Below are 144,179 nucleotides of genomic sequence, written 5' to 3' on the forward strand. Positions count from 1 at the left end.
ATAGATAAATGGCCAACGGAAACATTATCCAAGCAGTTTCACATCAAAGGCTAAATGGCAAGCTGATCTTCCTTTTAATCTGGCCAATAACCAAGTGAGAATTAGAAGTGTACATGTTTAGGAAGAGGGCTTCACGCCGTTCCAGAGTGGAATTTCCCATGCTCTCATTCCCAGCCCGTCTCTACTGAGGAGTTGTTTTGTAAGCCATTCAGTGTGGCACGGACAGCCCAGCCAGAGCCTGCGGGTCTTGTACTCACCACAGAGCGTCTGAACAACGTGTTGAATATACAAGACCAAAACTTGGGGAAGAGTCGAAGCTGCATTCATCCCCCTTGTCCCTAGCTGGCTTGAGGAATTCCGATGAGGTCCAGCTCCCTGGAAACCCACAGGAAACCTATCCTGGAGTCAGGGTCTACATGATGGTCTCAACGCTGGGGGAGAATTCTCATGTGCTATGGACTGAACAGCAAAGCAACAAAGAACCATTTTGCTTTACTTTTTGTAGTTGTTTAGAGTTGAGTGTGTGCAACATGATGTCTTAGACCAACTGAAGAAATGTGTCATCCACGATGTGGTTTAATCCTCACACAACTTTGTGAGGGAGGCAGGGCAGCAAGGCTCACCTGGATCCTCCAGAGGAAGTGGAGGCCCGTGGAAGTTAAGAGACTTACCCAAAGACACACAGCTTGTAAATGGCTAATAAGGGACGCCAGGTGAGGACTTTCAATCACTTTTCTGGCTCGGATGCAATGTCCTTTTCACTCTGCCACGCTGCTAGTCAGCTATTTCTGTGGGCAAAGTGGTCACTCTGGATTACCAACCGAGAGGTTGTGGGAAAGATTCTACATGATCCTTCTATCAACTGGATGTCTGTGTGCCAGGCAAGGAGTTACAGTGAGACAGCAAAGAAAGCCACTGACTCTTGGCTATGAGTGACCATATTAGACTCCAAGCTTCACAAAGGTGGGAGCTATGTCTGGCTTGCTCTGTATCCTAGCACCTGTGCCAGAGCCTGGCAGAGTGAACATCTATGGAGGGAGGGAAAGAGAGAGAGGAAGGGAGGGAAGAAGAGAGATTAATTTCTTAGGATCACTGTTCTACAGTGTCAGTTCTTCTCTCATCAGAGAACAGGGACCCCTAAGAAGAGTGACAGAACTTTGTGGAATGTGTTTTCCAGCCTCATTCTGGCTGCATTAGTTTCCCACCTTTCTTTTCTTTCTTTTACTCCCACGTTTTCCCCCCTTCTTCCGCCTTCCCCCCCACACACTCCGGTTCAAGCTGTTGTTTCTCAGTCTAGTTGTGTAGGACACAGCTCCCTGGCCCATGCTGGTATTATGAGCCTTGGGCTCTCCCCCAGCTGAGGCAGTCAGTCGCTGTTTGTTGGCGGCTGCTCACAGCGGCTCACAGCAGCTCTCGCCGGCTGCCGGCCACTCACACTGGCTGCCGGCCACTTGGCAGCCCACACAGACCTCCAGCTGCTCACAGCAGCCCAGCTCCAGGGAGAGCCGTTGTTCACAATTTTAGCTGTAGAGGGCGCAGCTCACTGGTCCATGTGGGAATTGAAACGGCCACCTCGGTGTTAGGAGCACTGCGATCCAATGGCCTGAGCCATGAGGCTGGTCCTACTCGCACTTTTAATTCATGTGATTTTGTTTTTAGTGTTCCTGTTATAGTTTAAGCATTCTTGTGACTGACTTTAAATATTTCTGGGATATTAATCAACCAAAAAAACCTAGCAACCTAATAAATGACCATATAAATACATGTAACTGGCAATGAGCATTTCTGTTCTGGTTGCAGTTGCACCGCTACTCCCGCCAAGAATACAGCCAATATGGCGCGAACAAATTCTGCATGGAGATTTTTTTCCCCAGAAGTCTTGCTATCTCTCCTCTTTACATCTTTCCAAATTCTACTCACTCTTTAACACTTTATTTCAAGGCTAGTTTCCTCCTCCCTGACCTCAGTAAACTAACCCAGCTCTATTTTCTTCTAATTTAATGTGGCATGTGTTAATTGTGGGCTCATGTCCTCTCTTTCCATGGGGCTCTGAGGTGGGTACTGAGGTGGTAATGTGTCTGCACTACAGCTCAGGAGAGGCCTGGTGACTGCAGGGCTGTTACTAAACATGGGGTAGCTCTGGGAAAGCCCCCCTGGCTCCTGGCGTAAAGCTCATGTGAGGCAGTGGCTGTTTACACCTCCCTCAACTCAGATACCTCCAGTGTCTACTTCACAGATGAAGAGGGAAATCCACAGTCACCTAATGCAAGGGCTCCCCAAACCATCCTCATTCTCTCAGCCTCTGTGCTGCCTGCCCTCCTTGTGCTCTCCCCTGGGTTCTATGGTGTACACCTGATGCGATTTCCTCCTGTTTCTCTGACTACAGCCTCCATTTCTTTTGCCCAGCTCTTACTCCTGGCTCTGGTTGTGTTTTTATTGCAGTCTTTGGACATAAAGCCATCACTCTTATGTTGATGCCATAATTCAGTCACCTAAGCCAGGTTCCGAGCCCCTATCTCCAAACGCCTGCTGGAGAGTTCTGTCTGGATGTCACTCCCTCACTCCAAAAATTTACACGTCCAAAGCCTGAAGGTAAGATCTTTCCTCAAATCTTTGTTCCATGTTTCAACTTCTGTGGCAGTGGCACTGCTATTTCCTTACTCAACTAGGCTTGAAAACTTACTCATTTACCTTTCATCCTTTCATATTCATTCAAGATCTGGTGACTTTCCCATTGGTTTGTTTCCTTCTTCTCCATCCCCACGACCCAAACCAGTACCACACCACTCATCTCATAATTGCTCTGTTTCTCCTCCCATCCACTCTGCTCCACACCAGTGTGCTCTAACCACTGCTTCCTCCAGCTCAAAAGCCACTGGGGACACCCTAGTGTGTATTACATGACCATGGGACAGTGACTGACACCCAAGGCCTTCTGCAAACCGACCCACTGCCAGCGCGTAATGCTTGTTGTCGTCCATGTCCTTACTGTCACATAAGGATGTCGTGGCCTCACCTTTGTGCCTTTGCAAGTTACGCCTTTTCCCAGAAATGCCTTCTTCCTGCTCCCTTGCCTATTGAAATAACATTCCTTTCAGTGCAAAACCCACCTATTCTTACGTCTCTTTGATTATCCTCTTTTCTTGGCTGCCTTCCTGTTTTACTACAGTCTAGTACCTTCGCTCTTTCTTTCTGTTCTTTGGTCCCTATAATATTCTTGTCCTTTATTATCTAAAATGTCATGAAAAAGAATGAGATCTTAAATATGAATGCATTGGTGGTGTTTTGGAGGAAAAGGTACAATGGACAATAACATAGAGGTACTCATTGGTCATTTGTCATCACTACATATTTTGGAGGAAAAAAGACCATAACTATGTAGTTATGACAAATGACTGGTGAGTGTCTCTGTGTTGGTTTCATTAATGACATCTGTAATGCCATCTTTACTTGCCTTTATGTCAGGATCATGCAGGGATGAAGTCTGAAGAACTTAGTGCTTTGAAGAACCATCAAATTATGTCTTATCTTATTCTGATTCCTGCTATCTATAAGCTCTACAGAAACACTTTTAAATTATTACCCTATGCCCATTCTCCTTCTCATTTTATTTCTGAGCAGGAGTGTGATTCACAGGGAGCCTACCTCTTATATTTCAGAGTTCAACCCAGTGCCCAGGGACTGCACTCTCCCACGTTCCTTTTGTTCTGAGGGGCAAGGTACTGCAGTCAGAGCACTGCAAGACGTCTCTCCAAGTCTGATTTCCTCTCTGGCTAAGTCATCAGCTTTTGTGTTTGTCTCCCTGGACCAGGACTTGGGTGGAGATTCCAAGGGTTGGAAGGAGGGGGTGTGCAGGTCTAAAGGGTGGACGCCCACTCCTCAAAAGCTCAATTCTGAGAACACAGAGAGTGGGACAAGCCCTAGCTGGTCAGACAGTCACCATGTACAGCTTCCTTTTCACAGCTGCAAAAATATTGCCTCAGGTTGCCACTTTGATATCCTTTCCCCTTGCAAAATAAAAATGAAGCTACTGCTACATGCCATCAGCCATGTGAGCGCTCATCGCGCAGCCCATGTTTGTGACAACAAGGCCTTAGAAACAACTCCTCTACATTTTAGCTCTCATGGAGGTTATTTTGAATGAAAATTGTCATTTCATGCATTTCATATGTGGTTATATTTGTTTGCCACATAAAACGGAGTGCATACAGATTTCAAATAGTGTCAGAAAATAAGGGCCTTGCCTACCTTACGGCATTCTGTAAGAACACCCTCCCAGGCTGCTGTCAGTAACCAGAAAGGGGAGTGAAGCTGAGAGAAGCCCCGGCAGCTGAGAGAAGGGCTCAAATGTACTTAGCATGACACACAGACTTATAAACACAGCCAAATAATCCCAAGGAGTACACAATATAAATGCTTTATTGCTAGCACAGAGGTTTCTTTTTAAGTAAATTAAAAGAAATAAATCTTCATTTTCACATTCTATATTGCAGTTCAAAGGTAACTAGCTGGTTAATGGGTACGTTCACTTGGGCACACGCTATAAGGGGAGAGCATGACATTCACATGGAAACTCAGAAATGTGGCACTTCTCAAGGCATCGGGCCGCTGAATGCACTGTCGTTTGTAAATAACAGCATGGAGAAATTTCTTTAGAACATCATGAATAGACAAGGGTTAGAAACAGAAAATTGGTATGGTTAGAAAGCAGGAAACAGTTAAATACAGAAGGCTATATATGTGTTGCCCATATTCCATATACTCTAGGTTAAGTTTGGTACTTTTAAATAAATGATCTTCATCTAGGTGAGAGACTGTATTGAATTCGGCAGCTGGAAAGAGGGAAAAAGGAAAGGAAGCTGACTGATCACGTTATACTGGTGGGTTTGCTGGATAGCAGAAGAGGATTGCCTGGCTGGGAGGAAAAGGAACCAGCCTGCTTCTCACCTCCCCTGCAGGAGGCCAACAGGCAAGAATGGTATGTGAATGAGCTACTGGACATGGCAGGGGAGGTCTGCTGGAGGACAGCATTTGGGGTACACTGGACTGTGCAAACGGAAAACCTTGAGGCTTGGCCAGATTTTCCAAGGTTCCTGCCAGTGGATTGAGGGCATTTTAAGGCATGACAGTCCAAAGTAATACCCTTATCACTGGGAGTAGCAAATGTTGGTGCAGTGTGGGCTGAGGGGCAGCAGAAGCTAGAGATCCATCTGCAGAAAATTCACTTAGTAAGAACTGGAAACAAAATTATTTCTGCAAGGCACCCAGTGTTACCTTTTTCCAAAGTCTTGAGTCTACTCAGATCATTTTTTTTATGGTTGATTTTAAAGAGAAGCTTTGGCAAAGATCTTATCTATCTATGAAAAACAACCCCCTCCCCACCTTATTCTGGAATAACTAAAGAATTAAATGTATGCACGCACATGCACACCCCAAAACCATGCAGCAAGCTCAGAAGCTATGAACTCTGCATCTCCATCTTCATGATCTTTCACTTGTGAATTTATGGGTGTAAGGAAACCAGGTTGGGTCAGGAATATCCCAAGTTCTTACTTCCTAGTATATCTGCAGTGTACCAGCTCCTAGCATTTTCAGTCTGGTCTGGCTCTAACTGAAACCATGTCATGTTTTGCTTTGAAGAAATGGATAACATGAAACGGTAATTCAGCTGCAAAACGTTGGAAAATTGTTCCCGGCCCAAACATCTGCCCTAAATGAGCTCAGCTGAGATCTCCTTGGAGAAGCAGGAGGCGTGGGTGAGCAGGGAAGAGTCTGGAAGGGGGAAAATGAAGACAATGGAAAGGATACCTTTCCTTAAGAGGAAAGTCTTTGTGACAAAAGGCATCAAATAATACAGCTCCCTTATTCAGCCCCTCACTTCAGAAAGGGACACCTGATGTGCCGATAGCTATTCCTGTTACCTTCATCCCACCTTCCCCAATATTTGGTATCATTAAGGTAATCCCTTACAGAATGCCAAGAAACTGTGCCCAGCTGGTTTGCTCTAGTTATTATGCAGTGACCAGCCTGGCCTACATGTTATCATCTAAATCTTTAAATAAGGACTGAGTGTTAGCTTTGGGTTCCTGAGAGCTAGGCCCCACAGGGAGAGCAGAGAGGGAGGGTTGTGCAGGCAGGCCTTCACCTTCCTTCTTGGCCTTCTTAGGAATTCTTCTGGGGGATCTTTACTGTCACAGTCTTAACTTCCGAGTACTCTCGCAAACCGAATTCTCCCCTGAAAAGCAGAAATGGGCAGCGTCAGACACCAGGGGCCCGGGCAGCCCCACCTGAGCCATGGTAAGAGTCCTGGGAAGGTGTAGTTCATCACCCACTAACAGCAGGTCCTGGTGTTTCATGGAACAATCCCTAATGGAAGCCCAGCTTTCCTCTAAGGGGCTGGGAAAGCTGTCATCTGATGAGCAGTCACTGTTTCTAAAGGTAAAGGATGATTTGCCTTCACAGTAATGCACAGAAAGGCAACGGTTCCCAGATACTCAGAGAAAGAGGTCTGAGGGTTTGTCTTGGCCCGCTGTCACCCAGAGACCCTGGGTGGGCACCCCGGTCAGTGGCAGGAGCAGGTCTCTAACGCCGAGGCCATGTTTTACCACAGGCGCACTGGCTCCTCAGGACCATGGTGTGATTTCCTCTTTGAAAACCTGGTTCCAGCCGCTGGACCAGGACGCATCTGTGCTCTGAGCACTCTCCTATAGAGCTAGTCCGCTCACTGAGATTCCCAGGACAGGGCCCTCTCGGTCTGGTATTCTAAATTCTTCCTCATTGGTCCTTAGACTTAATAAATGGAAATGAACCCCCAAAGGTCTACCATGGAAGAGCACACATCACCTGCAATGCCTTAAAAACATAATCCTGAATAAACACTGTCCATAGCCCTCACAGCAATCAAAATAACTGACTGAAAAAGAATCGGGAAGTGGTAGTAAGTTGTCCCCAGAAGACTCCTTTGGATACTTCCGCTTCTGGCTTGCGGAGTCCTCGGGGATTGTGGTCATAGATCAAGGATTGTCATTCGTTTAATAAACAAACATTGTTGAGCTATTAGTATGGGGTAGTACTGTGTTGGGTTGGGCGAAGGAGAAAGTAAATAATTGTTCCCAGCCTCTGAGGAGCTTGCAGGTGGTTGGGCTGAGAGGGAGGGGGAGGGAGCTGGGTCACCTGTTTAAGGGGCGACAGGAGGCTGAGGCAGCCCTTCCCAGCCCTCTGCACTCGCTCAGAGGTGTTTTCAAACCGCTGCTTTAAGGATGCTGGGGTGTAGTAAAGCCTCGTTGCTACAGAGCTCCTTTTCTTCATTTTCCTTCCCTAGTCCCTTCTCATTTTTACCTTTTTAATTGCCTTTTTCTTTTCTCTAGTTCATTGTAAAATCAAGCCTGTTCTATTTTTTTCTTTAAAATACTTAAATGTTTTTCTTTCTATTCTTTTAAAAGTCACTCCTCTGTGATGCTCTTCCTGACACTCTCGGCAGAAGCAGCTCCCCCTCCTGTGTGTTCACAGAGCACCCATCTTTAAGGCAGCACTGTCACAGCGGGAAGGCGGCTTCAGCATCTATCTCCCCCACAGACTTGGACCTGACTGATCTTGCTTTCAGCCCTCCACCAAACTGAGTGTGTAGCATCAGGCTCAAAGAGGGCACGTGATAACTGGGGCAGGGAGGGAGGGAGACAGGCTTCTTCCCATCCCCACTTCCCTAGTTCTACCCTGTGGACACACCATCTCTGCTAGAAGAAAAGTGAAAGAACACTTAGAGATGTATTTCAAGAAACGATAAAGAAAGATTGTCTTTAAAAACAGTCCTTACTAAACTTATGGACCTTGGGTTCAAAGAGCATTTTATGAATTTGACTCCAAAGGCAAGGAAAGTAAAGCTAAAATAAATGAATGGGACTATATGAAACTTAAAAGCTTCTGCACAGCAAAAGAAACCATCGACAAAATAAAGAGGCAACCAACTGAATGGGAGTAGATTTTTGCAAACAGTGCCTCCGACAAGGGGCTACTATCCAAAATATACAAGGAACTCATGCAACTCAACAACAAAAAAACAAACAACCCAATTGAAAAATGGGCAGAGGACCTGGAGAGACATTTCTCCAAAGAGGACATACAAATGGCAAATAGACATATGAAAAAATGCTCAACATCACTAATCATCAGGGAAATGCAAATAAAAACCGCAATGAGATATCACGTCACCCCGGTTAGAATGTCTATCATCAACAAAACAAATAGTAACAAGTGTTGGAGAGGCTGTGGAGAAAAAGGAACCCTCATGCACTGTTGGTGGGAATGCAGACTGGTGCAGCCGCTATGGAAGGCAGTGTGGAGGTTCCTCAAAAAATTATGAATAGAATTACCGTATGACTCAGCAATCCCACTCCTAGGTATCTACCCAAAAAATCTGAAAACATTTATCCATAAAGACACGTGTGCTCCAATGCTCGTTGCAGCTTTGTTTACGGTGGCCAAGACATAGAAACAACCAAAATGACCTTCGATAGATGAATGGATAAAGAAGTTGTGGTATATATACACAATGGAATACTATTTGGCAGTAGGAAAAGATGAAATAGGACCATTTGTGACAACACGGATGGATCTTGAGATTATAATGCTAAGCAAAATAAGTCAGACAGAAAAAGCAGAGAACCATATGATTTCACTGATATGTGGTATATAAACCGAAAACAAACAAAAGAACAAGATAAACAAATGAGAAACAAAAACTCATAGATACAGACAATAGTTTAGTGGTTACCAGAGGGTAAGGGGGGAGGGGGGTGGGAAATGAGGGTAAAGGGGATCAAATATGTGGTGATGGAAAGAGAACTGACTCTGGGTGGTGAACACACAACGGGATTTATAGATGATGTATTACAAAATTGTACACCTGAAATTTATGTAACTTTACTATAACAACAGTCATCTCAATAAACTTTAAAAAAACAAAAACAACAGTCCTGTATCAAAGCTACAAAGTTACTGTAACGGGGCTTTCCAGTGGAGACCTGCTGTAAATGATTCATTCTGTTTCCTTCCTGGAATCCTCACATCCCTACGCAAGGTTCCAACCCTTTGCCAGCAGGTCCTCTGAGCACCAAGGGCACCAGAGTGGACATGCCCACTGTCCCCAGGAGAGACTGGGGTAAGCGTGCTGCTTGGTTGTCTGCGTTGGCCACTTTGTAGGAAAGAGAAGAACAAGCTTGGGACTGCCCCACTCAGGTGTGGTTTCCTCATCAGCCCCATCCAGGCTCTGGGTGTCTTTATTACCAGCTCAGCTCTCGCTCTCTGGACTTTTCCTGCCCTCAGGTAATTCTGAGTGTCTCTTCATCATGGACATCATCTGCCTCCTGTTTGAAGCGAGGTCGCTCCCTTCTTGTTTCCTGGCTCGTGCGTGTACTTAGGGCAGACCCTGAACTACTTTCCTCCTGCTCAGATCTCTGACTAGGTTGGGAGCAATGTAAGGAAGTCCACAGGGTCAGAAGTCTACAGAAAGTGATATGGTTGGAGCCCGTAATCTGGGTGCACAAAGCAATGGAAAATCCTGCTGGACTGGAGGTGCGCCCCGTCTGGGTCCCAGGTAGCCCTCTGCTGCCACGGTGCACACACAGCCTAGCTCCAAGACAAAGGAGTAAACGCAAATCTGCCATAAGAAGTACTGCCCATGGGCCTAGGGCATCAAAGAAAGCCAGTGAGAGTCCTAGGGCAATGCACAGAGCACAGAAAAAACACTGGAACGGAGGGTTAGCAGACAGGTGTGCCAACTCAGCTCTGCCTTCAATGGGTTGTATGACCTCATGCGAGTCACCTCCATCCTCCAGGTACCCGGGCATCTCGCAGGCAGTAATTCCTGAACCTCAACATACATAGTGTCACCCAAGAAGCTTGCTTAAATTGTAGATTGCTGCCCACCCCCCACCAAAGATTCTGTTTCAGCAGGTCTGGGAAGGAGCCCAACAGACTTTGATACAGGTGGTTATTTGGCACACCCTTTGAGAAATACTGCCGTAAGATCTCTGAAAGCCTTGAAGTCCAGATTCTTCAGCCATTTTGCCATCTCATTCCAGGGTCTTTCTCTCAATCTACTTAAATTCTACTTAATCCAGTTAAATTCTGTGGCACATACAGTTCCATAGTCAAGGAAGAACCCCACTACTACACAAAAGTCAGACATACTGTTATTGACAAGCCCCAATCTCTGTTTGTGGTCACCTTCATAGCTGGATAGTGTGTCAGGGAACAGGCACATTTAGAAGCTCAGATCCCTAGCCAGACTAGGTTATAGTCCCTAAGATGAACCAAATTTGATGCACCTACAGATAAGGTAGGATGCTAGATTTTGATATCTCTCAGCCAGCCATTTTGGGAAATAAGTCCGACTCACCCATGAAATAAACAGGGATTTCTGTTTAGGATGTATGTTTCCCTGCTTTTTTCTTTGACTTACAGCAGCATTTCTCAGAGTAGCGTCTCCAGACCACCTGCATTAGAATCATTCCAGGAGCTTGTTAAAAATGCAGATCCTGGGCCATAGCCCAGGTCTACTAAATCAGAATCTGAGTGGGTCCCCAGATAGGCATGCTTAGCAAGCCCCGCCTCCCACCCCGATCCCCCAGGCTGCAGGTGACTTTCTGTGTACAGGCCAGCTATGCAGGAACATACACGCACAACACACCTGTGCGTGCACACAAACCTGCCCTCATTTAGAGCATCTGAATTATACTTCTCATCTTCAAAGCTTGTGTCCTTCATTTTTAAAATGTGAAGGTTCACAGCTTTCTTTCCATTCCCTGGGTTTGTGACACATATTTTATAGCGTGGACTCTATGACCCCTTGTCTCAGAGGAGCTTACATGAGGAAGTAAGGAAAAGGATGGGGGATGTGAAACAGATGAAATTATCTGCACAGGCAGAACAGAGAGAATCTCAGCACAAAGCTCTGACCCTGGGCGTTAGGGCCCAGCCCTCAGGTAGCCTGTAGAGGGCAGCCCTCTCCACAGCTCTTTATGGGGGAGAACTCAGAGGATCCCCCACCCTCCTTGGAGCTTGTTTCCAAAAAGTGCTATTCCCTGTCTCTGTTCCTCTGAGAGATGGGCAAGGAGATGTCAGGGACCAAAGCTGCATGGAGTTTGCAGGCCATGAGACGAACAATTCTGTCCACATGCAGGGTTACGTGGAATTTCTAGGACTGTTAGACAAGAAGGAAGAATGCAGGGAAGGGGGTGTGCAGGAAAGGGCAGGTTCTTTTCTAGGAAGCGTTTCCTACCACTCTAGGTCATTTAAAGAAGAGAAAACATGTTTTGGAGCTAAGTGGGGACAAAGAAGCATATAGTTTAGACAAGATGAAGTGAGTCTCATCAAACAGCACTGTTTCTTAACTATTTTTTAACTGCACTGGGAAGGCCCAATCGTTGTAGGACCCACGAGATGAATGGGGCGAGCTGTTCTTCAGTATCTTGGACCACACTGTTCTGTGTGGTTCTGACATAGCCAAGGGGAATGTTTCTGATAGGAACAGACTGGACCCGGACAGTGTCACAGCCTGAATCCTGGCAGGAAGCTTGACCATGATGAGTGCCCAGGGCGAGCCTGGGATTAGGAGCCATCAACCAGAGATTCTTGATCACAATGCATTTGATACGCATGATTCACCCTGTTCATGGTCTGTAACAAAACAGTCCACATGAGCAGCATTCCCGGAACAGTGATCGCTCCCGCCTCTCAGAGACGGGGGCGCACACACACGGAAGAAGGAAATGAACTAAAAAGTTGAATGCAGCCTGACGAGTGAAGCAGAAAGTGAAGGCCACGTACAAGGTAGGAAGAGATACCTGGAGTTCAGGAAGACTGCACAAAAGCTCAGGAATACCACTACCTGAGCAAAGAGGACCCAGACTGGTTATGAGTTCTGGCTGTAAAGCGAGGGAGAGGTACTGAAGGCCAGACGCAAAGGGTCAAGCAAAAGGCAGAATGTAAATTGGTGATACGAGATGGAAGTTGGGAAAAATGCTGCCATAACTCTAAAGTAACGTGTTTATTAAGAAAAGGAGGATCCCCTGCATAACACTCATCTACAGTATTTGATCAGTAATGATGATGATAGCAGCTAACGTTTTCTGAGGGTTTGCTAGACACTCTGTTGGTATACTTAATCCTAACATTTAATCCTCACAGCAACCCTCTGGGGTAGGTACTGAAAATTATTCCCATTTTATAGATGAGGAAACTGAGGCTTAGTAAGATTAAGTGATTTGCCCAAGGCTGCACATATATTAATTGCTAAAGCCAGGATACATATTTGAATAGCGTGATTCTAGAGACTCTGCTCTTCACCTCAAAGCTATACCTACATTGTGGTTTAACAGCTAGGGGCTACAAATGTCCAGTTAAAGTATCTGAAGCATGTAAACCCTCTGTGCTAGTCTTATATTTCTACCACACACCATACCTCTCTCTCCCACAATGCTTTATTCTCCCTCTCCCACTGCCACCTTGCTTTGCCCACCAACCCTGAGAAAACATGCCCCTCTATTTAACCAAACGTTCCTTTCCTTTAAAGACCAATTCAAATCCCTGCATCAGATCACATCTAAAGGTTTCCTGGACTTCTCCAGCTCACAGTAATCTCTCCCATCCCTCAACTCCTCTATCATTTAACAATATTTTCTGGAATTCTTCTGATTCTTTCCAGTTGGATATTTCATTTCTCCAACAAAAATTTAAGTAGTGTAATGAACCACACCTTCCCCCACAGACCAAGCATCGCATTTTGCACACAGTATATGCTCAGCACTTGGTAGCAGACTGATTGTGAACTAAGCATTTTCTGGAAAAAAAAAAAAAAAAAAAAAAAAAAAAAAGATGCATTCAGTAATGGCAGAGGGAATGTGCATGGAAGGTATTTCCTCTAGTAAGTCACAGAATTTAGAAAACATGGATCCAGCTCCTTTCAAAACGAAGGAAAAATTTTTTTTATTTTTTTTTTTGGATCTGGGAGGCAGGCATCACCTTAGGAAGATCCTGGCTACCATTCATCCTCTGAACGCCACTCAAAAAATCTATTTACATATAAAGCCTACAAGTAAAATCCCTCGAGTTCAATTTTCCTCTGCTACAGTCCCATGTTTCAGTCCCTTCGCATGGCAGGACTCTGCCCTGATCCTGTCCCTGCAGAGCCCTTACACCTGGCCCCAGGCCTCCCTGACTGAATCTAACGAGAACTATTGGTAAGTGATCTGCAGCCACTGAAATGTAGGTTCAAATCTCAGATCTGCCATTTACTGGCTGTGTGACTTGGGCAAACAACTTAATCCCTTTGATCCTTAGTTCCTCATCTAAACCACCTGGAATATAAAAATAAGTGTATCTATCCCATAGAATCATTGTGACAATCAAATGAGACAACGTTAGGAGAGAAGTTAGCATAAAGCCATACACAGATTGGGCATTTCATTAATGGTATCTATTAGAGTTATTGCAAATCCCTCCCAGTGGTCTTCTTCCTGTAATCTCTGCCAAAACATCTTCTATGTGCCAGGATTCTTGGCCTAAACACTCTGGGATCTCCTTAGCTCCCACAGAATGCCCTAAGAAAGCCCTTTGAGACTGGGTTTAAACCCCTCATTTACCATATGCCCCAACCCTTCATTCCCAGACTCAAAGAACCTATCGATGATGAGCAGGTGACCTAAGTGCGTGAATCAGGTCTGTGTTAAATGAATGACAACCAGTATTCAGGTCCCAGAAGCAACAGGAGGGGTGGGGAAGATGGCGGGCTGCAGAGCTCACCATTGTAGCAATTTTGCTCTGAGGGGATGAAAATAAGCGAGGAATCTAGATTTTATATAAAGCCTCCTCGTTTTTGAATGGCAGTTAAAGATTTTTAAATACTGTGAGGCAACACAAAACATTCCTGTAGGCCAGATTTGTCCCTGGGCTGGCAGCTGGTGACTTGTTTTAAACACACCAAACTCTGTTTTGTCCCCTGATCTTTCTGTATTTGCTGTGCTTTCATGACTTTTTTCTCGTTATTCCCTCTGCCTGGGATGCCTGCTCCTAAAAAACTGAAATGTTATTTCCCCTGTGAAGTCTTCTCTGTCCCCATCAGGCAAAATGAATTGCTTGTTCCTTTACGTACAAGATGTTTGACATATTTCTAACAACGCTTATTGTATGGAATTACTGGTATGTTCATTTTTCTCCATTCCCACCTAAGGTAAAAGAATTGTGCTTATTCAGCTCTGTAACATGTAGTATGGTGCTTAGCATATAGTAGTATGTGCTCAACCAAATGTCTAATGAATGGATGGGAGGAATAGAATGAACTGATTTTGTGAGGATTCCTCTGTGCTGCTATTTGCAATCCCTGTTTCTCTGCAGGCAGCCGCAACTTTGGACACTTACATTTCTCTCCCATTTCCAGACATCTTGAATCCCCCAAAAGGGCTCTGGGCATTTAAGGCATTGTAACAATTGATCCTGAAAGAAGAAAACAATACTGTTAATGTGGATTCAGCTGGCACAGAAATAATCCCACTGGCATGATACTCCTTTTTTAAGTGTTATTTTTATTTCCAAGTTTTATTTTTACTTTCAAGATGAAAAATTTATCATTTAAGATTCACTTGGATTTCCTGACCTAACCAGTAAAGATGGTATCCCCTCTCAGGGTGAAGTTGGTTGCCTTCGGTCTTTCCCGTCCTTTCAAAGGGTATGTGTGCATTTCCCCAGGCTCTGGAAAGTTACAAGGCCCCTACACCACCAGCGGAATGTGTGGTGGCCACAAGGACGCCACAGACTCTGATCTTACCAAACAGTTCCAGCTTGCATGGCAGAAGACACTGTGAGGGCCTTGTTGATATCATTGGTAAAGACGGCAGCAACGAGTCCAAAGTCAGAATTATTGGCTCTTTCAATAACTTCATCCATCGTCTTAAACCTCAGAATTTCCTGAACAGGGCCAAAGATCTGCAACAAAATAGTTGAACCCAACATGGTTGCCATTCCGTCACTTGCTTGCCACATTTCAAAGCAAGTGTTCCCTGCCTTCCTTATTTAAATGATGTTTAAGTTTAGCAGCACAAAACTAAAATATCCCAAATTTTCCCAGAATAAGATTATGCAAGAGTCTGTCCTCCTTAGAATTGAACACCCCTCCCCGACCCTCCATGGCATCGCTATGTGTACTAAAGCTGCGTCTTCTTGAGCCCCGCACGGCTCCAGGCCTGAGGAAGTACTGCTCTGGATTACAGGCTGACCTGCAACTGTTTCCTGTCCTGCATCAATGTGAGGCGGCTCGGAGGCTTTCCCTTTCCTGGTCAACAGCCTGGTGACCTAATGATTGGCTATTACGATTGTTCTGTTGGCTCCACAACTGCAGTCATGCAGCCTGTCTCCTGGCCTCCAGCAAGCTTCCTCGCCTTTTTGTTTAACATTTCTCTTGAGACTGACACTTTCATAGTCATGTTTATTGCTATCGTACAATGTATATAACACAGAAAGACCCTAAGCTCTAATATCATCTACTAGAAATGCTCTGGAAACCATCCTGAGAAGGATGTGGCTTGTGTTAGAACCCTGTGTGTGATACCTCCTCCTTGGCAATCCGCATGTCATCCGTGACGTTGGAGAACACTGTGGGCTCAATGAAGAACCCCTTCCGGCCCAGCCCTTTGCCTCCACATTCCAGCTTGGCGCCCTCGGCCACACCACTCTGGATGAGTTCCAGGATCTTGTTGTACTGTTTCTTATCAATCTACAGAAAAAATTGCCTAATGACTCCAAGTAAAATCCTCTGTGAAAATGGAAATAAGCATGTTCTCAAGAATCTCTCATTTGTGATTTTTTTCAAAGCTTCGTCATACCAAGTCAAATCATATGGAACTGCTGTTATTTAAACATTTTGACCTATGAAAAACGGTAATTTTGTATGGTTCAAAAATAGAATTCCAATAAATGAACTGCTCTGATGATACTGCCAAATCAGAAATGCCAGTTGAAGACTTAGATAACGTTTCTAAATAATGGAAACACTAGTGAATTGATTACTCACTGTATGGGGGAAATTTGACTTCTATAGCCAAGTGAAGAGTTTAGCAAGTTGTACCAATACTAAAAAAATGAAAACAATAGATGAGCTAACACACAACCACCTTACATGGTACTACTATACATTAAATTCTTCTGGGTTAAATGTTTACTGGAACTATTTTTACACCATTAGAGGAAAGGATTAAATTTAACGAGTGAGGAGGACTAGCTTCTTAGTCCATAAAATAAGGTCAGTCTTGCTTCCCAAAAGTTATAGAGTTATCACTCAGTTATGATGATAAATAATATAAAAACCTACATTCACCTGAGTTTGAAATGCTCAGCTAGACCATCAATCTTCTCTCAAGTGGCCCCAAAATCTAGAAGCTGTTGTTTTCTTATAAGGAAATACCCATGCTCTAGAGAACCAGATGAGATCTGGACCACGTATTCCTTTAAAAATTCTCAGATTCTATCTATAGTTTAAAACCAGAATTCCATCTGCAAATACACCTTGATGATTGTGGAGAATCGGCAGCGGTAAAGAGTGCAGGCTGCGGGGACTCTGATTGCTCTCCCCATCCCATCACAGTGCGTGAAGCATTCAGAGGAAGAGATAACCGCATGGCAGAAGGAAAAGTAGACAGCCCTTCATTTCCTACACATTTACAATCTATAAATGATCTCCTCAGAGTAGGTCAGGATGATGGAGAAAATCCTTTGCAGCTGGAAAAAGGATAAATGGTTTCTGAGAAGGAGAGATGCCCGGCCTCCTTGGCTGTGGCATCTGTAGGGATGTTTGAAGTCGAGGGCTTAGGACTGGGGCTGAGTTCTAACATCAAGCTCCATCTTATCATGCTTAGGTCATTCTTGAGAGTTGAGAGACTCCAACTTACCCCCACCAAAGCTCAGGGTATCCTTAAGGAAACGCTAATCCTTTAGTTTTTCAGAGATAAAATTTAGAAATGGAAAGAGTATCATAAGACATAAGCAACGCCTCACTGGCTACCTTTCCAGCCATGAAGATGAGGTAGAAGAGTAAGGAGGCAGCAGAAAAAGGGAGATGGTAGTTCGCTGGGTCCCATGAGAGTGTCCAGTTTATTTGCATGAGTAAAGAAAGAAAGAGAACATTTGTGATTTCTCTACCTGCGGTCCCTGCTCAGTGGTGGGGTCAAAGGGACTCCCCACTATGCGCCTCTTGGCCCGCTCCACGCTTCTTCTCACGAACTCCTCGTAGATGGACTCCTCCACAAAGATGCGAGAGCCCGCAGTGCAGCACTGGCCTTGGTTGAAGAACACACCCTGGTGAGCCTGCTCCACAGCATAGTCCACTGTAAGAGGAAACAGCCACGTCCTCAGCACTGTTTCACCTGCGAGGGGCCTGTCTACGAAGCCAGCTCCCTCCCCTCTGCAAAGCTCTGGGATAATGTCATGCTCACTGCAGAGCACAGCAGTGAGTAGCACAGTGGAAAGCACTGGATTGAGAACGCAACTTCGTTCTAGTTCTAACTAGACCCCGACGTTACTTGCTTGGTTAACTTGGACAACTTCACTTCTTTGAGTCCCTTTCTTCTGTAAAAAGAGGGACTGGACCACATCCTCTATACCAGGAGTCTCACACCCCGGTACTCAAACGGGCTGCACAGGTGATGCCATGGTAGGAATCTGCTAGGCAGTAAAAACAATGTGATGGGGACTCGGAAGGGAAGCCGCTACATGTGGCTCTCGCTATGCATGAATATAGGCCCAAGGTGGCCAGATTTCCAATTTAAAAAGAGAGAGAGATATTTTAATGTAGTTTTTTGTTTTCTTAAGCACTGTGTAATATCTAGACAGGTAAACATAGTTATAGCCTTCATTTGGCCTGTGGACTGCCAGTTTGCAACCCCTAACCTATGGGGCCTTGTGGCTGTTATGTTTAATGAGTATTTTGGTAAATGAAGCTATAATAGCAATGGATCTTCTTAAAGACATTAAATTTCCTCTGTATTTACATGGAAATGTATAATATCATACAATAACGCTTTCGTTTTCATCTCTTCTACTTCAAGATAGTATTAATAAGTCAGGTTGTGCTAGTTGCTGAACGACTGATTGAATCCATCAACGTCATGTCACCGAAGTGCCTCCTCAAGAGGACTTGACGTGTAAGAATGCCGTTCCCTTTGACAACTAGTGTAAAGCTGAAGCCGAACTCTTTGCAAATTCCAAGCGGGGGCTGCAAGTCAGGCAATTTGCTTTCTGTTGTCTCTAGTGGTGAAATTGGGGAAGCAGGATGTGGAAAAGAAAAAGGAGGACTTAAAGAGATTTTGGAATTTAATTCCCTGGAAAGTTTTTCAAAACAGAGAGACCACACTTGTGCAGAGTGAACTAGACAGCGTCCTGCCTGGAGACATGGGGTTTCCTAGGTTACTGCGCCGAGCCTCCGTGAAATCCTACTGCCAAGGTGTAATCACCTCCAATTTAGGTCTATTCAGACAGAACTGACCATAGTGTGTTGTCACCCTGACTGAAAGTCGTGGGAGCCACAAAAAAGTGTTGGGATGACTAAACCGAGAAGGGCGTGTGGGTTTGGGAAAATGTTGGCAGGGCTAGTGAAGCAGAATTTTTTTAATGATCTACAAAGCCACTAGGCACACTTGAGAAGTTTCTAATTTCTTGAGTCTGGTGAGAGAGATTGTATTTCAGGTGTTCAGAGGCTTACAGCACTGGTCTTTCCACTATACAGCACTGCCCAAGCCTTTACCTCTTCTATCCTGTTCTATAACATCAAAGTTAAAATGGCTAATTAGCGTCTAGAAAACAAACTCTGTTCAGTTGCCAATTGATAAGTGCTCTTTCCCAATTTTAAACTATTTTCTCCTTAGAAGGGAGGTCCAGATTCTTCTTCTTGAGTGACCCTTTAGTTTCAAAGATCTTTTTCTTAGTGTCCTGTCAAAAGTGGAGGTAAGGGAGAGCACGGAAGAGCAGTATGCCAGGACATACACGAGACCTGTGGTTCACTTACAATCAGCATCTGCAAAAATAATATTGGGACTTTTCCCTCCAAGTTCCAGAGTTACTCGCTTCAAATTACTTCTTCCAGCTGCTTCTTGGATAAGCTTTCCAACCTGAAAGAAAGGAAATGGCGAGAGGTTTTAAGCACTGTGCAGTTGAGATGGTCAAGGGCCAAAGCCAACTCTGGGCAGCAATGGCATGCAGCAGTAATGGATCCTGCAAAGTAAACCAACCTACTGATGAAACAGGAATAACTCCTGTGGTCAACTTGTGTGGACAAGATATGTCATTGCCTCGGTGACTAGGAATGCTGTCAGCTCCTTCAGAGTCTGCCTCGGCTACAAAGAGCTCTCTTAGGCAGGGGGATACCCTGCCCCTGAGGTGTCCCACATCCACTGAGTGGTGGTGGCAGGGGTGTAGAAGTCCTGCCCTTTCAGCCCACCACAGGCCAATGCTGAGAGACCCTATGTGCTCACCAGGCCACATGTGGTTGGCGGAGGCCTGAGGCCTACATTGCAATTTGACCTCTCCTGTATCCATTCTCCTTCATCAGGGATCCCTAATAAATAACCTGCATGGCCAACTCCACGTCAGGGGCTTCTTCTGGAGAACCTGTCTAGGAACCGGGTGCTGTTCTACTAGAGGGCAGAGGTCACTTTATGGAAAATGCCAAGCCACCCTACAGCCCATATTGCCATTTGCGCTGGTTGAGATGAGAGATGCTGAATTTATGTTTGACTCCTCCATGCCCTTGTGGAGCGACTCAAGTAGGCCTACTAATTCCTCAAGCAGTGCAGACTCGTGGGGAAGAGAGAAGGCTCTGGAGCCTGGGTTTTTTACTGATTCTATCACTCACCAATGCTGTGACCTTGGGAAATTTATTTAGCTTCTCTGAGCCTCAGTTGCCTTCTTTGTAAATGAAGCTAAAAAATAGTATCTACCTCCGAATTTAGTTATCCTGAGGATTAAGTGATTTATCATATATGGCCCTTTGAACCCGGCCTGGCATACAGTAAGGGACCACACATTAACCACCTGTAGGTGTGAGAAGCTGCAGCCCTTCTCCCCTCACCTGCCCTGCAGAGAAAGGGAGGGGACTGTAAGGGGAGGCGCTGCTAGACCTCGCATAGCAGGCCTCCTCCCACATCTCCCACATTATCTATGCGTGTCAACTGTTGCTCTGACTTCCATCTGGTCTCCAGTATTACTCATTAGCCGGATTCAATGCTTTGTGGTTTTATTATTACTCTACCTCATGGCAAAAATTTTTATAAAATACACTCTCATTCTGAGGAAACCTAACCCTGGGGGGGGGGGGGGAATTGCAATATCTCTAAAAGGGGTAAAATGAGAGTCTCTTAGTTTGTAGAACAATGTTATTTACCAAGGAGTTAGGAAACACCAACATTGTCCCTAAATGCGCAGACGTCAGCCCAGCAGCCAGATTGCCCCTCTCTGCCTTGCTAGGTCGTGTCTCTTCTGCCACAGGTAAACTCCCTAGGAAGATGGGCTAACAGAGGCCCCATTCTCAGGCAAACATGCTCTCTCTCCTTGAAGAAGAAAATATGTGTACACAAGGTAAGGAGAACCTGACCCTCTGTTCTGCGAAGAGAACATCGGTTAGGTGAGAATTATGACTGAAGCCTGAGACCCCCTAGCAAGAGGGGAAACTTGCACATCAGGGCGGCTGCAGGGGAACAGCACCACAGGGCATCCCAAGAAGGTGCCGTCTATGGCTGCCTGTGCTGCTGAGGAAGGTCAGTGTGTGTGGCTCTCCCTGCCCGGAGGAAACCATATGAATTCATGGAGATGCCTTTTAAAGTCCAGAAGATAAACAGACAAGTGCTTTATCAAAGATAATCACTGGAAGTCATAATTATTATTCATTAAAAAACGAAAATGTATTGAGTTGGTCTGTGTCAGACATTTATATCCATTCACTCATTTAGCCTCTCAAAAACCGTAAAAAGTACGTATTATCTCATTTTAAAGGTGAGCAAACTCAAGAGTTCGAAGTCAATGGATGCAACCAGGTTATTCAGATGGTTCCTGGCAGGACCTGTTGGACTCTATGCAGGATGAATCTGAGGCCCAATTGTGGGCTCAGCCCCCACTTTTCCTTCCTCCCTCACAGCAGTCTGCCCTTCCTGCCTTCCTTTCTACATTTACTAAGCACCTGTGTGTCTCATATCACCAAAACGTCATCCTCGAACTCCAGACTGATTTGAAAGTGAATAGAAATATCACCTTTTGAAGACACACATGATCACAAAAAACTTATATTCTGCCTTCAGATTGGCATTTACAAAAACAAGCAGAAGCAAGAAAACATCATGGATTTTAAGACATTGAGTAAATATGTGGAGTAGGTAAAGAGACTGCTGGCCCAGGTGGCATTACATTTCTGTTAGTCCTACTCGCGGACCTTCATCAAATCTCTCTACGGGTTAATATTTTTTGCCACTAGGAATGTTGTCCAGTGATTATTTTCATGGCTACAGTAACTATACAAAAATCTTGCTCAGTCTATGGTCATCAAAGAAGAATACCAAAGGATAATTTTTCCTGTGTCAGTGCTTTGCCAGCCTTTCCTTAGAAACCAAATTTGTGCTAAACACTGCAAGGCAAATCGCAGATGAATAATACCTTTCTTCTTCGTCATTGGAAGAAGGTCAAGTTGTAGCCCAGCCTCAAGAGGGAACTGGATGTGTTCGGCCACGGGAGAACCACTTCCATCTGGAGTGGCCTCAGGACAGGATACTCTGAAAAGACCCAGTTCTCACCAATCTGCTTCATTCAACACATATTGTTGGTTCTGCTGCTACGTGCCAGGGGCAATGCTGGGCAGAGTCCCTTACCGGCAAGGAACTCACAGCTCAGAGGACTCCCACATAAACCTAGCAGGTGCTCAGTAAGTGCAGTTTTGCAGTCCACTTAGGGGGAAACCTGGGTCTGACTTAATATTAGGTCTGAACTGATGAGATTATATTTCTGCAGCACTTGATTATAACCCCTGAGTCAGACCACTCTGGGCCTTACCCACAGGATTGGGCTAGGATGCAACAACCTTCACTAGATACAGGATCAGGCATTGTATGCCTTCCCATGACACGCTCGGTTTCCAGGTCACTCTCTTTGGAGAATGTATTACTACTCATGAATTCTCCCTGTGAGTGGAGTGAGGTTAAGTGACCCCAACGGGAGGCACTACTCATTATCATTACCATGAGGGGAGAAGAGGGATGGGAAGGAGAACAGATGCAACTCCAAAGCAGGGGATTCTTAGTAGGAAAGAGGAATGTTTAAAAACAAAGAGTTCAAGTGAGTACTGAGCCCGTGTCTGCTTACAGAATATGACAGGTCATGTGCCAACAAACCTAAACTATTACTCGTACAAATCCCATGTAAAGGTTCTCAAACAAAAATCTATAGAGTGAGAAAGTCTAAAAACACACAAAATAGACACTAAACGAAGGCCTGTGTCAAATTCACCGGCCCATCTCAGAGAAAAGTAATAAGTAGGGTTCCTTGAGCATATGTGCTACACTGGTCATACTGAGCTCCTCAGTACGTGGTCAAAAGGTGGAAGTACGTGGTAAGATAAATGAGGCTGCAAGGAAGCTCAGATCTTCTGAGTGGTTAAAAGTCCAGTCAAGAGGGATGGACTTGATAAAACCAAGCCGTATTCTGATGAAATAGGCAATCAATAAGATAATATAGACAAACATACAGTTTGAGAAACTAAATCCTGTAAGTGAATACAGATTAATTAGGATAAAGGCACAGAGACCAAATTTTGAGTTCATTATCTTTTTTTCCTTCCAATCAGCCTTTTCACAATATACTCTTATACCTCCTGCCCTATCTCTGACAACCTGGCTAATCCTGGCTAATCTTAAGCACGCCCAGGTTTCTGGACTACAGTTTGGCCCACAGGAGTCAGAAGACCTTGGAGCTACAAACTCTGGCTTGGCTCCAGTTAGGGAAAGCCACGTCACCTCCGGGGCCTCAGTTTCTTCATTTGATGAATGAAGGCACAAGCCAAGCAGTTAATCTGTCCCTTAGTAGCCCAGTTTGTTGGAAAAGTTAAAAAAGACACAAAGGGCTCTTGGAGCTCCTGCTCAATCTGAGAGTCTGTCTGCAATTCTTCTGCATTCTTTTAGCCTTATGGAGCAGAAGTAGTTTTTCATAAAAGCACCACAGCTGCACTGAATAGTAGGGGGAAAAAATCTGATCTTTTTTTTTTTTTTTTCAGTTTCCCCGATTAGAGCTCGTTATGAAAGGGTAAGTGATAGGGTTCTATCGTGTGGTTGCTTAACTTTGCACACACTGCAGGGTAGCTCAGCTGTATCCGTGGACCCCAAACAGGCAAGGACAGGGAACTGGGGGCTCCCCCACACATAATGGAACAGGGCTAGTTCTCAGCAGGAATGTTGACACAGATCAACTCTGAGTCCCATCCTGGTTTTCAACAGTCTTCAAGATTGGTATCAGGAGTATCCCTGGACGAGCCACAGTGCCAGAATCATGTTCACGGCACTGCAGCAGGCTTGGCGCTGTGCAGGGAAAATCATCGTATACAAGACAAAAAGAACACGGACAGCTGTCTATGCCCTTTTTATTCAAGGGTGTTGCTCCCTGAACAGTTTTTCAAGTTCAGTAATTTTTTTTTCTATTCATTCATTAATTACTCATATTGGCATGGGTTTCTTCTCAGAGATATTTCTTATTCTTGATTAGTTAATTACACACGTCAGGGTGGATTCCTTCTCAGAACTATCCCACCTTTTTAAAAAATAGAAAAATCTCTAGTCAAGCTCTCAATAAACTGGTTGAAGATGCCTGCTTTCTGCAATATATTTTCACTTCTTAAACCCCAAACAGATGGACTCTCTGCTTCTTCCCTTCTCTATTTTCTTAATTTTCATTGTTGCACTCACTAGTTCTGACTATGATGGAAATAGAAATGCCAAAAATGTGTATAACTGAATATTTCTTGTCTTGCTGAAATATCCAGAAATAATAGGCCAAATCAATCTGTTCAGATCCCCACCAGAAAGTAATAGGACCAAGGCATCTAAGCAGTTCCTTTAATTTAGGTGGTAACAGCAATTTCAAAACATTACTTGTGAAATTCAGACTTTGAAAACCAATATAGCCACTAACTACATTTCCAGCCTCTTCCTTACTGTTCTCACCACTACACACCCATCACTCCAGCCACGTGAAACCACCTGCCCTTTCTAGAATATGGCTCTATGTCTTTGTATAAGCTGAAATGCCTTTCCTCCCCTTGTTTACTTGATAAACTCATTTTTCAGACCTATCTGTGCCACCTCCTCTGAGAAGCTAGCTTTCTAGACCTACCCTTCCCACAGGGCTTGGGGTTCCTGCTCAGCTGGCTGATCCTACATAACTCCCACAGTTTTTGTTTAATAGTTGTCGTCCCCACTAGACTAAATTTGTGAGGGACTCTGTTGTGTACACACACAACACACACACAGACACACATACACACACACACATGATTTTCAACATGGGCCAGGACATGACAGCTGCTCATGAAGTCCCTGGAAATCAGACAACGTGAAGTCTTTTGGAAAACAGAAGTGAGAGATTAGAACACAGGACACCTACGTCCAAGGCTCAGCTTTGCCACAACTAACAGAATGATCCTGAGCTTTCCTCTTCTTACTTACCTTTGGCTTAAACTTCTGCATCTTTAATGAAGGGCATGGCTTCGTGGCTCTAACACTGATGGCAAATGGGCATTCTCAAGCACTCAGACGCTTTTTCTATGTCTGGTCTCTACCTCCAGAGATTCTGATCTCTGTCTGGCATGGAGCAGCACCTAGGCATGAGTATTTTTAAAAAGTTCCCAAGAACATTTTAATGTGCTGCTAAGGTTAAGAATCACGGGATTAATGAAACTTTAAGGGCATTTCTCTCATACTGTCTAACCTTCCACTGTTAGTTCTATTTTCTAATTTAACATCATTTATTGAGCACCTATTCTGTGCTGCTTGTTCTCACAAACATTAATCTTCGTGACAATCCTGTGAGGCAAGAATGATTACCCCATTTTACAGTAAAAAAAAAAAAAAAGAAAGAAAGAAAGAACAAAAACCAAACCATGACTCAGAGAGGTTAAGAAATGACTTGCTTGGGTCGGCCCGGTGGCTCAGGCGGTTAGAGCTCCGTGCTCCTAACTCCGAAGGCTGCCGGTTCGATTCCCACATGGGCCTGTGGGCTCTCAACCACAAGGTTGCCAGTTCAATTCCTCGAGTCCCACAAGGGATGGTGGGCTCTGCCCCCTGCAACTAAGATTGAACACGGCACCTTGAGCTGAGCTGCCTCCCGGATGGCTCAGTTGTTGGTTGGAGCGCGGGCTCTCAACCACAAGGTTGCCAGTTCAATTCCTCGACTCCCGCAAGGGATGGTGGGCAGCGCCCCCTGCAACTAAAATTGAACATGGCACCTTGAGCTGAGCTGCCGCTGAGCTCCTGGATGGCTCAGTTGGTTGGAGCGCGTCCTCTCAACCACAAGGTTGCCGGTTCGACTCCCGCAAGGGATGGTGGGCTGTGCCCCCTGCAACTAGCAACGGCAACTGGACCTGGAGCTGAGCTGCGCCCTCCACAACTAAGACTGAAAAAAAACAACAACTTGAAGCTGAACAGAACCCTCCACAACTAAGATTGAAAGGACAACAACTTGACTTGGAGAAAAAGTCCTGAAAGTGCACACTATTCCCCAATAAAGTCCTGTTCCCCTTCCCCAATAAAAAAAAAAAGAACTAAATAAAAAAAACAGAAATGACTTGCTGACAGGCAGTGAGTGGCAGAGCCAAGAGTGGGCTCGGGCGCCCACACCAGGCTCTTTCTGCTTCTCTCTGTGGCTCCTACTTCTCTTCTCCAGATGTTCTCTGGGAGATTGGGTTCTGATCACTTAACACACTGTCCACAACTAACAGAGACATTCTTGATCGACGGCCCTGTACATTTGGCCATCCTTCTATTACATAAGACTCTCCCTTTCTATTTCAAATACATTTTTTAAATCGAGATTTTGATTTTTTTGGTCTGCTCTGATAGGAACAAGCCTGACATACTCCAGTCAACGGTACTACTTGTCAGTCCCACTGCCAAGGTGAACTACAGAGAGGGCATCTTAGGACCTGTCCGTACTCAGCCTGAGCTCTGAGGAGAGAAACCTACTGCAATCAAGGAGTCGCAGGTAGCAAGCAGAGACTACAGCGCACTTATTCTTCTTTGGTATTCAAGTTTAGACTTAAGTATTAAAGAAGAAAAGGAAGAAAGCTAGTAATTTAAAACCTGTAAATCCAAAGGTTTGGACACCTCAAACTGGTATATTTAAAGAGGCCCATTAGCTGTTGTGAAAAATAGCTAAAGCTGTAGCAGGCTGCTTCTTCCTCTGCTTACAGAGAGGAGGTTGCGCAGAGAGAGCTGACCTGATTCATTACTCAAGCAGCAGAAAGGGTGTCCATATCATGCAATGTGACATTCATCTCACTTAGGAAATGAAAGGAGAACCCCGGCTGCGTAAATTAGAATCAGTGATAATACAGCTGTTAGCTACAAACATTTGTTTGGCACGAATCAATCTGGACTCTCCTGTAGTTTGCTTTGATGGTCTCTCTACTATCTTGTTGACTAATGATGAAATCATGGTTTGTTAATCTAACTGAATAAAGAAAACACCATACAAAGCAAAATGCAAACTGTTTTCCTGTACTTTATTGAGGTTGTTTATTGACTCTGTGTTTATTAGAGCCCCTTCACATTCACTTATTAAATATTTACATGTATTTAGCTGCATAAGTAGAAATTAATCCCACCTTTAACATGAGTAACTCGGTTTGCTTTTAAAAGGCCTTTTGCTAAAGTAAATGGAAAGCAGCCACCTCAAATAAGCTTCTTGTTGCTGACTGTTCTAGACATTTTGTGATGTACCAACAGGTGCCCTCTCCCTAGGGTAAACATAACAGGAGCCATGTTCAAATCTATATTTAAATGACATGTTCCCTCTGAGAGAATCTATACAATTTTGCAAGTAGCCTACAAAATTTAAAAAGGGTAGATGGATAAAGAAGTCAAAAACTATAAGCTGAAAGGGGATTTGGGGATTATATGATTATTTCATTTGCCTATGAAAATTCTCCACTTGCCACTATTAATATGGGTAATTATAAGTTGGCTTTCATATTCTAGACAAATGCTCCTCCCTCAGGTCCTTTCTTGTCAATGACATCATTCCAGAGAAGAAACTAAGAGATACTCCAGAGGCCACAGGATTGGTTCCCCTCCGAGTGAACGTAAACCTCTCTAGACAGAGAAATATCAAATATAGGCCCTGTCACAAAAATTCAGCTGAAACTTGCTCTATGCACACTGCTGTAAGCTACTTCACTGTTGTGAATTTTCCTAATAGCAAAACATTTCACAGGGCCTCCTTCCACCTCATCCTCTTTGCCAAATTCTCCCTTCTCTCCCTCTGTTCCCCCATTGAATAGCTGTGTCTTTGAAGATGACATATTGAGTTTTTACTGTTCTTCTTGTGAAAGTGAAGAATTTCCCATGTTAAAGCTACAATGAGAAAACTCTATACACCTATTAGAATGGCTAAAATTAATGACCATACCAAATGTTGGCGAGGGTGTGAAGTTGTTAAAAGTCTTTCTTATACGTTTCCGGTAGGTGTGTAAGTTGGTACACCCACTTTGGAAATCAATTTAGTAGTTTCTAACCTAATATGATCCAGCCATTGCATTCCTAGGTATTTAACCAAGAGAAAAGGAAACACACACACACACACACAGACTTGCACATGAAATGTTCAAAGACGCTTTGATTTATAGTAGTCCCAAACTGGAAACAACCTAATGCCCCAAATGTCCATCAACAGGTAAATGGGTAAACAAACTGTGATATACTCGTAACCATAAAATGGAATTCTACTCAGCAATAAAAAGAAATGAAGAAATGAATTGATATATGCAATAACATGAATGGATCTTAAAATAATTGTATAAGTAAAATAACTGAATAAATTAATTAAATTTTAAAATAATTAGAGCCTAAAGAGGAAAGAGAACAAGTGAAGAGGAAAAAAAGAAAGAAAAGGTGGTGAAAATAAAAACAGAAGATCAGAGGCCAACAAAAGAAAAGATGTCAGAACTAAAATGAGGCAACATTTGAGATTATAAATCTACATAAGAATAAAGCATTATAATCGCTATAGACCGTTGACCAGTCCTCATTTACATGCACAGAAGGTAGAACAAAATCACTGAACTAAGGACTCACTGAGTGGGTAAGGGAAAGGAGGTCATTTCCACAGAAGAAATGGCATATGCAAAGTCACAGAACTGTGAAAAGTGCTTTATATTCGGGGGTTTTCAGACAGTCTGGTAAGGCTAGAGAGTAGGGGAAGGTGCAAGGGCCAAGTCATAAGTCAATGAGTCTGTTACCTTAAGGAGTCTAAACAGCTAAGTAGAGCTATCATCCATGCTGCAGTTAGACACAGAAGTCTGGAGCTCAAAAGAAGGGCTAATAATTATAAGGGAGCTATTTCAAGAAAATATTCCAAATGAAATGTTAGCATTGACTCACTCACTGGATTATTCGTATGTAAAAACATCAAATGGATCAATTAGGTTACTACGGTTGAAAAATCTTCTATACTGATGGTCTTATAGGGAATAGAGTCGAAGAGGAAAATGGTGGTTAACTTCCATGTTCAGAAACCAATATTTATGAGTAAAATGAACCTTAGAACTTCTTTTAGGAATAGTGCTTTTATGCAGACAAGGGCTAAATCAACAAAAAATTCCATAGAGAAAGAAAATCAGACCAGCTCAGCCAGGAGGGTAAAATCATCTACAAATTCATTAGCTGAGTCCCTGCGTTCCCTTGAACAACTTCTGCACATAATGGTCCTGGGCATAGTGAAGTTGGTGCAATGGCATTAGAACTGTGCTAAACCTATGAAATCCTCTGGGGAACAGACCTGGAGAACAGAGGAACTAGAGAAGAGAGGGAGGAATAAGCTCATAAAGAACTCAATTCTATCTCATATGCTCTGGACCATGTCTTTGCTTTGCTAAACTAATTTTGAGTTAGTCTTTCTTCCTTCAGGTGCTTGAGAGAGAGAGAGAGATTATTGCTGGAATGAACCTACAGACACAGCAGACAATGAGAGTGGTACCTGGTATTTTAAACAAACGTTTTATTTTAGCACAGATTAACAAACTCAGATTGTAGTTTTTTCCTAAACGGGCCTAAGAACATGCTCAACTACTGTATGACCCAACTACTCAGATTGTGTATAAACTAGCAATTTTTGAACATTAGTGAACATAAAAATCACTAGGAGAGATTATTAAAATGAGCATTCCTGGATCCCATTTCCAAATGTTCTGAGAAGATCTTGGGTGGTGCCCAGGAATCTGCATTTAAACAAGTCCCTCCCCCCTCTGCTGTTCTCTCCCACCCCCACTTCACTGTAGGTGAGGTAGTCCTGGAAAACAATAATAACTACATTACACTTTGCTGCGGAGAAATTTCTCCCTACACCAGAATTCAGTTCTTGCAAACAGGTAGAAGGAGTAGCCCCTACTCTAGGCCATAGCAAAATCATAAGCAAGTTCCTTAATGGGTACCAAGTGTCCTCTTTCAGCACTACTCTCTAAATCGAGTACACTATTCTCCTTAAAAAAAAAAAAAAAAAACAGGGTGGCCGGGTGGTTCAGTTGGTTAGAGCGCGGTGCTCTTAACAACAAGGTTGCCGGTTCAACCCCCACATGGGCCACTGTGAGCTGCACCCTCCACAACTAGATTGAAAACAACGACTTGACTTGGAGCTGATGGGTCCTGGAAAAACACATTTAAATAAATAAAAGTTAAAAAAAAAAAAAAGGATTCAAAATCAGTTTATCCAAGCAAGCACCTGGGCAACCTTCCAAAAAGTGAAATAGAACAGCGAAAACACAAACAAAAAACCAAATATTTATTAGAAGACAAAAATATTTGTAAAATATTTATAAAAGCCATAAAACAAACAAAAGGAAAGTAAAACTGCCAGAGGCGAACAGCAATCAATTTGACAGACATATTCTTTACAAATGGAATTTTCAGATTCAACTAATACTTACTGAGTTTTTACAGTGTGCCAAGCAATAGGACTTGAACTTTTAAATACATTGCCTCAATTAATCCACAAATAAAGCTATAAGGAGTTATTCATAGCCCCTCTTAATAGATGAAAAAATGAGAGATCAGAAAAACTGAATGATTTGCCAAAGTCACACACAGGAGAGGTAGGATTTCATCCAAGGTCAGCTGAATCCAGCCCCCTTCTATTTACACCACACTTTCTCAAGCAGAAATGATTCTATAAATTTCATTTTAAAATAAACAGAAAACAATGAAAGCTAATATTTACTGACACTTTACTAAGAACGACGCCCTGTGCTAAACACATTAGAGATACTAGTTTATTTCATCCTCACAATCCATGAATTAGATACAATCATCCCTTATCTATTGGCATGAACTCTGAGGGCTGAAAAAATTAAATAATAACATGTATTGTGAACAACTCTACACGATCATTATAGAGGTTTTAATTACGTCTAGTTTTCTGATATGGATCTGACATATTTAATCTTGATTGCTTTTAATATGATTTGAAGGCTGTTTGGAATTTCTTATTGAAAAAGTGATGATTTCCCCTAGTATTTTTTAGAGAGGCAAAGTACAGTGTTGTGATACAGCGTTCTTTCAAGTTTTCATTTTAGCACAGCAATGAGGGATACTATTTTTCCTTTAAGAGTCTCTAAACAAAGAACTGAAAGAAATTAACTCAAGCTGAACTCAAACTCTTAACTTCCTAAATTCATGTAAAATTCTGTGAAGAGGTCTTTGTTGATCATTAGACTGATTATATTGATTAACTGTTCAACTCAATTATTATCTTCGCTTATAATAAGCTACTGGATAGTTTTGTAGATGGAAACTGACTTGGCCTGAATGTAAGTGAAAGTATTATAAACTGAGGATTAGAAAGATGATTTATGGGAAATAGGTACAGGGAAAACCTAATATTTTACTTAATTTCTACACATTTTTGTGTCCCTTTAACTATTAAATATGTTCACCACAACACTGGAACTAAGTGTTTAGCAATCAGTGAACATCTGTTGTCCGGCGCTGGCTCACTCCACCAAGTGTCCAGGGCACTAGGAAGTCATACACGCTAACTCCTCAACATGTCCCATCTGTCATGACAGGTTCTCAGGGCTGGGTATTGGGGTTTTTTTCCATCTCTATAAAGGCTTTTCACTTCCAGAAGAGACTTTTAAGGATACGCACTAAATCAGTATCACATCTATAGCTCTCGAGGTTGAATGCCTGTAAAAGTAGACCTGCCTGAAATAACAAAAAAAAACACCAAAAAACGAAAACTGCATTTGCTATTAAGAGGCAACAGTGAAACTTAATCTCTCATTTTACATTCCAGCCAAATATGTATTGAGATTTTTGAAAGTGCTGGTCCTTAATATCAGGCATGGGAAATGATTCCTGAGAATTGAACGATACTAATATTTGTTGATTATCTGCCAATATCAAGCAACACACTACTCACAAGGGTCCCCCAGCTGGGGTTCCTCCAAGTCCTTTTTGCACTTTGGTTCCCACACCTCTACAATTTCATTTTCTCCAAAGAGAAAAGGACGATAGACCTACGTTTTCCCAGCTGTGAATGTTAACAATTGTGGATTAAGATGTAGAATTATCTTTTCCTTAAATATTGTTATCTTTGCATGAATTAGCTTTTCATTTAAATTTAAATATGTTGAACTAACAATATTGCTCCTTAATGCCAAATACATTTGAAAACCATGTTGCACAAGAGAATTTTAGTTCTAGCCTTAGAACTAAAGGCGAGAAAGCATGTTGAAAATTAGGACATTTTTAAGTAAAATGGTGCAGAATTAGTCTTCTCTTCCTCCACCCGCCCATACACACCACACTATATTAGCTGCATATTCACAGATTATCACCTGGGTTAGATTGAATCGCACAGGTTCTCTAAGGTCTAGCATAGTACTTGACATTTAATAAGTGCTCAATAAATGCTTGTGGACTTGATTTAAGGCAGCTTGGGTTTAAAACTTTAAGTCCTATACTAGAGAATGTCAGATGGATGCATAATGTATCAAATGAGATTTAAAGAGGCTAAAGATGCAAATTTAAAGTAAATTTTGGAAAAGGGGAAAAAGTTTGAGTTAGAACAGTGTCTGTCGTGCGGGAGACCCTGCTCGCTGCGCCATTTGTCGTGCGGGACGGCCTGCGGGGTCTCTGGTCCCGCTCCCCATACAAGAACGCAGGATATGGTGAGGCCAAAAAGGAACACCCACGGAGCCATAGGTAGGGGAGTCATACCACTATATTCTCTCTGGCGGCACTATACTCTCACTGGGGGCTGGATCCACACTGTCCGCAAACCGCCATCCACGCTTGCCAGCCCAGCCGCCATCTTCTTGCTAGCCCCATTCTTTCTCTCTCTTTCTCCTCTTCCTGCTAGCACAGCCACAGCAGTTATATTAGTGGCCAATGGCTCACTGGTTACAGCTGACGGCCAACTAGCCACAGCTGATGGCCATGCAATCACAGTTGGCCATTTACTACCTGAGCCAACACCTTTCTATGTGAGGCCGAGAGCCTGGAAACTGCTTTTTGGGGCTCTGCCCCCACAGTGTCTATGACCTTTCAGAATTAGATACTTTTGACCATGGTTTGAACAAAACATGTGCCACTGAGAGATTATCCTTCCTAAGTACCCGTTTTGATATGTGCTTCCTGATTTTTAACAGCTCCCTCTTCTACGGGATGGTGTAAAGCCCTTAGCCAGAGAGGCAGTGTAGCACTGTAATTTGGAGTACGGGCTCTGGGTATGAGTCTCAGACCTACAGCTGACTAACATGTGACCATGGGCAGGTAATTTAACCTCTCCCAGCCAAACTCTGCTCACCTGCGTAGATGTAGTGAGATGATATAGGCAAAGCACTAAGTAGGTTCCTGGCACACAGTAAGTGCTCAATCAATGTTGGCTATTAATCATCACAATTTAAAGACTTAAATGTGTTTTTAAAATCATCCATTTTAACAGCTTTGAGATGTAATTCACATACCTTAAAAGTCACTTTTGAAGTGTACAAGTCATTGGTTTTTAGTATATTCAGAGAGTTGTGCAACCATCACAATGATTACTGCTATCTAATTCTTGAACATTTCAGGAATCCAAAAATAAACCCCATTTCCATTAGCAGTCATTCCCCCATTCTTCCCTCTTTTCAGCCTTGGGAAACCACTAATCTACTTTTTGTCGATAGATTTGCGTATTCTGGACATTTCAAATAGGGTGATACAATACATGGCCTTTTATGAGTTTTTTTTTTTCTTTTAACATAACATTTTCAAGATTCATCCATGTTGTAGCATGTATCAGTACTTCATTCACTTTTTATGGCTGAATAATATCCCATTATTTGGATATAGATATATAACAATCTATCTATCAACTATCATTTTATGGACATCTAGATTGTTTCTACTTTTTGGCAATTAGGAATAGTATTTCTTACAAGTTTCTGTGTGGTGTTAAGATTTTGTCAAATGCTTTTTTTGTGTGGATGGAGATGATTATGTGGTTTTGTCCTTTATTTTATCAATATGGAGTATTACGTTGACTGATTTTTGGATGTTAAACCAACATTGCATGCCTGGGATAAATCCCACTTGGTCATTGTGTATAATCCTTTTCATATGTTACTGGATTCTGTTTGCTAGTATTTTTTGTGTCTATAATTTAAAAAGGATATTGGTGTATACTTTTCATGTGATGTCTGTCTGGAAGGTCTTCTATACTTTGACCTCAATTTTTTAACCAAGAATTCTCTTCAAAGGCTTGATTTGCAGAATCTTCCTTTCAAGTTCATCTGCCTCCCAACCTTTCTCCCCAAGTCCTCCCCAATGCCCACTCTATTCCACTAGCACTTTCTATACTCTCCAGCCTCTGGTTGTTTACTAATACTGAGCCTTTTCCCCAATTCGCTCTACTTATCCGTACCCTAACAAGACCTGTATCAAACCCCTCTTTCTCTTTGAGCCTTGACAGACCATCCAACCCCCAGAGATCTCTCCCTTCTTGGGATGATGATGTCATATTAGTATAAGACTTGGTATTGTACTATATTATATATTATATTATATTATATTATATTAGACCAGGTCTTACATTATTTTTTGCTCCAAAAGACGCATTCGAGCTGATTGTCCGGCTAGGTCTTATTTTCAGGGAAACATGGCAACATTTGCTTGCTGCTTACAATTTACAAAACTCATATTGCATTTAATTCTCACAACCCTGAGAAACGTGCTTACCATTATTAAGCCAATTTTGTACAGAATTCAGTGACTGGTCCATAATCGTATAGCTACAAAGTAAAAGATAGTAAACCCTAAGTTTTTGGTGGCATTTTAAAGAAGGGAAGTGATCCATTTGCTACCTTCTAGCTCTGAGATTAAACATCTGTTTCTCAAATTCAGTCTTTCCTCCTTGGTGTTGCTAACAAATGTTTATAATGCATGTTGACTACACATCAGATACTACTTGAAGTAGTAAGAATGCCTGTGGGATAGATTCCAAAGAGACTCCTATACCCCACCCAAATCTATATATATTACCAGAAATTGTCATCTTCTGAAACCAAAACTAAAAAAAAAAAAAAAAAATCAACACTAAACTGATAAGCAAATCAGTTCACCCAAGAAGATTAAGAGTTATTTAATGGACTAAAGTACTTTTCAAATATTCTATACCAAATAAACCAAGGACTTTTCTGAATCCAAATGTCTTTAGAGGTGTATTATTAAGACTTCAAGTATATCAACTGAAGTAAATAAATTTGTAACCACATTGACTGCAGTATATCCAGTATGAGGCAATCATAAACTATGAGCACAAGTAATCCACCTAAAACCTAGAGAAAGAAATCAAAGAACAATATCAAAGGTAGTAAAATGATGCAATAGGGACTTCTGCTTCTGGTCATAATGAAGTAACTGGCACTGGATTTGCCCTGCCATTGTAAACAACTAGAAAAGTACATAACATTTTTTCTTCAAACTGGACATCAGACAGTATGGGACTATGATTCTAGATATAAGAGGAACAAATAAGGGAAGACCTTTCTTCCAAAAGGCCTTCTAGAATGCAGCATGGGATGGGGAGACCAAGTAGAATGAAGTGGTATGACTGGGTTGATGAAATAGGTCAGGGTTTTCAGAGGCTGGTGTGGCTAAAACGTGAAGGGCTTAATACCAGAGGGAGAGAACGAGGTCCAGAAATCAGCCTGGGGGTCCCTTGAGTCTTTGGCTGACTGCTAAGCTGGGAATACATAGAACGAGACTCTATGAAATTAGATAAAGAAAAAAGACAAGGTAATCTATATGCGGAACAATTCCCAGAGCTCATATAGGGCTAGGAGACAAACATTTGGGTTTCGACCCCCCGAGGGGAAAAGACCTTGTTGGACATTAGGAACATTCAGAAGAAACTCCAGAAGAATCTTAATTTAGCAATCTTACTAAATTTTAGTATCTAGGTAGAGATAAACTAGTCCTAACAAAGCTTAAAATTAAATGTCAAAAAGGTCAAGTTGTACTGTAAGTGACTTAACCACCTGTCAGGAAAAAAAGCCCAGCACTCTATAGAATAACAACAAAATCCACATGTTCAATAATGTAATGGTAACAATGTTTAGCATCCTTTCAAAAAGTAACAGACATGGAAAAATATACATATATATGTATTTCAAGAAAATAACAAAGTTTTCCAAATTTGATAAAAACTATAAACTCACAGATCCAACTATAAACTCATATGTAGATCCAAGAATTTTCAATGAATCTCAATTAGGAAAAGAAAGAAGGGAGGGAGGGAGGGAGGGAGGGAGGGAGGGAGGGAGGGAGGGAGGGAGGGAGGGAGGAAGGAGAGAAAGAAAGAAAGAAAGAAAGAAAGAAAGAAAGAAAGAAAGAAAGAAAGAAAGAAAGAAAGAAAGAAAGAAAGAAAGAAAGAAAACTACACAGAAATACATCATAATCAAATTGCTGAAAACCAGTAAAAAGAGACTATCTTAAAAGCAGCCAGAGGAAAAACATTATGTACAGTACAAACAAAGGTAAGAATGACTACTAACTTCTCATTAGAAACAGTGCAAGTAAGGAAAAAAAACAAAAACAGAATGACATATTTAAAATGCTGAAAGTAAAATAAAAGAAAATAAAAACTGTCAAATCAGAATTCTATATTCAGAAAAAACATTCATTAAAAGAATGAAAATGCGATAAAGACATTTTCAGGCAAACAAAAGTGACAGAATCCATCACTAACAGACCTGCAGTACAAGAAATGTTAAAGTTCTTTCCCCAGAAAAAAAACAAAATCTCAGAAAAAGAGCTTGGACCTATGCGGAATAAAAGAAGAGGGCCACAAATGCAAGTGAGTAAGTAAATGTAAACTAATTTTGTTTTCTCATTTTAAAAAAATTTCAAAAAGCTGGATGAACAAAATAAGTAGCAATGTACTGTGGGGTATATAACATATGTAGTAGTAAATTATAGGACAAAAATAGCATTAAAAATAGCATAAAGGATGGGATGACAAGTGGAAAAATTCTGTTGTAGAGTTCCTATTATATATGAAATAACATTATTATTTAATGGTAGACTGTGATTAAGATGCACATTGTATTGTAATTATTACAGCAACCACTTTAAAAAAGAGGTATAACTAATAATCCAAAATAAAATATAAAATGGGATACTCAATTCGTTCAAAAAAAAAGGAGGGAAAAAAAGGGAAAAAGGTACAAAATGCCAGATGGGACAAGTAGAAAACAAAAATCAAGATGGGCGATTTAAACGCAACTATATCAATAATTCATTAAATATTGAACAAAAATCAAAAAAAGAACACAGAAGAGTACATGTTATATTATTTATTATATTATTCCATTTATATGAAATTCTAGAATTGGCAAAATAAATAAAAAGGATCAGTGGTTGCCTGGGAATGGAAAAATTCTATGTCTTGAATTTGGGTTATGGTTACATGAGTGTATACACTTGATACTGAAGTGGGCGCGTTAAATTGTCCTTCAATAAAGTCTTTATAAAAGTTTTAAAAAAAATCTTAAAGGGCAAAACACAGATTTGAATGCAAGCAGCCTGGAAACAAGCATTATGTTGTAACTGATTCACTATGCCACTATTTGTGTGGCCTGAAAGTGCTCAGTTTTTAGACTGAAATATCCTTGGAAGAAAAAGTTAAATGCCTAGAAATTAATTTATCAAGAAATGCCTAATATTTATATGATGAGATGTGTGATGAACATGACAGGACAAATAAGAGATTTATACCATGTTCCTAGATGAGAAGTCAATCTTGTAAAGAAAGGGCTTACCCTCAATTTAACATAGACAGGTAATGTAACACCAATCAAAATTCCAATGAGGGTTTTTGGGAAGAAGGAAAGGTGCTTAGAAAATCGATTTGAAATTTGATCTGAGAGAATAGGCAAGAATAGGCAAGAGGTTTTGGAAAACTAAAAACCAGGGTATCTTGCCTACCATATTGCAACACATCTTTTTAAAATCTAGTAATTAAAGCGATCTGGCACTAGTGAAAGAATAGACAAATAAAATTTTGAGTCCCAAAACAGAAACATGTATATATGAAAATTTATCACATAATGTTAATGTTACATTCAAATGAGCTACAAAGGGATTGTTTAATAAATGGCGTGGAATTAACTGAATACTCACATATAGAAAAATAAACTTAGGCTTCGCCTTTCATTATACATGAAAATAAATTCCAGCCAGATTAAAGATTTAAACAAAAACAAAAACCTAAAGGTACTGAAAGAATATGTTAAGGACCATTTGTATAATCTTGAAGGGGTTTCTTTAAAGATGACAGGAAGCCCAAAAGCCATTAAGAGAAAGACGGAAAGGTATGACTACACACAAATTTAAAATTGTGCATGGCAAACAACTCTATTTTTAAAAATTAAAAAACAAAAAACTAACTGGGAACATTTGCAAATTCTACAAGAAACAGAAGATTAACAAACTTAATACATAAAGACATCTAATGCATTCTTGGTGATAAAGCAAGTTAAATATAAATATCCTTTTGTTTTGCAATTCCACTTCTAACACACACACACACACACACACACACACACACACACACACACACAAATAAATTTGTCTTGGATCTCCAAGGATGTTTATTTCAGTAGTCTGTGTAATAGGGAAAAATAGTGAAAAAAATCTGGTGTACATTAATGAGAATTAATTAAACTATGATACACTGATGCAAGAGTATTATACTCAACTATTTAAAAAATGAAGGAGATTTATAGGGACTGACATACAACATGTGATGTCTCACTTTACATATTATGATCTCATTTTTATTAAAAAATATTATACAGTCAAAGCCTCTTAACTGACTCAACCAGGACCATTGGTTGGTTAATGAAAAAAAGGTTAACTCAGGGAAAGATACTTTAAGCATCTAATTTTCATTTAAAAAGCATGTACATTCCAGTCTTTGGATATAAGACCAAGGACTTTTCTTTAATTATGGGTCCACCTGTCCTTTTTGATTAAACCATACCCTTACAATAGCCTTTAAGATTTCTGGTTTCAGTTTTTTAAAAACAATTTGCAAAGCAATCCAGGTGTACACTCTACTTAGATTTATATTTTTGCCCCAATCTTTTATAATTGTCTTGCCCACTTCTTGCTGACTGCAGTTTGTCTTAGCATCTAGCCTTTGCAAATCTTTTCAGAGCATTAGACCTAGTTTAAATAGGAACAATAATTCTCTTTCACACTCACATTTTAGTTTATAGATTTCATTAAAATTTCAAAATTACTGTTAACAAGTACAACTAGAATGTTTGGAAACAAACTGGATTAATTCTTAACAAACATAAAACAATAATTTACGAATTAACATCCAGGTGTACTAATCAATCTCGTAAAATTTTAAAACATTAGTCAATTTAACCAAGAGCCATTAACTGTTATCAGCAGATATAATCAAGTGCCTGGACCTGTGCTGTCCTGTGAGGGTCACTAACCACACATGGCGACAGAGCACTTGATAAGCTGCTGGTCTGAAGGGTTATGTGCTGTAAACGTACAATATATACCAGAGTTCTTAGACTTCATATTGAGAAGAGAATGCAAAATACTGTGATAATGATTTTTATAGTGATCATAAATTGAAATAGTATTTTGGAAATACTAGATTAAAGAAAATATATTATTAAAAGTCATTCTCTTTTTAAAAAAAATTTAACATGGCTAATAGCAAATTTTAAATAGCATATTACAAATGTTGCTCTCACTATATTTCTATTAGGTAGCACTCACTGTTCGAGACCTGCAAACATCCTGCGTTCAATGGCAGTGTCATCTGTGAAGTTCTACTTGATAAAGTGAATCAGACTCTCTTTTTTTTTTTAATCGTCTGTTACCCGGAGCCAAGACATTTTATGGTAACATTTGATTAGAAATCTCTCTCAGCAGACTTGTGACTCTTTATCAGGGATCAATAAACTATGGCCCATGAACCAAATTTGGCCTGCTGCCTATTTTAGTATGGCCTGCAAGCGAAGAACAGCTTTTGGGTTTTTTAATGATTGGGGGGAAAAAGTCAAAAGAAGATTAGTATTTTGTGATGTGTAAAAATTATATGAAATTCAAATTTCCATATCCATAAATAAAGTTTTCTGGGCCTGTAGCCATGCTCAGCTTATACGTTACCTATGGCCACTCCGTGCTACAAGGGCATAGTTGAGTGGCTGCAACAGACTATACTGCCTGCAAAGTCCACACTATTTGCTACCTGGCCTTTTATAGAAAAAGTTTGCTGACCTCTGCTCTGTATCACCCCTATGACTCATGGGCATAGTAAGTTGCCAGTTGTATCTATAGGACCTGGTGAAATAATGAGAAGGGAAAGCAGTGTTTCCATTTTAATCTCTACCAGAGATTAGCTTCGATTTCCAGCTTCTTAACTTGCTTCTGCCATTGTTGTTCTTAATTCAAGAAGTGCTCAGAACCCCACTGGGACAGTCTCTTCTGGAACAGTTTTTTGCTTGTTTATTTTTGCTTCTACTATTGTGTTTCTTTTATTTCAAAAGATAATGGGGTTTTGTTTGTTTTTCTGGGATAGGTTTTACACACATGGCACCACAAAAACACTCAGATGTCTGTGGCATCAAATGGTGAATGTGCACCTTTACTTAGACACTCGCTGGTATTCCAGCTATGATACCAATGCCGCCCTTTGAGGCTTGGGTAACATTTTTGGTGTTCTTTTAAGCCCTCTACTCATTTGCAGGACTGCTCCTCAACCCGTGACTCCCAGGTACCTACCTCAGTAGACCCTGTGAATGCAATCTTGTCTATGCCAATATGAGAAGCTATTGCTGCCCCAGCCGTTGGTCCATATCCTGGCAAAATATTGATGACTCCTGGTGGAAAGCCAGCCTAACAAAACAGAATTGGAGGAAACGGCTTGTGAGAGCTGATGAAGCACATTAAATCAGATATGCTCCGGTAGGTCCCAAGGGCACGGGGAGGGGGGGCCACTCCTGAAGGCGGTTTCTCTTACCTCCTTGATGAGGGCTCCCATGTAGAGCGCACTGAGTGGTGTTTGCTCTGCTGGTTTAATAACTACTGTATTGCCACAGCACAGAGCTGGAGCAATTTTCCAGGCAAACATCAGCAGGGGGAAGTTCCACTGAAAGAAAAAAACTCAAGGTTGATAGGTGGAAAAATATTCCTCCACAACTTTGTTTTCAAGCTGTGACTTCTCAGATTTCTCAGACTAGTCCTCAACATAAATCTTGTCCTACCACAAAGTGGAAATGTTTGGATTTTTAATTACGTCATTAAGAATAGAATAGGACTGACCTTGAAAATCCAAATTACTATATTCCAACTACCCACCAACAGAAATTGCATGGTTAAAAGGGAGTCTTTGTTTTCTCTTCATCTTGTTTTGGTTTTTCATTGTTGTTATTTCGTATGTTTTTAAAACTACACTTTGGTTCCAGTAAGTTCTTGTATATGAAAATTTTTCTTGCATTTGTGATTTTTACACCAGGAATTTCAGACTGGTATGAAAGTTCTTCAGTGTGGAAGAACTAGAAGAGAAAATTCCAGCTGTGAATATTTAAGTCAATGCCTATTTCAAGGTAGCTCCTTTTCTATACATACATGTATGGTCACAAAATACATGATTACAAAAAAATAAAGCACATCTTTATTTTTTGAGTACGCAAAAATATTAGTGTCTCCTTTCCACTGCAAAATAAGCTAATGGACACTAAAAATATATATATATGTGAGTATCTAAATTGGGGGCCAAAAATGACTTAAACTGATTTTAAAAGTATGCTAAGCTTGTATTGTCATAAATGCAGGCATGAGACTATCAGGTGTTGTTGATAATTCATTAAGAAAGAAAACAGAAATCCTGGTCCACTGGCTTCAGCCTCTGACCACAATGTGTTTCGGCCTGAAGCATCTCAGCTGCCATCCTTGAAAGATTCTCACTGGCCCTGGCAAGCCTGCAAAAATATACAAGTGTCTTGCCTTCACCAAACACCCAATTTCTTTTCCCCTTAGTTGTTTATAAACTTGGGAGTCCACAGTGATGTTTTAATTCCATCTACAGTATATAAATCTTGGTTGCTGTAATTGAGCCGGAGCTGGCTGACAAGCAGCTCTTGTCCTGTCAGTGAAAGCTGCAGCTCTGAGAGTCTGGGAAGGGCAAGAAGAGCAGGTTTAGTTCCTGCAATTAAGGTGACAGACCTCACCCCTGCTCTGGTCCAAGTAGGGTTCCCCTGGGTGGTTTAGGAGAAGAACTTACCCCAAACCTCTCATTTTCTGTTTTCATTCTCTAGTAAATTTCACAGTAACCTGGAGTTTGTAACCATTAAAAAAAAAAATACATTAATACCTCTCAAAAATCTTTGGCCCCCAAAGCCAAAGATTATCTTGACTCATTCTCCTATATTCTGAAAAGAGAAAACTTCTTGTCTATAGTGTAAGAGTTTAGTTTGAGCCTCCCCTGAAATCCTTGCCAGAACGATTAGCTAGTTTTGTTGGAAGATTCGATGATGTTTTGTATAGTGCCAAGGCTGTGTATGAGAGAGAGAGAGAAAAAAAAGACAATGTTTAATGTTCCAGTCCAAACACTAAGCACTACATCTATTTCCCTTTACAAGATACACAACAGCCCGGCATGGTTTCAATTATGACCGTGACGTTAATTGTACTGCTGTGTCTTCTGTAGAGTCTTCTATCTAGATTCTTGTGAAAAGAAACAGTGGGAAAGAATGGGATTAAAAGACCATATAAAATAATACGCCTGGAAAGATGGTGAGTCAAAGTTTTAAAAAATAAACAAGCAAATATAACAAATCATTAATTTTCCATAAGCCGAATAGACATCCATAACCAAGGGCAGGTTATTAATACACTGGACTTGGCTTTGCTTATTTTAATCATGAGAATTCCATGACTCAAGAACTCAACTCCTGGTAACAGAGCTGAAACCCTATTAACCTGTTCAAATAAGCATTTGCAGGGAGGCTGCTAAAGATATGTCAACAACGTGAGCTCAGTTTTTTTTCCCCCAGTAATGGAAAACACACATCGCTGAGGTCCATGTTTTATGTATCTTTAAAAGAACTGGTTCAAATGAAAATAAATACGAGGCGTGAGGAGATACACTCACCGGGATGATCTGTCCACACACTCCAATGGGTTCGTGTCTTGTAAAGGTAAAATAGTCACCATCTGAAAGAAATGGGTATGGTCACTACAGAGGACTCACACTGGAAGGGAAAACAGTGCAGAGGGATAACTTGGGTGACAGCAAAAACACAGAAATAAAGTTAAAAACACAACCTACTCAACCACGTACGAAAGCTGGTAGAAGAGCTATACTTGGTGTAAGGTATCTCCAGATACGGCTCCCAACCACCCAGAGTACCAACCTCAAAGGCAAAATACAGGACAAGTTGATGACACTAGAAGCAGACCTGGGGGAGGGCGGGGATGGGGGGTGGACGAGCTGAAAACCGGAAAATACTGAATACTACATTTTATACTAAATAGTAACATGATACTTATATGCAGAACAGTTATTTGACTTAAAAACTGAGGTACCTCAAAAATTTAAATAACTTTCTGAAGTATTAAAAACAAAACGAAGTCAAATGCTATGGGGTAAATTTAAAATGCTAGGCATCTGGACAAGGTGAGTAAAAGTAAGATCTATTCATAACTCAATCCAGGAGTCTCCATGCACTTCCTGGGCTCTGGGGGGTGGGGTGGGGGTGAGGCATATGCAGGCCTATTTCAAGAAGGCAAAAGTCCACTTCAAAGATGATTCCCTCAAATGAGCCATGGAAATGAGGATGATTTAATAACCTTGTTTTCCTTACAAGAGAAAAAGGCAATTGAAATAATTACTCAGGAAATCCAAACCAAATTCTGCTTTAGGAAAATGCCATTATGTTTATCAGAATTATTTTAAATGGCTAATTGAAATAACCAAAGAATGGCTCATTTTTTAGCATATGGCTTTTCATTTCTGGTACTAGGCAACGTCTTTGTTTTTCCCTCAATTGCCAACCCTTTGGCTACTTCACTGATATTTGTTTTCTCTCTCAAAAGCCATCCTCCTGGGAAAGTGAAGACCCTCTGTTAATACTCATGAAGAGCATTGCTATTACGGAGAGGGATGAAGGCGAGGACAGGAGGAGGTGTGTGGGTTGTGGGAAGAGAAATGATGTGATTATTTATCATGGTCTCTCAACACATCTGAATCACTAATATTCATCATTCAAAATTGTTTTAATTAAATTCAAAATTATCCATTGTAAAATAATTAAAGGTCTCTCTCTTTCCCTCTCCTGGACCTCTTCCCAGAATTAACAGCTATCTGATACCGGTGCATCTTTTCAAAGAACTTTTTTTTCACATACAAGTATATATAGCATCCTTTTATCCCCCATCTCTCTCTCATTTTTTAAAATACAAATAGCATCACATTATTCATAGTCTTCTATGTTTTGTTTTTTCCCCACTTTTTTTTTTCATATAAAGCTAACATATTTAACTGCTGAATGTTATTGCACTGGCTCAACAAATAACGGTACTACTTGTAAACTATCCTGAGGGAGATAGATATTGCTTTCAGTATAGGCTATTATAAAAAAATAGTGCTGTAAATACTATCATTTAATATATCGTTGTGTATCTGTGGAATTTCATAGTAAAGTGTATGTGCATTTCACATTTTGAGAAATACTACCAAATCACGCTTCAGAAAAGTTACACAATTCATAATTCCAACAATAACATGGTATTGTTTCCTACCATTAAACATTGGGGTTTTTCAATCATTTTAATTTCAGTCAACCTGACAGGTGGAATATGGCAACCCATTTATGATTGACAATATATGGGTTGAATATCTTTTCATGTTTATCGGCCATTTGCAATTTTTTTCTTCAGGTTTATACCCTTTGTCATTTATCTACTGGGTTATTCATCTTTTCAGTCATTTGAAGAACTCTATACATATTAAGGCAATTAGGACTTTGTTATGAGTCTATGTAAAGTTTTTCCCTAATCCGCTGCTTGTCTCCAAATTTTGTTTTGTACAGAGGGTACCAAAAGAATGTCTACACATTTTAAGAAAGGAAAAACCTGTATTAAAATTGTAATAATCAATATATACTGATAACAAAAGATGAATACAAGTCATGTGTATACATTTTATTGGCACTCCTGATATTTATATTTCTTTAAATGGAAGAAATTGGGAAGTAAGCACCATTCAGCCAGCTGTAGGAAGGAAATTATTTTAGAACATATCTCCATTAAAACAAAAAACGCAGACAAAATGTGGAAACTGTCTATAGGATGACAATAAGAAAACTGAGTTATATTTTAAAAATCAATTCAACTATTTTAGTTTTCTATGCAAACAACTCATGAATTTTCATAGATATCATTCTTTACAACCCAGCTTCAATTTATAAATCTCTGGAAAGGTACTTTATGTGTGTGTGTGTGTGTGTGTGTGTGTGTGTGTGTGTGTGTGTGTATAAATACCTTAATGTTATAGATGGTTTTTTTCAGGTTCTTCTTTCAGGGAAGGTTTTCCATGAGGAGCAATAACCCTGATCAATAGGCTAAAGAATTTCATTTGCAAAGAAATCCTTCTAGGTGGGTATCACAAACCATAGAATCAGTGTTATATCAAGGGGTGCAAATAGAGAAAAATGACAACCCTCTTGTGGAAGGCAAAGATGATTCTTTGAGGATTTGGTATGTGGATACAGAGAACTCACATAAACTCCAGTATTTTATTAGGTTGGTACAAAAGTAATTGTAGTTTAAAAGGTTAAAAATAATTGCAAAAACCACAAAATTACTTTTGCACCAACCTAATAAGTTATAAAGGAAACACCTTTCCCTCAGGGTGTTGCCTCTCCTCCCCCCTTCACCTAGGCAGAGTAGACTCAAAGGGGCGGCCATGTTAACCCCTGTCCCACTCTCTTCCCCTCCCCCTCCCCTTACCTGTTCCCCTCTCCCTCTCTTACCTAAGACGATATATAATGAGTACTGTTCTCTGCCTAGAACAAAAATTATAACCCATTTTCCCATCTTTTATGTTAATGTTCTCCAAATATGGCAAGATGACTTAAAAGGTTGTTCCCTTCATTTCTCTAGCTTTGTGCTATAAAAGTTCATAGGCTTAATGTAGAGAAAGATCTACACCCAAACACAGGTACTCTGTTTTGGGCTACAATGATCTTAGGTCTTCTTATCAAATAAGGGGCATTGCCGAGAGATCTCAGACTCAGCATGAAAGGATTGCATTAGATGAGGATACCAGAAAAATGTTCTGAATACCACATTATGAGTCGAGTTAGACTATGGTGGAGAAAACTAAAGAAGAGATGAGATACCAAAACAGGAATACTAAATTGCATGTATATGACTTTTTATCTCTCAGCCTCTTTTCTATTTCACTCAAGAAAGTGAAAAAGACACAGGAACAGATACTGCTCTTACCAGGAGTTTATTTTGAAGACACACCCAGAGCCAACTCCTCTGATGTGTTCTTTAACACCTGAGTTTAACTCATGAGGAATATAAAAACTTTATAATTAAATACTTTATTATACAATGAATTCGGTTGAACTATGGATCAAATTTTACTGAATATGTGTAGATTGAGACATTTCTAGGATTATGCTAAGAAAAGTCTTTGTCTCTAGAAATGAGTAACAGAATAAGCCGCTCCTGTATTTGTGAAACAGCTGAGCCACTGTTCTATGTTCTTTGATGAGGGCTTGTCAAATGACACAGAAGAGATAGCAATTATTGAGCTAATTAGAACAATTTAATTATTTTGATTATTCCTTCAGGGTAAACTTTCCTTCTTAAACCAGATTTTATACTTGCTTGAAAAAAATTTTTGACAGAATTTTTATTCTCATTAGAACATCTGACATTGGCACAGTCTATACATAACTAGACAGTGTAATTAGACAATATCGTACAGTCAATAAAATCAGAAAAATCTGTAATGTGCCAGAAATTGGAAAGAAATTTACCAAAAACAGACTTCAAGAACTAGCTCTCAATTATAATACTGAGTATTTCAAAAATTGTAGCTAATTTTACGTACCTGTTCACACTAAAAATGAGTTTATTTAATAGCATTAAAATCTATAACACAATTCAGTGAATGTAAAGCCATCTTCCAATCTCTAATCTGTGTACAGAATTGCTTTTCAAGGAGCTAGAAACCCTTCTGATGACTCCAGTATTAAACAATTAGACCAGCTACACTGAACTATTCCATTATGTCCTCTGGCAGATTAGTACGTATTTTGACAATAAACAGACCTCGCTGAACATTTTACAGCTATAATGATAAACTATAAATGCCTACACAAACACTGAGATTTTACATTAGTATACAGTGGTGCTAACACTATTCTTTCCAGGAGTCTGCTGGTAGCTTCTCTGAAGTTAGTTTCCATGTTCCTGAGTCTGTCAGGAAACTATCTTAGCTCTACCACTCCTCTGTAGTGTGGTCTTGAAAAAAAGTTACTTTACTTCTCTAGATCTCAGGTTCATTGTCTGAAAAGTGAAGAGGTTGGCCTTAGGGATCACGGAGGACTTTTTCAGCCTTAACCTCTGAAAGAGGTTACATGTGAAACCGACTTCATGACCTCCTGTCACCACCAATTCAGCTCCCACTAAGTTATTTGCTCTGTCCACCTGGGCTCTTCTCACTCTTGGTCAACAATAAGAGTGAGATCTCATCATATGTGTTCTCTGTTGACAACACAAAACTAGATCTAAGGTGTTGGAGGTAAAATCGTAGGATCCTAGTCAAGGTCTGAGCATTTTTAGCCTATCCTTTAGTTTAACGGATAAAATTGAAAGAGGGTAGAGTGGACAAATAATTAGGTATGATGTAGGTAATTTTTAACCTTTCCTACATGCTAATGTATCATAAAGCCATTTTTATGTCAGAATTCAGCTTACAGCATGGACTGTATTTTCTCTGCTTACATATCACAAAATCAGTAAAATCAACAATTGTTATAGAGAAAAATCAAATGCAAATCAATTAACCTCCATTTCTCCCTCAGTTAATTGAAAGCAAACTTTGATACTTCCTCCATCGCAAGGAGTCTACGGACATGAGAGGAATAGAGGATTTTGATATAGGTTTAAAATAATCAAAATGGGAAAAATAATACTTTCCCTGCAGGGCAGCTATGAGATTAGAGATAATACAATGAGTACAAAGAAAGTATTCAATAAATCATAGTAATGGTTATTATTTAGCATCATAATTAAGAGTTGCCATAGTAGAAGGGTCAAGCATAGGATTTATGGTCAGAAACAATGGCTCCACTGAGTACCATGGCCGGAAACAACAGACAGAGCTGTAACGGGAACAACATCAGACCCTGTGAATGAAACTGAAACTGCGTGATTCTGTGGTAACATCCAACAGTGGGCCCTGAGTGAAATGTCATGGAGAGGAATGGGAGAAACCTCAAGTCAGGAGAAACCTCAAGACCAGGGAATGGCTCAAAAACGGTCATGCCATAACCCTTTTCTTCTCTTCCCAAATATTCTATAGGGAGGCTACCCTGCAAGGCGAGGAAGAAAAAGCAGGTACTTGTTCTCTCCAACTGATTGCCCATTATGTAATCAAAGTGCTCTTTCTAAAAAGCAATTTTGATCAAGGCACTTATCTATTTAAAATAATGCAGCGACTCACCATTTCTGTGGAATAAAATTTGTACCACGGTTTACCCAGGCCAACAGCTGCATTGCCTCCTGTACCTGGTTATACTTTCAGATATATACTCTCTTCCTTTTATGCTTTGCACAGGCTATTACCATCACCTGTGATGGTCCTATCTCCATCTTCACTTACCTACCCTTCAGGTATTATCTTGTATATCTCACCTTCTTCTCCAAGAAGCCTTAATATTGGGTAAGATTGCCTCTCCTGTGGAGTCCCACTGAACTTCATGCTTCCATATCTGAACAAGCCACATTACATTGCAACTATAGGTCTACTTGTTAGTTTTCCTTACTAGTCTATCAACATCTTACTTACTTACCTTTGTAGCTCCCAATGCTTAATGCAGGACCTGAAATATAGCAGGTGCTCAAAAACAAACAAACAAAAGTCTGTAGAATGAATAAATATATGAAGAAAGATGGAGGGGTTGAAGTTGATGCCTGGTATAAGAGGTGAACAAAGAGCTCTTCCCATTACATGGTAAATTGCCCAGCCTTCCTAAATGGGAAGGAGTGAAAGAGACAAGAGCATAATTCTTCCCGCTTTTTTTTATTTTTACCCTTTAGTGTCAGAGATGCTAAGCTGGATGAACCCTGGAATATGAGTCAGTACCACAAAGCAGTCTTATATTTTAAATTAAAAACAAAAACAAAAAACTTTCAGCTTTATTTTTTAGGAGTGACCAGATAGTACTGTGCTTTTCATTGCTATATTTCCTCTCTAGGAACAATGGTTCAGTATTCACTAATTCAGTGTCCACACCAACTTTACAGAACATAACTACCATAAATAATGAGAATCAACTGTATATTAATCTAAAAATCTACAAAGGGTTAAAGACTTCATCCGGGTGACTGACCCCTTCCTCTTATTGCTCTACTCAACTGACCTCCATAAGAAGAGGGTCTACAATGGCTTAGGCAGAAAGAGACCTGGGTTTGAATCTCAGGCCTGCTACTTACTAGCCATGTGACCTTGTTCAAGAACCCTTGCTTTCTCATTTTCATACCTGTAAAATGTATACAATACCTTTTAAAAATCCAATCTGTCTCACAGGATCGCACACAGAATCACCTAGATACTGTATGTGAAAGACCATTTTATACTCTCAAGTGTTATATAAAATACATTATTCCTTTATGTTATAATTCCAAACAAAAATTTAAGGTGTTTCATAGGGGGATGCATGTAACTCAGTAACAGCCTTCTTCTAGCCCAGATTTCATTGGAAAAAGCCAAGAATGTAGAGACAAAAGTCAAGCTGATGTTAAATTATGGAGTTACAAATGACAAATAAACACAAATGGACTGATTGAACAAATCTGAGAATAAATAATGGGGAATAAATAAATAATGGGGAATGAATAAATAATGACCCCTCTTTTCCTCATCACCCCCTATAGTACTCCGGGTTTAATCCAGCTAGACTCACTAAACTCTGAACTAGCCTAAGGGGTCATGCGCTGCATTCGAAGTAGCCTACGGGCAAGCCTAAACGTAGGTAAAACTGGAACAGAATGGAAAGCTGGCAAGTTCACATTTGCCTCCATCCTTCCCTCATCTGCTTGAGGCACCACAGTGAGCGGTCTTACACCCCAAGCCCCCAGCCTCCTAGGAGCTCTGTCTACAGTCCTGACCCTTCAGGGTCCCCCATCTTGGCATCCCTCTAAATGCACTTTAAGAAAAATTAGGGAAACAAAAACTTACTTAGCATTTAAGACAATTCCTCACTTTCTTTTCCTTCACAGACTGAACAGGAGTTTATGAGTAAAGCTGGGAGAAACTACTGTGAAAGCCTTTTCTAAACTCAGTGTGTGTAACTCCTAGATCAATATCCTCAGGAGCTCCAAAGAGCACCAAAGGAACAAACAGTGAGGCTTATGGATCAAGCACTACTATTGCCAGAGAAAGTCAGTAAAGCATCAAACATTATCAGAGACTTCAAAACTTCGTTATCTGATCAGGGTCTTCTCTCTTACGGAAGCAAGAGAAAACCAAGACAACAGTAGGCCAAACAGAGATTTATGTGTACAGACTTCCATTTCACTGTATTTCTAAGATATTTGTAAATCATTTGAACAGATATTTAAATACCTGAAATATATTTTAACAGTGAAATGGTCGGTGGGGGAGGGGGCAAAAACAACAACAACTAGGGCCTTTGATCTTGTTAATTACCTTTCTGCATTGAAGTAGAGGCCAAGCTAGAAAGGCCGACACACGTCTTATCTCTAGTAAAGGTTTAATTCCTAGGTCCTCCTACAGATTTGCACATATCACAGAGTGACTCTGCCTCACTTAGGCCATTCCGAGATCCTGCAAGTGATGCTGGAGAACAGAGGTTCTGAGATATCCTTAGAGCGGGGACTGACTAAGATTCTGACCTTCCCTAAGAGCAACTTCTCTGCTGAACAAGGGAAACCTCTGGATGGCGGATAAGAGTGCCTATAACCCAAAGCCCATTTTCTAAAGACTGACAGTCCACCTGTCACCATCACTCATGGAGGTAATTTTAAAATAGTCCTTTGAAGTTTCATTTCTGTCCCTTCTCCACTCTCACCATGACTTCTTCTCTTCTTGCCCCATGCCTAAATGAGGCATCACAACAGCCATCCGCTTAGTACTGGTCTCTGCATCCTCTGTTTACTTCTCAAGGCAGAGGACCAGCTGGTTAGGAATGCAGAATCTCAAGCCCACCCAAACCTACTCAATGAGAAGCTGCTCTTGAAGAAGATCCCAAGTGACACACATGCACAGCAAAGTTTGAGAAGCACTGCTCTGAGCTGTCTGCACTACCAGACAACCATCCTCTTTTCTAGTAAGTCAATACTCCTCAGCCTAGGAAAGCCCTAATAGGGTACCCCCAAGTTCCCAGCATTATTTTCCACTCTTCCTAGATGCACTAGGAGAGCAGGCTGTTTTCTGGAGAACACAGGTAGAGTAGCTGGCATGGTACTTAGCGGCATCCAGGAGCCACTCAATAAACATGTATTTTCTTTCCTTATGTCTATTCACCACTCCCAATATCCACACAGTTCTTTCAGTCGGTCCCTTTCCTGTCCTATCTCTTCTTCCCAGTATCTAAAATGGATCCTCTAGTGAAGTGAGTCACCAGGCTCTAATATCAAAATTTTGGTTCTACAACTTATTTGCTGGGTGACTTAGGAAACCTATTTAACTTCCTCCTCTGTCAAGGAGGATGGTAATCACAGTGCCTTCCCCGTGGGGTGCTGTGAAAGCACTCAATATGGTATTGCTATCCCTAGTATCCCTAGTATTCGCGCTCAGATAGAGACCTTTCCACCAGCTAACTTAGTTTGGACACTTTCCGTTGCCTTTGAAAGGATGACAGCACTGACAGGTTAAGCCACATGATTAAAAAAAAAAAAGTGTCAGGATGTCAGGATGGGTGCTGTTTTTATAGATTGTGAAAGTAACTCATGATCGTTATAGGAAATATAGAAAAATATTTTTTAAAAAGAAATATATCATCCATAGTCTTACCACTAAGAGAAAACAACTGTTAACATTTTAGAGTATTTCCTTCCAAACAAGTAGATCTTATGTTTCAGGAGGGCAAGAACCAAGTTTTAATCTTCTTGGAATTGTCCCTGACTTGCCCATGCCCAATGCCTCCCCACACCCCAGAACCGACTCTAGCACAGTGCTTAGCGCATGGCAGCTGACAAACACAGGCCCGTTCCTTGGCTGGTTGACATTCTGAGGTAAGCCGCTCGCTCCTGCACTTAGGTATGGACTGTATACATGCAGAAGCTGGGACGTTGTCAGAGTGACGTAATTTGTTTGTTGCTTTGTTCGGTTCAAGTTGCTGCAAGTGTGCTCCTATCTGTATTCTGTGTGGCTGCTGTCTGTGTTTGGTGGTGGAAGTGTTTTTCTGGTGGAGCCTCGTGTCTCCCTTTTCAACATACTCAAATTTCACGTACCTACAGGAATGGTCATTCCGTGAATTTTATCAGCCCAGCCTGCGTAATACCGAAGGGTTTTGATGACCCCCTGCAAATCCACGTAAAAAGCTTGTAGGAACGGTTTGCCGCCATTTAGGGATTCCATGGTCTATTGGAAAAGAAACAGAGAGAACTTCCCAGTAATACACGAAATGCTTTCTGGAGCAGAAGAAAAAAGGAAGAGAGAGAATATGAATAATACGAACAGTGATGCATACCTGGTCAACTCTGATTTCCCAAATGCAAAGGTTTTTGGTAGTACTGCCGGTTTAGTTTAGTTTCCAGTAAAAACCACAATGAATATATATATGTATGTGCATATTCCTGTGACTGTGTGTTTCCAGTAACCACTATCCCAATACATAAACACAACATTTCTTCAACTGATGATAAAGAAATGTTCTGCTTGTCAAACTAGCTTGTTATATTAATAATCAGAGCTGCATGGGGATTTTTTGGAGTCTACACCAGTAATCTGAATCCATAAAGAGGAGCAGGGACATGGGCTTTTATGCAACTGATGAGAATATAAAACGTTCTCCACAGCTGCCAAGACCCCTGCTGAGAAATGGAATATCCACAGTGTACAGCGAGTTTATTTATTACCACCAAATAAACAAGATCTCCTCTAGGGAAGCTCAGACTTTAACAACTTGAGGGCTGGTTTTTTGGTAAATATTTATGTTAACAACCATTATCTATTAAGAGTGAAGCACCAGTTTCATTTAATAAAATAGATATACTAAGCAGTTTTAAATTATAAAGTTATTATTTTAAAGACATGCTCCTAAAGTGGTTAAATCTGTAGTAAAAAGAATTACAAATGAACACACTGACATGAGAAAAGAGTATTTTGACTTGAGAAATATTAAAGGTGTTACACGTTGAACAAATGAAATAAAAATATGTTTGTAATCTCATATCCTTCTCTATAAGGACATTTTATAACACATACTGGTGTGAAAATTATTTCAGTGCTGACAAAACTAAAATTGAAATATTTTCCATTTAATGACCTGAAAATACTATTACCTACAGTACAATATATCCATTTACTATGTGTATAAGATGGAACTCATTTTAAAATATCCGGTTACTTATCATTACATTTGACTCACCTTTATTAAAGGGAATCAAATTACTTCCCAGTACTTTTTAGAACATTTATGTTTCTGAGATGGGCATTACACTCTCCATGCAGCTAGCATAGAGCCAAGGTCTACACAGCATAAAGGAGAGTTAATAACCAAAATCTGGACCACCTAAATGGTCCCTATGAGCTTCTGACAACAGCCAACTTGGCCTGAGAGTTGCCAGCCCCAGGTTTATTTTCAATTATGTTTACTTGGATGCAGTATTAACTTCTGTTTTCTGGTCAGGAGCTCCCCTATATTCCATTCTCATTAAAACTCACTCCTATTATGGCTTGGTAGTGTTTAAAAGTAGGAATGTCATTTAGAAGTGATGACAGTGATACATAATGTCAGAAAAAGTGTGGCGTTTGAATTTTATGACATGGAAATATAACTGCAGAAATGAACTGTATCACCGTCTAGTACACACTGTTAACCTAATGTTGTACATATGTAACTCAATTAAACAGACATCATGGACCATCAGAGTACCCCACATTGACCATTTATGTGTCAGGAACTGTGCTAGGATTACAAATTGTATTTTATTAGTTTTTTAGTAAAATACAATTTTCACTGTCAAAAAAATCATAATTCAGTGAACAAGTAAGCATACAGATCAGCATTCCCCAAGGTGTTTCAAAGAATTCAGTTTTGCACAATATTGATAGGTTAGCCAGAAAAATAGGCCAAGGCTTAAATAAGTTTGAGAAACACTGAGTAGGGCTTTTCAGAACTTTTAATATGCTCAGTGTCTTGTGCATCTCCAAGAAGGAGCCATTCACCATGAAACGCCTTTTTCATCATATGCATAAACACCTCCTTGAAGTACCAGATTAGAAAAGTTTTACAGACAAATGTTACATATAGCCAGAATTCCAAACCATCTCCATAAAGGAGTCATTTTTGTTCTCATAATCTGTACAGATCCCTGAGTGGGACGGGAGGAGAGGAGAACAGTGGCAGATGTGATACTAAGAAAGGGTGCAATGACACCTTCTCTCAAAGCCCAATAGTGACCTGTTACCTCAAGTAGAGGCTAGAATATAGTACTCATGGCTTGAACAAGGCTACCCTAAATATTAATGGACCAGGTCTGGGTCATCCCTGTGGAGCCCCCTGGTGTATATAGCACAGGCATACCCCAATGGTTCCGGGTTCCAAAAAGTTTGCATTCTCTAAGAAACTGACTTTTACTTTACAAACAGCAACAACAACATAAAAACCATTAGGAGATGGGAAGTTCCTTATGTAAGAAAAGGATTGTTTTAATGAAAGAAAGTTGCTGCAAGTGACAGGAACAAAGGGAGCAGAAGTGGATGAGAGGTCCATGTCATGGTCTCTGCTTCTGAAGGATTCTCTTCAGTCAAGAGGGGTTAACTCTGGGGAGGAAAACACACTCTTATTTTATTCTCAAATGATCATTTGGTATTTGTTTTCTGCAAGCAGCATGGTAACTCTCCTGCTGCTTAACTGTTTTGTTTTGTTTCCTGAGAGCGGAAGGAAGGCAGGAAGGTCCTTCAAAATTTTGTTCTTCAAAATTCAGTAAGAGACACTCAAGCTGATACTCCACGTCCCTCACCAGATCACAAAAGCCAAATTGTCTCTCATTTTTCATGTGTATTATGTACTCCTTAGCTTGTTCCCCAGGTCCACTGCACACAATATTTTCAGAAAGACTGAGGAATCTAAATTTCAGTGGAATGGTACATTTGGGGCAAAGACTGAACGTTTTCTTAGGCTACTTACTGCAAGAACTGCCCGGTCTCGTTCCACCAAGTCTGCAAGCTTATCCAATAGACGTCCTCTTTCTGAAGCATCCATTCGTCTCCACACTGAACCAAGGGAGAAAGCCAGGCGGGCTGCCTGCACTGCTTTGTCTATATCTGCCTGTTAGAGAGGAAGAGGCACAGCTGAAGGGACGACACTCTAAATGAAGGAGGAACTGTCTTCTCTCACAAAAAAGGTGATGCATGAACATCAGTGGTTGTGTCTGGAAAGCATAAGTTTAGTGCTCTGCTGTTTGGAAGCAATTATTTCACAGGGAATCTTTGTCTAAGAAGGACATACCTTGTCTGCTTCTTGAACTTCACACACCTGTTCTCCTGTGGCTGGATTATAGACAGGGAACACTCTCCCACTCTCCGAGTTCTGCCACTCGTTGTTAATAAAAATCTAAAAGAGTAGAGAACAGAATGGGATTGGTGAGACCGGTGATAGGATGCCAGGCAAAGGCTATGTGTTACGGAAGTATCATGGTAATCACACTTATTCTATGTGCTTGCTGGTATATAATTCAAGTATAGAATTTGAAGAGTTACAAGAGACCCTTAAACAGTATGCAGTCCAGCCTCACCCTCAATTCAGGAATTTACTCTATGATGTTTTTAACCTCAATGTCATCCGAAGATTAAATACAGAAATGCAACTAGTTAATGTCTAAGCCTAAATTAGTGTCAACCAGTGAGAGTCAAACAAGAATGAAAAGGACGGAGTCTCATATACATACAAAACATACACTGAGGCTGAGAAAGTATTTATTGATAGTCCAAGCTCTGGCCAACAAACGTAAGGAATAAACCATGGGTTAAACTGACAGTGGTCACACCTTAGAACCTAGTTTCTCTCTCAGAGGCATAAATGACTTCACGGGGAAACTCGAAGGGTGCTGAAATAAGCATTTACCTAATTTATAGTCAGATCCTGAACTGAACAATGACCAAACTAGCGAATTAAACAAGTTACATGTTAGATTTCTTTCTCTTTGTTGGGTAGGCTGCATGGCTTAGCAAAGGGAAAAAGGTCTGTAACTTTCAAACTGGTCTCTCTAGACTTTTTTGTTATATAGAAAAAAAAGAAGATTTTTATTAAAACAGCAAAGAGACTAATGGTTTAAGAAATTATTCAAGTCAATATCTCAGAAGATTTGTAAGACATGAGTTAGAAGAGAAAATATAGGCAAAGAAATTTTTAAATTTTTACTGATATTAAGCGAGAAACCCAAACTAGTATTTTTGGACTATGAAAGCTCAAAGAATAAATACATAAAGATACTTTTACTTTATAAAATTTATGCCATGACAATGAAAATTTCTGAACTTAGGAGCCAGTCCGCCAACTTAAAACGAATACAATGATAAATTGATTTGTCATTGCCTGCCATTTTAATAATCATAGATGAGGTGAAATGAGTATAGATCTATAATTTTAAATATTAAATTCTAGATTATTCCAAAGCTTTATTTTTTCCTGGATTTGATAAAATAGTGAGCCTGTGTTGAAGCTTTCTTTTCGTGAAGGTTTTTTTAAGGTAAAGGGAAAAAAAGACTTTTAATCTGTATAGTACTTAATACAAATGTATTAAACAAAAAACACAATGATCATATAATTGTTTAAACTTTATAGTTTTTTAATATAGAGTTTATAGAATGTATAAGCATGCTTAAAATGTATTCATTTATTCAATAAATACTTAGATACTTCTAGATTCAGGAGAGGCAAAAATGACTAGGAGTTCCAGCTTTCCAAGGTCTTACAGTCTATAGTAGTTCATTAAATGCTCACAATCCTAACAGCGAGATTTTATTATCTCTACAAAAAATGAGACAATTGAGCGGCTGGGAAGTTAAGAGTCTTAAGCAGCAGGTTCTTGTTGTGGCTCTGAGTCAGTCTCCTGTTCTTTCCACTACACCATGGTTTCCAGGATTGTTCACCTCAAAGAAACACAACTAGTTAATGTCTAAACCTAAATTAGAGCTACAGTTCTTGGACTCCTGGTCTAGTTTTCTTTTCACTCCATTTAACAAATTTCCTAATAGGTGACAGCTCATCATATCTGCACATTCCTTTGAAACACAATATGATTTCTAAGGTAACAAAAAACTTAAGAAGTTTTCACTTCTAGAGTATTTATCAGGTTTAAGGAAAAAGGATTCTTGCCAATATTCCCTATTCCTTTTATTCACTATTTGACTGAAATTTCTTAATCTTTGGAATATCATCACTATCCAATTTTAGTTTTTAAGTTTCTTTGTTGATCATTTCTAAGTTTTTGTAAGGATTGATATTTCATGACTTTTTTAATTAAAATTTATTGGAGTGACAATGGTCAACAAAACTACATAGGTTTCAAGTGTACAATTCTGTAATACATCATCTATATATTGCATTATGTGTTCACAACCCAGAATCAATTCTCCTTCTATCACCATATATTTGGATATTTCCTGGCTTTTATTAAGTTTTTAGAGGTCTTCCAAACATCAAAGAGAAAAACTACTTTTTAACAGGACAAAACTTATTCTCTATCAGTTAGGTCCATTGATCATTTTATAAATCTAAGATACATTATGAAATCTTAGGGATCTTTTCCTGTATCTTAAAATATTTTGCTATTTCATCATCACTCATCAATTATTTCCAACTATGCTTTAAAATACTAAAATAATAATGAAACAAAAAAATGATGGAACTCCTAGAAATGAATAAACAAACATGTCACCCCTATTTCATCAACCTTCAGTTTTCTCATTATATTTTCCAAAGTAATGCATCATTTTTCAAAAGGGTATAAGAGAAGTCTGGAGACACCATCTTTGTCTTTTTTTTTTTTAACTTTCAGTGAACACAATTAAGATTTCAGAATTTTTCATTTCCATCTGTAATGGGAAAGAGACAAAAATTAACCAAGACATTCCACAATTCTTAGGTGAGTCAGAAGATGAAGGCAGAGAGGAAGAAATACTAGAGACTCCACTGATGAGAGTAAAATTGACTGTATACGCAAAATCTTGGACTATAAGTCTTTAGGATAAATTTTCTCAAATTCAAGAATCAAAGAGCAAACAACATATTTATAAACACAAAAAAAGAAATACAATGTTCTAACCAGTTAGTCATTCAATAGGAAGGACTTAATCATGTATTATTTTGCAACAAGAACCCGGTCCATCTTGTTTTGCTAAAAGGACATGTGGCAATTCTTTTATCTTTTATGATATTTGTGTATAAAAATTGACTTGATATGATTCATAAATGGACAGATGCTGAAGGTAGGCTTATATACAAAGGTGATTGGAAGGACAGATATTATGTAAAAATTTAAAAAGTTTATTGGATTGGTCAATCTAATTTATGTTTATAAAACTAAAAATACTTTTGTAATTATGGAACAAAAAATTTACCATCCTCTTTTCTACAAAATTATGAACCTTCAAACTTTTCAATAGTATTACATTGTGATAAGGCACATGCAAAAAGAACCAGAAATAATGATAAGCTATAATCTACTAGAGATGTGTTTAAAATCTAGAATCAGTATTTATGATATGAATCTTTCTCATTTCTCACATGAAAGCTGATGAGCAGATAGTTGCATTCCCACACTATGCCAATTTCAGGTATGTATACCTCCAAAACCAGAAAAATGTAAAAGAAAATCTGGTTTGCTATGTCTAAATGCTTATTTTGTTGGTTTCACTCTCTTTATTTACTTCTGTAAATTTTTCATAAAATAACTTAAAAAGTAAAAAATATAAAGAATCCTTTGGACCCAGATGGCAGATGTGATGACTTTCTCTTGGTACAACAAAGGTTAAAATATTTGCTATTTTTATTGCGTTACTATTTTTCTAGACCTAGCCATACAATATGACAATTAAAAAACTTGTATTGACAACTTTGTTAGTACACAAGATAGCAAATACCTCCACAATACTTGAAGGTTTTCAGCTTCTCTGTGCCATTTCAAAAGTTTTGAATGCTGTCTAAAGTGTTCTTCTCTGACCAGAGCTCCTCAGAGAAATAGTTTTTTTAGGGCTGTAGCAGGGAGCACAAAATGATCCTGGACTATTGTGGTGCCAGAAATCGAGTACATGCTCAAAAAATGATGGGACATATCAAAAGGACACAGGAACCAACATGAAGGGGCTCCCAATAGCCAATACTGGGATCATACTGGCAGCAATAATAAATAATGATATTAATGAATTACTTGTAGAATGAAAAAGGCATCCAGGAGATCATACTGATATAAGTTTTGTAAATGAATAAATAAATGGGGGATAAGGAAAAGCTCTTTTCTACAGTAGAATTCCAACTAATTGTAGCAAAGGAATGATGGAATTAGATCATCATCGTTTGTCAAACACCACAGTAATAATTGCTTCAGGCAAAAATCATCAACAGATGGTAAAGTTAGTGGGCAAAAGCATAATGAAAAATTGGATGTTTATGTAGTCTCAAAATATGTTCCCTCAAGACACTTATTAATTACAAAGGGAAAAACAGCCTAGTGTTGGAGACACTTGGCAGACAGCACCCTAATCAAGTGATCAAAGTTAACATCACCAGTGATGGGACAAATTGATATCATGCGCTCCTTATATGATACACTGAGGACACAGATCACTTCTGTGATATTCTTACTCAAAAGGCATAACCCAAACTTAATCATGAGGAGATATCAGGCAAATCCAAATTAAAGCACATCCTACAAAATAAGTGGCATATATACATGTATGTTTGTGTCTGTGTGTGTGTGTGTGTGTGTGTGTGTATACACACACATTTTTTTAAACTTTTTTGTAGTGTCAGGTCATGAAAGACAAAGAAAGACTACAAATATTGCCGTGGGATACAAAAGACAGTTTGCGGAATATAATCAATAATGTTGTAAAGATTTTGTAGGGTGTCAGATGGGCACTTGTCTTATTAGGGAGGACACTTCATGGACGGTGTAAATGCCTGACCACTGAGCTGCATACCTGAGGCTGAAGCTGAATAATATTGAATGTCACTATAGTTTAATATATGTATAATCACAGGATGTGGAGTACAGCATAGGGAATAGAGTCAATGGAATTGTAACAGCTATTTACAATGAGGGGAAGAGGGTTATCACCTTGTGAGGGATGTAAATGTCTAACTATTACATTGTTTTGTACACCTGAAACTAAAAAAAAATAAAAACTCTTCCAAAATAAAGGACACTAGTGATACATAAAAATAAATGAATCGTGTAACCGTGGATTGGCTCCTGGAGCAGAAAAAATAAATATTACTGGGACAACTGGGGGATTTGAATAATGTCTTTGGATTAGATAATATTGCACCAATGTTAATTTCCTGCTTTTTATAACTGCTCGGTGGTTTAAAAAGATGTAAACATTTGGGAAATCTGGGTGAATGGTACACAAAAATTCTTTGCACTGTTTTTTAAACTCAATTAAAAATATTCTGAACTTATTTCAAAATGAAAACTAAAAAAATAAATGTAAAGGTTAGAGTTACCCTTTCGTGTCTACCTTCATATTACAAATGCCCCAAACAAATGTTAATGAAAGAATGAGGATTTAACATCTTTCTTTTCACAAAAGTTCATTCTTAAATGTGAGTTTGCAGAAAATAATTCAAGCTCTGCCTTAAAATGTAGCCCAATGCTGCCAAAATTATTCCTTGTAATTTACAAATTAAAATACTTGTTGATATCAGTATGAGAAACTAGAAAATTCTGCTTTGCATTTTACCTAATTTCAGAAAACGCGTAGGTGTCAGGGAAGATGTAGCCTTTTCTACCCTAGAGCTCTTTGGAAGTACAGGTGTCTGACTCTAGCTGAGTTATTTGAGCTTGCTCAGTTTCTTCATTTGTAAAATATACAAATACCTATTTATTATATAATTCTGTGATGCTCTAATCACAGGCAAAAGAAACAGATGACCCATAAGAGAAGGTCCCTGTCTTGTTCTAGGTTTCTAAGAGGATAGGATGGATTAGGTCATAAACTTAACTTTCTCTGCATGATTGCGAAGAACTGTCCAGTGATATTTTATGGGTTGCTGTTGGTATTAAAAGACATAACAAAGGTGGTCGGCACTTAACTAATGTTAACTGGAATGGAATATCTGCTGGGAGAGGCATGAATCATTGCCTAACACCTTTCCTAATAAGATTAGAAGTACAATACCTCCCACACCAAGAAATCGGAATACACTGAAGAATGAAAAATATATTTTGGCCGTAAACTTTTCTTGTATGATACTGTATTTAATACATACAAAAGAATATATGTAACATAAATGTGAGTTAACATGCATTATATTAAAACACATCATGAACACACGATTCAAGCACTAGTATGTTAGTAATATCACTGACACTACTTGCGTGTTTCTTCCTGATCCAAAGCTCCTGCCTGACCCACTCTGCCACTAGAGATAACCACTATTCTGAATATGTAACTTATTTAATGTTAGATATTTTTTTTCTTTTTCTTGCCTTTATAAACTAATTATTAGGCACAGGTTTCTACAAGTGTCTATTATAACAATCCTGTGAAATGCATTGTTCAGATCAACTTGAGGTTTATTAACATTTTTTCTGCTTGTCTTAATCGAGAAAGCTGTGTTGAAATCTCCCACTTTTGTAGATTTGCCAATATATTACTTAGCTCCATCATTTTTATCTTTATAAATTTTAGATTATTTTGTCCATGATATTTTATTAGTGAATATAAGTTTGTAACTATTAGATTCTCTGGTAAAACAGAACCATTTATCAATATGAAATGACCTTCTTTATTACTAATAAATCTTTGTCTCTTAAAAGCTACCATGTTTAAGATTAGTAAAGCTACCTAAGCTTTTCTTTAGTATTTTCCTGATATATCTTTTTCCATCCTTTCATTCTTAACTGTGTCTTTATTATTTGATATGTCTCTCTAAATGATGTATGGCTAGATTTTATTTTATTCAATGTGAAACTTTTTGCCTTTTAATTGGCAAGTTTAATACATTTGCATTTATTGTGATTATATTTGTGTGATATTTAGACTTGATACTTTATATTGCATTAGTTTTACTTCCAGTTTTCTCCTTTTTTTGCCTCTACTTTCAAGCTGATTAATGTTTGCCATTGTTTATTTTACAATTCAGTTTCCCCCTGTTATTGGTGTGGAAGTTGTACACTATATTTGTATTCTTTCATTGGTTGTCCATGATATTTTATCATGGATATTTAACAACTTGAAGTCTAAACTGAATATATAGCTTAACATTCCTCCCAAGGGCCTTAGAATATTAAATCTAATTGCTCTTCTCCAAGAGTTTGTTATAAAACTATTATTTTATACAGAAAATGATTATATTTAAGAAAAGTATAATATTTAAGAGTTTTGATTTTTATTCTCATGATTCTTGAGAACTTCATTTAGTAAAGATTTACTGGGGGTAAAGTCTCAATTCTGAACCTATATCTATTCTACCCTCATCCTCAAAAGATATCCCCCAAAGAAAATTACTTTCTCACAATACTTGGAGAATATCACTGCAATATTTTCTACCTTGCAATGGTGTTTATAAGAAATCTGCTGTAAGCCTCTGAATACCATCTCTTCATTGATTATTTGCCTTTTCTATCTAGTTGCTTTTCAGATCTTGTCTTTGTCTTTGGTGTTCTTAAGTTTCATCACAATATGTCTAATTATCAATTTCTTTTTTATTTACCTTGACAGTTAAGCATTGTGCTTATAGTGCCTGTGAGTTTTTGACTCTTGTAAGTTCTGAAATACTCTTAATCATTATCATCTTTTCTTGGAATATCATTCTATTATCTCCTTCTGAAACTACAAGTGTTACACCTTTGTAGTCCATCCTCAATGTCTTTTAACCACTCTATTTTCCATCTTTTTATATATGTACTTTATGTAAAACAGCTTTATTGCTTTTGTAAATGTGGTATAAACTTTTCCAAACAATTCAAACTATACAGGAAAGCACAAAGAACAAAGTGAAAAATCGCCTCAAATTTCATCATCCAGAGATAACTAAAGCTTGCACACTCAAGACATATCTCTGGGCCCACAAATGGGTATGTATAAATATAAAATTTAACAGAACAAAGTCTACATGAGTTTTACAAGTTACTTTTAAAAAACTACATAAGACATTTTTAATGGCTTCTTTGTATACCCGTGTGTTTATGCATATGTACATAGGTGTGCACGTATATATGTATATATGCACATGCTTGTTTATAGATTATTCAAATTGTCCTCTATTGATGGACATTTAAGTTGTTTCCATCGATCTCCTTTTTTCTCTGTGCCACAACTGAGTAATTTCTTCAGATCTATCATTCAATTCTCTTTACCTAGGTGTAAGCTAATTTTAATGTTTATTATTTTATTTCTACAAGTTCTGCTTTTCTCCCTTTCAAATCTACCTAGTCATTTTGCTTTGGTTTTTTAAATTAATACTTCAGTTTTTAGAACAGCTTTAGGTTTACAGAAAACTGAGCAGATAGTATAGAGAAGATATACTAGTTTGTTTATTCATTCACTTTTTAAAGGGCATCTTGGTTGCTTCCAGTTTGGAGAAATTATGAATAAAATTGCTATTAACAGTCATATACAGGTTTTTGTTGAGCATAAATTTTCAACTCATTTGGGTAAATGCCTAGGAGAGTGATTGCTGGATCACATAGTAAGACTATTTTCTTAGCTCTGTAAGAAACTGCCAAACTGTCATCAAAGTGAGTGGACCACTTTGCATTCCCACCAGCAACGAATGAGAGCTCTTGTTGCTTCACAGCCTTATCAGCACTTGGTGGTGTCAGTTTTTTGGATTTCAGCCATTGTAATAGGTGTGCAGTGGCATCTTGTTGTTTTAGTTTGAAATTTTGTAATGACATATGATGCTGAGCATCTTTTTATATGCTTATTTGCTGTCTGTATATCTTCTCTGCTGAAGTGTCTTCTGCCCATTGTTTGAGTGTTTGTTTCCTTAGTGTTGAATTTTAAGAATTCTTTGTATATTTTGGATGTAAGTCCTTCCTCATACATGTGTTTTGCAAATATTTTCTCCCAATTTGTGGCCTGTCTTTTTCATTCTCTGTCAGTGTTTTTCACAGATCAGAAGTTTTTCATTTTCAGGAAGTCTAATATATCAATTTTTCCCTTCATGGATCATGCTTTTGGTGTTATATCTAAAAATTCATTGTCAAACCCAAGGTCATCTGTGTTTTACCTTATGTTATCTCTAGTTTTATAGTTTTGCATCTTACATTTAGGTGTATAGTTCATTTTGAGTTAATTTTTACGAAAGGTGTAAAGTCTGTGTACAAAATCATTTTTTTTTTTTTTTGCTTGTGGATGTCTAGTTGTTCCAGTGCCATTTGTTGAAAAGACTATCTTTTTCCATTATTGCCTTTGTGCCTTTGTCAAATATCGCTTGAATATATTTGTGTGAGTTTATTTCTGGACTCTATTTATTCCATTGATTTTTTTGCCAATAGCACAATGTCTTGATTATTGTAGCTTCTCAGGTATTTTGAAGTTGGGTACTGTCAGCCCCAACTTTGTTCTTCTCAATATTATATTGTATTGATTCTTCTGAATCTTTTGCCTTGCCATATAAACCTTAGAATTAGTTTGCTGATATCTACAAAACAATTTATCAGAATTTTGATTGGGATTGCATTGAATCTACAGATCAAGTTGGAAAGAACTGACATCTTAATACTATTGATTCTTCCTATCCATGGAATATCTCATAAGCTCTCCTTTGATTTATTTCATCAGGGTTTCATAGTTTTCTTCATAAAAATCATGTTTTGTTAGATTTATACCTTTCTCTTTTTGTGGTAATGTAAATGATGTGTTTTTTATTTCAAATTCTAATTGTTCATTGCTGGTATATAGGAAAGCAAATGACTTTTGTATCTTAACCTTGTATCCTGCACCCTTACTATAATCACTTATTAGTTCCAGGTGTGTTTTGTGTGTTGTTTGTTTGTTTTCAGTTTTGGGGGGGCAGGAGGGTAGGTAAATTCTTAAGGATTTTCTACATAGACAATCGTGTCATCTGTTAATAAAGAGTTTTATTTCTTCCTTCCCAGTCTGGATACCTTTTATTTCCTTTTCTTTTTTTATTGCATTAGCTAGGAATTCCAGTACAATGATGAATAGGAAGGGCAGGAGGAAATATCTTGCTTTGTTCCCAGTCATAGGGGGAAAGCATCTAATTTCTCACCATTAAGTATGATGTTAGTTATAGGTTTTTTGTAGATGTCGAGGAAGTTCTCCTCTATTCCTAGTTTGCTGAGAGTTTTGATCATGAATGGGTATTGGATTTTGTCAAATGCCATTGTTGTATTACAGATATTATACAATTTTTCTTCATTAGACTATTGATGTGACAGATTACAATAACTGACTTTTGAATACAGAACCAGTCTTGTATACCTGGAATAAATCCAACTTGGTTGTGGTATATAATACTTTTTATACATTATTGGATTTTATTTGCTAATGTTTTTTAGTATTTGTGCATTTATGTTAATGAGATACATTGGTTTGTAGTTTTCCTTTCCTGTAATGTCTTTATCTGGTGTTGGTATTAAAGTAATACTAGCCATACAAAATGAGTTTGAAAGTGTTTCTTCTGCTTATTTTTTGGGAAGAGATTGTGGAGAATTGGTATGATTGGTAGAAATTACCACTGAAACCATCTGGACTTGGTGCTTTCTTTTTTTGGAAAATTATTAATTACTTACTCAATTTCTTAAATATAGAGACCTATCTAGGTTTGGCCAATATGAGTCTCCATCCTGAACTCACTTCAACAACTATTCTTTCCCTTTGTCTCTCTCAGGTCAGCCTCCTGAGTAGGGCATCCTACACCTCTTTTCAAGCCAGGCTCCAGGTGTAAATTAAATGGCTGTCCTTAGGTCCAAACATCTGGAACCAGGAAAAGAAGTCATGCAGACCATTCATGGCCACTTAAGGATGAAGTCCTGGATCAAGATAACTTCTTTTCAAGAGGACTGTGGAGGGGCAGGCGACAAGTGGTAAATATCTCAAGAATGTGTGCCACTTTGTAATGCCATTGGTTTTGGTATAAGGGTAATGCTGGCCTCAAAAAATGAGTGGGTAAGTATTCTCTCCTCTTCAATTTTTTGGAAGAGTTTGTGCAGAAGTGGCATTTTCATCCTTAAATATTTGGTAGAATTTACCAGTAAAGGCATCTGGGCCTGGAGTCATCTTTGAGAAAGTTTTTTAGGCTACAAATCAATTTCTTTAATAAATATCGGGCTATCCAAGTTATCTACTTCTCCTTGAGTAAGCTCTGATAGGATGTGTCACTCAAGAAATTAGCCCATTAGTTATCAAAATTGTGGGCACTGAATTGTTCATAATATCCTTTTATTATCCTTTGAATGTTTATAGAAGCAGTAGTGATGGACCCTCTTAAATTCTGATATTGTAATTTGTGTCTTCTCTTTTTGTCTTTATTAGTCAGGCTAAATGCTTATAAATTTTATCGATCTTTTCAAAGAGCCAGCCTATGGTTTCATTGATTTCCTCTATTGTTTTCCTATTTTCAATTTCATTGATTTATGCTACAATTTTTTTATTATTTTTTCTTCTGCTTGCTTTAGGTTTATACTGCTCCTTTATTTTTGTTTCTTTCCTAAGGCAGAAACTTAGGAAATATTTATTATTTTCTAATATATATACATATATATATATATATGTATACATATATATGTATATATATTCAATGCTATAAATTTCCCTCCAAATACTGCTTTCACAGCATCTCCCAAATTTCGATAAGTTGTATTTTCATTTAGCAAAATAGTTTTAATTTCTCTTGAGACTTATTTTTTAATCTATGTGTCAGTTAGAAATGTGTTTTTTGTTAATCTCCAACTATTTTAGGATTTTCTGGCTTTCTAGCTATTAATTTCTAATTCAATTCCATTACAGTCTGAAAGTACATTTTTTGTATTAGGTTGGTACAAAAAGTAATTGTGGCTTAAAAGGTTAAAAATAATTGCAAAACAGCAATTACTTTGGCACCAACCTAATATAATTTCTACTCTTTTAAATTTTTTAAAGTGTGTCTTATGGCTCAGAATGTGGCCCATCTTGCTGAACGCTCCATGTGAACATGAGAAAAATGTGTATTCCACTGCTATTGGATAGGTTTACTTTACCCCTTCTAGAACTGGTAGTGGCATTTGTTTCTAGAAAAAATATCAGCTTTGCATTTTCGTTCAGCTCCCTGATTTTCAGATCACTGTTCTTTTAATTAATCAATACATTAAAACTAATGTATGCAATAATAGAGGCTCTCATTATTTCTATTTAATATTATAATAATATGTGATATTATACTACATACTACACAAGAAAAAGAAATGAAAAGCCAAGAGGTTGAAGATAAAATAAGTAATATTGTCTTGAATTTCAGACAACATGATTATCTGTGGAAATTTATAAGAAACTTAAAAAAAAAAACAAAAAAACTTGAAATATAAATTTAGCAAAGTCCCAGGATATAAGATCAATGTACTATTAACAAATCATTGGAAAATGAAATTTAAATACATATATTTACATACACACATTAATTAATCCAAGATCTAGTTGCATATGACAGAAGGATCCATTAGAGTATATAGTTTACTTTAACACCAGATGTGGAAATCCTGGGGAGCAACTTTCAGTAGCAACTATTAACCTTTTAAATTATGCAAATTTAAAAATAATAATCTAAATAAGGACTATAAAGAAGAGTTATGGCCCTTAGTTGCAGTGCAACCATTTCATAAAATTCAGGGACTCGCACAACTCTCTCCTGCATCCTCCTCTGTGAAACAGGTTGATAGAACAAAAATAGTGTGAGCTGAAACTCAGAGGAATAGCTGAGCAGAAATCTGATTTCACAGAAAATAACCTGCAAAATGTTTATTAAAGGCCTACTCTAAACATAGAGTTGTTCATAGGTACTACTGAAAATCCACAGAAGACATGTACTCTGCTGTTCTGAAGCTTATTATCAAGTTTCAAAGACAAGATTACTTTCAGAAAAGTTAAATAATGTAAGATAGTCTATGATTTAGTGCCAAGATGAATGGTAGAGATAAGCATTGCAGGAGTTCGCTGCAGAGAAGGAAGATATCGGTGTGGGCTGACATGTTAGAAGAACACTTCAGGGAAACAAGAAATGAGGGAGTGTAGGGAACGGATAAGGTAGAAGAAAGAAACTCTATCCCTAATAAAATGATTCAGCTGGCCCGATCAGCCCCTCTTCCTTAATGTCTGAGCTCCTCTCTGAAGATTATCTGATAACCTGGTTCAAGGACTGTAACACAGAAGGAAGAAATCAAAGTTTAGCTTCTTTCCTTCCCCCCTCAAAGTCCCCGGGCCCTACCAACAGCCTCAATGGCTGAAGGGCCCTGTACTCTCAGCACTAGCTTCTACCACAGCATTGACCTCAGACTAAGGAGCGTGTCTTCAAACAAGCAGGGCCCAGAAATCACGAAAATCCAGAGTCAGAGTACACAGGTCAAAAACTCATAGAACTTGTCAATCAGAGTCATGGGAAGGAAGACAAAAGAAAAGAGAAAAACAATATTTAAATATGTTATAAATTAACCACATTTAGAAAGAGTAGTAATTAAAGTGAGTGAAAAATACTGTAGAGGACGCAGGAAGGAGAGACTTAAAAGAACAATGGATATTGAAAAAGTGTCAGAAAACAAATGGTTTACTTTTTAAAAATGTACTTCTGTGAAAATAGGAGAGACTGAGAAAAATAAGCCTTATAGATTTCATACTGAGAAAAAGTGAACTGAGAAGGGAACCAAGGGTGAAGGGAGGTGGGGGGTAAAGGGGAAGGGAGAGGGTGTGACAAGGAAAGCAGAAAGAGGTGAAACTCATTTCCCATGAAAGTTCAGGCATTCGGTATTTTGAACTATTCAATGCCGAATAAGTAGCTTTCTTTTCTTTTTTTCACTGTGAAAATACTGTTATAAAAAAAAAGCGTTGAAGCAAGACTAGCCAGAAGGCACACATAGCCTGTGGCTTGAAAACAATTTGATAGCCATAGACTTATGTCATCAGAATCCTATTTGCAGACATGCATCAATCACGCTCTTGGTTTTGGTCAATTTCAGCATTTTGCTAGTATCCCACACAACAGAGAAGGAATTATACTGGGGGCAGCGGGGAGTGCAGTATTCCTTGGCTAGCATAATCCTGATATTCGTAAGTATGTGTACCTGGGCCAAAAGGTTCTCAGAAGCCATGCAAAGAAATGCAGAAATAATGACAAGGAGTCCCTGGCAATTGGTAGGGACTTTTCTGTTTTACAAAGTCTAGTCTAAACACAGCTGAGCTTATGAGGCTGTGTCTCTTAAGATATGGGTTTCCATGGCCTCTTCCTAGTAACACCCTTCTTCCCTTCCATTTTTATCTCTTTCAATAGTTTTTCCTGAGTGCCTACTCTCTTCTAGGCATTGTGCTTGCTAGCGTCTCCTTCAATTTCTATACACTCTTTCTTTTCCAGGCTGAGCAAATTATGTCTTTCGGGCTAAATATGTCTGCCTGTCTCCAGTATATGATCCCAGGAGTATAAGAGGATTAAAGGGTTCCTGTGCCAGTCATCCCAAAAGACAAAGGCCACTGCTTCCATGCAAAGCATCAAAACACACCCAAATAACTTTGTAAGAGAAAATAAATGACTCCCATGACTTGTAGAAAACAGACTTGGCTAAAACAAACTCAATCACATGTAATCAGGGTAACTACATTTTTACTGTCCCACGATTCCCATATCTGAGAATGCTGTTGACATCTGTTTTAGGAAAAATAGTAGAAACAGCCAACTGGTCTGAGCAGCCCTGACTGAATAACACTGGATTACAGCATTTGGTACTCTGTTGAAGCAACATAGCATTAAAGCCAAGTACACACCAATGTCAGTTGTGACATATTCCCACATTGGAAGAAACTATACTTGCCATCAGTGTTGTGGTAGAAGGCAATGGGAATTGCTACTGGTAATGGTTAATGTTCATTTCTTCCTGTTCCACTTTCTATAAACAAGGTAATGCCTATACAAGCTCATTACTGTAAACTGAGCACATTTAAATTGGCAGTAAAACCAGAGTATTTACTCTAGTGCACATATAAAGTGCCTCATCCAATGTTTTGGAAATGTTTCAAGTTTTGAAACCAAGCAGCTGGCAGCTTTACAAGCCAAACCTTACACTTAAATCACTCACTCTGGAAAGTTTTTTGGTGTCCCGTGTCAGGTAGTACCATTCAGCAGACATTCATTCCCCCACCCCTTGGATTCTTTTGCAATAAATTTGCATTCACGGGGCTCTTATAACTCTTCCAGTACCACAGACTCCAATGGCTGTTGATTAAATGTATATATCCTGTGCATTTAATCTGACTTTCATTATGGCCACTTCGTAAAAACGCCACAGACTGGACAAGCGATGACACATAGCAAGAACCTGGAATCCCTGCAAAGCCTCAGATTAGGTTTTTTTCTCCTTCTTTATTAATAGTGACCATTTTGTGGCCTAGCTCTAAATCATCAAAAGTATTTGACAGCAAATGTTCCTATCTATGGATTATATATAACCCGTCCTAAACACCAGATGAAAAAGGGATAACCCCAGGAAAGGAAGGGCTTGCTTCATGTAAATCATGTAACAAATTGGACAACACCCAGAGAGTTCATTGTTCAACCTCAATTGTGAAGGCCATTCCCATTTACTATTCCCCTAGAATCGATGTTAATTAAGGCAGACTGAGACCATAAATCAGCCTGGGAGTTTTACAATGTAATTCAGCATTAAGCATATATATTTATATTAAAAGTAACTGATTAACCACTAGAGTTTTTCCAGAAGTTGCGGAGGCCATTTCTTTATAATGAAGACATGTCACCTTTCATTTTTGTGAAGAAAGGAAATGAAAGAAATATTATTTTCTAAAAAGGTGTCCTAAAGCTAGTGAGTGACTCACAACACTGATTATTGGGAGAAAGAGAAGAACTGAAAAGAGAGGGGAAAGATGAAAAGACGAGAGTTACATGTAAAAGGGGAGGCAGTTGGCATCTTTGTTCTATCTCCCTTGAAGTCATTAATTCTTCCTTTACTCACAATCATTTCTTGTGCACCTATTATATGTTAGGACATATGCTATGCACTGAGGGATACAGCAAATAAATAAAAATCAGCCCCAGCCCTTGAAATAAGTATTTAGCACTGTAATGGGGAAGACCAACACAGTAACAGCTCCAATAATATAATGTGGTCACAATGCTCAAAAGCATTCATTAAATACCTACTATGAATATGCTCCAAAAATAATATATTTTATATTCCAATTTTATAAAACACTAGACAGGTAATCTGTGCGCCTCAGAGAAATCCAACCAGAGAACCAAACGTGCCTTACAGGAAGAGGAGGAAAAGTGCTTGTGTTCTAGTCTTGGCTTCTCACTAAATGTTCTGCAAGTCTCCCAGCTTCCCCAGCCCTCAGTTTCTTTGTCTGTAAGAGAACCAGAGTTGGTAGCGGAAGACAAGCTAATCTATGGCACTTGTGATACAAATCTTCTGTCCAGCCCCTTGGCAGACATTGATAATTGATCACAACACTTCCCAATTGAACTTTCGAATGCTTTGAACCTGGCACTTTAGAAAGTTCCTACCAGTTGTATGAAAGATGTCATTCCTGAAGACTTCTAGTTCTAATACTCTATGTAGCTGAGGTGCTGGCCAGAGAACACATGTGGCCACCAGTGGGCGCTCAATAAGAAAGTTTATCAGAAGTTCTGTGAGACTGTAGGTTTGTCTTGCTCCTTCTCTACGTGCATACTGATGTTTCCTACGTAACTATTTGAATAGCATATCTTCGTGCCCATAGCAGACTCCATCCTCCAGGTTTAAAAAATGACTGCCTCCTTTTCCAATTATGTCTAGTATTTGAACATGTAACTAATGTACTAGAAAGACATCATTTAAAAAAGCGAAATTTAGATGGAAGAGTCCTACATCAAACATTTAAAAACCTATGCAGAGTAATCATCAAGAACAACTGGAAACCTCTCACGTCCCCCAAGAAACTGGTTTTAGTTCCTTGTGAAACTATGGAGTATGTCAAGATATACTTTTAACAGCCAAGGCTTATTAAAGCACTATTTTAAAATGCACTAATAAATGAATAATTTTTTCTTGGTCTAAATATAGTGGAGGCCACTTTGATTAGGAAGCTATAGATTCACAGAGCTGGAAGGGGCCTTAGATATAACCTGTGCAAATGGAAAGTGTTACATAAATAAACTTGTGACAAATCCTGAGGTTACACCCTATTAGTGGCAGAATAAGGATTGGAACCCCCATATCCTGATTCCTATCCCAGGGCTTTTTCCTAAATTTAATTTCTGCTAATGCTTCTTTAGAAAGCAGATTTAATGGCTGACCAGGGACTATGAGTACTCCTCGCTGCACCTCTTTCACAATGCCTCCTAGAAATTATTCAGCACTAGGAATTTCACATGAGTCCCTTTTTACTTCAGCACAATCAACACAGGTGACCACAAAATAATTTTTCATTTCCTTTCTTGAAAGCACAATGTGTTAGGGAAACCGCGGTGATTTACATTCCTAATGTGATTCTGCACAGAGGTGACGTCTTGGGGCATGTGCTGCAGTCTCGCCAGGTGCTCTGACAGGAACTTCTGCCAGAGGACAGACAGCAGCCAGAAGACTGGGATCCTCAGATAGGAAATCATTTTCCTACGCGTATTAAAGAACAGTTTGGGGCTCTTACAACCACACGGTTATATTTGAGGGTCCAGGAAGGGGCTTCAAGACCAATCCCTATCCTAACGACTTCCCACAGGAGGGTTGGTTTTGGATTAGCAGAGGAAAAGGGGAATGACTGGCCAACCTTGACTGATTTAGGAGCTGGTCACAACTGCACTGCATCAGAGTGATTCCTTTTTCATATGTTCCTTTCTCTGTCGAATCTAGGTATCCAAGGCTAAATAAGAAAAGGGCATCAAATGCCAAAGTCTTTATAAAATGGTCACAGATGTTTGGCTCACAGTTACTTCTCCCAGCTAAGGGAATTAAAATAAAAATTCATAATGGCACTTTATTAGGACATCCACACAGGTATTTGAAAAAAAAAATCTGTGAGTACAATTTCCTTCCATAAATATTTCATAGCATCTTAGATTCTGGGCACCTGGGCAGGAAATGTCATATATTTCTCCATCTCAAAAATTTTATTCCTTTCCTGGTGCAATGCTTTTAAGAACTCTAACGAGGATAATATTGCACTGCAACAAAGGCTTTCTGTCAAACAGACGTGTCCCTCCCCAAACCTGAAAAGAATCACCATCTCAGTGTCCAAGAGAGGTGGTCTGAAGTATGAATGGAGTATATGGTTGTGTCTCTGGATTAAACCAGTAAAGATCAGAAAGGCAGGCTTTTGGAAAGCCAATTCAAGGTGACTGGGCTGGTTTACACTTTTTGTTTGTTTGTTTTCAAAAGAGACCATCAGGATAACAAAGTAAAATGCAACTCTATTCTCCCCAAGACAAGGGTAGAGACTGAAGTTGCTTAATTTATTCCATCATGAAGGTTAAATGTTATAATGGTTGTGTCTGTGTATGTAAAACAAAGTAGAGAAATAAGGAAATTCATTCAGGACTGAGGTGATTAATCTTGCATGTATTCCTCTATTGTCCGTATAGAACAAATTAGAATGATACTAGAGTTGAAAAATCTCCATTTAAATATCAGTCTGCCATTTACCACTTGGGTAATCCTGAAGGATCTTAGACTCTCAAACTCTCTGAGGTTTGTTTCCTTCTCTGTAAAAACAGGGAAAAGGAAAAAAAAAGGAAGAAAAAAATAACAAGCAAGCCTATCTACCTTGCAGGGCTGTTGTACAATTAAGGAAATAAAAGGTGAATGTGCCTCAGGCTTAGCTGGCCAAAACAGACGTTTCTCCCTTTCCTATTTCTCCCTTTCCTAATTTCCTTGACGATCTCCTGGCTTCATTTGATTTCTCCCACATTCTAACATGCAGTCAGTGCTCAAAAGATTTGATAAATCACAGTACTGGAGAAAGAAGTGAAGATGGAATAAGGGACTCAGATTGGCTATCAACAGGGATCCGATTCATCTGAAAGTTACTTTAAATTGTTTTATAAATCACAACAGTTATTTGCATAAACATTCAAAACAATGAAGCTTTGCCATACAAGCCACGCCACATCACTTGGCCACTTTTGCAGCCAGAAGATAACTGAGGACAAATCAGACTTACCACACTTTTTGGCCTATAACAAAGGGGCCATGACTATATAGAGATTGCCATGAATTTTCTAATTGGGGAATCTAACCCCCTGAGGAATTCTCAAAGCAGCAGGCATTAATGGGAGTTAAGTGTAAATAATTTCCTATCCTCAATGAATCTTTGACAAAGCTGCCATGTTTTATTTCAGTAATAAAATGTTTTGTTATTTTAATAGTAAATGCTTCAAATGATTTGTAATAAACCCTGTAGTAAATTGTGCCTTGGAGAGTTGAATTTTACTCACCTTGCCACTAAATTGCTTTTGGTTCATCCAAGGGGAGTACCAGATAGCAAATCAATAACCAGCTGATCTATTTATAGGAAACAGTTCAATGAGTTTTAATTAATCAGTATAAAGATGTAGTTTAAGGACTTATTACACGTTACTTATCTCCTTTTACATGATTGCTCCATTGTTTCTACTGATGTACTTTAAAGAGGTTTATGGACAACAAAGAACAGACAGCCCTATCATTTAACTAAATAAAATTAAATTAATCTTGTTATAAAAACTTGTATTGATGACCACCTCAGTATGCTACTCTGCAAAGCAGGATATAATTGAAGATTATAATCAAAGGTAAGAAAAGTATTTTTAATGAAAAAAATCCCCACCTTATTTTACTTCTAATTAAGAGGTCACCTATACAAAGTAAAATAATGAAGCAAATGATCAGATCACTTCTGAGTGGCGGGGGGAGAAGCCTCATATTGAAATATCTAGGTAGTCAGAGCAAAAGCAGTTCTGTTGACTTCCATTCTTCACTCTGCTTCACGCCAAAACATCTGGCTAAAAAGTGAAAAAACACCCAAATGGCATTGTATAGGAAAACACCTAGATGATTGATTGCATTTTTCACTTTAAAGTCAATGTTTTGATATTATAGAGACACGGCCTTTGCTCAAAAGGTGTAATCTTTTACTGGCAAAAAGCATGGTTTTACAAAGTTTGCTTTGACAAGGACTAATTTATTAATTCTAATTTAAAATCAATTAACAGTTTTAAATAATGGCCCCAAGACAGTATGAACCGAATCCCACTTATCGTGAGTCATAGGCAGAAAAGGAAGGAAAAAAAGCAAATAATTCACTAGAAAAGACTTCAAACTGGACTTACAAAGTATGCAGATAGCACAAGGTCAAAAGAAAGAGAAACTAGAGGTAACATTTTAAGACAACTTTAAAATACTAATCTAAAGTGACTGTGCCAGAGTATTTTAAAATAAATGTTATATGCCCAACACATTACACTTCATGCAATGATGACACAAATTGTGTTGATGTTGTAAACATAAATAAGTTAGGACATTAGCAGTTGGGTAACAAAGATCCACCCAGCTTCTCACATATCCGTCTAACCTCAAGGTCTGTTTCTGAAAGTGAAAGGACACTGATGAGAAAGTACAGAGACAAAAGGTCATTAGTCATGTTCCCCAGAGGACAGTTCAGTTTGGCTAGCCTTTCAGGGGACAAATGAACTGGGAGGTGAGGTAAGGTGGGGGGCCTGGCCTTGTTCCCAGAATGATTCAGATTAAAGGACTCGGGGGTAATTCCAGGGACCTGTGATACAGATTAGGGCAGACCTAGTGTTCCATTTGATTCAGGATTCCAAACCTTGTGGCAGAATATCTCTACACGGACAAAACGTCTAATTTTCCGAGTCTCTCTTAGTCATATGACTTGGTGTGAATCTCATGGAGGTCGCTGGGTCTTCTTTAACCACACAAGTGGGCAAAGGTGCTCTAAAATCAAATCCTGCCTCCCCTGCCTCTGATATAATTTCTTCACGGGTCGAACTGCCATGTGTATAAAGATTACTAGATTGTGCAACCTAAAGGTGTCATTTAAACTTTCTGTGGCTCAATTTTCTCATCTGTAGAATAAGATAATAAAACCACCTCACCTAGTGGTCGTAAGGATTAAATAAGGTATTGTATTACTGAAAAGCCTGGCATGGTGTGCATTCAAACTTAACTGCTTCTGATTCTGAATGTAAACAACCAATTCAAGGAAATTTATTAGTGCTCTTAAAAAACTAGTCATTCCTTGTTCTGCATTTGTTTGTTTATTCATTCATTTATTCGTCTCTCTATAGCTAGTCACCAAGACCTGTCTGCCAAACTATCAGAGACACACAGGGCAAAAGAATGGGGACAGAAGGTAAAGATGGTGAAGGCCATCTAACCCATTAACTCATCTGCAGGCATTTCTGACTGCTACCCTTTTCTGACTGCCATGAAGACAGGCTAATGCAGGCTGGTTCAAACATACTACGGTGGCCTAGCCCTGAGACGGTCTGAGCAGTGGTGTGGGAAATGTGCTTTGAGAAGAGGAAACTCTGCCTTTAATGCCGTTGTCAGTCTTGAGAAAGCAGAATGTAACTTTTTTTTTTTTTTGTCTTCTGCTTGGAAACAAATGTTCTTTTGCCTATCTTCCCTAGGTTTAATTAGTCTTCTGTCTTTCTCAGAATTCAGCCTGTTCATTTGCAAATGGAAGACATCAGAAAGGCTACTGAGTGTGGGTGTGGGTGTTGGGGGGCGGGGGGAGGAGGAGGCTGAAGTGTTTATTTTCAAAGCCACAGGGGTCCCCATTTGAAAAAGCACCCAGCTTATCTCAATGTTTTTGTTTGTATGATTTTGAATTAAAAGGTTGGAGCAATTCATTTAGGAGATTAAGCTGTCTTTACAATTGTCCTAGTTGACTTATTTATTCAGTAGTATTGCTAGGGCTTAAAAAAAAGTCTACTACATTCTTCATTATTCCAGTGCAACAATTTTAAAGAATTCCTTTGGTCTATTTCATTGTCAATTAATTTTACACTAAAATGATGTTTATTTGGTTACAGATAAAAATCACAAACTGTGTGATCATCGGTTTAGATTTGCCAATTTTAACAAGTAAAAATACAGGATCCCCAGTTAAATATGAATTTCAGAAAAACAATGAATTAAATTTCAGTATAAATATGTCCCAAACCACTGGCAAATCATGGGGCATACTTATATTTAAAAAGTATTAGTCATTTACCTAAAATTCAAATTTAACTAGATGCCGGTATATTTTACCTGCAACCCTACCAGATTTTCATGGATGTTGTACCTGTTCCGAGGATGCCACGTGTAAGCTAGGAGAAATTCCATTTCATTATTATACTTAAATTTGCTCCCTGCAGAGTTGACGTACTTCATCAATCAGAATAATTCCCAGTTTATAAACAAATAAACTGATACCTCGGGAAATCGAGTGAATTTTGACTACAGGATGAGATCTAGTTCTAACCGCCAAAGCCCATTCCATTTATGTAATTAATTCCATTTATGGTAATCTCATTAATAAAAGAAAAAGTAAAACACAAAAGGGACAACAGGTATCTTCAGTTGAATCAAAAGTTAATGTCATGGACTACTTCATTTAAATGCCAATATCATCTTTCATTTATGTTACAAAGCAAGCATCTCCTGCAGAGGGCCTGAAACATCCCAGGACATATTCCAAGGTTGAAGAGGCCTTTGAACCAATAAATAAGTAATTTCTCCACAGGAGGCTAAACACTTGCTTCTGACAGTAAACAAAGAGCAAGCTGAATTTTTGTAGCATAATCATTTTCATGTATCTGTTCAGGCAAATAAATAGTTAATTAGAGGGATTAATTTTTTCCATTGAAATTAAAAATTTGCCCTTAATGCAAATCCTAGCGAATGCCTTCAAACATAATTATACCTATTTTGGACTTAAATGATTAAATTCTTCCTCTTTGCTCTTACAAATACACAAAAAGGTCTATGTGTCTCCTTTTCCTACCCCAGGTATTGAATTGTAATATCTAGTAGTAATTAATTCCGAAAGCCCCTGAGTTAATAAAATGTAATAATGAACTAATAAGCCTAATTGTGCATAGCTTATATAGTCAATTTCATCAAAGTCACATTTAATATTTAGGAAGAAAAGTTTTTTTGTAGACCTCAAAGGACCTTAATTTTTCTTTTTCTTTCTTTTTTTCTTTTTCAATAAGCACCCTCCTGGAAAAGGAGAAAGAAGAAAAGGAGACATCAAATGAAAAGCCCAAATTAAGTTTCCAACATTTGGTCAAGAAATCCCTATTTGCCATTTAAATAAAATATTAGAAAAATCTTGGACTTAGTTTTGACATGAACCTCATGTTGGAGGTAAGTCTTCCTAAGAAATGCCACTGAAAGCTGCCACTTGACCCGGAATTCCTCTACAAGAAAAACTAGCTATAACTACATGTGAGACCTGTATGAGAAACTGCTGGAATGTCAACTTCATTTGCAATGGCCCCATATGGCCTGATCACTCTCCCTGGCATGATAAATCACTGGCAGAATCCTTACCTTCCTACGTTTGATCTCCGCTCAGCAAGATGTGGTTTTGATGTGAAGAACTCCAGAGCTCTTAGGGCAGAGACAAATAGCAGTGGCACTGACCTGCAAAGTGCTAAGTCTCTATTAGACTCAAGTGAAAAGCCGAAGCTTCTGACAAGTTCCCTCTCCAGAGTTTACCCGACCCACCGTGGTTTTCATGAGCTTAGGCAGCTGCTGAAATGGTTTGGAAGAAAAGGGCCAACAAACCTCTTCTTTCCACCACTATTACCAAGTATTAAAATCAATTTTAGCTAAGATTTAAAGGAAGAGTTCTCTTGGGAGTCACTGCTCTAATTTCTAGTACAGTAAGTCTTTAGCAAACATAAAATTGTTGATTTCCAGTGGATCTTAATGACACTGCTAATCGCTCACTTATATAAGGAGAGTCATTAGCGGATTTCTGTGGAAAACTCTTTGGCAATTATAAGGACATTCTTGGGATCCCTTGGTGTGACATTACCGAACACACAAGTTATTTAACAGTAACAATAAAAATAAAGATCTGAAATAAACCTTAAAAAAAACACATTTGAAAGGCTTCTTGCAAAAGAGTTGGTGTGTTCATATGTCACTTGTCTATAAAAATAACCACAGAATCACTCCAAAAATTGTAAGATTAAAACTGGCGTGAAATTTCAGTTGGCTGAAATGATGAGGAGTTCCGAGAAAGCAGAAAGTATGCTATCATTTTAACAGCTGAATTATTTCAATAGCTGTCCCCTTTGTACCCACAATTAGAGACACTCATAAATAAGCCCCTCATTAGCTCTCAGTAGAACTAAATTAGTAACTTTGCAAGAGTTCATTAAAAGCAAAATGTTTGGTTTCTCTTTTAGGTAAACGTAGGTTACCCATATTTGTATATACGTGGCTATACTAAATGTTAGACAACAATATCTCGCCTTAATTCGGATCATCAAGAGTTCCAAAATTCTGTTTTGTGTACTTCTTTTCTAAGCCTTCTCTTTCTCTGTTGGAATTCCTGGTAATGACACCAGAATGTGGGCAAACCTCATTAGTCTCCCTGCTGTTTACAAGACAGGATTTATGCTCAATGTGCTGAACACAATGACACACATCACTAAATGGCTAGAACTACCACCCAGGCTCTAATCTGAGAAAATTTTTCACTCAGTACAAATACCTATCAGCAAGGAGAAGCATGGAAGGGCAATTACAGCCAACACATGTAGTCTTTTAAGAGTACACCAATAAATACCCATTTGTGAAGGTTAATTTAATGCAACCCAGGGTGTTATCTGGAATAGTATATGTCACCAATTCAATCCATTAAGTAATTACTAAATTCTCAAGAGGGCTCACAGAAGTCAAATGTGGTTATTCCAGGTTCATTGCTTCTGGTCTCCCTAAGGACCATTTAGGCTAACAGCTGGAAGAGGTGACTACAAAGGTTTCTGAAGCACAACTAACCATTTTATGAAAACAGGTAAATGAGTCTAATCTCACCAAGGGATGAGAGTCATCAAGAGCCTTCCTGAGAGAAATACTTAGGGAAGCAAAAAAAACAAAGCACAAGTGCATAAAAATAGAAAAGAAGATGAAAAAGATGAGAAGAAGGGGTGAGTCTGACTGGGAAGTAGAGGAGAAAGAGAAATGTGTTCTTTCTAAAAGTGAAGACAGAAATCTGGAGACTGTAAGATCTGGCTTAAGGAGACAACCTGTCAGCAGTTGCTTTAGAGAGGATTTTTAGCCATTTACAATGAAACATTAATTGTGCATCCCAACCACGACCACCCTCTGTCATTGAAACTCTATTAAAGTTTGGATATTGCATAAATTTCTGGGGACCACTCTATTTCTCTATTCTGCATCCCCTGTGAGGTTACATGTAACAGATGGATCTAATAGTAGTTTAGCCTTAGTGAGAAATAATAAAAGACAAGTGGAAGATATCCACCCAACTCTCTGGCAGTGTCTCTCCCACATAGGCTATAGTCAAGTTACACAAAATGATGGCCTATGGAGGAGAGGAGGCATTAGAAAGAACGTGAAATACATCTGCTTTCCACAGTCTCATACATCCTCACTCCCAAGTGAATCTGAATAACCATAACAAAGAAAAGTGCTTTTTGAATGAAAACAAACAAGTGTTATTAAGGGCCCTGCATGTCTACAACCAAATCAGGGAGAATCTAAAAACAGTTCTTCGCTGTTGCACTGTTGGTGGGAATGCAGATTGGTGCAGCCACTATGGAAAATAGTTTGGAGGTATCTCAAAAATCTGAAAATGGAACTACCTTATGATCCAGCAATCCCACTCCTAGGTATCTATCCGGAGAAATTCAAAACTCCAATTCAAAAATCTTTATGCACTCCTATGTTTATTGCAGCACTATACACAATAGCCAAGACATGGAAACAACCAAAATGCCCATCGGTAGATGACTGGATTAAGAAACTGTGGTACATTTATACAATGGAGTATTATGCAGCCATAAAGAAGAATGAAATCTTACCATTTGCAACAACATGGATGGACCTAGAGAACATTATGTTAAGTGAAATAAGTCAGACAGAGAAAGACAAATACCATATGATCTCACTTATATGCGGAATCTAAAGAAAAGAATAAGTGAATGAATTAATCAGAGACAGTTTTGGAGACATAGAGGAAAAACTGAGGGTTGCTAGAGGGGCGGGGGGGGATAAGGGGAAGCTTAGAGGTTTAGAAAATAGTGGGTAACCACAAGATGGCCACGGGGTTTTGAAAATTAATTTGGGGAACATACAGAGGGATAGTGGATGGGGGGAGGGGGGTTCACACAATGTGAGGAATATAAATGATAAACGTCTAAGTTTTGCTTTGTCTTGTGCACCTGAAACTAATAAAATAATAAAAAAATAAATAAATAAAAACAGTTCTTTACCATAGCCTAAAGAATCACACCTACCCAGGTGATTCATACCTAAAGCATCGGAAGCATCGGTTACACACTTTTTTTTTTTGGTTTGGTTTGAATAAGAATGTACATTCTTATCTTTACCAATTTCAACCTTCAGGTTGAAATTGTTGCTAATGGTAGCTATGACAATATCAACTAGAATTAAGTTTGAGATTTGTAGTCAGAGAATTGGGCTTGGGATTATTCTGTAAAACTCTCAACACAGCTTTAGGCTAATGGTTCAAGTTTTATTGCCTTTGTTGTGGTTCTTGTGCTTGTTGCTGTTACGAGCAGGAAAGGAAGAGGATAAATTGGAGTTCTGGAATTTTCGCCTTGCTATTGGGCCTGGAAAAAGTATTTAACTTTATATGCTTGATTTTCTCACTTATAAAATGGGGATATTAACATAATATCCACATCATAGGGCTGCCACAATTATTAAATGTAATCATACGTGAAAAGCACTTTGGAAATTGCAGTATTCATAATAAAAGCTGTAGCTATTAGTAGCTCTTAATGATAATAAAACATAACAAGTATTCATTCAACAAACATTTCCTAAGCATTTACACTATCAGACACTGAGCTAGATGCTTCAGAAATACCAAGATGAATAGGAATTTATAATCTAGTACAGTTTAGGAGTAGTGAGTTACACAGAAAAATATAATACGAGGCAAAAGTTGTACCATTAAGGAGTAGTGCAAACTAGTTATATGGGCATTCAGAGACTATAGGTTCATCCTAAAAGAACAAGTGTGGAGCCAACTACTATTCACAGAAGGGCTAGATTCAGTTTTAAGGTTGGAGAATTTCATTCTTCTTCAGTAGCTTCTTCAGAATTAGATGCACACATGCACACATCAAATAACTCATGAAATACAAGCACAAACGTGAACGTACAACACCAGCTTTGAGTTTAAAAACACAGTGAGTTACAACATTAACAAAATACAAAGCAATGTTATTTTCAAGCCTGGTGTGGTGTTAAGGAATAATTTATATTCTCTAAACTAACAGGATGAAGTACAGTTTTGAATTAGTTATTCAAGGAAAAGATCTTTCTATTAAAAATTCTTTTTCAAGGGCGATCCCAGGTTTATTTAGCAAGGTTCCTCCTGGCCTCTCTGGCTGCTATAGGCCGCTGCCCCCCGCCTGCCCCATGGCAGAGCTGGGCCTAAGTGAGCAACGTCAAAATGAAGTTATTAATTGTATGTATTTTGCTTGTTCAAAAAGAGGTTTGAGACCCAGGGCTGTAGACTTCTGCTTCCAAGACCTCAAGGAGAGCAGGCTGGTGGAGGAGACCTTCACCACAGATGAAGTCTCCGAAGTCCTGAACAGGTTACAGGCTGTGTGCACAGCCAGCTGGAGGCTGAGCCCATCAACACAGCCTGTACCAACCTGTTATCCTGCGGCAGCTTTTCTCACAAGCTGAGCGCTGGCACCTCAAGCTACAAACACATTTCTCTGAACTGAAAACAGAGAATTATTAGAACAAGTTGCAGAATTTGAAACAGCAGGATTTACATCTTCAAATAAAAAGCCCACCATAGATATCATAAAACCAGAACTTGCTCCACTTAATGAAGATGGAACGGCAGAACTCCTACATGAGGAAATTTTAAGACTCCACGAAGAGAACAAGACATTGAAGTCAAGGCTGAAGACCATTGAAATACAGGCTACAAATGCACTGGATGAGAAGACAAAACTAGAAAGAGCACTGCAGGATTTACAGCTGGATCAAGGAAATCAAAAGGATTTTATAAACGCCCAAGATTTGAGTGACTTGGAAAACACAGTTGCCGCTTTAAACAGTGAGTTTCAGAAGACTCTTAACAACAAGACAGAAAACCAGAAGTCCCTGGAGGAGAGTTTGTCATCAGCTGAGCACCACCTACTCAGGGTTCAGGGGCAGCTGAGCATGGCTGAAAGGGAATCAGAGAAGAAATGCCAACAAACAACCGCTTATGGAAACATGAAAGAGATTCTTACCAAGAAGAAGGACCAAATCAAAGACCGGAGGGAAAGACCAGCAAAATACAAACCCAAAGATTAAAAACTGAAGAAGATTTCACCTGGAAGCGGCAATTGCATGAAAGTACAAGCTGTTTCTCACCTCAGGCATGTATTTTGAAACAGTTTGTTACATTCCTTCTATTTATTTTTCTAATATTCTAATATTTTTTCTAATATTTAGACTTTGCTTCTAATATTTACAACCACAGTTCCTGTGTTCAGTTGCCTAATTGAGAAGAAAGGAAACCTATTAATTCTAGTCCGTTGTCACAAACTCCTCTGAGCCCAGTGCTCTAGAGTCTTGGTTCAAACGCAGTGAGAATTCTTTACAGTAAAGCACAGAGTTTTAGAGTGGGAAGAAGACTCTTAATCCTTTTGTATTAGTATAAAGACTATACCTTTTTAATCAATGTTAAAGCTAGCAATATCTATACTTGTGCATTCCCCAGGGTAAATATAAAGTTATTAAAGATAGTTATTACAAATAAATCTTATTTTTAAAATAAAAAAGGAAATTCTTTTTCACATTATATTCATTGTCACCTTTCCAGTTTTTCTCCAATCCCATAAACAAACAGCATACAGTGAAGAATTCATCTATTTGCCAGGTAATGGTCCTTCAAAAATGAGTGGTGTACGGATTGGAGGGACAGAAAGAAGGGGGGTGAGAGCACAACAGTAACTAACATTTGAGCCCTTATTCTGTTTTAGGTAATGTAAGAATTAACGTGAGGAAATTAGGAAAATGAATCTTGACATGAAAAAGTTATAATGATGTTATCCTAGAATTTTGTACAGTGACTCCTTAAAGGTGGGTATATAGAATGCACTGCTGTTCTTAGTTTAAGGAAACCAACATGTATTAAAATCCAAAGCAGGACTAGTTTCTGATATTTTCCCATCATGGAGAAGACCAGTCTTAAAGGAAAACCACACATTTGGGACCTCCTAATCTTATTCCAAAATTGCATAGAATACAATTTTAAAAATTCTTTACACATTAATATTGTCTGACTTTCCTATACGTTACATCACTTGTCCTTAAGAGTTATGGGTCTTTATACAGACACAAATAGCAATTACAGATGTATTAAGACACAAATGCAAAAGGTAGAAATTTTAATAATAAAAATAGACTTTGAGACGATATAGCATATCTTGAAATTTCTTAAATAAGACACCAAAAGCACTAAACATAAAGAAAAAAAACCAATCCTTTCCATTTGCATTTAAACCTACATGATAATTACACCAAAAAAGATGGAGGAAGACTAAGTACAAGGAGGAAGAAAATGTTCACATAGTGTATTACTATTAAAGGATTATAATCCTAAATATATACAAATTGCTACAAACCAGAAAAAACACACATACACACACACACACAAAGGAGCAAATAATATACTAGCCAATTCACAAAGGAGGAAAGCCAAATGGCTGCTAAACACATGAAAAGATGCTCAACCTCACAAGAGAAATCAATGAAAGGCAAATTAAAATAGCAATGAGATAACATTTCACACTCCTCAGGTTGGCAAAATTTAATAAGTATGAGAACTCTAACTATAAGTGAGGGTGTAGAGTAATGGGGACTTTGATATAATGCTGGTAGTGCTGGAAACTAGTATAATCACATTGGACAGAAATTTGGCAATCCCTAATTAAGCTGTAGACACATATACCCCATGAGCCAGCAATATCCCTTCTAAGTATATATCTTTGAAGGTCTCTCATCCAGGTATACAAGGAGTTATGTTCAGGAATGTTTAATGCAGAATTATTGTAATAGCAAAATGCTGGGAGTACCTTAAATGTCAATAGTAGAAGAATTAAAAGTTGTGATATATCCAAAGGATAGAATACCATGACAATGAAGGAAATACAGGTACATGCACCAACGTGGATGAATCTTGAATACATTATGTTAAGCAAACAAAGCCAATTGCAGAACAATATATATAGCATGCTACCATTTATATAAAAAGATATATATATATGTATATATATATGTATGGCATATTTTGTTTGTGAATACATATATTGTTTTATGAATACATACACATACACCTGTGGGGAAGATACATGCCTCTGAGGAAGAAAGGGGGAGAAAGACAGGGAAATAGAAGTTTACAGGGAGAGTGTCAATGTATTTCTTTTAAAAAAATTAGAAGCAAACATTGAAAAATGTTAAGCACTAACAAACCTGGGTACAGGCACGCACTTTTGTTATATTATTGTCTATAGCCTTCTATCTGATTGAAAATTTTCATTTCCTGTCAAATATGTCTAACAACATAGTGTGCTGTTGATCTGCTGAGCTGCAAACATCTCTTTACCTTCTGGTCCTCATGGTGCTTTAAGTGCACTCATCTCAAGCATTTAGCATCTTCTATCATGCACCACAGTTATTTGTGTGCACGTCCCCACCCCACACCCAAGTGAGAATCCTCTCTGGCCTCTTCAGGACAGAACACACATCTATGTATATCTTCATACCAGACAGTGACCCTAATAAATGTCAAATGAATAAACAAGTGAATAAATTCAGTGAAGCAAAATGTTAGCTCTGGCTGCAATTAAAATAAAAATGACCATTTTCCCTGTGAAAATCAAGTGATATTGGAAAGTTGGGTATCAGACTCTAAAATATAAATGAGGCAGAATTCACTGGTTTCAGGCTTGCTAGGGAATGTAACTAAATAGTCTCATACTGATTCCTGATCTCCTCCCAAAAAGGATTCAGGGAGGAAGTCCAATTTTCACACCTAGGGAAATAAGACTTGAAGTTATCCTCTGTAGATTCATATAGACATTTCATAATTTTGTCCTCCCAGGCAAGGCCTTAATTCCCTTCTTCCTTCCCACTCTAAACCGTCTATCATTATACATGTCAGTCAGCCCACAGATCTTGTGTATATTGGTGCTGGAGATTGGGGGAGGAGGGAAACAGTTTATTTTTGCCTGTTAGTAGATTTACTAAACCACCATATTTTGCCAGATCCACTTTCGTGGAGGTCGGTTCCATCCTACCTGTGGGAAGACCCACACAACTTATAGCTAACTCAGTTTAATCTTTAAGAAACCCCTAGAAATGACCCAGGGCAAAAAACAAAACAAAACAAACAAACAAACAAAACCCTAAGAGACATCGAATTCGAAATCAGAAGACTTAAGCCAGACGAATGAAAATTATATAGGAGAAAGGTATACAAAAACATAATCTTTTAATTATTTTGGATTTTTTTCCCTATATTTTATAATGAAAATTGGAAAATATTTTGGTAGCCATGATAGCCTAAATTCTTCTAAATAAGAGACAGGTGTTTCCAGTTCCAACTGGACAACAGGTTTTATCTTTCCAGAGATCTAGGTATAAAGAAAACTACTACTTTGGCTCTCCAAAAGTCAAAGTGTGATGAGGAGAGGAAATAGAGCAGATAACTACGTCTGGAGGTAACAGAGCTGAACTGGAGGAAAAGGAAAGCTTGCTTCTACAATAAAAATTAGAATGTTCACTCATGACATTCTAATTTTTAACCACATTCTATATAGGTCAATAAACTCCCACGTTTAGTCCCTGGGAAGTATTTTTGAGAGCCCAGAAAAAGTCTAGATGGTGAAAGCACCCAATTATTATTCTAATTGGAACTTTCAAAGGCTGAAAATGTTTTCAAATCATGTGACACAACACAGACTTGCTGTAAATAAACTCACTAAGAGTTAAGATTATGAAGGGAAACAATTTGAACATAACTCCATCTTAAAGGCTGAAAAACAAGCAATAGAGAAATGCCAGAGATAAGAAATTCCCAATTTGGATTATCTCACATACCGTACAGGTGAAATGGAATAGAGCTCAAAGATACATCTGAAAAGGCAATTAAAAATTAATCAAGGTGACATTATGGCAATCACTACTATATGCATTAGACTTGGTGTACAAAGGGAAATGACTGGCTTTGAAATGACCTGTTACAGTGAATAAAGAAATTAAAGCAATGCTACCGTGTTTCCCCGAAAATAAGACCTAGTCTGGACGATCAGCTCTAATGCGCCTTTTGGAACAAAAATTAATAGAAGACCCGGTCTTACTTTAATGTAATATAAGACCTGGTCTTTATAATATAATAATATAATATAATATAATATAATATAATATAATATAATATAATATAATATAATATAATATATAATACCGGGTCTTATATTAATTTTTGCTCCAAAAGACCCATTAGAGCTGATGGTCCGGCTAGGTCTTATTTTGGGGGAAAAATGGTAGAAGGGCTTCCAAAATAGTCACTGCATGGTGCTTTTACTTTCTGGAAAGTGAAATGCCCCAAAATTGGGCAGTTAAGATTAGTGAAAGTCTCTTCAGTTTTAAATTATATAACCTAAAATACTTCCCATTTCCAAAAAGTACCCACTTTCCAAGGTTGCCCTCACATGCTGCCATACTTCCCAGACGTATGCACCAACGACAGGGCAACATCTTGATCTAAACCACTTAGAAATACCAGAAATGGCTGTTGGTGATCTGACATTTAGGCCCAGTCAATTGGGTATACTGAGGCATATTAATGCTGAATTTTGGCACAAGTGTCAGATATCTAATTTGATTATTAAAATACAGTCCTGTGTCACTTAACATCAGGGATACCGCTCTGACAAATGCATTGTTAAGCAATTTTGTCATTGTGCGAACTTCGCAGCGTGTACTGCACAAACCTAGATGGTGCAGCTTACTACTTTAATTGTGTGTGCTATACTTTTTAAAATTTACGTTTCGATTATAGTTGACATACAATGTTATATTCATTTCAGGCGTACAACATAGTGATTAAACATTTATACACCTTACGAAGTGATCTCCCTGAAAAATCTGGCAGCACACACAGTTACTACAATATTATTGACTATATTCCCTGTGCTGTACTTTTATATGACTGACAACGGCAGGTTTGCTTACACCAGCCTCACCACAAACACACGAGTAATTGCAGTTTAAGTCCTGACTGTTGGCTTTTCGTTTTGTAATGCAGGTGCCTGACTTAAGCTTCAATTGCAGAGGCAAACACCTCAAAGAGCATCCACCTCCAGGAAGGCTACCTGGAATGCACACATCACCGGGCACACAACTGGGTAAAGAGCCAGGTCGCCTCCCACATGGAGGCTGCTTTGTTTTAGAGATCTTGGTTGATTTAGATAACTGACCATTTGGACTATTCATTTTTTTAATTCTCCCGCACTTTGAATTCCCACCCTTATGTTTAAAATTTACCAAGAAAGAGTGAGCCCACAGAACCCTAGCACATGAGCTGCCTACTCACAACCTCGCTGTGCTGTGGGGAACAACCTGTAGCTCCAGGGTCTTTAGGTAACAAACTGTTTTTTCCTTCAAAGTTTCCTAATGGTTACCACCTGAAGGGCATCTTACAATCATAATAAAACCACAAGGGAAGGTCCAGTGGTAACACTGGTTTAAAAAGGGCGATGTTTATGAGAAGCTCAGGGGACCAGCTTCGCACCCCCAGGTATTTCTAGCCAATAGCACAACTATCAACAGGCTGAGACAGCACAAAACAGTAATGCCTTGCGCACGTTATAATGGCTCTGACATTACTAAGGGACAGGAATTTTTCAGTTCCATTATAAGCAGATGGGATCACTGTCGTATATGCTGTACTTCATTAACCAAACCGTCGTTATGCAGTGCATGACTGTACTAGCTGGAAAATTGTTTGATTTGGTGACTTTTTAGTAAAAATAAGACTGTGGTAGGGAAACCGCCAAGGAATCCCATTTGATGAAGAGCCAGTGTAAATGCACAAGGTACCCAGAATATTGAACTCATGACTAATTGAAATAGTAAACAGTGACCTGTTTTGTAAAACTTTATTGATCATACAATGTTGATCTGTCTTAAAATGGGACTCCATTAATTTGGAACTACAAATGTAATCATCACTGTACAAAAATGAAATGGAATTAATCCTTGGCTGATTGTCATTATATGCCATTTATTTTCATATGCATTCATTTCGTCCTGACAACAACCCTGTCAGGTAGATACTATCATCTCAGTTTTGACAGCTATAGGAATTGACACTCAGTGAAGAATTCCCCTGAGAGGAGACACCATCCATACCTTGTTTACTATCGCATCTCCAGAACCTGGCACCATCTTACACTGTGGTGAATAAATGTTAACTGTTCACACAGCTAACAGGCATATATCTGACCAAGATTTGAACAAACACTTGTTTTAATTCAGAGCCTTTCTTTTTCTAAGTCAAGCGCTTGTAAATTTTTCCTAAAACACAGGCCATATGGTCTCTGTTGCAACTACTTGACTCTGCCCCTGTAGTCCAAAAAAAGTCACAAGCAGTATGCAACTGAATGGGTATCACTGTGTTCTTATAAAGCTTTATTTACAAAATCAGTCAGACAGTCTATAGTTTGCCGACCCCTACAAGCTGTCACTAAGATAACTAAAAAGACAAAAATACCCATCAGTATTTGTATTTCTTCATCCGTCTGAGAAACTGACTTGAGCCAGAACTGCGTATGTTGGTATCTGAGATGTTTTTGGTTTGATCATGGTTTAAGCATCATGCTTGTCTAATGCAACAGAGAACTAACTGTGCATGCCGGGCTTCTCTTCGCTTGTGCATGCCTCGCTACAAGCAAATCAGACATCACACAACAGACTTCTCAGAGAAACTTCTACTCTCAAATCAAAAAACCATCATTCTTTGTTTTATAGAAATAAAGGACAGAGGTGCCTCAGCAAATAACGATTCCATATGGTAGCATAAGCCCCTGTGGTAGAAGGCATCAGGGCAGGACCCTAGGAGAATTATTGGATTCAAGTCTTACGATGAAGTTGTTCAGCTTCCCTGGGTTAAACAGAGATTCAAACATCAAAGAGCTGTGCAATTATGAAGTATTTTTTTTGAAAACCTGAGGTCCCCTATAAAGATGAAGTTTGATTTACAATTTATAATCACGATAGATAATCTTGAATATAGGCTTGGATACAACTAGACCTACACCATCTTTTAAGAAATGATCCCTGAAAGAGGCAAGCATCTTACCCCAGATCTAAAAAGAACTCACAGAAACATCAAAAATAGTAATTTAGAGTCAGGGAATCAAAAGCCACAAAAGGTAGATCCTTCTTAAAAGAAGTAGAACAATTCATATTCTCTCCATGTTTGCAATAGAAGCAACACAAAAAATATTTAAACTCTCACTCTCAAAAAAAAAAAAAGCATGTGACTGTTAGGAAAAGCAAAGCATATGGTGAGGAAAGCTCTATCAATTTTTTAAAAGCCAAGGCCAATGTCTCCCATATCAATTATTCCTACTTTCCCTACTTTCTCACCTTCAAAATGTTTTGCAAGAATCATTTAAAATATATATGCAAGTGCTAAGTAAACCATTACACTCTATCAACCATGTAAGTAGCTTTGTAAATATTATTATCATTATTGTTATTTTTACATTGATCAACTGAACTACCGCCAGACTGACAACCAATTTTTGGCACTCAATCTTTCTAAGACCCCTAAGCTCCTGTGGATGCTTCCACAGCCCAATTAGCATAATGGAAAGCACAGTTGTTAGGAACCTGGCTACTCAAAAACTGTTTGAACTGAATTGAAATCAATCCCAGAAAACAGTATATGTTCAATAAAAGTTGTTAAATGAATAAATAAAAGAATAAATATAGTTACCCAATGCACATTAGCTCTGATTATCAGTTGATTGCCTGTTACTTTTTCTCTTCCAGTTTAGGAGGTCAATAACCCATAAATGTCCCCTTCTTTCTGTTCTAGCTCCCCACAGTATCAGATGCTGGAGGAAAACATAGCACTTTATATTACTGTTAATTATGGGCATAAACACTCACTTAAAATGTGATCAACAGAGAAAGAGCACTACGCGTGTGTGTGCGCACAGGAGCGTGTGCAGGCATGTGTGTGTAGTGCGGAGGTGGGGGGACAGAAGGCCTAGCAGAGTCAGAATTGATGAGAGAGACCATAGAAAAGGTGGGGTGGGATAAAGAGGGAAAGTTTCTGAAGTCCTGAGAATCTGGAAGAGATCTTCTCTGCAGTTAGGGGCAGTCAGTAAACTACTAGCCTTGATTTTACAATGTGTGTACTCCTAGAATATATGTAGCTACACAAAAATTCTAAAAACCAGACTGACAAACAGAAAACAACTCAGAAAATCTCTAGTTTATAAAAGCAGTCAGACTCCAACGTAGATATTAAGCATTCTTCTTAGGATGCAAGCAAGAGAGTACACAGTCTCTCTTTCCCAAAGTGGCACCCTCCCTCACTATTTATGTTGGTGGAGTTATTACTCTTTCTTGACTAATGCAGTCTGTTTTGTTTAACGTATTCCTTAATAAGGAATCACTTTTAAAACTTGGGGTCTAGTTTGCTGTATTAGGGAAATAAATACAGACATATTCCAAAGACGGTATTGCCACTGATCATTAGTCTAAAATGGGCACTGGACCTTCAGAGAGGTAGGCTTATTTTAAAAATTAACTGCCTGAAATTCAATACAAACAAAACCACAATTTTAGCCTTTGCAACATCCTTGGGGATTGAACTTTAATTTTGGAGCATTCTCACTGGATCTTTGACAGACAAAACTTTTATTTCTAATGATCTCTCCCATTCCCATTTTATTTAAAAAAAAGTAAAATACTTTTAGAAGAAGAATGGTGAAAAAATACAAGATCGCAGTGCAGTTTTCTAAATGCATAATCGGACCATTTACACACCAGTAGTGTCTCTATTTATATTGGTCATAAAATCTGATTTAAAAATCCTATCCTAATAATCTTCACCATGTATTCGTTTACCAAGACAAAAATGATTAAGGATTCACCTGTTGGTCTTGTGTACCATTTTCTGCCACAAATATTGTTGTTTCCTGTGTGTTATTTAACAAGCCCTCCAGCATAATACTTTTTCAGCCATAATCCTTTTAGAAACTCCTAGTGAATGTGGTATCACTGTTCTAAAGAACTGTCCATTCTGCCTTGCTCATTCTGCTTAAAACTGTTAATAAAATTTTCCTCACTTCTGATCATAAGTGATTTCTTTAAAGCTCTCCATTAATCTTATTTTCCATTTAAGTAAAACATCATTAGCCATTATCCTCGGCTACCAAAAGAGCAGTTTCTGCTTTTCGTGTTAAAAAAAGCTGCTTGCCTATGACGCTTGTCTCAGAAAATTTGGAAGTCTCACTGAGAAGCTGAAGAGGAAGGCTGCTGGGAATGTTCATAGATACCTGATTTTACAAGGTTTTGTGAAAAAGAGGTTGCCTGTTGATTAGCATTATTCAGTGTTTATGAGGGTTGTTTGTCAAGCCAAAAATAAGGTGCCTCCTCCCCACAAATTAAAGAATCAAGTTACAACCCATTATTTCATTTCTGATTGTTTTTCTTTGTAATAAGTGGGAAAGTGGATACTAGATAAAGTCGCCCCTAAGCGAAAAGACTCCACATTAAAGGCGTCAATTAGCTATAAATCAGTTGTCTTTCCTACTGGGGGAGAACAAGAGAGAAAAAAGGGAGTAGGGTAGTTAGAGAAAAAGACAACTGGAAGAGCTTCCAAATTAAATCCCGAGATACCTACTGCACACCTAAAACTCCTTTCAGGGAAGTGAAAAAAATCCAATCAAAAGACTAAAATTAAACTCTCCCAACTCTGAGGTTTAGATCCTCTCTCACACATAGGTCTTGCATCTTAAGACCTTTAAAAAGTGGCTGAAGAGGTCAGGGACCTTCATAAAACAAAATTTAAGCTGCAGGCTTTCCTTGCTTGTTCCTAAACCCCGATGTGTGCCACACATTGGCACTATTGCTATGCAAACACTGACTAAATAGCTGTAACTATTAATTACTTCTCATTAAAATTGCTTTCAAAAATTTGTCACATCATCTAAAAAAGCTAACAGGTACATGAAATCCATCTAAATCGGCACTCAAAACAAGAACCACCCTGATTTGTATCCTAAAACTCAACGCAAGGAAAATTTCAATATTCTGATGTTTTTTTGTATTTCTCTTTCAACCATTAAGCCAAAATCAAACAATTTACTTCTTGACAAAATTTCGTTTATCTTGTAAAAGCATGATGGAAAACAACTTTAACCATAATGTGTGTGCTCAGTGCGTGTTTAAGTTAATCGAGAGAAGTTTAGGGTAGAAATCCACTGAAAGAAAGAGAAAATCAACTAAGAGAAATGTAAAATGAATTCCAAGAAACATAACTTTAAATTCCATCTTCTCCCCAATGCTATAACATTATAATCCCCTCACGTGTGCATTAATACATTTTTCTATGTCGGATTTATGGAAAGAAAGTAAATTCAATTTATATTTAGGTAGCAAACGCATATTCTTATTTTCTGTGGTGCAACAAAAAGAATTCCTGATTGGCAAATTCAAGATGTCTGAGTTCGTTATAAAAATTTTTTTTTTTTTCAGTTCAAAAGCGAACCAGTCAATCTGCACAAATTAAAAGACTTCCCAAGTTTTCCAGGAAAATTGCCATTGCCTACAAAATTCAAATGCAATAGTGACATTAGATCTACTGTACTCAGCGGCCAGGTTTCCATGAAATCTGTAAAGGCAGCCAGAGAGCAGCATGTCTTGACAATTCCTACGGGAAAGCCGCTCCGCTCCGTCCGGGCTTCCGAGGACCTGATCGGGACCAGCGGCCGCCACCCCTTAAGGCGGGCGGCCGAAAAGAAAAGACAGCCAGGCTGCGTGGCCACCTAGGCAGGGCACCCTTCTTCCCCATTTGTGGAGTCAGAGTGGTGCCAATGCCTTCCCGCTGTGGTCGGGATCCCAAGAGTACGATCAGAAGGCAGCGGCAGATACGGTTTGGGGAACGAGCCGTTGAGGGTCAGCGCCGCACTTCTGCTTGCGGTGAGTCCCCGAGGTGTCCCAAGACCCCGGCAGGACTTGCGAAGCCCTAAACCCGAGGACCGGGTGTCCCCTCTGCTGCGCAGCGATGACACGCTGACCCCCGACCCCAGATGCGGTCACACCACCCTCGCTCCCTAACAGATCATGGAGAGGAAGTAGGGAAGATTCTAGAAAGTCTCCGTGGACGGCCGGTCCTCGCCAGTCGCTTACCTTGGTGTACTTGATTTCGAGGTTGGGCGTGGGCGAAGGCAAGAGGTGCAGGGACGCCATGAGGGCCGCGGGGTCGGCCTTCACCTCGCCGGGCATCTCGATCTTGCTGGAAGTCATGGTGGCGGGACGGGGTGTCGCTGGCCCGCAGCGTGGGCTGTGCGGGCTGTGCGCGCGGTCCGAGGCTGGGGGGCGCGCTCGCCTGTATATAGGCAGGTGTCAAGCTGAGGCTTTTCTTATTGGACGTGAGGGCCGAGGCGCGGGGGCTGGTCCATCCTACCTAAGGCGCCTGGGCACAGCCCCGATTTACATAAAGCACGCCACCCGCGCGGCGTGCCGGGACGCTGGGCGCCCACGGTCAAGTGCGCCCGGCGTCCCCCTCCCCTTGGCCCCCGGGAACCGGCCCACACCCACGCTGCTGCCGCTGTCCTCGACGGCCGAAGCACAAATCGCCGTGGCCACGCGGGGCTCACCCAGCGCGACCGGTATCACTCCGGCCGAGTCAGCGTCAGCAGGAGGCGCACCTTGGCCGATGGCGGGTGCGGGTCGTGGCCCCGGAAGCCTAGCGGTAGGGGGCTGGCGGGGGACCCGAGCGGCCGGGCGCTGAAGCGGCGCAGTGAGCTGGGCTCAAGGAGTCGGCGAGAGTAGCCGAAGACGTGGAGGGCGACTGCCGCGGTGCAGAGGGGACCCCGCGGAGGATGGAGGAGCGACGCTGCAACGGGCACGAAGATCCCCTCCCACCCACGTCCCAGGGCCGTCCAGACTTTGTGTTCCCTTTTCTCTCTGAGACCCAGGGGCGCCCTCCGCTCTCCTCCTGCGGGCAGAGACGCGGGACCCTTCGCAGCGACCCCAGCACACACCCACTCCCCGCAACTAAGCTCGCGGTTCGCGATTGCCTCAGGGACGGGGACCGGTAGTGATGACTGCGAGTCCCTCGCCCCACACTCAAAACGAGTGTCCCCAAGAGCCGGTCCACGCCGCGCGGCCCTGGGCTGCCTTCTCCCGCCCAGCTGCTGCCCTCTGCCGGCCGAGGACCGCCCAGGGCAGTGGGCTGCACCCGGGAGATGGCAGATCTTGGTCCTTATTTGCTCCTCGAAATTGCATTTCATTTGCCCTTCTGATCTTTCCGATCTCTCCTTATAGCCCTTACCCTCTTCACCACAAAGCACACAAGGATACACTTGTTTTGCTTTTCTAGCCTTCACGCTGACAGCTACCATCTTGCCAGAATCTCCCCACCTAACTGCCCCTTTGGGGTTGAGCTTCCATATCTACACCCCCTAATTTAAGTGTTTCCATAGTTCCAACAGGACTTCAAGTTTGTGGAACCCTGGAAGTCAGCATGTAGATGTACATCAAGAACCCAGAGACTCCATACCAGAATGGACTTTGGGCTCGGTGGGCTAAATCTGGGGTCCAAATAAAAAGACCTTTATAGATTATTTCCCCTCCTCACTCCTGACATAAGCCTGACGGTGCCTACTGATTTTTATCTTAAATGCCATTTTCAGAGCCCTTAGAACCCCATTTCTTTGGATGTTAAGTGACAGCCAGAAAAGATCAGTAACTAAAACCGCATAATTAATGCTCAGTGCTTGGATGCTGAACAATAGACATAGACACAAATAGTTCATTTTAGTATTAGGTCTATAGAAGTAATTTCCAGCTTCTCAGAATCTGAAGTATCTTACCTGAGTGAATTGTTTTCATGGAGAAACTAGGGACCTTAGCTTAGGCAGTTGAGAGATCTCTATTCACAGGGGATCTCCAGAGCCAAAAATTGTGCCTTAATAACAGTATATGTTCATGAAATACACTTGTATTAAAGCCTTAGGGGGTTAGAGAATAAACTGAGGAATAAAAAAGTAAGGTCTTAGGGTTAGGGAGAGAGGGAAGAGGTAGCAGCAAGAGAAACCAATGTGCTGGTAGAACAAGTCTGCAAACATTTTGAGCACCTTCCAATGCAAAGCAAGGTTCTGGAGGCTGGGTTACAAGCAAGAGGGACAGCCCTTCCCTTCAGTGAGCTTGAAACCCTTCCCTACAAAGAGGTAGACAACTGACTATGAGAGGCTGTGAGGAAAAGTTACAAAAGAGCGTCAGCAAAATAATCTGGGTGCTCCACCAAGGAAGAGACCAGCTCTCTGGGAATGCTAACCTTAGAGCTGGGCCTTAAAGGAGGGATGAGGCTTCAACAGCGAGGAAAGGACAGTATAGACTGAAGCGTTCACAAGAACAAAGGTAGAGAGATGTGAGAATATCTTTTAGGGGGCATTAATGTGGCTGGAGGAGCAGCAGATGAGGTGGGCAAGGCAGTTGACTCAAGGTTGCAAGGACCTTAATTTTTGAGACAATGAGAAGCCATCAAAAGATTTAGAGGAAAAGGGAAATCTTCATAAGTTAAACTAATAAATGAATATTGTCAGGAAAGACTATCACACACTAGAAACCATTGATTTATATTCTTCTCAAAGCATAAGATGGGGTTGTTCACCCTTGACCCACTTCTTGCTTGCTAATTCTAGTTCTATCAAGGTGGCTGGAAAATCTCTCCCAAGGAAGGAACAGTATGACGGAATTGTTACACAGCGAAGTCGAGCAAATAAAGAGAATTCCTTCTTCTCCAGGCAGGAAAAGGAGGATTCCTTGGCTTCTTCTCATAAACATCTCAGTAAGGTCTAGTACAGTGACAGATGGCAGGATGGTTTGACTTATTCCCTGATGGCTTCTTTTGTGGGAGACTTCCTCTCCAACTCGGCAGCAATGTGATTAGCACAAGGACAGCATCTTCTATTTCTCTTGAGCCTTCCCTCAATTCATAAAACAGCATGAAGCACATAGTAACTATTTAATAAGAATTTTTGTGGAGTGATTTGAGCAAAAGACGAAACATTCCCGGTGGCCGTATTGACTACTTCTATCATAAGTGGAAGTAACTTTCCTATGCTCTCTGATTAAGAAACATTTTCTCTTCCTGGTCTTAGATTTTGTTTTGCTTTCCCCCATTTTTTTACTATAAACCTTTCCGTTCATAGATTTTTAATAATTTTCTTCTTCATATAATCATCCTCTGAAAAAAGAAATTTCCCCCTATCTTCAGCTCATGATTGCAGCCATTTTTTGTCCAAGCTCTTTAATTCAAGATGGGGGACAAGATTTAGCAGAGAACAGTGAATTATTACTTTATCAGTGCATGTCTTCTTGGTTTCTGCCCATAGGACTTATTCTGCTATTGCTTACTTTTAAGGCTGCCTTACCATCTCTTTTCACATTCCTCTTTTTCCCTCCTCTTCTTTCTTTTATTATTGTACTACGATTTCATTTCCTCTATAGATTTCAATAGTGATTAAAGTGGCAGTCTTCCCCACAACTACCTTCAAATTTCTAACATTTTGAATTTCAGTCTTTCCCCTGATTTGGTTAAGAAACATTTTTTTCCCCCACCCTTGTAATGATTTCTTCTTCCACTCTCCCCCATCTGTAATTATTTATTATTTAGGATACACATTGTTTAAAAAACCCTATGCAAGGGAACATAAGCTATAGCATGCTCTATTTATTTCCTTGTGAAAACAATTTATTAGGCCTGGTCGAGCCAATATCCCGGAGTTGTAGAGGAGAAAAATTCTTGCCTCATAATTCCTCACCTAAATAAGAGAATGCAAAACTGTAATGCTAAGGCCTCAGCTTTATGTGAAGTTTGACTTTAAGGTTTAAACCATAACAGTTTGGGCTGCTTTTTAATTTTCAGCTAAGGGAGGAAATTATTTGTTAAATTGAGAAACATGTTTTAGAAATCAGTGAGGGAAATTGAATGGAACACAAAGATTCCTCCCAACGAAGGAACACTTAGTTTTGACAGTAACTGAATGTCCAGCTTGAACTTCTAGCTTCCATGTTCAGGGGCTATTTCAGCCTCAGGTGGCCCTGCTTAATTGCCTTTCCATTCCCATTACTAACCATGATGACAGCCTACCTTTTCTAACAGATACACTTGCATTTTAATTTATCTGCAAAAATAAATCACACATTATAGCATTTCTCTCTTCTGGGTTAATTGAATCAGTTCCTTAAATGTCTCTAAGTCTAATGATTTGAAAGGGGCACATTGTTTGAAATATTTAAAAAATTAGGGCCCTTGGGTTGTATGCAGAATGAGGGCTTATTTCACATATAAGTGTTTCCTAATGATCTCATTCATCTCAAATGGGATATGCTAGGCTACTTTATTTGAAATGTTTCCTGAAAACTCTTAACAGGAAAGCTTAATGCATGGTATATTTATAGAGAAGTGGTATTTAATTTATTAACAAAAGCTTATAAAGAGCTTTACATATTTTAATACAGAAACGCTTAATGAAGTATTTTGGACTCATTATGAAAACTCTATTAAATAAATTTACTTATGTTTTTATTTAACATGAATATTAACTTTTTATTTGAGATCCAAACACTCATTTAATTATCCTTTTCCTTCCAACATCTAGAAGAAAAGAAGCTGAGATTATGGCATTTGTTAACCATAAAAATTCTCTACATATTAAGTACCTCATGCCCTGATGTGGCCTCTGATCATTGCCGTCTATGAAAAGGAGTATTTATGGTTGCAAGGAGTAGATTCCTAATGGTACTCCAAAAATCATGTTTTGATACAAAACACAATTCTTGCCTTTTAAAATACATCCTCCACCTTTTGGGAACTTCAAGAGACTATTTTAAAAGTGGAAACAAGATCTTTCTTTGTTGGAAAGCCCAGACCCATCTCATATACATTTAAAGTCTTCAATTTAGGTGTAGAGATGAGCTCAATACTGTATCAATAATCACACTTAGGCATAGGGAGAAATGAAATCCCAGCTATGCAGCCTTTTCTGACCAGCCTGAGGAAAAAGGCATTAGCTCCCTCTGCAGTTGATGGTATGTACGTGCAAGTGAATGCTGTCATTCAAAAAGCAATAACTTGCATGCAATGTATTTTATCTGCTATTGACGATAAATCTTTGGAGATGTTACATTTTTAATTTGAATTACTTTGGAGGGAAAAAAAACCTCAGAATGCAGACAAATTTTAGACTATAGTTAGTTTAGGAGAGGGACTTCTATTAAAAGACCGTTGGACTGTTAGGAAAAGAATGATAATGTCCATTGGCCAGATTTGCCATAGAAAGTAAAGTACTTAGAACCCTGCTCATGTAGTAGCTTGGAGCATGCAGTATCTTAGAGCAAGTCACATGGGGGTGTCTCAGATTGGAAGTGACTGTTTTTACATGGTGGGTGAAGAAGAGTTACTAATAGGCAATCTCCAGAATTTATTTTTTCTCACCCAGATAAGTGCTTGGAATATAACTAAGTTAAGTTTGCTCTTTTGTTTGTCTTTTACATTCCTTAGTTTGCATTTCTCTTTTACCTAAAATTTTTTTTAATTTACTTTTAAAAGTCCGCACATAACTTTTAACTGTTACTAACTACTTCTTTAGGACTCGCCCATTTTTAAACATAAGCTTCTCCCTCAAATCCTTCTCCTTTTATACAGTCATTCACCCAAAGGGTCTTCGGGCGTAAGGAATTCTCACATGAATTTTGGTGATATTTGGGACGGGTTCATATTTATGTTCACTAGAAAATGAGACTAAATGAACAGTCATTGTTTCCCTCTTTTATATTCTGGAAGGAGCCACTGAAAAGATTACGAGGAACACTTGAGATGTCTTGACAACAGAGGAGGAATGCCAGCCTCTTTCTTCTCAACCACACAGTTCAATCTATGAAAGGCACAGGACAAAAATGGGAAGCATTCAGAGCCAGGACTTGGATGTCCAATGTGGACTTCCTGCCCCAGACTACACAGTAGGAGCTCTCTTGCTTCAGGCATGCATAGTCCCCATGTCAGAGGATCCGTGACTGCTTGACTGCTGTTGCTAAACCTGGATTTTATTTTTCCTTCCTCTATGAATCAAATAGCTTCAACTGAACAAATACTCATGGGTGATGCATTATGAGCCAAGCATTGACAGAGAGTCTCAGAAGAATAAAAAAGGAAGTGTGTGGAATAACAGTAACTGCATATGTAAAGCTATTCAAGGGCCACGAGACAGGAAAGAAGTCAGAATATGCAGTGCAGAATGAAAGTGAAAGAGGATTCAGAGGAGACAGCCTCGTCATAAATGCCTTTGTTGGGGCTTTCCATGGTCCAGATACTCCTCTAGGTGCTTTGGGGGGGACATAAGACACAAGAGATAAAGATAACATTTTCCAAAGCAGGGCTCTACAAAGAACTCCTTTGACATTTTTAGTATAAAGGTAACTAATGTAATTCAGTAAGTTTAACTATTTATAAAATTAGAATTCCAAAAAGCAAATCCTTGAGCTGAGATTGCCTCCTATTTCCCAAATCCAAGTTAAATGTTCTCAAGTATAAGACCTTTGGGGTAGGAGACCCAAGAGGTGGAATAGATAAACATTGTATCTGTGTCCTTCTGTGAACACATTAACATTACAACTAAATTACAGAAAAATCAACCTTGAGAACCATCTGAAGTCCAGCCAAACAGAAGTCCTATAACCAAAATATATAAAGAAGAAGCCACATGGAGACTGGCAGGAGGGGCAGAGATGCAGAACAATCCCAAACCTTTGTGTTATGGTTGAGAACCAGCAGGGATATCTCAGTCATGGAGGTTCCCCATGGAGGAGTGAGAAATCTAGCTCCCCACACCAAACTCCCCAGCCTACAGTACTGGTACCAGGAAAGAGAGCCCCACAACTTCTAGCTGTGAAAAATAGTGGGGATTCTGACCATATAGGTGGGACAAAAGGCTACAGGAAACCCAGATGTCCTTTTAAACAGCGTGAGCACAGATTCACTCGCTGGAAGGCACTCAGCTTGGCCTCCATCAGACACACTTGAGGGGCATCAGAAGCATATGGTGGGCAGATGGAAGTGTGTGGCTTTGAAGGCAAGGGCTGGAGGACAGTTGCCATTTTCTCTGTGGGAGGTCCTACTCCTGTGCAGCCAGCAGGCAGGTGCCATCTTTCCTGTGTTGAGCCCGCCCCTTATGCTTATGACCAAAGCTGAATCTGATTGGTCTGATGAGCTCCTCTGCCTATTCTGCTGACTCATTGGGACCCCACTCCACCCAACTTCCCCAATACCTGAGACACTTTCTCCACATGCAGCCAGTTCCACCTGTGTTACACTCTTTCTTGGAAAACTACAGGAGTCCATAGGCCCCGGGTGGGAAATGACTGGCCTCTGTGTGCTCTGAGACTTTTGCTGAGTAGCTCCAGGCTCAGTACTGGCACCAAACAAGAGTCTACATTAACCTGGTGACCACAACTCTTCCTACTCTGGTGACTTTCTGAGACCCTTTCTTACCCAACTTGCATACAGCATGAGGCTTTATCAGTGGCTGAATCTTCAGGAAACTGGCAGGTGGCAGCAGGCCACAGGGTGTCCTGGCATTTTGTAGAACTACCCCAGACCCAGTGTTGGTGACAGCCATCCTCAGTTTGCAGCATGGCTTCTCCCACATGACAGCAGGCAGCAGCAAAAAACCACAGGTCACTTTGTAGCTCCTACCATGTAGTCCCTAGCCAGTCACAGGCAGTGTTGACCTGGGCCTGCATCAGAGCCCCTTCCAAGAGGCCCAGAACCAACATACTTGGAGGTTGGCTTCAAATCACAGCAGAGCACACCCAATTACTCCCAAAAGTGGCATACACAAAGGACAGTGTCAATAAGCATCAGGGCCTGCTGGGGCGAATCTCACTTCCTGAGGTAAGCCCTCCACACAGCAGCCCGTAATCATGGAAGTGGCCAAACCCCACAACAAATCAGCCTCAATCCCACCCACTGATGTGTCAATAGCCTTAACTATAATAGGAGGGCACACACAACCTGCACAAGGGACACTCCTAGAGCCCCAGAGCAGGTGACCAGGGAGGCCGTACTAGGGCCCCCTCGGGCACCTACTATCATAAGGATACCTGGCCTAAACTGGGAGACATAGAAGATCTACCTAATACCTAGAAACAAACACAGGGAGGCAGCCAAAATGAGGAAACAAAGAAATGTGTCCTAAGTGAAAGAACAGGAGAAAACTCCAGAAAAAGAACTAAACAAAATGGAGGCAAGCAACCTACCAGAGATAGTTCAAAACAATGGTTACAAGGATGCTCAAGGAACTTAGTGAGAACTTCAACAAAGAGACAATAAGCATAAAAAAGGACATAGAAAGCATAAAAAAGAACTAGTCAGTAGAGAAGAATACAATCACTGAAATCAAGAATGCACTAGAAGGAATCACCAGCAGACTAGATAAAGCAGAGGATCGAATCAGTGATTTGGAAGACAAGGTAGCAGAAAACCACCAATCAGAACAGCAAAAAGAAAAAAGAATCCAAAAAAATGAGGATAGTTTAAGAGACCTCTGGGACAACATCAAGCATAACAACATTTGTATCATAAGGATATCAGAAGGAGAGGAGAGAAAGCAAGGGATTGAGAATCTATTTGAAGAAATAATAACTGAAGACTTTCCTAACCTGGTGAAGGAAATAGACATACAAGTCCAGGAAGCACAGAGTCCCGAACGAGATGAATGCAAACAGGCCCACACCAAGACACAAGAGAAAGGCAACTAGTAGTAACTTATAAGGGAGCCTTCATAAGATTGTCAACTGATTTCTCAACAGAAACTTTGCAGGCAAGAAGGGATTGGCACAAAATATTCATGAAAAGCGAGGACCTACAATGATGCGTACTCTACCCAGCAAGGCTATCATTTAAAATAGAAAGACAGGTAAAATGGTTCTCAGACAAGAAAAAGCTAAAGGAGTTCATCGCCACCAAATCAGTATTACAAAGAATGTTGGAGGAGCTTCTTTAGATGAAAAAAAAAAAAAAAGCAAAATTGTGAATAATAAAATGGAAATAACTACTTATCTACAACAATTACTTTCAATGTAAGTGGATTAAATAGTCCAATCGAAAGACATAGGAGATCTGAATGGATAAGAAAACAAAACCCTTAGAGATGCTGCCTATAAGAGACCCACTTCAGATTGGAAGACAAACACAGACAGAAAGTAAAGGGATGGAAAAAGTTATTTCATAAAAATGGAAACAAACAAACAAAAAAAGCTGGGGTAGCAATACTTATACCAGACAAAGGAGACTTGAAAACAAAGGTTATAATAAAAGACAAAGAAGGACCCAGTAATCCCACTTCAGGGTATTTATATGAAGAAACCCAAAATGCTATTTCAAGGGGACATGTGCATCCATATGTTCATTGCAGCATTGTTTACAACGGCCAAGATGTGGAGGCAGCCTGGGTGTCTATCGATGGAAGAATGAATGAAGAGGAGGTGGTACATATATACAACGGAATATTGCTCCGCCACGGAAGGGAATGGGTTCTTGCCATCTGCAGTAGCACTAATGGACCTGGAGGGTATTATGCTGAGTGGAGTGTCAGACAGAGAAAGACAGATGCAATGTGATTTTGCTTATATGTGGAATCTAAAGAACAAAATAAACAAAGCAGAAACAAACTCATAGATCCAGAGAATATTTTGATGGTTGCCAGATGGAGACGGGAGGGGAAAGGGAAGTGTGGGTGAAAAAAGGGTGAAGGGATTAAAGTACAAATTAGTGGTTACAAAGTAATTATGGGGATGTAGAGTATAGCATAAGGAATATAACCAATAGTATTGTAATAACTATGTATGGTGCAGATGGCACTAGATTTATTGGGGTGATAGATGGGAGGGGGTTGGGGACAGAGTGAAAAAGGTGAAGAGATTAAGAAATACCGAGTGGTAGTTAGAAAATACTCATGGGGATTTAAAGTAGAGCATAGGGAATATAGTCAATAGTATGGTAATAACTGTAATGCTAGGTGGGTACTAGACTAGTCAGGGATCACTTTTTAAATTATATAAATGTCTAACCACTATGCCGTACACCTGAAATTAATATAAAATTATATTGAATGTTGACTGTAATTGAAAAATTAAAAAGGAGGGGGGGAAGGTGAAAGGGAATAAGAGGTCCAAATTTCCAGGTACAAAACAACTAAGTCATGGGGATGTAATGTAGAGCACAGGGAATATAGTCAACAATATTGTGATAGTGTGGTGCAGTGTCAGATGGTTGCTGGACTTATCATGGTGAGCACTTCTTTAGGTATGTAAATGTTGAATAACTATGGTGTACCCCTGAAACTAATATAATATTGTACGCTAGCTATATTTTTAATACAAATATTTTAAAGAAGATCCTTTGGTATAGACCTAGCCAGAAGAGAAAATAGAGGAGAGATCAACGGAAGCTTATTTTTTCCCCACTTAGGAAGAAAAGAGAGCATTAACTAGGACACTAGGTTATGTTTCTAATGCTTACATACCTGTTATAGATTGATGTTGCCACTTTATTCCTGCTTAGTGAGAGGATCAGACATTCATGGAATAGTTCAATGGTTTTGAACCCAGTTTCCAATTATAATCATTTAGGGAGCTTTTAACAATATAGGTGCCTGGTCTCACCTCTAGAGATTTCAGTTAGTCTAAGGTGGGGCCCAAGGCATTAATATTTTTAACAAAGCTTGCTGATGTCTATAAGACATAGCCTGGCTTGAGAAACAACTGGTTACCCCACAGCAGGTTAACTCTGTGGGGTTACTTGAGTCCACTCTGCAACCTCTGGATTAGAAAAGTGGATTCCATGCTTCCCAATCCGTAGTGCTCTTTGATTTGCTATTTTTAATTTACTATTTGAAAAACACATCAAGCCTCAAATGGATTGACCTTTCTACTAATGTATTTCACCTAAATTAACAGAGACAATTAACTAATTTATATTGGAATTGTGCACTTTCCAGTTCACATTTATCAACTCTTAAATGCTTGATCTGGTGTTGCAGTTTAAATTTTTTATTATTACCCTTTAAATCTGAAGAAATGTCTTACATCTAATTAGCCAAACTTACATATTCAATTAATAGATTCATTATGGGCTAATGAATATAGAGACAGCACTTAGGCAACATCTGCCTGACTGTTGGAAGGACTCAAACTTTTCTACGATGAAAAAAGAAAAGAGTCTGTTATATGACTAAAATGGCTGAACTTTGAGTTTTAACATTTCTGCATATTATAATGCTCTTAAGGATTTGAAAGATAATATGTTTTTCAGAGGTAATAAAGAAATATGGGAATCAGAATTGCAAAAGAAATACAGATCTGAAGACACTTTTCAGTATAAAAATTGCACAGATGTAGATTTTGTAATTTAAAATTATTAAGCTTTTCTAACCTGAGTTTTTCTTACAAAAATGCTTAAGAAAACAAACTCAATGAGAAAAATTATATCACAAAGTAAACAAAACCTTTAACTTACTACGATATACTTTAGATGATTCCAAACTCATGCGATTTTATAGATTGAAAGACATGTCCAGACATTATTTTGGAAACTAGAGGTTCCAGTAGTCAGTTATATTTGGATTCTAGATAATTCAGAAATCTAAAATGAATTTCCACAATATTTTCAGTTATTAAAATTCTGGCTTTTTAGTTCTCTGGCTATAAAGAAATCGATATTTTCAGTAGTTATGAAAAAGCCACAAGTTTCAGGAAAGGTGGATGAGAGGTAGAATTTGCTTGAAAAACTATTTTTAGAGGTGACAGGACTGTGAGGAAAATAATCAAAAATCGCTTCCAGAGCATGTGATATCTTCCACATCAAAGCAAAAGTTAAACAAGTGACTTTGGACCTATGTCTGCAGTGTGACGGTAAGAGTATTTCAAGACATGTACGTACTACTCTGTTAGGGCATCAAAAGTCTTTTTTTTTTTCATTTTATACTCCTTACATTCTAGCTGACACTTCGATTACTAAAAGACTACTTTTCTTATTTTCAGTTATTTAAGTGTGAAGTCCCAATATCCTTGCTAGTGTATCAAATGCACATTTATCAAACATTCCAAAAAATGAATTACTACAATATTCATATGTTTAATACAGATGGCTTCTTATGGGCCTAGCATTGGCTAGACTCCCTGGGGGTATGGAAAAGAAAACTCGGAGGTCTGGTCAAACCTCAAGGAATTCATAATTTGATTCTCACAAGGAAAATCTTCATAACTGATAACAAATATACCTAGACCCACAAGATTTCATGTGTTTCAACAGTGGTTTACCCTATCAGTATGTTAAATAAATTTTTAAAAATGCTAATGTGAGTAAACCTTCCCCATGCTGCTCTCAGTAAAAGAAGAACAGGAAAAGAGAGAAAAATAAGGCACCTGGAGTGCACAGCGAGACTGGAAAAAGAACATGTACGCAGTACCTGAATAAGGGATGTAGAGGGCCTTGCAGTTACAAATACACCTAAAGCAAATTTAATCATTAAGGATCATTAAAGATCTGACTCTTACTGCTGTCACGATTAACACTGTTCAGTCCCCAAGAGAATGCTCTTCCTCATCTCTTGTCCTGTGTCCTGAAAACACAAGACAACATTTGAATGCTGGAAGATTAGTGTGTTAAGCAGCTGTCATTATTAGAGTGCAAGGGAGATATGAGCAATGCAAGCATGGAGGTGAGAGCAAAGACAAATGAATTAACGTATCAAATCCTTCCTCTCAAGGGAAAAACAATAGATTCTTCACAAGCAGAAATATTGTTTCCCAACAGTGCCAAGTATCCATTTTCTTGATTCTCTGTGTTCCAGTTGATGGTTTTTGAGATAGTCACAAATTAACATGATATGTTTTGTAACAGTTCTAATGTATTAACTGAGGAATATTTTGCAATTAAACAATTTAGAATACTCTTATATTTTTAGATATATAGGTCTAGACATAATATGCATTAAGTGTGATATTTATTCTTTATCTTGGCAAATAGATGAACATTAAACTATAGAATTGCTAATAGTTATATTTTTATAAAAATATTTTGAAGGATGTAATTATATTTTTAAAAACTGAATAAGTATAATAACAAATTTAATATACATTAATTTAATTTCTATTTTGCCTTTTGATTTTAATAGAAAATGTTAAATATTTTAGAAAATGTAACTTTTTTGAAAATATCTATGAGAAATACTTCAATGTTTCTATTTTTATTTAATGCATATTTCTGAAGAAATATGCTCAAATTTGTATATTTCAAACACAATTCCTTTTTAAAATAACCTTTAAATTATTATTGTGAATATCATCAAATTATATGAAAATCTTGGTTAGAACAATATAGTGATTTTGATGAAAAAAAGGCAAAAACTGAGTTCTGTGGAATAAATATATAATTTATGAATAATGCACATCTTTATTTTATTACTTACTCAAACATTGCTGGCCCATCAAGAGAACACAAAGATATACACAAAATAATGAAATTCAGTAGTCTTAATGTTTTGCTTTCAGTCAAATAAAAAGTATAGCTTTAGATATTTAAAATTTTTGACATCATGAAGTTCTATTTGTTAAAGCAGAATAGAACATGATATTTAAGAATTTGTATGTTTAGTTTAAAATTATAAAATATTTAAATGTATGATGTTTAGGTTTCCATTTATCCTCTTTATCTGGACCCCACAAATGTGAAGGGTGGGCTCAGATATAAGAAGCTGCTTTTCTCTATGGACTCAAGAGCTTGATGTTTGTATCCTGATTCCTTGTGACTTTTCAGACACACTTGATCAGTTTGTACTGCTTACTTCTGTTTACTGTCTTGTGGTAATCCTCCTGCATGTTTTTAAAGGTTTCTCTGAAAAGCACAAGTATTTCCAGAAACATTGTTTGAATTTGAACTCAATATGTTAATAGGCTCTTCATTTTTAAGTGGTTTTCATTTATTATTAACAGGTTGAGTCAAAGTTGTTGGGATTTTTCCTCTCTCTTACTAATTTTTTGTTTGCTTACCATATTTCAATATGGAAAAGCCACTGGATCAGGTCAGAAAACCCAAATCTATTATTGACTATTCTCTTACTGTTGAGTCACAGAAAATGTTCCCTTCTTCCCTTAATAGAAAATATTCATGCTAATACGAGTTGTGCGAGAACATGCCAAATTTTATATTAGAAGATCTGTATTATTATTATTATTATTATTATTATTATTTACTACAAAAGGAAAACATTTCCAACTCTTTATCTATGTTATAAAGCTAATCTCAAAACTGTGGGATAAAGATTTAGAGCTGTGAATCAGACTGCAGACCTCCTGATAATTTTACCAGAGAGTCCAATCTAAGGTTCACTTTGAGGCTCATAGGAGTGTGTGATCCTGGCAGGGAGTGGTTTCTCTCACTCGTGTCAGCCCTGTGGGGCCACAACAGCAGTGACTCTTTGTTGGCAGGGTCTGGAGAATGCAGGGGGAGGGCAGAAGAGGGAGGAAAATCCTGGGCTACATTCTGCTGAGGAACCAGGATCAAGCAGAACAAGAGGTACTTTTGCCCCCAGCTTATATTTGTCCAGAGACTGTTGAAGATTAAACAAGATTTGTCTGAGAGCAAAATTGTTAGCACAGCAGAACTTGTTTTGGGTGTTTACAGCCTTCCCTTTTTGCTTTCTTTTGCCTCTTGTTAGTATCTTCACCCCTTCATCCCCTCAGTGTGTCCTTGTGCTAAACCTTTTCTTCCTGAAGTACATAGACATGGCTTGTCATCATCTGTACTTTGACTGAGGCAATGCTTGTCCTTGACTAGGCATTTGTGCTATCCAGCTTCCCCCTACCCCCATGTCTCTCTCTCTCTCTCTCTCTCTCTCTCTCTCTCTCTCTCTCTCTCTCTCTGTCTTTCTGTCTCTCCATGTGTGTGTGTCCATCTCTCTTGTTCATATATGTAAGACTTTAAAAAGTAAATACTAGAAGTATTTCAGACACCTGGTCAAGATGGCAGAGTAGATAAATTCTATGCTTTCCTCCTCCCGTGACCACATCAAAATTACAACAAAATTATAGAACAACCACTCTTGAGAACCATCTGAAGGCCAGCTGAACAGAACTCCTATAACTAAAGATATAAAGAAGAAGCCATGTCCAGACTGGTAGGAGGGGCAGAGACCCAGTCAGTTGAGAATTGGGAGAGATGTCTCAGCTGCAGAGGTTCTCACTGAGAAGCGAGGGGTCCCAGCCTGCCACTGGGCTTTCCAGCCCAGAGCACCAGTGCTGAGAAGAGGAGTCCCCACACTGCTCGCTGTAAAAATCAGCAGGGACGCAGTCCAGGTGAGAGGGAGGGCTGCTGCAGATCCAGGTGTCCTCTTAAAGGGCCTGAGCACAGACTCACTTGCTCACAAACACTTGCCTTAAGCTACAGTGAAGGGACAGCAACTCAAAAAGTACCAGAGACATACAGGGAGGAACTGAATTGTCTGGATTTGGGGTGAGGGCTGGAAGGGCATCTATCTCTGGAATGCAGTCTGCAGGTACAGGCAGGCACCATATCTGAGTCTCCATTAACCTAGTTAACACAGCCCTTGCCCCACCCTGTTGATTCTCTGAGAATCCACCCCACCCAATTTATACCCCTGTCCCAACCCTCTTTCATGACTCTTCCTCACAAACGACCTGTCTTGGCTTATGCTGCAGACTTTCCTAACAATCTCTCAAAAGTTTACAAACCCCAAACAAGCAGCAACTGGCCTCAGTGTGCCTCTTGCTAAGCAGCCCCAAGCTTGGCATTAGTGGCCTCCAGCCTCAATTCATAGCATAACCACTCCCAAGTGCCTACAAGCTTAGCACAGGCAGCTACTAATTGCAGATCATTTTGTAGCTCCTACCACGTGGCCCCAGACAAGACACAGACAGCAGTTGAACTTAGCCTGCACCAGAGACCCTCCCAAGATGTTCCAGAACAAATACACCTGGTGGCCAGCTTCAGACCACACCAGAGCACCACCAAATTACCACCACAAGTGACATATTTGACAGGCACCAGAGCCCAGCTAAAGTGAATCCCACTCCATGGAGTCAGCCTCCCACAACAGCTTGTCCACTGTAGTCATGGTCAGTCTTCACAGCTAGTCAGCAGGAGGGTCAATCTCACCCACTGACATGCCAACAGCAATCAAGACTCAACTACAACAGGCGAGTACTCACAACCCACACAAGGGACACCCTGGGCACCCAGCTCAGGTGAACAGGGGGACTATGCCACTGGGCCCCATAGAACATCTACTATATAAGTCCACTCTTCCAAGTCTGGGAGATGTAGCAGATCTGCCTAAGACATAGAAAGAAACACAGGCAAGGAGCCAGTAATGAGGAGACAAAGAAACATGTCCCAAATGAAAGAACAAGGCAAAATTCCAGAAAAAGAACTAAACAAAATGGAGATAAGCAATCTAGAAGATGCAAAGTTCAAAATTGGTTAAAAGGATGCTCAATAATCTCAGTGAGAACTTCATCAAAGAGATAGGAAACAGTCAGAAATGAAGAAAACAATAACTGAAATGAATATATTAGATGGAATCAACAGCAGATTAGATGAAGCAGAGGATCAAATCAGCAATTTGTAAGATAAAGGAGCAGAAAATACCCAATTAGAACAGCAAAAAGGAAAAATAATTTTTAAAAATGAGGATACTTTAAGAGATCTCTGGGAAAACATCAAGCATAACAACATTTGTATCATAGGGATACCAGAAGGAGAAGAGAGAGAGCGAGCAAGGGATTGAGAACCTATTTGAAGAAATAATGACTATAAACTTTCCTAACCTGGAGAAGGAAATAGACATACAAGCCCAGGAAGCGCAGAGAGTCCCAACAAGATGAAAGCAAAGAGGTCCACACCAAGACACATCATAATTAAAATGCCAAAGGTTAAAGACAAAGAGAGAATCTTAAAAGCAGCAAGAGAAAAGTAGTTTGTTACCTACAAGGGAGTTCTTATAAGACTGTCAGCTGATTTCTCAACAGAAACTTCACAAGCCAGAAGGGATTGGCTCAAAATATTCAAAGTAATGAAAAGCAAGGACTTACAACCAAGATTACTCTATCCAGCAAGGCTGTCATTTAGAATTGAAGGAGCTATAAAGAGTTTCTCAGACACGAAAAAGCTGAAGGAGTTCATTACCACCAAACCAGTATTACAAGAAATATTAAAGGGACTTCTTTAAGAAGAAGAAAAAGAATCCAAAATGTGAATAAGAAAATATCATTAAGAAAAAAATTCTCACTGACAAAAGCAAACACATAATAAAAACAGTGGATCAACCAACACTAAAGACAGTACAAAGGTTAAAAGGCAAAAAGAATAGGAAGATCATGTGTCATTACAATAGGAAAGTAAGGGATACACACACAAAAGAAGTAAAAAATAAAGACAAAAACATAAATGTGGAGGGAGTAAAAATGGTAGTGATTATAGAATGTGATTGAACTTAAGTGACTTTGAGCTTAAAATACACTGCTATAAACATAGCTTGGTATATATGAAATACGTGGTAACCACGAACCAAAAATCTACAAGGATATACAAGAAATAAAGAGAAAGCAATCCGAACACAATACTACAGAATGTCATCAACAAACAAGAAGACAAGAAGATAAGAAAAGAACAGAGAAGAACTACAAAAACAATTAATAAAATGGCAATAACTACATACCTATCAATATTTCCTTTAAAGGTAAATGGATTAAATGCTCCAATCAAAAGATGAATGGTTAAAGAAGTTGTACATATATACAATGGAATATTACTCAGCTATAAAAAAGAATGTAGTTTTACTGTTTGTGACAACATGGATAAACCTAGAAGGTATTGTGCTAAGTGAAATAAGTCAGACAGAGAAAGACAAATACCATAGGATTTTACTTACATGTGGAATCTAAAAAACAAAATAAATGAACAAGACAGAAGCAAACTCATAGATACAGAGAACAAACTGATGGTTGCCAGATGGGAGAGGGGTTGGGAGACTGGGTGAATAAGGTGAAGGGGTTAAGAAGTACAAATGGCAGTTACAAAATATTCACAGGGATATAAAGAACAGCTTAGGGAATATAGTCAATAATATTTTAATAAATATACGTGGTGTCAGGTGGGTATAAGACTTATTGAGGAATCACTTTGTAAGTTATATAAATAGTCTAGCAACTAGTCTAGCAACCATGCTGTATACCTGAAATTAATATAATACTGAATGTCGACTGTAATTGAAAAACAAAAAATAAATATTAAAAAGTAAAATATTTCAGACAATGATAGAGGTGGAAAAAATATTTGCTATAGAAGGTCAAGAAAGCCACCTGGTCCTTGAAATGATAATTTTCTGAAGGTTTCCTGAAAGTTTTGTTCAGCCATTCAACACACATTTAAAGAGTGGGAACCTTGTGTAAAGCACCATGTTAAATATTTGGTATCTGAAGAGACCAAAGGAAATGTGAAAATAGAACAAGCCTTGGTCCTTTCCTTTGAATTGCTCAGTTTGTTGAGGATAAAAATTCAAACAGATAATACTGTAAGATGGAGAAATGCATAACACATATAGGAACCTCATGAAGAAAATAATTAACCTTCTTTGGTCTTGAACAAGAAAGCTTTGCTGAGATGCTACAATTGAATTTGGACTTGAAGCATGAGGTTTTCTTCAGGGAGTTAACAGGGAGAAGGAAGGACATTCCAAGCATAAGGAGCAGCATATACAAGAATAGAGAAGCATGGAAGAGTTTGTCATGTTCAAACAAAAAAAAACATTAAACCAAAATGATCCGTATGGAAAGTGTAGAATGAGTGGCAAGGAGTAGAAGGAAATGAAAAGATTGGTTGCAGTGAAACGTTGGGTAAGTAATGTGGCAGATTGTACTTTTCAAAGATGACCTCACCGATAGTATATATCCCATCCGTCAAGATCTTAACATTCCTCCATCTAGAGATTGGGTTTTTGTTCCCTCTCCTTGAACCTGAGCTACTTCTACAAGTTCCCTAATAGGACATGGAAGTAGTGATGCTACATGACCTTTAAAGCTAGGTCATAAAAGACAATATAGATTCTGCCCAGTGTGCTTCTGTCTCCCTCCCTCCCTCCATCCCTCCATCTGTCCCTCCCTCCCTACCTCCTCCCTCTCTTTCTCTGGACACTTGTCTTTAGAAGTCAGCATGTTGTGAAGAAGGCCAGACCAAATGGAAAGGCTAAGTGTGGGTGTTCTGGCCACCAGTTCCAGCCAGGACCCAGCCATCAGATGTGGGATGAACAGGGCTTCGGAGGTTTTTGGCCAGTGAGTCTTCTTGCAGGAACGCAGGTATCACAAAGCAGAAACAACCCATCCTGCTATGTTCTGCCTGAACTTCTACCCACAGTAAACATGAGAGACAATAAATGATTATTGTTTTAAGTCACTGGGTGTGGGGGTAATTTTTAATACAGCTATAGGTAATGGATACAGTCATGCCAAGGAGTTTCACTTTATCTTAACAACATTGGGGAACCAATGAAGGTGTTTTCATCAGGAAAGTGGCATAAGAATTGCAAATGGGAAAGGCAGGCCTGGAGGCAACATGGAGATAGGATGGTGGAGTGAGGGTTGCTTAGGGAAAACAGATAGGAGGCTATGACCGCTTTTCCAAGCCAGTGGGAATGAGAAGGCAGAAAGAATTTAAATTTGTTTTAAGAAAACTTTCTTAATTTTAGTTTAGTTTAAGAACGCTCAAACTTATGTACCCAAAAGGTAAGAATAAGAATAGCAAAATACTTGAGCTGGTTCTTTCCCACTCTCCACTGTCCCAACCTTTCCTGCTCCCTTATATCTAGATCCTAGACTTTCAGAGTCTATTTCAGTGGTCCCTTCATTCCTACCTAATGATGTCTGGATGCTAACAGCATACTCCTAGTTGGTGTCTTCTCCTTGTCTCTCTCTAAGTATGAAGGTCATGGTACCAGTCTCATAATCTAGAGTTTCTGTTACCCCTAGCTCCTCAGCATCTGGGTTCAAAGCAAAACTCAGTCACGGGTTTTGTAGGGGGCGTGGAAGGGCATGTTGGAGGGAAAGAGGATCTCCACTGTTGGGAAGGTAGATTCTGGCCTTTTTAACCTAGATGCATATAATAATGATAATTATGAGACTTGTATGATTTATACTATTGTGTACTATTTTGACACCAAATATGATTGTAAATATTAAGTAATAAATGATTTGGTTGTAGAGCATTAACTGTATAATACCCTTAACCACTTAGAGTAAAACTGTTGACTCTAAGTTAACAGTTGTTAATTGCTGACAATTGTCTAATATGTGTAGAAGAGAGACTGTTCCATGACGTGACGCTGCAGGACCCACAAGCTAGACCGAGGCCAACACAGACCCATGACCCTCGTTATTTTCCAACCAAGATTTAAGGGTACCCATTGTCTGGTACTTGAAAAATCTCTGTCTTTAATCATCATGGTAACTGGACAAAATACATGATGGCTTGTATTACTTTGCTAGGTCTGCCATAGCAAAATATCACAGGGTGGCTCATACAACAAAAACTTATTTTCTCATAGTTCTGGGGCTGGAAGTCCAATATCAAGGGGTTGGCAGGTTTGGTTCTCTCGTGAGGCCTCTAGCCTTGGCTTGGCTTCTTCATGTGGTATTTTGTCTGCGCCCTCACACCCCTTGTATCTCTTGTGTGTCCAAATTTCCTCTTCTTTTAAGGACACCAGTCAGACTGGATTAAGGCTCACTCTTAGGTCCTCATTTTACCTTAATCACCTCTTTAAACGCCTTATCTCCAAATATAGTTATGTTCTGAGAAGGGGTTAGGACTTCAACACATGAATTTGTGGGGAACACAATTCTGCTCACGATATGACTGCTTAGATTATGTTTACATGTCTACTGGGTAGGAGCTGTGTTTCCTCACTAAAGTTCTGTAAATTCCCACAATTTCCCAAGGTTATTGTCCCTGGCAGTAGGAGGCATGCATAGACACTTGGTTGAAATATGGTGTCTTATAAAATCCTCTTGATCTTTCAGCTGGATTGCTAAATTCTAGAGGAAGGTAAGTGAGAGTGAAGCCACCCCTGAAGGCCCCCTGTGCAGCCGGCCATGGACCTGTGTGCCCTGCTATACATATGTGCAACATAGAACCTGGTGGGACCCAGAAAGTGGACCTACTGGAAAATGCCAAAATTGATCAGAATATTTCCTGTTGGTTTACTTCAAAGGTTTCTAATAATTTAACTTGAAAATAGTTATAACTTGGCTTTTTCAAGGTAGACCATAGAAGACCTGAGCAGAAAGAAAAGGAGGGAGATTGGAGGAAGCAGCTAAAATATGATAGCAGAGCAAAGAAAAACTATATTCAAATCTTGTATATCAGTCAGCGACAGGATGTATCAGAAAACTTATATGAAGGGACAGGCTCCTGCAATGATGGGCTTAATCAATTAGCTCTGTTTTATTATTCAGCCTTCTGTCTGTCATAATACCTTTGGGGGCTTGACTTCCTTGGTAGCAGCAAATGACAGGGTAAGCAATTAAGGCAGAGGCTACCACTGGTTATTTGTTACTAATGACATAAGTTAATGATAAAGAGTTATTGTCAGTTGTTAATAACTTAATTCATAGGGTAGTACACTAGGAGAAAGAGTTCTCGTACTGGAATTTCTTCCTATGCAACAATAGCTTAATTTTAGCAATGGGGCAAGGTAGATTTACAAACATGAAAATTATTTACATGGATTTTTGATGGCATAGTGGGAGATATAACAGAACTGCAGACCCTGAGCCAGTGCCAGACTTGTCGCTGTAGGATTATTAGCTTGACTTACAAACCAAGTCCATTTTCTTGTGACCTCATCTTTTATCTACTGCATAAATTTTCAGAAACTTCTCCCTAGACCTGCCCCAAGGTGGAGGTAACTATAGAACATGTGGCTTGGCTCCTAGTCATGTTTTAACTCATTTTCAAGTAGCTTTTTTCACTAAAATATCATTAATTTAAGGACAGGGCTATGTAACCAGGACAATGGGGAATGGGTTCAGCACAGTTCAACATCAGCAATTTTCAAAATTATCTTGTCTGATTTCCTCTATTTTTCTCCAGAATTCACTGACTTCACATATTATTGTTCTTCCTCTCCTAAAGAAGTTTTCCATTTTGATCAACAGCACTCAAGGCTTCCTTACCTTTTATTTCTTTCTAAGACTTTTATCCCCTTGGTTGTAGTTCCATTCATTTGACTATAACTTAGCTTACATTGCCATTGGATGTGGCTGTATTGGTTTGTTGTTTTTCATTTATTTATAAAAGGCTATAATCTAGTATTGCTTTGGAAACTATGATGCCTCTAAGTCTAGTGAATCAACTATTTTTAAAAGCCACTCATCACTTTTTTCATATATATAGATATTTATTTAGAATTATTGTTGAGTCACAGTATACTTAAGCCAGTGAGTCATTTCCCCACATAGAATATGATAGGAATTATTCAGAAGACAATAATCATCCTCTCTGTGGTCTTGCCTTAAATTAGAGATAACTGAAGTTTTAGATTCTGGATAATTTAGAATCCCAAAATAGCTTTCCCCAAAGTATACAGATATTCTTTTGAAATATTGAGTCAATTCACATGATTCTATCAAGTAATTTCACAAAGAAGCCCCTATTTTGAATAGGTCAAGTTTACAAGGTGCTACAGACATACAAAAGTAAGATATTGTTCCTGCCCTCAAGGACGAAATTTGATAGGGAAGATACGAAATACATAAATAGTTGTAATGTAAAGTGACATAAAAGTAACAAAAACAAAGCACACAAAATTTAGTTTAGGGGGACTATGGAAAAGCTTTTGGAGGGATTTGAAATAAACCTTAAAGAATTGGTAGGATTTTTTTTTGGTGCTTGAAAGATGAGGAAGAGTGGCTTTAGCATAAATGAATAAAGGAGAAAGCAAATAAAAATCCAGAGGCTTAAAAATCACTGGATATGACTTGCCTCTCTCTAGTTAAGGGGATGAGATAACAGATAGAGACAGAAAAGCAAATCAGTACCACGGAAATTATTGAATATCAGGCTGATCAGTCCTTCCTTCCTTCCTTCCTTCCTTCCTTCCTTCCTTCCTACCTTCCTTCCTTCCTTCTTTTGTTTTTTCTTTCTTTCATTCATTCAGAAGGTAACAGAAAACCATTAAAATAACTTACTGTAGTGACAATAACAAAAGGAAGAGTTTTAAGATGAAAGGAGGAAGCATTATTCACAATAGTCAAAGAGCGGAAACAACTTAAATGTCCTTCAGTTAGTGAATGGATAAACAACAGTGGCATATCCATACAATGGACTATTATTCGACCATAAAAAGGAATGAAGGACAACATGGATGAACCTTGAAAACATTATGCTAAGTGAAAGAAACCAGTCACAAAGGACTGTATATATGATTCCATTTATATAAAGTGCCCCAAATAGACAAATTTCCATAGAGATGGAAAGTAGATTAGTGGTTACCCAGGGCTGAGGGGCAGTTGGGGGATTTGGGGCATGACAATGAATGAGAGAGGAGTTTCTTTTTAGGGTAATGACTTGCTCCAAAATGGATTGTGTTGATCGATGTACAACTCTGTGAGCCATTGGATTGTATCCTTTATCTGGATGAATTGTGTGGTATGTGAATTATATCTTAATCTAGCTGTTTAAGAAAAAAATGATGAAGGGAGTTGTCCATAGTATCAGTTTTGGCAGGAAGATCAAAGAGATTGAATACCGGGAAAAGGTTATGGAATTTGATGATTAAAATTTTATTAGTGACATTTAAAAAGGGAATTTCTTCTCTGAAATGGTGGTAGCAGAAGTGAGTGGGTGAGGAGGAAGTGGAAGCAGAGTTGTCTTTTAGGAAGTTTGGCCTTTTAAGAAGGGTGAGGGTGTAGGACTTCTGCTCTTCCAACTTCCCCCTATTCAGGCTCAACATTTATTTTTTAAAATCTTCTCATTAATATTTATTATTTCTGAAGAAAATCATTCTTTTGAGCTAAGGTTTGCCTCTTTCCACCTGACTTCTTAACCTCACTTTCTACTCTCAGTCCCAGAATCTTACTTGATTTGCTGTGTTCTTTCTCCATTGAATCATGAAGAAGACAAACCCAAATCATTAGACAAACCCAAATGAGGGCCATTCTACAATATGATTGGTCTATAATGTTTAAAAATGTTAAGATCAAGATAGTCTGGGAAAACTGAGGAACACTTCCTGATTGAAGAAGACTAACAAATTAGCATGACAATTAAATGTAACACATAATTCTAGACTGGCTTCTTCTGTTATAAAAGATATCATTGGGACAACTGCTGAAACTTGAGTGGTGTCTGAGGATTAGATAACATATCAATGTTAACTTTCAGATGCTAATGGTTGAATTGTGTCTATGTATAAGAACGTCCTTGTGTGTGACAATGCTGGAGTAAATGAAAGTGATGGAACATCATTTTGACAACTTGCTCTCAAATAATTAGGAAGAAAGTTCTTTGTACAATCTTTGCAACTTTTCTGTAACTTTGAGATTGTTTAAAAAATATAAACATAAATATTATTGTGAAATAAAAATGAAGTGATCTTGGGAAGTTAATCCTCCCAGTAAACTGCAGAAGCTAGCACATATCTTTACTGAAAGTACACAACGTTAGCCTGAATCTCAAAGAATTCTCACTTAAGAATTGAGAGTTAAAATCATAAAATACAAGAAAATACATTATCATGAAGAAGAGCCAGCAGAAACAACACATAGCAAAATCAGAACCATAAAGACGCCAGATATTGCAATTACCGAAAAATATAAAATACATATGTTTAACACGTTCTAAGATGTGAAAAGAAGACTTGTATATATATGACTATAAAAATAACCAGGCAGACTTGAAAAGAAATTCTAGAAAAGAAAAATACAATAATTGAAAATAAAAAATCAAAATTTGACACAATAAGAATAGATTAGGTGTAGTTCAAGAAATAACTAGTAAACTTGATGATAGATTCAAAAAATTTTTCCAGAATGCTGAGAGACAAAAAGATGAAAAATGTGAAAGAAGAAAGAGACGTAGAGGCTAGAGTGTGAAGAACTAACAAATGTTTGATTGGAGTTTCAGAGGGTGATAATAGAGAATTGGGAAGAGGCAATATTTGAAGAGATAATGGCTCAAAATTTTCCCAGAATTGTTGAAAGGCAATCAACAATTACTTTTTTAAAAAAAGTTGCCAAAAATCATCAGGCAAATACCTAAGAGAAACTGGTTTTTATTTTATATTAGTATCACACAAAATAGGCTTTAAGGCAAAAAAAGGATAACTAGAGTAAAAGAACATACCAATAAACAGTTCTTTTCATCTGGAAAATAACATTTCTAAAATTACATGCACTAATAAGTTCTCAAAGTATATAAAGTAAAAGTTGACAAAACCACAAGAAGAAATAGACATATTCACCATCATGCTGAGAGATTTTTAATACAATTCGCTCATAACAGTCAATCTCTCAGACTGATATATCAAGCAGAAATATTAGTAAACTCTTAGTAAACTATTTTGAGCTTTGCAGAAATTTGGTCCTGTCTAAAACATCCACTGAGACATTCAGTCCACTCCAAAAGAGTCCCTTGCCATGGACATTTTGGACAGGACCAAATGTACACTAACCATTTGAAGAATACACATTGAAGCTTTAACCAATTTAAATATGAGACCTCATGAAGATCATGTTTTTTTATCACAGTGTAATTAATTTCTGTAATTAACACAACAGATGTTTAAAAATTGCTTACATTTCATCATTTAAAATATCTCTCTAGACAACTAATGTATCAAATTTAAAACTCATAATGGAAAACAGAAACTATAGAATAAAAAATATAACTTAGCAAAAATTTTTGGATGAAGCTAAAACTGTACCTAAAAAAATTATGACTTTAAACTTTTATTCCAGCAATTATTAGACTTATTTTATTAAACTAATTAAGACATTGTGGTCTTGGTCAAAGGATAGACAAATAGATCAATGTAAGAGAATGATCTGCTCATACACGGATCAACACATATATGGACATTTGGTTTATAACAAAGCAAGAAGGAAAAAGACACTTTTTTTAAAAAAACGAATGGTGTTGGATCAAATGGATATCCACATGGGCCAAAAAAGTTCTCACATTATATATAAAATCAATTCCATGGGGTTTGCAGATTTAAACATATAACTAAATCAATAAAGCTTTCAGAATATAATATAGAAGAATATCTTCATAGCTTTATGACTTTAGGGTTGGGAAACATTATTTAAACATAGGCAAAAACCATTTGCCGTAAAGTAATGATTGATAAATGGGGCTACTTGTCTTGGCCCCAGTAACAGCTCAAACACAAAGAAGCTTGTCTGGTTCTCCCTAACTAGGCCTGGCAGGAAACTCACATAGTAGTGCTCTGTAGCCCAAGTAGAGCTGAACCAGCTGTCTTTACAGTGTAAAATCATGGTTGCTCTCTTTACTGATAAACCGAAAAAAGAAAAAAGGAATTAAAATTGTTCTGTAAACCAATGCCTAATACACGTCTATCTTGAAGCGCTGCCTATTTCAAAGCTCTGAATTTTTTTAGGGTTATGACATATTTCGCAATAATTTAATCCCTGCTTCAACCAGGCTGAAGCTAAACTGAATCTGTTTAGGTCAAAATTATGCCTACCTAGGTCATATCAAGCTGTACCACAAAGGACCACATGCTATACACACTTAAGGCTGTACTGGCCCTCTCCAGGTATAAATCGCCACACAGCTAGTTGCACTTGCCAATCTACAAAATCCCTCAAACTGTCACAGGTGAAAACCAGGTGACCTCAAACACTAGAGTCCTAAAGTGTCTCATGTGGGGGTGCCAAAAGCCTCAACCACTACATGATAGTTTAGACTCTATAGTGTCTGTCAGTCTTTGTCTGTTTATTTAAGATTTCCAGCTAAGCTGGAGATGAGATTTTAGGAGGCCAAGTTCAGAAACAGCTGAGATATAAGACACAGGAGTTTTTAGACAGAGATTTTTTTTTAACTTTAACTTTATGATAATCCAGGGTATGTGATTGAATTTGCAGCCACAGCAGGATCCTGGGTTGAATGGTTTCTCACTTAGGAAGGAGTGAGTGAGGAAATGGAGAGATGCCACAGATAGTCCTCTAGCAAACACTCCTTCATGGAAACATGAGAGAAAGGAAGTGGATGATTCTCCTCACCCAATATCTTGTTGGATGTAAAGTTCTTCAGAAATCATCTTATGTCCTCAAAAAACAGGTATATTTTATCCTATATGTTTGTGTTTAGAATTGCAGGGGACAAATCTGACCCCAACTTAGTTTTTGTTTCTTAGGAAATGAATTAAAAATAGAGGGGGAAGGGATTCATTAATAGCAACCAATCAAGGAAGAGGGCACAACCTTCAACAAATGGTACTGAAGAAAACATGGACAGGATTGGAGTCTAAGGCAATCTAGAATGGCCCGTAATCCTGCCCTCGACTCTCAGAGGTCTAATGCAAGGAGAAGGCAAGGGAACCCAATCTTGAGGATTCTCAACAATCTCCAATTGATAAGTACTTGTATACTGTAGCAACAAGTCAGTAGCCTTTGTAAAAGCCAAGCGAAAGCCCTAAAAGCAGGTGCTCTATACATGTGACCATGGAAGCTTAGCAGAGGTCAGAAGGACTGCAGTACTGGCCATCTTCCAGGGCAAGTTGCTGAGTTTGGGGAATCAGCTGGCATCCAAAGAACTAAGGCTTATCCCCCTGGCTAGGAGGATGGCCCCTGGTGAAGAATGTGTATATTCATTTACCATAGCCGCTAGAACAAAACACCACAAACTCAGGGCTTAAAACAACACAAAAATATTATATTACAGTTCTGGAGATCAGAAGTCTTGAGCTAATCTGAGTGAACCAAAAAGAGAAAAGAGATCAAGCAATTAGAGAGAAGGAAACAGGAAAGACATAAGGGTAATTGTTTTTTCTATTGGAAGAAGCCCCCAAAAACAAGAAAACAAAAACAAAGTTTTCAGAAATAGCATTGAAAAAGTCTCTAAAGTAAATGAAAACCTGAATCTTCAAATTGACAAACAATGTACCAGTAAAAATAATACAGAATAAGTAGGGCATTTCAGATAATGAGGGAAGAATTGTTCAAGCAAATAAGCAGAAAAAGAGACCTATACTTATATATACAATATGGATATATAGTTAACTTATTATTTATATGAAATATTTATATTATAAATATGATTGTGTAATTTAAATAAATGAATATTAAAATAGCCATAAGCATACATTACTATAGATATTAATTTATATGTAACATTTCAATATATTTACATATAAATGCACAGGTATATATGAATAGATACATGTAAATAAATATATGTTATTTTTAATTTTACATATAAAGATTTTATATATATATATATATATATATATATATATATATATATATATATATTTATATTATATGTTACATGTGGTGATCACATACCATAAAGAAATATAACTGTAATATGATACAGGTTAATAGAGATGGGTTGGATAACCCTGATAGACAGGTCTTTCAAGAAGGCATCTCTGAGAAGTTACATTTGAATTGAGAGCTGAAAAATGAGAAAAAAGCCAGGATACCAGTGTTTCAGGAAGAGGAATAGCATGTGTGAAGGCCCTGTGACAGGAAAGAGCTTAGTATGTCCATGTAACTAACAGGAGAGAAGGGAAAAATAGGAGCAGAATAAATGTGAACCTAAATTGAATTGATTTAGGAATTTTGAAAAATTCCCAAGGCAATCTGAAGTCTTATCTAAGTGCTGGCAAAATGGATCAAAGCCTAAGTAAATTATGCCAATACTCACCATCAAAGTAGTGTTACCACAAATACAAGGTTCAAAATTAAACAGAAGAGCAAAAGGGCAATTTATGCAATTAGGTGCCCAGTTGAAGATTTTTTCCATAGAAAAACAGCTAGTGAAGCCAATAATAATGTCTTGTTGCTGTTAAAGTCACTCTACCTAATACAAAGCTTAGCACTTGAAAAATTTATGAATATCTTTTAATCTGGGTAAAGAATAAAAATTATTAGATATTTTTTTAAAAGTTAAGAGTGTAGCCCTGGGCTAATTGCACATACCTAACAGCAATTACCCATGAGTCCAGTTAATAGCAATGAATTATTTGATGATAATAGTAAATAGTTAATGCTTACTGTGTGCCAGGCATTATGCTAGGCACATTACATGTATAATTGTCACAACATCCCTGTGAGGTAGATACTATTATTATCCCTATTTTACAGACGAAGAAACTGAGGCACAGCAAGTATTAAATACTTGCCCAAAGTCACACAACTGCTAAGTGGTGGAGATGGGATTTGAATTCACAAGGTCAATCTCTAGAATCTGATTTTTCTCTTAATAATTTCACTTTTAATTTGCTATCTGGAAAGAGTGACCCTATTACAAAAAAATCACCATCATCGGCACCACAGCATTTCAGCATAGCCAGGGAGGTTTGGGGATCTGCTGGCACTGAATTCAAGCCACTTACTAACTCAGCTTCTTTGGGCAACTTACACAAACTTTCTAAGTCTTGGCTCTTCTGAAGATCCAATGACAGCACATACAAAGCACTTAACGTGTGGTAAGTAGTCAATGAATGTATCCTATTAGAAGTGCGAGCCGTTAGGATGACAGAACTGGAAAAGTTTTTGATCTAAGTACTTCATTTCACAAATGTGGGAATTGAAGCTCAAAGAGGTGAAAGCTATTCTTAAGGCCTCATAGTTTGTCAGGCTTCTCATTTGTTCATTCACGAAGGCATTCTTACATTCACTCATTGAACGAACATGTGCTAAACATTTATTTTTTCACTTAAAAAACAATAAAATCACAGTTTCATAAAACCATACAAAGAAAGTGAGGAATTCCTTTTTTGTTATTAATTTTTATTAAATTTATTGAGGTGACTTGATTAGTAAAATGATATAGGTTTAAAGTATACCGTAATTCTATTCTTAATTTTTTGAGGAAACTCCATACTATTTTCTATAGCGGCTGCACCAATTTACATCCCCACCCGCAGTGTATGAGGGTGAGGAATACCTTTCTTAACAATTATCCAGGTCAAGAAATAGAAGCTTTGCAGCCCCCTCAGAGCCCCCTCCCCCCCATGGCCCATCCTACTGACATCCTTACCCTCTCTCTATCCTGACTTTCCTAAGTAATCCCTTCTTTGTGTTTGCTTTAGATTTTGTGACCCAAATGGACATTCTTAGATCCTACTGTTTAATGGTGCTCTTCCTTTTTTAATTCCGTATGTCTCTTTTAATCTATAGATTCCCCTTCAATTTCTTTAATTTTCGTTATAATTTGTCTGTTGAAGAAACTGGTCATTCAACCTATATAGTTCCCCAAAGTCTGGATTTTGCTAATCACATTCTCACAATGCTGGTCAGCTTGTTTCTCTGTCCTCTGTGTTTTCTGAAAATTGGCAGCTAGGTCCAGAGATTGGACTAGATTCAAGTTCAATCTTTTTGACAAAACTGCTTAACTGGTACATAATGATGATAGTGTGTTCTTTCATCAAGGGGCATAAAATGTCTAATTTTTATTCTTTTTTTCATGTTAGCAGTCATTGTTCCTCAATGCTTAGATCCATTAATTCATTGGAGGTTGCAAAGTGGTGATATTTTAATTCTATCATTTTGTTTTCATGTATTAACTTCGATAAGTTTATAGGACGACACTTTGCCTCATTTATTATTTACCCAGTGGTATAGTTAATATAGGAGAGGAAGATAAATGCTTTGGTTTTTTTCCTTTTATTTACCCAGGTTTAAAGGTAATGAATTAATTCAGAAGGTGATAAATTTTGTTTAAAAACAATAATTTTGAGCTCATAGATTTAAACATATTTGATGGAATTTATTCCATTGCTATTCTTATCTTTACTGAGGCTCACATTGTCCAATCTTTGCCAGTGGGAACCCCTTCGTGTTTATTCCTAAATCCTTCTGACAAATTCTAGTACTCTTTGATAGCATCCTGCGATCTGGTGTATCAAGATAGTACATGCTTCACTAGTACATTTCCTGCCTCAGATCTGCAATCAGCCATTTCTCCAAGAAGCATTTATTTATTTTAATGGAAAATAATTTTTCAAAACTTCATCACTAATAAGTTGGTCATTATTTCTAGGCCTTTCTAGTGAGTAGAGATATATGTATATACATATACAAATACATACATACACACCTACACATACACACATTGCCAATTGAGATTCAGGATTACAGAATTTTTACTTAACTCTTTTATATTGAATCTGTATCCTCTTTCTTTCACACTGAGAATTGTGGTTATCGAGGACATAGAGGATGATAAAATTAGAATTACAATATCCCATAAAAATTAGAGTTACAATATCCCATAACTACTCATTTGCTTTTATCCTGACTTATAATACTATAGTCTAATACTATCACTACCAATGATGATTACAGAAAATAGTTACAAAAAATTGAGAGGCATATGCTATCTCCACTCTTCCCCTATTTTTATGGCTATACCATATTTATGCTGTACATTGTAACATCCTATAGTCATTGCATACTATTGAAACAGGGCCCGGGTGGTACCCCCAGACTAGTAGAGGTTTCGCCGTGTCCCGGCTTCACCTTTCCTTGACCTACCTATAGTTTAACAATAGATCATCCCTCTGCATCTTGAACTCGAAATGTCCTTTGTCCCCTCAGTTCCCTGTTTTAGAAAATTACCCTGAAACTTATGATTAACACCCTTAGGCTTATTGATCACAATCTCTATGGCCTAGCTTTCTTTCCAGGCTACTCCCATCATTGTTCCTGGGTTGCTGACTCCACCAGAGAGAATCATGGGGCAAGAGAGAAGGTCCATGCAGACTCCCGGACCATCCATCATATAGCCTCTGGAGGAACACCCAGATTTTCCCTTAAATACACCAAGCCAGACTGATACTGTTAAGGCAGTTTTTGGAGGTGTTAACCTGCTGCCTTCTCAGACCACCGGTGCTCTGATAATAAACACTTATTCTATGACTCAACACCTGTGTCGATCTATTGGCTGAGCCAGCACGAGCCCTGGACTCGTTTGGCCTCTGGTTTCACTATAATCTTCCTTTTAATTCGTGTTAATCTTAGTTCTGTAAAAACTGTATACTTAATGCTTACTACCAATCCTTATGCCAATATCTCCATAATTATTTTGGTTATCTGAAGCTTGTTCTTGAGTATGTTCCTTAGGAAGAGCTCATAGTAACAATATTTCCTGAGTTCTTGGGTATTATAATGTGCTCTTTATACTATAAGGTCAGTTTTACTACAGATATGAAATCCTTGGTTCAAATTTGCTTTCCTTCAGTATCTGAAATGTTATTCCATTTCGTCCTGACATTGAGCTGTGGACGGAGAAAGGGGTTCTACTGAAAGTAACGTCACAGGGTAATCTGATCATAAATTCCTAACTGGGCAGGTCATGGTGGGTAGTCGCACCCCAGGCACGTAACTTTTTAGTAAAAGGTTTATCTTTGCCTTAAGCAAGCCCTGTCCATTGCATCTAAACTAATACACCTTTGAAATAAACTGTAACCACCCTGGAGAGAGCATATAATCTTGTTAACTAAGTTCTCTACAGGTTTGCATGTTTCTTATGTTGACGAAGCATTGCTGCTGAAAAAGTCTAAATTTCCTTTTATTTCCCTCATAAGCAACATGCAATTTTAAAAGAACGTTTTTTGGGGGGGAAATAATTTTAGACTAACAGAAGAGTTACAATAGAGCAGAGATTTCCCGTATACCTTTCATTCTGATCTTAACATCTTACATACCATAGTATATTTATAGAAACCAGGAAATTGACACTATAACAATACTATTAACTGATCTACAGACCTTATTGGAATTATGTTACTTTCCCTCTAATGCCTTTTTCTGATCTGGGATCCCATTAAGCATCCCACATTGCATTTAGTTGTCCTATCTCCTTTGCTTCCTCTAATCTAGGATTATCCATCACTCTTTCTTTGTTTTTCATGACCTTGATACTTTTGAAGAGAAATGTTTAGTTATGTTGTAGAGTTCCTCAATTTGGGTTGGCTTAATGCTTTCTACTTAAACTGAGAGTATGTATTGTTGGTAAGAATACCAAAATAGTGATATCGTATTCTTCCCAGTGTATTATATCAGAGAATATGTGCTGTTGATATGTCTTATCACTGGTGATGCTAATTTTGATCACTTGGTTCAAGTGGTTAATCAGATTTTCCATTGTAGAACTACCATTTTTTTTCCTTCATAATAAATGGGCATCTCTTACAGTAATTTTGTGTGGGATGGGACCTTGATAGTTTTGTGTTACTAAGTTTTATGTGAATTCAGTTTTTTTATTTTGTTTCCCTGGATTTTCAGAAGGCGCTTGGTTAAGATGTTCAGGTAACTTCAAATTCCACAGAACTCCCTCTTTCATTGCTTTTACTCAGTGTTAAAAGATAAGGAGGTTTGATCCTGAGATACTGACTCTGTACCATTCCCTGGCTTTTACCTGGACCTTCTCTTTCCTTCATCTCCATTTTGATTCCACTCCCAGCACTTTCTCCTGGAACTCAGACCTCAACCAAAAGGGAGCTTTGGTGGGTCAGTTTTGGGAGTTTATGAGGGACTATACTCCCTCAGCCTTTTTGGGCCCTACCATGGGTCCCTTGTCCTTACCTACTATTAGAGATGGCCGAAGCTCCCCCAGTGTTGGCTGCTGTTTGGCCCCCTTGTGCTTTTCAGTGAACACCTGTTGGCTGTTTGAAGGTATTCCTGTTCTCAGGTCTATTAGATGCTTTCTTGCTTCTTTTTGCATCCCCCTTTGCAGGGTCCTGTAGAACTCATGTTTTGTAGCTATTGGTGGTTTGTTTGCCTCTGTTTGTATTTTGGAAGTCATGGGGAAACCTTCTTTTTAAAATAACTTTTGATATGGATTTTTGGTTTTGTGATTGAGTCACACTCTTTTTTTACGTGATGAATTGGGAAGACAAAAGCTACCCTGCCACAGTTGCTTTAATGTGCTAGATTTTGTGCCAGGATTCCAGAAAAGGAGGAATAAGTTGCAGCTTCCACTATCAAAGAACAGTTTAATAAGGGAAACAGAGGAGCCACACCCAATTAAGATGTGTGGTGTTGATGGCTCTGTGCGCATATATTACGTGTGCCAAAAGAGTTGCCTAACTTTGTGGCGTAGTGAATAGTGAGAAGGAAATCAGGGGTAATCTTCTGCAAGCGGTAACGTTAGAACTGAGCTTCAAAGGACAACTTAAAGTAAACTTGGATGATGGAGTCGGGGAGGCTGTTCTACACCAAGGAAATCGCATGGGCAAAGCATGGAGCTGGAGACGATATTGATGTAGGAATATTTCTCTGTGAGTCCCCAAATGATGTAGGGGACTTTTGAGTGAGTGAGTGCTGGGATCGGGTCTCGTGAGACCGAAGAATGGAAACACAGACCCAGGAGAGGCGAAGAGTTTTAAAAAGAGGATAGTTTATGGAAAGCAAAAGGTCAGAGCTCCCGAGCCAGAGGGGTTCCCTAATGGGGGTGCCCCATGACTGAGGCAAAAGTTCTTACTTTTATACTTTCCTTTGCCTGCTTGGGGAAGGGGGCTGAAGCCTTCTAATGGAATTCATCTATCAGCTTTGTCCTGTTTGTCCATCCTGAGTGGATTAACGAAATAACCCATTCCTATCTATCAGATCTGCTCCTTTGTCCAGCCAAAAGGGATTTATTAACCTCGAGGCATATTTTCATGTCTCTGTCCTGGAGTGAAGGAGACATGCCAGGACCTGGAGTTTCAGGATATGACTGCTTTTCTGCTTTTTTGTTTATTCCACCAGGGACTCCCCTGTCTACCTAGCAACATGCTAATTAACCTGTCTCAATATGGCATAGTGAGGGACCACACATTAAACTATGGATACATAGGCACAGAGATCAGCGTTCTTAGGGGAAATGATGAGATATGAGCCTAGGGCAGTAAGTGGGGCTAGTTCATAAAGGCTGAGGTTATAAGCTGTGGGAAAGGATTACGCTGGGTAGACATCACTTATAGATAGGATAGATGTGTGTAACAGTCTCAGTGTGCCCAACCTCACTGTTCTGCCTTGTTGCTCGGAGAAATCACTCCAACTCTGATCCCCACCCCTGAACCCTACCCACCCCTTCCAAGTCTAAATAAACAAGCCCTTGTGGTCCCTACTAATTTTGGGCTATCCAATTGGTTTGTTTATCGATTTATTTTTCAGATTTTTGGCCCAGTTTCTGCACATTCTCTGGCCCCAGCCTCTTTATGATTGCTGATTCCATCTGGGATACCTCTATTCACTTCCCACTCTCCCATGCCAGCTCATCAGCCCTCACTCCAAGACAATTTCCCACCTGGCTGTTGGAATCATTGCAGCCCTCATTAATGTATTCCTTTGTTGATGTGTTAGACTTATTAAGCATGTTAAATGTGCCAAAAAGACGAATAAGAAATTTTCTGTCTTAGTTTGAAACCTCTCCCTAATATAGACACTGAGACAAGGATTAGGGTGTAACTGGTTTACTTGGGACGTGATCCCAGGAAATTTAAGGGGAGGAGTGAGGAAAGCATGACAGGAAGGGGATAACAGCTGATAAAGGGTGTGTTCAGTGGGTCATCACTGTGGGTAACTGGGGCTCAATGCCTCTGGGGATCCTCTTTGGAACCATGTAGAACATGCTTCAGAATTGTCCTATCACATACAGATGGCAAACAGATATATGAAAAAATACCCAACCTCACTAATCATAAGAGAAATGCAAATAAAAGCCACAATGAGATACCACCTCACCCCAGCCAAAATGGTTATCATCAATAAATCACAAACAAGTGCTGGCAAGGATGTGGAGGAAAGGGAACCCTTGTGCAGTGTTGGTGGGACTGCAAATTGGTGCAGCCACTATGGAAAAGAGTATGGAGGTATCTCAAAAATCTGAAAATGGAACTACCTTATGACCCAGCAATTCCACTCCTAAGTATCTATCCGGAGAAATTGAAAACTCTAATTGAAAAAAATTTATGCACCCCTATGTTTATTGCAGCACTATACACAATAGCCAAGACATGGAAACAACCAAAATGCCCATTGGTAGACGACTGGATTAAGAAACGGTGGTACATTTATACAACGGAGTATTATGCAGCCATAAAGAAGAATGAAATCTTACCATTATGGATGGACCTAGGGAACATTATGCCAAGTGAAATAAGTCAGACAGAGAAGGACAAATACCATATGATCTCACTTATATGTGGAATCTAAAGAAAAGAATAAATGAATAAACTAATCAGAAACAGTCTCAGAGACATAGAGGAAAAACTGAGGGTTGCTAGATGGGAGGGGTGTTGGGATAAGGGGGAAGGTAGGGAATTACAAAGCACGATTGGTAACTAAAAGATTGCCATGGGGATATGAAAGTCAATTTGGGGAATATAATCAATAATGTTGTAAAGATTTTGTAGGGTATCCGACAGACACTTGTCTCATTAGGGAGACCACCTCAGGGATGATATAGATGCCTGATCACTGCACTGTACACCTGAAGCTGAAGCTGAATGATAATGAATGTCAACTACAATTATATATTTATATATATAGCTAGTTATAAGAAGCGGAGTACAGCATTAGGAATGGAGACAGTGGAAATGTAAGGGCTGTGTGCGATGTCAGAGGGGTAGTAGATGGGGGCAGGGGGTTTATCACTGTGTGAGGGATATAATGATAAATGTCTAACTATTACATTGTTTTGTACACCTGAAACTAAAAAAAAAAAAGAAAAAGAATCGTCCTATCAAGGGCCAGGAAGCTGAGGTTTGTCCCTGAAAGCATCACATCCTTGGCACTTCTGAGCTGCTCTGCAGCCATTCAGAGCAAATTCTCATGGCATAGGAGATAGCCCTTGGGTAGCAAAGGAGAGCAACATAACGCTTGAGCCAGGAAGGTGTCAGTGTGCACAACAGCTGTCGCTCCAGCTGCAGGAGAGTGCAGAGTCAGCAAAGGGGACATGGGGCAAGACCTCAACATCATCTATTGCACAGTCCTTGTTTTCAGGAAAGTTTCTTCACATAGGAAGTGATGGCATGTGAACAAATTGTGTGTTGTAATGTTATGGGTGCTGTAGTAGAAATATATGCAAGGTATGTTTGAGAGGAGGTAGAATGGAGGAAGTGGTGCATCTTACTTGGGAAAGGCAGGGAAATGTTTCCTAGGAAAGTCATCCATAGACTCTACCTCAACCCACTTGGCCTGCTCCTTCAACTGAGACACAGCCTGAAATAACCAATAGAGGAGTGACAATAGAAGAATTATGTGATCCAGTCTGCATTTTGGAGAGTCACTCTTACAGCAGTGTGGAAGATGGGCTAGAGGAGAACAAGACCAAATGGAAAGCTAGATTCATTAGAAAACTCTTGTAGTAATTAATCCAGGCAAGAAAGTATGACAGCCTGGACAAATTTTAGAAGAATAAAGGAGACAGAATTAAGAGAACATGATGGATTGTAGGAGAGAGAAGACCTTAAGGATGTTTCTGGATTAAGTGACTGGGTAGACGATGATATCATTCCTGGAGATAAGGACAAAAGAGAGAGAAAAGGCTTTATGGGGAGGAGAATGCACTCAGTTTGGGTCATGGAGAGTTTGAGATGCTCTTGGGATATGCAAGTAGGAAGGTGACTAAAAGGTGACAGAAAAAAAGGGTGGAGGGTAGTGTGGCCACAGAATTTGGAACTGAAAGGAATGACGGTAATGGAAATAGTGAGGACTCAGGAGAGCTGGTTTCTTTCCTTTGTCCCACAGATGCAGGCAGGAAAGTGGATGTAGAAGAATGAGCCATTGGAAGTGTCACAAAAGGAACTGGGTTCTTAGAGGAAAGACAATTTAGTTAGAGCCAAGAGGAGAAGGTGTGAGTAGAAAGGTCCTGTTATCAATCAGGGAATTTGCTCAGGGTTCTAAAGAGAATTTTATAGGAAGTTGACTGGGCACTTTGGCCAAGCCCATCCCCAATTGATGGAAAGAGGAAAAAGATAAACTGAGTATATTTTCAGCTCAGTATAAATAAACAGCACATTCCATTTGTACTACAGGTACAAATTCCCCTCTTTAAACTTTTCTAAATTGTGCCCTTTCTCTATCATGTATGGGGGTGGGGGAGTATGGAAGGACCCTGCAAAATATCTCTTAGGCTTTTCAATATCAGAGGTTGAAATATAGGTTTTTGGGTGTTTTTTTTAGTTGAATACTTTAAAAAATTTTTGTTGATCCAACTTTTTATTTCTTTGTGTAAGTCACATGGTGGGCTCTATTTCATAATAGCTATTGTTGGATGGCAGAGAAAGGTCCAGAATGGAGGACATGGTGTATTTGTGGAGTATGGAATTGTTTTCTGGGAAGAAGTGCAAGAGATGAAAGGAACTATTCATTCATAAGCTCCTCTAGGCAGTTTGAGGAATGTAAAAGGAACTTTTTTCCTTAAGAATATTTGCTCATGCTCAGCTAGAGGATGAGTCAAAGCAACACGTGATGATAGTACTGGTCGGCACTGACTCTAAGCCTTCATACAGGAAACCGTTATCAATGATAAATGACATGGAGGAACGTCTTTGATAAAACGGGAGGAAATTACAGTGGTGGTGAGGAGTGAGTCAGGCGATGGCTCTTGGCAGGCGAACAGTGCTGGGAGTAAAAATGCCTTCTCAGGGGAGTGACTTAGCGTGTCCCAGCTGGGGAAAGTTGGGGATAAAATGGGAAAGATCAATTGAGGTCTGCTGACTAACAGCCTTGAATGCTGGGCTCAGAGAGTGCATTGATCTGATACGCAAGAGAAAGTCATTGCAAATTTGCTATTACACAGGAGATAGAAAGATAAGAGTCATGTTTGAGAAATGGCTGTCTGGATTGTTAAAGAAGCCAGAGAAGATAGTGTATTTGGGGCATTGACTCCTATGGTAGTTGAATAACGCCCTCCTAAAGATGTCCATATTCTAATCCCTGAAACCTGTGACTGTTACCTTACATGGCAAAAGAGACTTTGCAAATGTGATTAAATTAAGGGTTTTGAGGGGAAGAGAGTATCCTGGATTACCTGGTGGGCCCAATAGAATCACGAGTACTTCTAAGAGGGAGGCAGGAGACCAGAGTGAGTAGTAAGACACACGACAACAGAAGAAGAGGTTGGAGTGATGCATGGAAGGGACCTCGAGCCACAGAATGCAGGCAGCCTCTAGAATCTGAAAAAGGCAAGGAAATAGGAACCTCCAGAAAGAGTGCAGTCCTGTCGACACTTTTAGTTCACATTTCTGACCTCCAGACTGGAAGAGAATAAATTTGTGTTGTCTTAAGCCAGTACATTTTTGGTAATTTGTTTCAGTGATAATGGGAAACTGATACAACTCTCTTTGAGAGACTGATAGCAAAATGCACGTATGCACACCACCAGCAGTATTTTAAAAATTAGTCTCAGGGGTTTTACAGACCCAGTAGAATTCATCTATGGATGTTCTAGAGGGTGTTTGTTTCCCAGGTTAAAAACTCCGGAATTCACAGGTTATTTTAATACTTCATACAGATAATGAAAAGCTTTAGGGCTGTGTCAGTGAGGTAAGACAAGATAACGTAAATATAAGAGATGTTGTGGTAGAAGGCTAAATATACAATAGAGGGGCAGAGCTACATAAAAGTTGACTCCAAGATTGTAAACTTGGGAGACCAAGAGAATAAAGATGTGTTAAGAAGTTGGGAAGGTGAGAAGACAGTTTGCCAGGAAAAGATAGGGGTAAAGCCCATGATACAGAGCCTGCCATGTGGGGCTAGAATCTAAGTTCCCAGTTCATTTTAGGACTTACGACCCCCAAGGAGAGCACCAGTGTGCAGAAAACCCAGAATCCAGACTCAGGCTCCAGGGAGTGGCCAAGGACAGAGTCTTTGGGGACTGATCTCCCAGCCAGGAATTGATGGAGCTGAAGAAGGAATGGGGAGTTGATCACCATAGAAGCCACAGAAGTGCTGTGAGGATGGTGCCCTCAACCAACTCCTCTAGTCAATATAATGGATCAACTCCTACCAAAGAGTCTACCCCAGCATGAAATTTATCCTAGGATGAGGGGATTTTAGGAAATCTAGGTCAAGAATCCATTAATTCTAAGATTAGCAAATTGGTCTTGAGTCAGACAGAAAAGTTCAATTAATTGGTTTTTTGTTAGGAATAAGGAATCCTGAATTGGTGCCAAACCAACTATAGCAACAATAAAAGCAAAAATAAATAAACAAAATGCAACACAGTTTAGTGCCAAAAGATACAACCAAGGCTGTCCCAAGAAATTCTTGTCATCTGGCCTGAATTGATTATGGACTATGAGGTCTATGTCATTATTTTGGAAATCTACCCCTTCTTATAGATTTCCAAAATAATGACATAGACCTCATAGTCCATAATCAATTGCAGATAATGTAAGGAAAAATTCACTCTGAATTTTATGAGGGAGACAATAGAGGTTTCTGGAGAAAAGCATGGATTCTGCAACTAGAAAGATCTCGGTTCAAATCAAGGCTCCTCCAATTGCTGCCCATGCCAGACAAATGTCCTAATGCCAGGAAGTACAGTTTTGTCATCTTTAGAACTGCAAAAACAACATCTTCCTTTACAAGGATGTTGCCAGTGTTTCCTGTGGTGACAATCATGATGCAATTTGTGTCGTGTTTGGCACATGAAAAGTACTTACTAAGTGCTTGCTATTATCACTGTTATTAGGCTGCTAGTTGTGTACACTGCAGATGGTATGCAAATATGAATGTGCTATCTAATCTAATCGAATCCTGCATCAAATGAAGAGGGTGTTACTCTGAAACTATAACCCACTCAATTGTATGTGAAACATATGAGGTTATTATGCTATGTAAAGGAAAGGGGCTGCTTGGAATCTAGAAAAAGTACAGAAAAGGAGCAGTAACAAGTTTTGTGTGCTTACTCTTTGCCATATAGGTTGAGCTATGTGAAAGTATTCATTTACTCCTCAGAACAATCCTCTGAGATTTGAACTATTATAATCCCCTTTCTACAAATCAGGAAACTCACTTTAGTTTCTGAGTTGCAAAGCAGCTAATGTGTCCAAGTTTCCACAGCTAGAATTAAGCAGTGGAGGGGAACTGGCTCCAGGGTCTGCGAGTTCAACTCCATCCTCTGTCTCAAAAGAAGGAGTGGTCTCCAGAACTGCTGATGGAGTCGTGAGCAATGGCCACAATGTTCTGGTGACTTCCATGGATAGCTCTCCACAGTAGAAATAGGTATATCAACCAGGTTACTTTCTGAATCCGCTCCAGGACAAAACAATGGGGATGACTCTGTTGGAGAAGGGTTCTGGTGACTGGGATAGACGTGGGAGTGAGCAGAGTTATGTGAAAGACAGCGGGGCGGTGAAAGTCAGATTGAGAACCAGAGAACTAAGGAAACATCAATCCCAAAGCAGATGAACTGAAAGGTGAAACTAGTTTGAAGAAAAGGGAGTACGAAGAGAGCCAGCAAGACATCATCATCAGATTCAGGTGGATGGAGCCTGGAGAGAGAATGCCTGAGTGTGGAATGTGAAGCATTCTTGACGTGAGCCAGCCTGTGGGTGGAAGGAGCGGTTGTTAAGGCAGTCAGTTTTCTCTGTTGTAATCCATGTTTTCCAAGCTTGCAAGAGTAATTGGCTTCTATGAAGACTTTATTACAGAAGAGGTGTGTGTTGATCAGCCAAGAGGAGTAACATTGTTTTTCACATTGTAAATTAACAAAACAGGTGTCTCATTTATTAGTCAGCATCTAGTAAATTTGGTAACTGAGTTAGTCCTCCAGGGCTGAGTCACATTTGGGTGACTCAATAAAATTAAGTTTTAGAGCTGTGAAACTGAAGACAGACAACAGCCTGTGTGTCAGCTGGTTCCATTGAAAGGACAATCTCTTTTCATAGGAAAGTTAGGCAGCCTCTATTTTTATCATTTTTTTAGGGTCAAGATGTTCCAGGAATTCTATGTATTAAGAGTTTGCTCAGCTCAATCATTCATACATTAACCAAATTTACCAATAACCTATGTGGTTCTTAATTGGATTGAGATCATTTTGAAGGCCCAGGCTGCTTTTCGTTGATCTTCATATGCCCAGCACCTACCACAATGTCAAGCACTTGTATATTCAAAAAATGTTTACTGAACTAAACTGAATCAATGTAGATAAGAACAATATATCATACTGTAGACAATATAGGCAGTATGCCCAGTATGGTTTCAGATAGTAGATTAAGCCACTTTCAAGATATCATTTTACCTCTCTCCATGTACCAAGTATAATAGATGTTTTAAAATTATACATTCAATGCTCATTTGATAAATGTAATTGACTGTCATTTTGTTTCAGGTTGACTGTAATGTTTACCTTCATGTCCTTTAGTAACATACCAAATTTCAACCGTCAAAACCCTTTGCTATCATAGGACAAACAAAAACAAAAGTGACCTTGTTTCATTGAGTCAACACACTTTGCCTTAAATTCTCTCTGAGCAAATATTTGGGTAAACAGATGTTCTTCATCTTTGTACCCAGAAGAACAATGAATCAATGAACTCAGATCACAGAGGACATGAAAGTCATGGAGTCAAAAATCCCCTCAGCGAGTACACATTAACCAGGACTATATTTAATCCAGATTATTCAGTCAAAATGGAGTCGATTTTTAAATTTTTTCTCTACTGTTTATATGATCATTATTTGATTGGTTATTTCTATCAATTCAACTGTTAAAGCAACTCGGCTATGTGGGATTTGATCAATTATTTAGAGATGAATCTGCTAAAGGTCTGTATGAGTAGCCACTATCTCAGTCTCCAAATTCTTTTATTAAATCAGAAGATGTTTAGAGGTGTTTTGAGAGCATACATCCATTGATAAATGTCATTTCAAAACACACCTTTAATTCATTACCAAGGATAAAGATTTTGCTTTCAGTAGCATATTCTGCAGTGAGTTCCTAGATAATGGTCTATTTGAAATTATATGATTTGTTTTTATTTTCTAGAGGTCACTGTAATATATTTTTCACTGGATAGTAAGTTAAATTTTTTTTAATTTTTATAATACTAAAACCCTTGGTGGATTCACAAGATGAGGAAAAACTATGTTGCCTGTGTGCCTCAGTGTCTCATGGGAGTCTCCTGGAAGTCTATGGACAGTTCCAGGGTGTTCTTTAGATTAGGATGCCACATTTTCTCTAAGAATAAGGTAAAAGTCACCTTTTATTTTGCCCATCACTGACAACGAATTAGTGACTATTGCTGTCTCTCTCCTTTGTGCTACAACAAATCTGAAGTCAGAAGAGGGCGACCTTGAAAAGAGCTCTATAAACAGAATCTTATGGACTCTGTGCTTAATGGAGCAGTTAGGATTGTAATTTTCAGAGTAGCTTCTGGAAGGAAAGCCTTCTGATCTAGAACTTTTACAGGTATGGCTGACAATATAACCAACAGAAAAAGTGATAGTTACTTGCTAGAACAAGAAGGAATTCCCAGATTCCCAGGACTGTATGGAGAGCACACTGGGCTATTATGCAACAACCAGTACACATTTGGGACTCTTCCCTGGTAGAACTCAAAAAGCAAGCAGTGAACTCCTACTCCAGCTGCTAAGAGATTTGGGGGGGTCTTCAACGCCTTTCTCAGACTATTGTGTCCAGCATCCTTGCTAATGGGAGAAAGCATGGACTTCCAGGGGAATGGATGTCCTAAAGTTTTAGTCCACTATTAATGTATGGATCATGAGACTCCTCACCCTGATCCCCGACCTGATGAATAATTTAGTCTTCTGAAATACTAAAGTTGCAGTTATATAATACTAACTGCCCACTACACAGTTGTTCCCCATGCACTACTGGCAGGACACATGGGGTTCTTTTGTTTGCTAGCTTTGTTTTGGCAGTTCTGGAGATGGATTTGTACAACATCACTCCCAGCCTGTGTGACCAACTGTGTACGATTGGGAGATGTACATGGCGGGGGCTGTGGAGACCATCCAGGCCAAATGTCATTTGCAGGACCAAGGCCTCTGCCTCATTCTCACAGAGAACTGCAATTCAACCAAAGGAAACTTTTTCCTAGTGTATTTATTCTGTGAAATAGTATACTCATAAAGAAACTAGGAAAGATTGAATAAAAATCTATCCATGAGCCAAAATCTCCTCTCAGTTTGTGACAAAATGGGTCTTCTCTATTGTGTTTGAGCAATGGTAGATGGTGCACTAGATCCACAGTCCAACAGTTCCAATTTGAATCCTCGCGTTCCTACTAACTGCGTGATTTTGGACAGGTCACTGCTCTTTCTTGGGCTTTTCAGTTTCCTAAGCTGTAAAGTGAGGGTCCTTGTCACTCCTTCATGTTATATGGGTTTATTCAACAATTATTTGTCACGAGCACACCAGTTATGGGGTGTCTAACAGTCAACATAGTCTCTAACCCTCTAGGCGTGCATAAACAGAGATAGACAAGTAACACGAAATTGCAATTTATATCAGCCCCCATTTACTTTACTCTGTTGTTTTGCGATACAAATAATTTATGCAAATAAAAATTAAATAATTTAGTCTTGATAAGTTGTGAAGAGCTATTAAAAAAGGCCCAGCATTCTGCTCATACTTGATTCTCCATAAATATTTATTAAATTGTTCTTCTTGGATGATAATTTTGTTGTGAAATGATTTGTGTGTTTGGTAAAGGCAGATTTATAGGTTTTCCTAATTCATAAAAGTGGAGTGCTGTACATTACAATAAGGTGACATTTCTAAAGCAGAATATTTGATGTGGCTCTGTACTTTCTCTCTTACCATTTTCCAAAGCCTTACCCACCTCTCTCAACTCTAAGACACAACATTCCTTCCTTCACTCCTGAAGTTCCCCGACCAACATGAGACCATAGATGGGGTGAGTCTCAGGACACAGAGGAAGGATAGAAAGGAATGTCTGTTATGCACATTAATGCTAAATTTTGTTTAAGCTGAATGTTTAAAAGTTTGTTTCTTGGGTTATGTAAAAATTCCCCTGTACTATGGTGCCTAGGTAAAAAATGCCTACACCAGAATATGATGTAACTGAGGGGATTTCTGGAGAGGAAGGGCCTCAGGGAAATTTGAAAGTCACACCACGTTATAAGCAAGACACACTCCATTACATTAACATTAGAATTAATTTTGAAAACTGTTTCCAAGTCTTATTTTAGTTTGAGGCATTTTCAAAGCATCCCATGCTGTAAAAAAAAAGAGAGAGAGAGAGAGAGAGAGAAATCTTATTTGTGTGACAGATGTTTACTGTGCTAAACCCTTTAGGCCACGCCAAGAAATATAAAACATAGTTCTTATTTTTGAAGAGTTCTGTTTGGGGAGAAAAACCCATGTGTGCATGTACACTTAGACACACACACACATGAAAAGATAAGAAACTGTATATGATCAAGGGCTGAGTAATTCACATCAGGAGTGGTAGAGGCATTTGATGGAGGGAGAGTTTGCCGTTCAACACAATTGTAAGGGAAGGATTCATAAATAAGTTAGAAAGTGGACTTGGCCTTCGAAAGATGAGGTGAGTAGGTTTGGATGGGAAGAGGGGCAGAGGAAGGGCAGGTGACAAGTTACCACAAGCATGGACTTGTAGGCAGAAATGAGAAAGGAAACCTGTGGGAACTATATGGGCCCTTCCAGATGAAACAGTGTTTCTTGTTGGGGGTATTGAACTATGTATGTGGGCAGGTATGGGGGAGCCAAATTTGTGATAGACTTTGAATATCAGTATCGGGACTTTGGACTTTACCTTTTAGAGAATGAGAAATCACTGAGTTTTAGGAAAGGAAATTGTTAACTAAATCATGTTTTAAAAAGATTTCTCTCTCAAAGACATACAGGACGAATCAGTGAACAGAGAGGGGTAGGGAGCTTATTTTCTATTATTTTTCAATGTTTTTCTTTATTAATAAATAAATGTAAGGTATCAAAATGTATGATACAACGAACACCTATGAACCCACCTCCCAGTTTATGATGGACAATAGTCCCCTGTGTGGTCCCTCAAATCCCTCCTACCCCTCTCAGAGGTAACCACTATCGGGAGCTTTTTTTTTATCATCCCTTTAAATTTCTTCATAGATTTACCACCTATGCTTTGTCCTTAAAAATGTGTTGAACAATTTTGTATGGTTATTTTTTTATAGCGTAAGAGGAATCCTTCTTTGTGCATTCTTTTGCAATGTGCTTTTCTTGTTCAACATTTTAGTTCTGAGATTCACTTACGTTGTTCTGTGTAATTATAATTAATTAATCCATTTAACGATTGATTAGCATCCGGGTTGTTTCCAGTTATTTTGCTATTAGAAATAGTGCTGCTGTTTTGTATATTGAAATAGGGACTGTTTTGTATATCTTTCTAGGTACACTTATACAACAATTTTTCCAGAGTGCATTTCTTGGTGTGGAATTCCTGGATCATTGGATACATATATCTTCAAATTTATTAGATAATGCCAAACTGGATGTGGTTTCTAAAGGAGGTTATGCCAATTTACATTGTCACCAGCAATGCATTGGTGTTGCAGGGGTTCTAAAATCTTACTGACCCTTACTACTGTAATGCTGTTTTGTTTTTGCCAATCTGGTTGGTATACAATGTTATCTCATTGGGGTTTTCATTTGCATTTGTTTGTTTACTAGCAAAGCAGAGCATATTTTCATGTTTATTGGCCATCTGTGGTTTTTTGAAGTGCCTCATCAGTTCTTTTGCCCATTGGGTTGCTTATTTTTGCTTTACATATACTAGGTAGAGCCCTTTGTCTGTTTTATGTAATGCATATATCTTCTTCCAAACGTCTTTTGACTCCCTTTGTGTTATCTTTTGATAACATTATTTAATTTTAATGTAGTCAAACATATCAACATTTTCTCCTATGGTTTCTGCATTTTGGATCTTGTTTAGGAAATCCATCCCTTTGCTGAAAACAGAGGGCTTTGAATAATCAGCCTACAAGTTTTTACTTTATTCTATAGTTTATTGAAAAGAGAAGTGAGACATGACCTATGTTTTAGGACAGTGGCTGAAAACAGTTCTAAAGGTTGAGTCGGAAAGGAAGACTCCAAAGATAGAAAGACCAACCAATTTCAATCATCTGCACAAAAGATGCGAAAAAACTTCTAGAAATAAATTATTGTAAGGTCCAAATGTGTTGAATTCAGCTTTGATTAAAATTGAGACCAGAGACCACAAACTTCAATAGCAGAAACTTTGCCATAAGTAATTTTGAGAATAGCCAAGTACTAGCGTGGCATGTCACCTTAGCTTATGTAGATAAGAGGGAAGAGGAGCAGATAGTTGCATTCCAGTTTCAAAAATTTAAATTATATCTATTCTTATTCTAAATCTTGTCTTCAGAAGGTAGGCATTCCTTGTTTACGAAAAGGACAAAAACTCCCCTGCAATATTTAGAGGTTTCTTTTCAAGTTCCAAGAACTGTTTACTTACAACATTGAGCATATGAATACTTGTTAAAGGAAAAGCATTAAGTGTTTGTTGTTGAAAATTGCATTTATACAGTAAAGCTGTAAATTATAATTGCAATAAAAAGTTATTTACTAACCATGTGCTGATTAACTGGCTGACTGTGACTTTATTCATCTAGTTCTATTTAAACTAAATAGACTGTAAAGATTCACTTAAAGTCAGGAATAAATAGAAGTATTAAAAAAAGAGAGAATAAATTATTTATAGTTCATATTATATTTTACCTCAAAAATCTAACAGGACCAAACAAGTTAGGGCTTTTCAATATTGAAGTTAACAGAAATCTCATTCAAACTGGCTTTGAAAATATGAAATATTATTCATTTACATAACTGCAAGCCCAGAGATGGAGTGGGTCTCACTCAGGGTTGATTGACTTAATAATTCAGTGATGTCATCAAAGACCCACGTATATCCTGTCTTCGTGCCCTGCTAGTCTCGGTGTCAGCTTAACTAGAAGGCTAGTTCCCTACAAGGTTATGGGATGGGTGTCTACAAAAGTTGGGGCTACAAGCTTCCTTGCTCATATCCTAGGGATAACAGAGAACTGGATTCTTCTAGCTTTCAGAGAAGTAAGAGATTCTTTTCCAAAGCCCCAGAAAGATTTTTCTCAAATATCATTGGCCTAAATTAAGTCATATTATTATTTCTGAAGTAGGCATTCAGAAATAAATAAACCAGGTTTCAAGGGATGGAAAATGATTCTGACAAACTTAGACTAATCAGTGTTTACCCTTAAACCTGGACATGACCTGTCTGTCTTCCATCTAACACCTATAGTTGCATAGAAAAAAAGATGGATATCCAAGTGAAAATCTGGTACTGTTAAGAAAGAAGTTTTCATAGATGCCAAGTAGGCAACTAACAATGTTCACTACAATTTCAACAAGAAACCTATATGAAACTATAAGAAAGTTCATTAGGGTGGGCAGATATAAGACATACACACAGAAGTAGAATTTTGCTTGTAATTATCAGTTAGAAAATAGAACAAAAAAGGAGATCTCATCCTAACTCCAAAAATAAATATGACAGAATATCAAATGCCTAGACATAAACTTAAGAATTTGCAAGAACCAACAGAAAAACAATGAAACTGCTTAAAACATTAAAAACAAAAATAAAACAAAACTTGAACAAATGGAGAGATGGGAATTATATTTCTGAATGGGGAAATTTAATATCATAACTTTGTCCATAAAGTTAATACTTTTTCATTAATTATAGT

General features: G+C 38.8%; 1 protein-coding gene and 1 pseudogene across 3 annotated transcripts; one reads left to right on the plus strand and one right to left on the minus strand.

Moving 5' to 3' along the window:
- Positions 1-4,401: 4,401 nt before the first annotated feature.
- On the minus strand, positions 4,402-95,953 carry ALDH1A2 (aldehyde dehydrogenase 1 family member A2). 3 transcript variants are annotated; one of them, XM_019732311.3, is made up of 14 exons: positions 95,837-95,953; positions 95,316-95,514; positions 55,742-55,846; positions 55,421-55,561; positions 52,518-52,647; positions 42,952-43,013; positions 40,819-40,947; positions 40,581-40,694; positions 19,049-19,151; positions 17,188-17,372; positions 15,602-15,766; positions 14,822-14,979; positions 14,416-14,490; positions 4,402-6,235 (listed from the first exon to the last, which is right to left on the minus strand). In XM_019732311.3, exons 2-14 carry the CDS (start codon positions 95,430-95,432, stop codon positions 6,163-6,165), a joined length of 1,557 nt encoding a protein of 518 aa, XP_019587870.1. In that variant the 5' UTR covers positions 95,433-95,514; positions 95,837-95,953; the 3' UTR covers positions 4,402-6,162. The 3 variants fall into 3 exon arrangements, with proteins under 3 accessions (XP_019587870.1, XP_019587871.1, XP_074183783.1); XM_074327682.2 differs by lacking the exon at positions 95,837-95,953 and having other exon boundaries at positions 5,635-5,772; positions 6,146-6,235; positions 95,316-95,576; XM_019732312.3 differs by lacking the exons at positions 15,602-15,766; positions 95,837-95,953 and having other exon boundaries at positions 95,316-95,576.
- LOC109447688 (leucine zipper transcription factor-like protein 1 pseudogene) lies at positions 83,295-84,381 on the plus strand (annotated as a pseudogene).
- Positions 95,954-144,179: the final 48,226 nt, after the last annotated feature.

The sequence above is a fragment of the Rhinolophus sinicus genome, chromosome 3 (assembly GCF_057876585.1).
Source record: "Rhinolophus sinicus isolate RSI-liver-muscle chromosome 3, RSI-T2T, whole genome shotgun sequence".
Classification (NCBI taxonomy): Eukaryota; Metazoa; Chordata; class Mammalia; order Chiroptera; family Rhinolophidae; genus Rhinolophus; species Rhinolophus sinicus.

What these genes read in the sequence shown, in the direction of transcription:
- ALDH1A2 (XM_019732311.3), bottom strand. Translation starts at nt 95,432, where the DNA reads ATGACTTCCAGCAAGATCGAGATGCCCGGCGAGGTGAAGGCCGACCCC. An exon ending in TGGGAGCCCTCATCAAGGAG is followed by an intron (nt 40,695 to 40,818) that starts GTAAGAGAAACC and finishes CTGTTTTGTTAG; the next exon opens with GCTGGCTTTCCACCAGGAGT. An exon ending in ATGCAAGCTGGAACTGTTTG is followed by an intron (nt 14,491 to 14,821) that starts GTAAGATCAGAG and finishes TTCTTCTTTCAG; the next exon opens with GATCAATTGTTACAATGCCT.